At 37.3% G+C, this 144,179-nt stretch overlaps 2 protein-coding genes across 3 annotated transcripts in view; both read left to right on the top strand.

The window, feature by feature from the left end:
* The window catches only part of COL24A1 (collagen type XXIV alpha 1 chain), a 355,028-nt gene extending 310,785 nt beyond the window's left edge, over nucleotides 1–44,243 (top strand). The window contains 10 exon segments of the mRNA XM_044914336.1: nucleotides 601–663; nucleotides 4,921–4,974; nucleotides 9,244–9,279; nucleotides 16,884–16,919; nucleotides 17,016–17,042; nucleotides 30,849–30,914; nucleotides 31,563–31,731; nucleotides 37,829–37,938; nucleotides 40,758–40,973; nucleotides 44,054–44,243. Coding sequence (XP_044770271.1) covers nucleotides 601–663; nucleotides 4,921–4,974; nucleotides 9,244–9,279; nucleotides 16,884–16,919; nucleotides 17,016–17,042; nucleotides 30,849–30,914; nucleotides 31,563–31,731; nucleotides 37,829–37,938; nucleotides 40,758–40,973; nucleotides 44,054–44,200 — 924 coding nt within the window. The 3' untranslated portion in view covers nucleotides 44,201–44,243.
* A 17,908-nt stretch (nucleotides 44,244–62,151) lies between these two features.
* ZNHIT6 (zinc finger HIT-type containing 6) lies at nucleotides 62,152–122,023 on the top strand. 2 transcript variants are annotated; one of them, XM_044914061.1, is made up of 11 exons: nucleotides 62,178–62,525; nucleotides 62,646–62,962; nucleotides 64,233–64,298; nucleotides 64,386–64,492; nucleotides 64,578–64,663; nucleotides 73,502–73,605; nucleotides 95,768–95,836; nucleotides 96,589–96,669; nucleotides 98,198–98,275; nucleotides 116,972–117,096; nucleotides 121,071–121,305. In XM_044914061.1, the coding sequence occupies exons 1-11, from the start codon at nucleotides 62,304–62,306 to the stop codon at nucleotides 121,109–121,111; spliced, it is 1,296 nt and encodes a 431-aa protein (XP_044769996.1). In that variant the 5' UTR covers nucleotides 62,178–62,303; the 3' UTR covers nucleotides 121,112–121,305. The 2 variants fall into 2 exon arrangements, with proteins under 2 accessions (XP_021545730.1, XP_044769996.1); XM_021690055.1 differs by having other exon boundaries at nucleotides 62,152–62,962; nucleotides 121,071–122,023.
* The last annotated feature ends 22,156 nt before the right edge of the window (nucleotides 122,024–144,179 follow it).

Genomic DNA, 144,179 nt, shown 5'->3' with positions numbered 1-144,179 from the left:
GCCTTTGTATTTCTTAATCTGCAAAATTTCCATTGGTACAGTTATATATTTGAATTTTGAATATTAAATTAAATATTAATTTTAAATTTTATGTAGCTATATATTTTCCTACCAATTTTATTGAATAACTCACCTTTGTCCCCTCATATTCCATTTTCCCAAACATTTTTTTAGTTTATTTTATTACGTTAATCATCATACATTACATCATTAGTTTTTGATGTAGTGTTCCACGATTCATTGTTTGCATATAACATTTTATTTTGAAAATTTTCAAACATACAGCAAAGGTGAGAGAATGAATGAAAACCCATATATCTATTACCTAGATTCTACCATAACTTTTTATTCTACCTGCTATCATGAATCTCTCTGTCCCTCTCTCCCTCTCTGGATTCATTTTGGTGTACTTCAAAGTAACTTGCATACTTCAGAACAATTCCTCCATAGTACTTCAGCATGTACATCATTAACTATCCGTTTACATTAACATTCCATTTTTTAAGAGCCGACTCAATAGATTGTTACAAGATTATTTCACTTATAAAATGTTCATATAGAATTAAAGATTTTGACTTTTTATTTTTATTATATTTTTAGGGTCCTGAGGGAGATGTTGGCATTGTTGGAATATCAGGTCCTAAAGGTCCTATTGGGCAGAGAGTAAGTATAAAGTCATTCTACTTGCTGGGAAATTGTGATTCTTTGCTTATTGTGGGAATTAGCATTAAGAACTCTAAAATTAATATACCCCAAATTAATAACTTAATAAAATGACTTTTAAGATAGAAACTCAGTAGATCCCATGCAAAGGTTCTCAGCCTTTTTCAGTTCATATATTAATTTGAGCAAAGGACAACATAGACCACCCATTTTCCCAGTTCTTACTTTAGAAAATATATATCAGAATTAATGTTGATACTGGATAATGTATTTATTAACTCACACTAGGAACAAAAACATAAAGCAGTTTCATGTTATAAGCATTAATACAACCAGAGACCACCCCCACACACCACTTGGAGGAGGCTTGCCACCAGAGTTCCTCACACCACTCTTTGAAAAATATTTCCCAGTAGCTATGTTTTCCCAGCTCAGAGGTATCTATCCCTAGAGAGTGATGAGGAACTGCTTAAAGAGTTGCAAAGACTGGTGTTTGAAGAACTCCAGTTAGCTGTTTAGTGCCTAGAATTGCAGACTGTAGCAAATAGAAATAGCGATAGGTAAGCCATCAGCAATTACTGGTTTTTGTTTGTTTGTTTTGCTTTTTGTTTTCTTTTTGTTTTCATTAGCCACAGTCTCCTAATTGATGAGATGATCTCTAAAACTGAAATAAAAAAAAAAGCTGTAAAACCAAAGAGTGGTTTGACTTTAGCGGTAGCACCCCCTTAACTAACAGCAGCTACTGGGGCAAGGGTGGAGACAGCAGAAAGAAGGAGACAGGTCCAGAAACAGGAGAAAGGAATCTTGAAGAACTTTACAGCTGAAAACCACTATCTTGTGCAAAATATTAAATGAAAAGTCGAATTTTTGAAATCCTACACCCCTTCTCCAACCCTTACAATAAATTATTTTCGGTAATACAGGGGTCAGTGTTGTCATGAGAAATATTTGTTTAAAGACCCGCCTCAACATTTCTTCAGGTGCAAATTTATTAGTTATTTTTATGATTTCCGAAGAACCATGGAAAGTTGGTGCTTTTATATAAGGCCCAATTCTTGATTATCCACAGGTGGGTTATATGTGGACAGTCTTCTCTATAATAAATATCACTTTTAAGTTCTTACATATGTTCAGTTCTCTATTAATTCAATACCTTCCTTCTAGTTTTACGAAGCTTTCTCAATTAACTAGTCCTTTCTGGATACTGTCAAAGAGAAGTTGGCTCCCTGCCTAGCATCTGTCCTAAGCAGAATCTTGCCAAGTGCTGGGTCTCTGTAGGTCAGAGTCTGAGCCTATATTGCTTTGCAGCTCCAGAACCTTTATCAGTTCACCAACAGTAAAGTTCTGGTAACTGCTCACAAATGCTAATTTATAATTGCAGATATCTCTTATTAAGTCATTATAAAGACAATGAAAAGTCACGATAGGTTAATATTCAGCAAAAAACTATTATTTACCAGTGTTCAGGTTGTGACCCTTATATCATTTAATCCCGATAAAAAGCCCATGTGAGATGATATTATCCCCATTTTTCAGGTGGGGAAACTAAGTCTCTGAAAGGTAATTTGCTCAAAGAGCCAAAATTTGAATGCACAGGTGATTGGCCAGATAATACGTTATAAGGTTGCCTGCTAATTGCATAATTAGAATATAGAATGGATATTAAGTGGCCTAGTAACTAGTTCTTGCTCAATAATCAATAAATCCTAGATGATTAAATTAAATTAATTGAAGTAGGAAATTTGGATTAATTGTTCTTCATCTCAAAGATGTATTTATGTAGTTAGCTGGTACCAACCATTAAAATCATAACACCTCAGAGGCGCCCGGGTGACTTCATCCATTAAGTGTCTGACTCTTAATTTCAGCTCAGGTCATGATGTCAGGCTTGTGAAATGGAGCCCCGCCTCATGCTCCTTGCTGGGCGTGGAGCCTGCTTGAGATTCTCTCTCTCCCTCTTCCTCTGCCTCTCCCCCACCACCTCTCTCTCCCTCTCTAAAAGTATAAAATATATAATAAATAATAAAATAATAACACCTCATGTTTCAGACACATTTAGATAAACATAGGCAATTTTTTGCTGTTTGGTCTCCTGTTTTCTAGAGTTCATGTATACCTCTCCATTCTTGTAACAAATCATTATTTTAGAGAGTCAGATCATGGTGAAGTTCATTGGATGAAAACTTTGTTGACTTTTTTCAGTGATAAACCAGTCTAGGGCTTAAATTTGATTAGAGAAATCAACTCTCTTGATTTGATTGTGGATCTTTGAGATTTGGGTACCATATTTACAAATTATCACTTGAAGTCAGTCTTTGTATTTAAAAGTGATTCCATTAGATTTACTCTTATAGTACCAGCTAATTTATCTCATTCTAGGGTATCTGTGGATGGACTTTATGACATAATGATCTCAATTGCTAGTATTCTCTGTACCTTGGCAGGAGTTGGACAAAGAGAGAGCCTATTAGATAACTACGTTTAAGAATTCAGGGCGCCTGGGTGGCTCAGTCGGTTAAGCGACTGCCTTCGGCTCAGGTCATGATCCTGGAGTCCCTGGATCGAGTCCCGCATCGGGCTCCCTGCTCGGCGGGGAGTCTGCTTCATCCTCTGACCCTCCCTCCTCTCATGTGCTCTCTCTCATTCTCTCTCTCTCAAATAAATAAATAAAATCTTTAAAAAAAAAAAAAGAATTCAGTTTAAGTGTGAGCCAGAAAGACTGAAATTTGCTGCGAGTGGGAGTGGGGGTTGAGGGAAAATAACTACAACAGGTATTTTGTATTCATAAAAAAGTGGTAAGTCAGATAGAGAAAGGAAAATACAGTGTGATCTTACTTGTATGTAGAATCTAAAAAATAAAACAAGCCAACAAAACAAAACTGAAGCAGATACATAGATATAAGGAAACAAACTGTTGGTAACTAGACGGGAGGGGTTGGGGGCAGGCAAAATAGATGAGGGGAATTAAGAGGTACAAACTTCCAGTTATAAAATAAGTAAGTCATGAGGATGTAATTTACAGAATAGGAAATGTAGTCAGTAATATTGTAATAGCTTTGTATACTAGATAGTAACTAGACTTAATGTGGGGATCATTTTGTAGTGCATAAAAATATTGAGTCACTGTGATGTACACCTGAAACTAATAGGATATTGTATGTGAGTTATACTTCAATAAAAAAAAAGATAGGTTCCGTACATAGTTAGGGAAGAGTTGACCAGATTGAGCTTATTCAAAGTTACCTTCATAATCAGTAACAGCTTACAGTTTCAAAATCATTTTTCACATTCAATTCTCACAATGGCCCTATGACACAGGCAATCTTATTTAACAGATGGAGAAACTGAAGTTGGTCACATATGATGTTCTGAGTTTCTTTCCCAAACCTTCTCTCAATTCCATACTGCATGTCACTCAGATATCTCCTTCAACGTCTATAAAGTTATTCAAAATTTTTTTTCTTTTTTTTATTATTATGTTCAATTAGCCAGCATATAATACATCATTAGTTTTTGATGTAGTGTTCAACGATTCATTAGTTGTGTGTAACACCCAGTGCTCATCACCACACGTGCCCTCCTTAATACCCATCACCCGGTTACCCATCCCCCCCCTTCTGTAACCCTCAGTTTGGTTCCGGGAGTCCAGGGTCTCTCATGGTCTGTCTCCCTCTCTGATTTCTTCCCATTCAGTTTTCCCTCCCTTCCCCTGTGGTCCTCAGTGCTATTCCTTATGTTCCACATAAGAGTGAAACCATATGATCGTCTTTCTCTGCTTGACTTATTTCACTTAGCATAATCCCCTCCAGTTCCATCCATGTCGATGCAAATGGTGGGTATTCATCCTTTCTGATGGCTGAGTAATATTCCATTGCATATATGAACCACATCTTTTTTATTTTGTTCATCATTCTATGTAGTCTTTTTATGTAAAGTGATTGCATTTGTTATGTAACGACCCACATGTAAAATGGCATCATTGAAATTATCACCGTATGAAAATTGTAATGCTGATTTATCAGTTTGTTAGAAATTATACAGATGTAACTCTCCTGATAGGAATCTATAATAATATATAGAATTGTGTCACATATGGCAAATCAAAAGTACTATGATTTCTTCTGATACTATAAGATTTTATACTAAAAACTGGAATTATGTGGACATGGACTATTTTACCGTTGCACAAGAAATTTTCTAGAATTTTTCTGCATTATACTGGCAGTGAGACTGACTGATTTTCTTTTACCTCAACAGGGAAACACTGGCCCCTTTGGCAAAGAAGGTATAATAGGCCCAACAGGTAGAACTGTAAGTTTGTTACAATATAGGTCTTCCTTTTCTTTTTCATATTCTTGTTTTTTCCTCTTTAACCCTATTTCTAGAGTAATCCAAAAAGGATCACCCTGGCTATTTGAGAAGCCAAGGGCAAAAATAGATGTACATTTTCATTTAGAAGGTGGTTCCTGAGAACTTAGAGATCATATGTGTAATGAAGGGGGTGTATATAGTGAGGTAGACACTTAAAACTTGAGTTAAGAAAGGAAAATAGAACTGGAGCAGGGGAGAAGGGGCTGAGCATCATTAGTATAGAGGTGATCCCTAAAGCAATAAAAGGAATCCATTTTCTGAAGGAGAAAGCTTAGCAAAAGAACTACAGGCAGCCAAGATTTGAGTCTTTGGAAGTGCCGACCTACTATAAAGGAAAGAGATAGTTGGTGGGAATACCAGGAAAACAGAAAAGCACAAGGTTCAGATAGATGAGTTTCAAGTAAGGAGTGGTTAACAGTGATCTTTAATAAAATAAATTATAGTAGAAGATAAAGTACAGACTGCAGTAAGGAAGGAAATAAATATATTTAATAACTTTTCTCAAATTCCTGCAACAAACTTTTGAAGTAGGTATTATTTCTATTTAAGACATGAGGAAACAGATTAAGTTTACAGAGGTTCACCTAGTTATTCAAGGTGGTACAACTAGTGAATTACATAGGTGATGTTTCTTCCTTCAAGATCAGTGCTCTTTCTGCCCCCATTCAAGCTGTGTCTGGACAGGAAACTGAGACAGTTAGTAGAGGCCAGTGCCTTTAGAAATTTGAGTACGAAATAAAACAGAAAAATAAGACAATGGTTGGCAGAGTGGTCAGGGGAGAGTTTTACAATACTAACAGTAGTGTAAACCTACAAGAGGAAGAACCCAATAGGTAGGGGCAAGTTGAGATTTGGAAAGGAAAGAGGTATTCCCTGCAGGGAATCAATATTTTGAATCCTTTGAAAGTATTATATGGAGAGGCACACAGTCTTAATATAGAAAATGGAATGCTTTGAGTATAAAGTATATTCTCTTTGATAAATTAGGGAAGAATTTCCCACCAAAATTGCTGAATTTTTGGTTTTACAAAATAAAAAGTGTAACTCAACATTTCTCTAGATTTTCAGCATTTACCACTCAGAGTTATATTCAGCATTTACCACTCAGAGCTATATAAGTGGGAGAATTCTCAGATTTTGGTGGATGGTTCTTCAGCAAGCTAAGAAACACATATTTGTGATTACTGAATGATTGTTCTCCTCTGTCAAAAAATGTGAAAATTTAATTGGTCAAGGAAACTATAATAAAGAAATGGCTCAATTAAAATATCTTTTGTTTATAGATAGTTCTTAAAGGTCCTTATGATATTCAACATGCACACCAAATATTTTCCATATTCCATTTTTTCCATTCTAAAGAAACTTCTAAGAAAAGTTCACCATGAGAGAATAAGCACTTGAGAATGGCCAATACTTTGTGGGAAAAAAGAAAAAATTGTGGTGGGGCGTGAAAGACTTGCTTTTCCAAATAAGGAAACATTACTTCTAAGTCATTGTAAATGAAACTATATGGTAGTACAAAGGAATAAACAAATAGATGAGTGTAAACAGGCTAGAGCCCAGAATTAGATCTCAGAATATATAGGAATTTAATTATAACAAAAATGGTATATCTGGATGATTGGGGCTGTAAATTAATAGGAACCCAGAATCAAACTGGTTTTAATAATAAGGAAATTTATATCACATATGGGAAGCCCAGAGGTAGGAAGGGCTTCAGATTTGGTTAATTTAGTGACTCAATCATGTTATCTAAGACCAGGTTCTTTCCATGTCTCTACTCTGCCATCCTGAGTGTTAGCTTCATAATTAGGCTTCTAGCAAGATGACTACAATTTCTCAGCAATTACATCCAGACATAATTATCCAAAGTGAAAACAGCCCTATCTTGGGAAAAAATAAAGTTTTTTTCCAGAAGTCTCCCATAGCATTTTTCCTCATGTCCATTGATCAGCCACATGCCCATTCCTATACCAGTGATAGGGAAAGGAGATGGAATTATTTTTAGTCCTACTGTTGCTGTAAGAAATTGGAACCCTATTTCACCCAACTTCTTTAATCTTTTTTTTTAAAGACTTTAAAGTATAAAAAAAAATCTAGAAAGCTAAAGTGTAGCTTAAGGGTTGAGAAGACCTTTTATATAAGAAAGGAAATCTTAAAACTATATAAAAGAACAGAATATGTGTTTGCTTGAAAATTTTAAAATTTTGAATGGAAAAAGATTCCATAAACAAAATTAATATAAGCTGGGGAAAAGTAATTGCAAAAACACATAATGACTTCATGTATAAAGAGCTCTTACAAATTGGTATGAAAAAGATAGAAAACTCAATAGAAAATTGAAGAACAAATCCAAAAGGTCAATATTTATTTGGAAAGATGCTCTCCTAACTTACAGTCACAGAATGCAAATTAAAGTAATAATAAGATATTACATCTAACTTCTCAGGAGGGTATTAGGGAGAACAGTTTATCACTAGAAGAAATGTGAATTATAGTCTTCATGGAAAGATATTTGTTAAAATGTAAGTGCATATACCTTATGACCAATCAGTTCCACTTGGAGGAATTTATGCCACAGAAATTAAGCACTCAGTACACTAAGGAATGTTTACAAAGATTTTTTTCACAGTAATGGCTGTATTAGCAAAACTTGAAATCACATGTTCATCTGTAAAAGAATGGTTGTGTAAACCATGGTCTAGCCATTTCATAGAATACTACGCAACTATTAAAAACAGTTATATCTAGTTCAGCTGTCTTGTGGTTGTTCATGATGTATTAAGTGTGAAAAATCTGATGCATACAAGAGTATATAATATGATATCAGTATTATAAAATATAACAAATCACCCCATACATACATAAATATATTTGTTGATACTGATTAGGAAAAAAGGTATGAAAAAACGTACATACCAATTTGTTAATACTGGGCTGGAGGTTGGGGGGGGGCATAAAAACAAGTTCTATAAAGGTATCTTAAAAATTAGTTTTTGAAAGTTAATATCCCGGTTTAAAAGGAGTTCAGAACAAGACAGGAAACACAAAAGAAGTGATATCAGTGGTGAAATAATGAGATCGTATTTTTAGCCTGCAAGATGAACAAAGAACGATAGTACATGGTGTGTGTCAGAAGACATACACTCCCATATATTGCAGGCGTGCATGCAATCTCAAACAAACTTTCTGGAGGACAATTTTTATAGAGTACAAGGATATTTGTCACAGTGTTATCATGACCAAAATTAGAAATAATCTAATAGGAAATTCGGTAAAAAGATTATAGTTTATTAAGCACAAATAAGCATTATAATTATCTGGAAGAATGTGGATTAATATGGAAAATATTCATAACATATTGTGAAAGTATGAATTCAGGTTTTGAAAAGATGAATAGTAGTATCTCATTTTTAAAATAAAAAATACATATATAATTTCCACAAGGATGAAAACAAAAATATTAGCAGAAATTTTTTAAATAGTAGGTCCGTCTAATAACAGACTATACTTTCTCTTCAAGTGTACGTGGAAAATCACTGAAATAGACCATATTTTCAATCATTAAAAAACTTTTTACTAAACTTAAGAGAACTGAAGTCATACAAGGTATGTTCTATGGCCATAATGGAATTAAAGTAAAAATCAGTAAACTGGAAAGATAATAAGAAAATCTCCAAACACTTGAAAATTAAACCATGTGCTTCTAAATTATCCATGGATCAAAAAGAAAGTCTCAAGGAAAGTTAGAAAATATTTCAAACTGAATGTTCTTATATACAACATAGCAAAGTTTGTGGGATGTAGCTCAGGAGGAGGAATAGAAAGAGAAAATGAAAGAAAAGGAGGACATCACCCTAGAAACAAGGTTTTCAAAGGCTGAGGTAAACAAATATTAGAAGAATTTAATCTGGTAACTTCCCTTCTAAATCGATCTGTATTTGATTGTCAGATCAGCTGTTTTGACTTAACTGAGTGCTTGTTATCCCTGTCTCACTTTGTGCACAACATGATAAATCAATAAATTGTTTTTGTTTGGGTTTTGCTTTGCTTACTTTAGGAAAAGGAAACTAGAATTTATATAAATTTGCTAAAGAAGTCTTGCTAGATGGAACAAAAACATAAGTTATCATGTTTCTGTATATAGCCTCAACTACATTGGGTAAATAACTCAGTAGCACTAAACCAACATTTTTTGTTTTCTTGTAGGGACCCATAGGTGAAAAAGGCGTTAGAGGTGAAACTGTAAGTTTAAATTTGTGGTTATAGTATCACTTGTCACTAGGCTATGTAAGTTCCATAAAAGCAAGGGCCTTGTTTGATTTTTTTTCATTATTATGTCTCTAATACTTGCGGAGTAAAAATAAAATTACAGTTTTCAGGAAGTAGAACTAATCTATATGGCACATTGTAGTGAGGCCTGAATATAGCCCCTAAACATGTTTAAGAACCTGCCAGTCAAATTCTTGCCAGGCACTGTGTGAAATGGCATGCTTGCCTTGTCGGGCGTCAGGCATTTGCTCTGTGAGCCTTCTACACCAGTGCTGGGGTAGGAGCACAGCCAGGTGGCCTTAGGGGTATGGCCGCTGTGTGCGGTCAGTGCCCAAGAGGGGCAAAGCAGAAGCAAATCATGAGCTATATATTGCAGCCAAATGGAAACAATTGTGAGAGGATGGACAAAAGGTACATAGCACATTCTGGCCCTATATGGCTTACGCTGGCACTATTTCCTACTTTTCTGGGATGCCAGTTCTTCCAGGTTAAAGGAGATATTTTGTAAAGAGGCCACTTTCCCAGCAGAGATTCTGCTAAACTTACTAAAGCACCAGCTTAAACAGAGCGCAGGCATGGAGTAAAATGAGGGGGAGCGAAACCAAGTACAGAAGGCAAATAAGAATAAACTTAAAGGTTGCAGAAAAGTCTTGCTTAAAAGGTAATGAAATTACATTGACAGCTGACATTTTCTCTTTTCACCGTAGGGTATGCTTGGGGCTCAGAATAAGTAAGTTGCAGTTATGTTAATTAGCTGAAGAAGGGAAATTAAGTGATTTTAGATAGCCTAAGAATCCCCAGAGGGATCAAATCAGGGTTAGGAAACCGCAAGGCCCTATGGCAATGTCACAGGCATATCGTATGAAAGAAAATTCAGCAGCTCTGATGGATTGCAAATTCAGCGGATGATGCCTGAAATTTTAGGTTGTGCTGATAGACATATGGCATCCAGAATAAAGCAGGTGGTGGCACCAGTCAGGCCATCCCCACAGGGGAACATGGACAAAAGTAAAGCACATTCAGAGAAGGGCTCTCTCAGATCAGTGATCTATGTGGGAGCCATGTCCTGGAAAAACCAGTCGAAATAGCTGGAATGTTTTGCCCTTGCCAGACTTCTGCAACCTGAGCATCCCTTTCCTTTGTTCTCACTGCTCTCTCTTCACTTCCCGAGTTTTGCACCTGCTTTTTTCTTGCCCATGCTCTTTATTCCTGTAGTTCCTATTCATGAAGTTGTAATTTAAAGATAATTTGCTCAAGGTGGACTTACTTGCTCACACTTTATCCTCAACCCAACTGCCACCTGTGGACATAATAACTAGTAGTCAGGACATAGTACAAGGCCTGGGAAGTGTTCCTTAGTCTTGACTTAAATGTCCTCTTCTCAGAGAGGCTTTTTCTCACTAGCCTATGTAAAATAGCAATGCCCCCATCTGCCTGAGATTCCCTATCTTTTCTTAATCTGCTTCCTTGCAACCTGACATATTACATATTTATTTGGGTTTCTTGCTTTTTATATCTCTCCTCACTAGATTATGGGCTCCATGACACAGACAATTTTATCTGTTGTTTGTTATAAAGCTGTGTGTGCAACACCTAAGATGGTGCCTACCTTATAGTTCATGTTCAATAAATATTTAGTAAATTACCGGTGAATGAATTAGAAAACATTTGAGGTGTTGGGACATGATAGCTGTCTTTAAACATTTGAAAGGAAGAATCTGTATAATATGAGTGACTCTCGAGGATAAATTTTAAATTGTTTATTTGTTGAATTGAATTTTCCATTTCTGTGTTTAAGTAACTGACTGCCTAAAGACTTCTAGGTACCTATTATGTTTCCGAATATATCCTCAAGGCGGTCAGCCTCAAATAATACCAGTACATGGGGCATTTTTGGAATGAATTTTTATTAGCCAAGATCTATTGTATTGAGACAAATATGATACTTCACTCTTCATACAAAGATCAGAAATGTAAGAATCTATCAAGCAGGATTTATAAATCTTATTTTTCAATCTTCTGTGAAGATGGCATAAGAATTTATAAAGCTATGCCATTTTATACCAAGACCAAATCATTACTCAATGCCTTAAAGTTTAAAAAAAAAAAAAAAGGTTACAGCTCATTATACAATACATGAATGTAGCCCCTTTAGAATAAATTTGGGTTTCTTGGCTAGGAAGCTTTATATCTTCTACAATTTAACATTATAAACTCTAGTGTTGGTCCCAAATAGGTCCTCTCCACTGCTAAGAAAGTTGTTTTTATATTGCCATATATTAAAGAGTGACTTTTTCCTTTCTATTCTGTATTTGCTCCATATCTGCCTATATGTGCTCCATATCTGCCTGCCTATGGACTATTTTAAAAATAAGTCTTCGCACTCCTATATATATATATATGTATATATATATATATATATGCTCTAAACTGACCCAGAGTTTTATGACATCTTAAGAAGCCTTCCTAGCATATAGTGTGTAGAACCCCTTCCTCTCCCCTGCTTCAAAACTATTATGTTAATGGCAAATTAATCTTAAAAAGTTATAAAAATCTCCTGGTTTCCATGAGGCACCAAACACTGTTAGAATGTGATTAATTTATGAAGTAAGTAATGCAAAAATGATCACCAGATATATAAGATACAATTAGTAAAAAAATAAAATTTTAACTCATAACAAAAATAATACCCTGGTGTCAATCATCTGAAAAGGATTTTGACAAAATGGCACAACTTGAAACATATAGCTTAAAGCCACAGAAGTGGAAAAAATAGAGAATGATCTCAGCATTTAAATTTTTAGATTAGCTGCCTCATTTTTATAGCATATTATTTAATGAAAATCAGTAAAATGTTGAAGAATACAATTGACATTTTCTCACATATTATAAGTTCATGTGTCTTTACAGTTCTTGATTAGCAGAATTATCTTATTTGCCTCCAGTTTGAAAGTGAAGAAGATGCCTTATAAGGAAAAGCTAAGTTATGGGAAAATATGTCCTAAATATTAACAAATTAAGAATTTAAAGTACATATGTATATGATTCTTTTTAAAATTCATAGATAGTATAATTCATCCAAATAAAAAATTATCAGACTCTTTTAATTCAAGTACATACTTCCTTATATTCATACAAACTTCAAATTTAAAATTCCCAACTTGTATGTGTGTGGTCACCTTCTTTCTTCACATATAAAATATGAAGAAGAAAATTGATAAAATGTTTGAAAATCACAATTTTAAAGTGAATCTTAGAGATTTATCTTCACCAAATCTTGTTACAGTTGAGATATCTGAGATTTAAATGTGCAGCAACTCACTCAAGGATATATAGTTAATTAGGTACAGAGATAAGACCAGAGCCCAGGTCTCCCAATTCCCACACTATTGTACTTTTCTATTAATTATAGTATGTCTCAGAAAATAAGCTTTAGGAGCAACTTGGGCAAGAAGATGGTATAAGATAGATACATACATACATACATACATATATACATACATACATACATACATTAAGAATAGCTCAGCCATTTATATGGCAGATTCCACATAAGTAGATTCCTAATTGTAGTTATCTTCTGTTCCTTATAATTCACTGATTCCATCCTAATCATATTACTTCTAATAAATATTATTTAATATTACTAAATTACCAATTAAACCCTCTAAATCAGTGGTTCTCAACCAGGAGCCATCTCCCCAACTACACACAACCACAGGAGACATTTGGCAATATGTAGAGACATATTTGGTTGTCACAACTGCAGAAAAGGGAGAGTTGCTAGTTGCATCTAGTGAGTAGAGACTAGGGATGCTACTAAACATCCTATAATGTAAGCTTCTCAATTTATAAATGAGAATAAGGAAGCTCTCTGTACCTAAGCCAGCCTAAAGTGAAGATTATGAAACTAAGTCAAGATTTCATTTACATAAAGGCAAAGTCTAACATACTCGGGTTCAAGGACATGCACTTATCAGTATTTTTAAAGAGTAAGAAAAAATATGTTACCTTTGGAGGATCAAATGTGAATTCTGGGATTAAATGGAAAGAGAGTCTATTTCCAATAGTAGTGCTTTGACTATGGCCAAATTATCACCATAACATTAACATTATTCACATTAATTTGGTTTCCCTTTAGGAAATTAACATAGACAATCATAGTTTCATTTTAAACTGCTTTTTTATAAACTGCTTTAGATACTTTTTCTATAGTATCTAGAGAGAGTGAGCTAAAGGAATAGAAAAGAACTAATAAATGCTATATTTTTGAATAATATTTTGTTTTACTTGGCTAATTGCCTTGTTCTATGTAGTTATTTTCTTAGGGTTGTCTTGCTCTGTCTTGTTTGGTTGCAAGTATTTCATTTGATCATATTTGCGATGACCTGACTTGTTTTGGATAACAAGCTGAAAAGAAATTAATAAAATCAGCAGTAGAAGTAGTTTCTTCTTTTTATGATAAATTCCTCTTTCAAAGTCAAAGATAAAACATATGTTTTGTCCTGAACCACCAGAGAGATTTTGCAAATATCAGAAATATGCCAAGTGGGGTGAAATGTCAACTGTTTATTTTTACAATGTTGTTCCAGAATGGAGAAACTTACGCAGCCAAATTCATTCTGAGCCTCTGTATATTTAAAGGCTGTCTCCGATAAGACATTTCCGTAATTTATCATGCAGCTCCTGAGGTACAAGTTTTATACATTCTTTACTTTCAATTGTAATCATAAGCCATGCAAACTAAGAAATGGCCAGCAAGCATGGTACTGGAGTACTCTATCATTTTTTAAGTTACTATTGTTGGCTCTAGTTGTCACAGGATATTTAGAATCAACAGCTCTGGCAGTACTTAATATAAGTCAAGCATAACATCAACATTATTCAAATCTCAACTGAAGATAAATTGTGTCTTGTCATCTTTTAACCATAATCTGAATTTGACTCAATGTCATCTTAACATTCAGCTGACCATCAAATAAGTGAAAGTTTGAGCAGACATTCTTTTTTTTTTTTAAGATTTAATTTATTCATTTCAGAGAGAGAGAGAGAGCACAAGTTGGGGGGACAGGCAGAGGAAGAGGGAGAAGCAGACTTTCCGCCGAGCGAGCAGGGAGCCGGATGCGGGGCTCGATTCCAGGACCCTGAGATCACGACCTGAGCTGAAGGCAGACGCTTAATGACTGAGCCACCCAGGCACCCCGAGCAGACATTCTTTTTCTTTTTTAAGATTTTATTTATTTATTTGAGAGAGAGAGAGCACAAGCAGTGGGAGGGGCAGAGGGAGAAAGACAAGCAGACTCCCCGCTGATCAGGGACTTGGATGTGGAGCTGGATCCCATGACCCTGAGATCATGACCTGAGCCAAAGTCAGATGCTCAACTAACTGAGCCACTCAGGCTCGCCTTGAGCAGACATTTTTTTATTATTATGTTATATTAATCACCATACATTACATCATTAGTTTTTGATGTAGTGTTCCATGATTCATTGTTTGTGTATAACACTCAGTGCTCCATGCAGTACGTGCCCTCTTTAATACCCATTACCAGGCTAACCTATCCCCCACCCCCCTCCCCTCTAGAATCCTCAGTTTGTTTCTCAGAGTCCATAGTTTGAGCAGACATTCTTAACAGTGAATACTCTTGTTTCTTTCTTTTTTTTTTAAAGATTTTTTATTGATTTTTTGACAGAGAAAGAGACAGCGAGAGAGGGAGCACAAGCAGGGGGGTGGGAGAGGGAGAAGCAGGCTTCCCACTGAGCAGGGAGTCCAATGTGGGGCTGGATCCCAGGACCCTGGGATCATGACCTGAGCCAAAGGCAGACGCTTCATGACTGAGCCACCCAGGCACCCCAATTACTGTTGTTTCATTTTGAAAACTGTCAACATAACTTTTCACATTTTGCTCTACACATTTTAATTATTCTAATTTCTAAATTAATACTAGTTAATTTTAACAATATCCATTCATTCAATAACAATTTTCAAACACCTGCTACAAAGTAGTCACTATTCTTGTTCCAGAAAATGAAAAAGTGACTAAGACACTCTTAAGGGTTCCTAGGGATTTTCCACTCTGTTATGTACTATGGAATGCAGAAGTGGTTGGTTGAACAGGAGAAAGGTAGCCAGGGAGGGGTGAGCAAGGTGGGTATAGAGTTTTAAGGACATACTGGAAGAGGAATTAGAGTTAAACAGACAGAGAAAGTAAGGAAGAGCATTCCTGGTCAAGGAAATAGCACATGCAAAAGAAAGCATGTGTGAAAGAACTTTGAAGATTCAGAGATCTATAAGTAGTTGGTTATGGATGGAGTGTAGGTGTGTTGGGGGGAGTAAGTAGAGGTGAGGCCCATATTTTGAAGAGGAGGCAGTGGTGTACATTGATTAAGAACATATACTTTTTTATTCAGTTGAGTTCAATTTTAATCCTAGCTCTGTCCGGTTATTTGCTGGTTGCCATTCTCTTAACTGAAATATAGCACACAACTTGGCATATAGTTAGTTCTCAAAAAGTGAGCACACGACTTAGTATGTAGCAAGTTCTCAATAAATAGTAGCTATCACTGTTAGGAAGTTTATAACTTATCTTCTAGACAATAAAGAGCCATTGAATAATCTTAACTAAATAATGACCTGATTAGATTTCCATTTCATAAGTAAAATATAGTTAGCAGAGTAGAAAGAATAAAGTCAGGACGTCAGATTAGGAGTCCAAGCAAAATGTGATGCCTTGGCTAGGGCTGTTATAACAAATTGCCATAGACTGGATGGCTTAAACAGCAAACATTATTTCTCTTAGTTTAGAGGCTCTGAAGTCCAAGATCAAGGTGCTGGTAGGTTCAGTGTCAAGTGAGGATCTTCTTCCTGGTTTGCAGACAGCTGCCTTCTTGCTGTATCCTCATATGGTAGAGAGATCATTTGTCTGGTGTCTCTTCTTAGAAGGTCACTACCATTTATAAGGGCTCCACGTGACCTAATTACCTCCCAAAGACCCACCTCCAAATGCCATCACATTGGAGATTAAGGCTTTAATATGTTAATCTGGGGCGGGGGGGGGGGGGAAGGGGGGATACAAACATTCAGTGTATAACACATGATTAACACTAAACTACGACAGTTGCTGTGAAGACAGAGAAGTAGTATTTTGGAGAGATTTGGAGGTCAATTCAATAGTAGTAGGTAGCCAAATTATAGGTGGATGTTGATGGAAAAGGAGGCGTCTAAGAACATGAAAGTTTCCATCTTTGCTGATAAGGTGGATGGTAGATAGAAATAACAGGAAAAACATACTTAAGCAGTATTAACTTTTTTAAATGTTAAATTTATAATTGTTTATTAAAACGAATAAATTCAGTTCCTAGTAATATCAGTAAAACATGAAATATCCAGCTTGTTCATGAATGTGTGTGAAAGTTGAATAAAAAGAGCATATAACTTCAATATAGTAAAGCAACTTTGAATCTTATGACCTGCCTCACAGGAAAGGCAGTGGTAGAGGTTGAATCTTAGTTGTCTTGTTTATACCAAACTGAAAGCATAAGATATACATACTGTGCTTTGTCTCCATTTTTTCTAGGGTCCCCAAGGGCCAAGAGGTCAACCAGGGCCTCCAGTGAGTTTATTTACATTAATATCTGTTTACATTGATGCTTATATGCTTGCCTGGTTTGAGATCTCTACTGAAAAATTAAAATTTGTTATGTTATAGGGTCCACCTGGAGCACCAGGCCCAAGGGTAAGTTTTCTTGGTTTTGTTTACTTTATCTTAGTATATTACATTAAAGCTTTTTAAAGCTTCTTCTAATTCCCTGTTAAAAGGTGTTTCTCCTCCCTACCTCTGTTCTTTTTGCTAATCCGATATAGAGTCTTCCCAACTACAGTAACAAAATCTAAACCCCAGACTTCTTGTCTATAAAATGGGAATGGTCTCTTACTTTCTTGGGTGGATTTGAGTTTTATTTTACTTTTTTAACATTTGTTTATTTATTTGAGAGAGAGAGAGTGGTAGGGGGCAGAAGGAGACAGAGAATCTTAAGCAGACTCCCCACTGAGGGGGGGGAGCCCAACCCGGGGCTCAATCCCATGACCCTGGGATCATGACCTGAGCTAAAATCAAGAGTTGGATGCTCAGCCAACTGAAGTACCCAGGTGTCCCATGAGTTTTAAATAAGAAGTAAAGCACACAGCACAGTGCCTGACATAATAGGTGCTCAAAAAAATACTAACTCCTTCCATTTCTCCCTGCTTCTGAGTTCTGGCTCTCCTTTTTTAAATGTTCTTTTTCTACCAAACAGTAACCCACTTCTTAGGCCTTACGTGAATCCTTCTCAGTTGCTGGTGGCTGTAGAAGCCCTCAGATTTATGTATTTGCTTGTTACCTATGACAACCCAGAGCTCTCTACCCTTATCTTTTTTCTTTTTTTTTTTTCTATCCTTATCTTTGAAGCAATGCTTCTGTTGCCTCATTCTCAGCTGTTATCTCCTGGACTCTAAAGTTCCAAGTTTGGTTCCCCACATGCTTTGAATTCACTCTCATACTCAATAATCTATTTGTCTTCCTTCTTCCTGCAAGAGGTCTCCTTCCATCCCCAACCTTCACCCCTGCCCCACTCTTACAGCAGCCTGGTCAAATACAATGGTCCTTGTTCAGATTTCCTGCCTAAAAAAGATGCACCATTGGCTGTATTATCCTAAACAAGGCCTAGTCCTATGCTTTCTGGCCTTACTTATTTCTACATGCTGCTCTAGTATTGTTTGGATCTTTGACAGTTCTAGCAGGTGGATTACTATGGTCTATTCTCAGCAGGCCAGAAATGCTTCATTCCTTTTAGCTTTTCATCAGGGCAAAGAATAACTCTCAAGCAAGATGCCACAGGAAGATTATATCCTTGGAAACAGGAGTTTCATTCCCCATGATTTTTAAAAATTACTCCCCGTTTCTGGCCATCTGACTGGGGGATTGAAACCTTCCCTGGCATGAGCATCAGTAGGAATGCCTGTCTCTAATCTTAAAGTATTCTCTACTTCTGGTCCTCCTTCCCCACTAGCTCTCCACAAAGCATGGGTTACAAATACCTTCATCAGTTTTCTTCTCACTTTATAATGACTTTGATATAAGTCCTAAAAGATCACTGGCAAATTAGAGGTGTTTAGTGAAAGTTTTCACATTGAAATACCAAACTTTGTGGCACCATAGCCCTGTCTCACTTGAAAAATGTTTGTATGTGTTCCTATACAGCCAAAATGAAGTAGTATGAGAGATTTTTGCTCTGAACAAAACGTGGATAAGAATATATACTTTGAGGAATTATTAGGATTAAATAAGAAAATACATGTGCTTGTCACATTGTAGATACTTAATAAATTTTAGTTTCTTTATTTCCTTCTTTTCTTCCTTTCTTTCCTTTTTGTCTTCCTTCCTCTTGGTCAGTATGAAAGCTAGTTTCCTTATATTATCTTCCTGGGACTTGCACAGGCCATGGTAGGAAAGCGGCAGTGTAACCCTGAGAAGGAGTCTAAATGTCAATGAGAAAATACCTATATATTTTTTCTAAGGTCAACTTATGATCATATCTTCTTTGAAATTCTTCCTAATTCCTTCTCATCACACTGCAAGGTAGAACTTCCCCTTTGTATTGATAATCATTTTCATGCCAGTCTCTTTCTATTATGAGATTGTGAACTCTCTATTTTTTTAATTTCTTTTCCATCCAAGCTTTTAATAAGTGTTGAATGAATGAATAAATGAGTCTAAAAAGCAAGTTGCATCTCTTGGAAAATTTCAGTGGGAATCCTCCAAGATAGAATATTTCACTTGGAGGGAAATAATGTCTAGAATGGAATAGGATCATTGAATTAGAGATAGACGTTCTCTTAGTAATTTATTTAGCCATTATTTGAGACTGACTTGTGACTCATTAGTGATTCTTTTTTCTTAAAAAAGCATTTGACAAAATAATACAACATCCTTTCCTGATTAAAAATCTTCAGGGCACCTGGGTGGCTCACTCATTAAGCGTCTGCCTTCGGCTCAGGTCGTGGTCCCAGGGTCCTGGGACGGAGCCCCGCATCGGGCTTCCTGCTCAGCGGGAAGCCTGCTTCTCCCTCTCCCACTCCCCCTGCTTGTGTTCCCTCTCTCACTGTCTGTCTCTCTCTCTGTCAAATAAATAGAATCTTTAAAATAAATAAATAAATAAAATAAAGCTCTTCGAAGTACAGGGATAGAGGGAACATACCTTAACATCATAAAAGCCATCTATGGAAAGCCCACACGAATATCATTCTCAATGGGGGAAAACTGAGAGCTTTTCTCTTAAAGTCAGGAACACGACAAGGATACCCACTCTAACCATTATTGTTCAACATAGTACTAGAAGTCCTAGCCTCAGCAATCAGACAACAAAAAGAAATAAAAGGCATCCACGTTGGCAAAGAAGAAGTCAAACTCTCTCTCTTCGCAGATGACATGATACTTTATGTGGAAAGCCCAAAAGACTCCACCCCCAAGTTATTAGAACTCATACAGCAATTCGGCAACGTTTCAGGATACAAAATCAATGCACAGAAGTCAGTTGCATTTCTATACACTAACAGTGTAACTGAAGAAAGAGAAATTAAGGTATCAATTCCATTTACAACAGCTCCAGAAACCATAAGATACATAGGAATAAACCTAACCAAAGAGGTAAAGGATCTATGCTCTAGAAACTACAGAACACTTATGAAAGAAATTGAGGAAGACACAAAGAGATGGAAAAACATTCCACGCTCATGGATTGGAACAGTTTAGTGAGTCTTATTCAGAATTCTTTTAAAATGAAATTAAATGAAAGAAGAAAAAAATACAGGGAGTGACTGCTTGATGGGTATGAGGTTTCTTTTAGAGGTGATGGAAATATTCCAAAATTAAGTAGTGATAATGGCTACACAACATAGTGAATTACTAAAAGCAACTGAATTGTACACTTTAAAAAATGGCTAAGATGGTGGATTTTATGTTATGTGAGTTTTATTTCAATTAAAAAAGCAAAAAAAAATTCAGTATATCAACCCTAGTAAGAATAAATATGGTTTTGTAAAACTTTTCAGTTAAATGTATGTATTTTTGGGTGAGCCTTATCATGAAGTAAAAATATACTTCTTGCTATGGGTCAAGATAAGTTTGAAAACCTCGAATCCAGTTTAACTCCCCTTTCTTAATACCTATGGAAGTAAAGTAACGTGCCCAAGTTCCTAAAGAGGAATAGCTAAAAAGTGTTTCAGGAAAAGGAATATATATTGATGGTGCTTTTGGGTTTGAGGATATTATCACAGTGATGGCCAGACCTCAGCGCACATGGTAAAATATTTAGAAACTAACAAATCTACAACAGGCTGTCAAAGTTAACCAAAAATGATTGGTGGGGAGCAGGGAAGAACAAGATGAGTATGTGTGTTAGAGTGGGGGGTGGAAACAGTAATCATTAAAAATAATTAAATGAGATAAGGAGTATTCAACTGATTTACTCCAATGAGAGGGTCAACTGTGAAACCTGGATTGGTGAATATAGAGGTTGCAGCTGCTGGTATAGTCCTGGTTCCCTAGGACAAGCGGTTTACTTCCACTGTGGAGAGGGGTATGACCTGAAATCAGTTCTTATCCCATCAATGTTTACCCTATCCAGTGATCTTAAGACTTCAGAAACCTTAAAAATAACATTGTTCCTCAAAATACTAGAGTGCTCAGATTAGATCTAAATGTTATTCAAATAAGCTGGGGAAGAATTATGAAGATTTCATTCCCCCAAGGTATAATGAATCCTAATTCCCCTCATTAGTGCCAACAATCTGATTACTTCTTATTCTCTATATTCTATTTTATGTTCATGTTTATAAACTTTAAGGGATTTTCATGTGAGAACGTGTTCTCTCTAACAAGAGCACATGGAGGGAGCTTCTGCTTTCGGATTCCTTCATTGCACCTAATGAGAGTTTTACACTCAGATGTGGGCACTTAGATTTGCTGAAAGTCTTCCCCCAGCAAATCCTCTTAATAGTCTCTCTCAGCCTGCCCTCACTAAAGACTATCCTTGGGAAAACATTAATAATTTCAACAAATTGAATGCCTACTATGTGCCAGGCATGAGCTAGGCTTTGGGACTATATTGGGAATTATACAAATATGTGTACTGCCAAGAAAATTTATGAGTGACTAAGTGTTATGACATTTCTTTCTAATGCCTATTGGGAGGGGGAATAAAAGCCTTTTTCATTGGGTTAACATTTAAAATTGCTGGTACCTTACTATGCATTCAGAAACATACTCTACACTATTAATCTACTAAAAGCCACTGTGTTCTTCACTGTCACCCATTCACAGAAAATTAAAAAATAGTCATTTTACTTAATAGACATGTAAGGCCTCTGTTGGTGGATGTTTGTTTCCAATCTTTTACTAATACAAACAGTACAAATGTCCAGTCCCCATGCTTATCATTTTGCAGAATATCCATAGGACTAATTCCCAGCAGTGGGATGGTTGAGTGTAAGGGATAATGAGCATATTTATTTATGTTTGTTTATTTATTTATTATTGTTGTTAATTTTGGTAAAATATACATAACATAAATTTATCATTTTAACCATTTTAAGTGTACAGCTCAGTAGCATTAAGTACCTTCACGTGTTGTGCAGCCATCTCCACTATCCATCGCCAGAACTTTTTTGCTCTTTCAAAACTGAAGCTCCGTACCCATTAAATAAAAATTCCCCCATTCCTCCTTTCCCCAGCATCTGGCAACTACCATTCTACTTTCTGTCTCTATTAATTTGACTACTCCAGGAACATCATGTAAGTGACAGTCATACAGTATTTTACCTTTTATGACTGGCTTATTTCACTTAGCATAATATCTTCAAGATTCATCTGCATTGCAGCGTGTGTTGGAATTTCTTTCCTTTTTAAGGCTGAATAATATTCCATTGTCTGTATATATACATCTGGTTTATCCAGGTGGACATTTGAGTTGCTTCCATCTTTTGATTATTGTGAATAATGCTGCTATGAACATAGGTGTACACGTATCTGTTTGAGTCTTTCCTTTCAATTCATTTTGGTACATACCCAGAAGTGGCATTGCTGGATCATATAGTAATTCTATGTTTAATTTTTTGAGGTACTGCTTTACTGTTTTTTTATAGCAGCTGCACCCTAACACATTCCCACCAGCACTGCACAGGGTTCCAGTATCTCCACATCCTTGCCAACACTTTATATATTCTAGTTTGTCTGTTTGTTGGTTTTTTATAACACCCATCCTAATGGGTGTGAAGTGGTATCTACTTGTGGTTTTGATTTGCATTTCCCTAATGATTAGTGAGGTTGAACATCTTTTCATGTGCTCATTGAGTTGTATATATTCTTTGGAAAATGTCTATTCAAGTCCTTTGCCCATTTTTGAATTTGGTTGCTTGTTGTTGTTAGGTTGTAGGAGTTCTTTATATACAGTGGATATTAATCCCTTATCCAGTATATGACACAAATATTTCCTTCCATTCCATGGGTTGCCTTTTCACTCTGTTGATAGTGTCTTTTGCACAGTCTTTAATTCTGATGTAGTCCAATTTGTCTGTATTTTCTTGCCTTGCTTTTACTGTCATATCCAAGAAACCATTGCCAAATCCAATGTAATGAAGTTTTTCCCCTGTTTTTTCTAAGAGGTTTATAGGTTTAGTCCAAAGTCTTTGATTTATTTTGAGTTTCTTTTTATATATGATGTGAGGTAAGAGTCTAACTTCATTCTTTTGTATGTGAATATCAAAATTTTCCAGCACTATTTGTTGAAGACTCTTCTTTCCCAATTCTTGACACCTTGGTCAAAAATCATTTGACCGTATGTGTGAAGGTCTACTCCTGGATTCTATTCTAGTCAATTGGTCTATGTCTATCTTTATGATAGTACCACTGTTTTGATTACTGTAGCTTTGTAGTAAGTTTTGAAATTGAAGTGTGAGGCCTTCAACTCTTTTCTTCTTTTTCAGGATTATTTTGACTATTTAGAATCTATATTCTCTTTTTTATTTACCTGTATAGCTATGTTTAGCAGTACTCTTTTTTTTTTGGACTTCAACTATACTTTTTTTTTTATGTTCAGTTAACCACTGTATAGTACATAATTAATTTTTGATGTAGTGTTCAGTGATTCATTAGTTAAGTATAACACGCAGTGTTCATCACAGCAAGTGCCCTCCTCAATACCCATTACCCTGTTACCCCCCAATCCTCTCCCCTCTGAAACCCCCAGATTGTTTCTCGGGGTCCATAGTCTCTCATGGTTCATCTCCCTCTCTGATTTCTCCCCCTTTGGATTTCCCTCCCTTCCCCTATGGTCCTCGTGTTATTGCTTATGTTCCACATATGAGTGAAACCATATGATAATTGTCTTTCTGCTTGACTTACTTCACTTAACATAATCCCCTCCAGTTCCATCCATGTCTATGCAAATGGTGGGTATGCATCGTTTCTGATAGCTGAATAATCTATTGTGTATATGTACCACATCTTCTTTATCCATTCATCTGTTGAAGGGCATCTCAGCTCCTTCCACAGTTTGGCTATTGTGGACATTGCTCCTATGAACACTGGGGTGCACATGCCCCTTCTTTTCACTACATCTGTATTTTGGGGTAAATACCTAGTAGTGCAATTGCTGGATTGTAGGGTAGCTCTATTCTTAACATCTTGAGGAACCTCCATACTGTTATCCAGAGTGGCTGTACTAGCTTTCATTCCCACCAGCAGTGTAAGAGGGTTCCCCTTTCTCCACATCCTTGCCAACATTTGTTGTTTCCTGTTTTGTTAATTCTTACCATTCTAACTGGTGTAAGGTGGTATCTCATTGTGGTTTTGATTTGTATTTCCCTGATGGCTAGTGATGTTGAGCATTTTTTCATGTGTCTGTTAGCCATTTGTATGTCTTCTTTTGAAAAGTGTTTGTTCATGTGTTCTGCCCATTTTTTGACTGGGTTATTAGCTTTTTGAGTGTTGAGTTTGAGAAGTTCTTTATAGATCTTGGATATCAGCCCTTTATCTGTAATGTCATTTGCAAATATCTTCTCCCATTCTGTGGGCTGCCTCTTAGTTTTGTTGACTGTTTCCTTTGCTGTGCAGAAGCTTTTTATCTTGATGAAGTCAAGAGTTCATTTTTGCTTTTGTTTCCCTTGCCTTTGGAGATATGTCTTGAAAGAAATTACTGTGGCCAATGTCGAAGAGGTAACTGCCTATGTTCTCCTCTAGGATTTTGATGGATTCCTGTCCCACATTGAGGTCTTTCATCCATTTTGAGTTTATCTTGTGTATAGTGTAAGGGAATGGTCCAGTTTCATTCTTCTATATGTAACTGTCCAATTTTCCCAGCACCACTTATTGAAGAGACTGTCTTTTTTCCATTGGATATTTTTTCCTGATTTGTCAAAGATTAGTTGACCATAGAGTTGAGGACTCTTTATTTCTTCATTTGGTTTCAAGTTTCTTCCTCGTAGCCTTTAATTTCAATTTAAAGGACTGCCTCTATTATCTTTCTAGGGAAGGTTTGCTAGTGATAAATTCTCTTAGTTTTTGTTTATCTAGGAATGTTTTAATTTTTCCTTCATTTTCAAAGGATAGTTTTGTTGGATATAGAATTCTTGGTTGACAGTCTTTTTCTTTCAACACTCTGAATGTGTCATTCCACTGCCTTCTTGCCTTTATGATTTTTTATGAAAATTTATCTGTTAACCTCATTGAGGATCTCCTGGGTCTAATGAGTCTTCTCTCTTTCTGCTCTCAATATTTTCTGTTTTTCTTTAGCTTTCAACAGTTTGATTATGATGTGTCTGGGGAGTTTGCTGAGCTTCTTGGATTTGTAGGTTAGTGTTTCTCATCAAATGTTCAGCTCTTCCTTTTTTTATAATTGAGGTATAATTGACATATAACATTGTATTAGTTTCAGGTGGTTTAGGTTATTTCCATTTCTTGTCTATTGTAAATAATGCTGCAGTGAACATAGGAAATCATATATGTTTTCAAATTAGCATTTTTGTATTCTTCAGATAAATACCCAGAATTAGACTAGCTGGATCATTTGGTAATTCTATTATTTTTTTGAGGAATCTCCATATTGTTTTTCACAGTGGCTCTACCAATTTACATTTCCAACAACACTGTACAAGAGCTTCCCTTTCTCCACATCCTCTCCAACACTTGATATTTCTTATCTTTTGATAATAGCCATTCTAACAGTTGTGAAGTGATAGCTCATTGTGGTTTTGATTTGCACCTCCCTGATGATTAGTGATGTTAAGCACCTTTTCATAAACCTGTTGGCCACTTGTATGTCTTCTTTGGAAAAAATGTCAATTCAGATCTTCTGCCCAATTTTTAATTGGATTGTTTTGGGTTTTTTTTGCTATTGAGTTGTATGAATTCTCTATATATTTTGGATATTAACCCCTTACCAGATTATATGATTTACAAATATTTTCTCCCATTCAGTAGGTTGCCTTTTCATTTTGCTGATTGTTTCTTTCGCTGTGCAGAAGCTTTTTAGTTTTATGTGGTCTCACTTGTTTATATTTTTTGTTACCTTTGCTTTCGTTGTCAAATCCAAAAAAAAAAATTATCACCAAAACTGATATCGAGGAGCTTACCACCTGTGTTTTTTTCAAGTCTTTATCCATTTTGGGTTAATGTTTGTGTATGGGTAAGGTAGTGGTCCAGTTTCATCCTTTCGCATGTGGCTGTCCTGTTTTCCCAATACCATTTATTGAAGAGACTGCCCCTTCCCCATTGTATATTTTTGGCTCCCTTCTTGTAAATTAATTGGCCATATAAGCATGGATTTATTTCTGAGTTCTCTATTCTGTTCCATTGTTCTATGTGTCAGCTTTAATGCCAATATCATACTGTTTTGATCACTATAGATTTTAATATAGTTTGAAATTAGGGAGCATGATACCTCCAGCTTTGTTCTTCTTTCTCAAGATTGCTTTGGCTATTCAAGGTCTTTTGTGATTCCATAAAAATTTTAGAATTGTTTGTTCTATTTCTGTGAAAAGTGCCATTGGAATTTTGTTAAGGGATTGCATGACTCTGTAGATTGCTTTGGGTAGTATGGACATTTTAACAATATTAATTCTTTTAATCCAAGCATGGAATATCTTTCCTTTTGTTTGTATCTTCTTGTTTAATTTCTTTCATCACTGTCTTACAGCCATTATTTCTTGAAATATTCTTTCTGCCCCTTTTTCTCTCTTCTCCCTTTCTGAGACTCCCATTATGCATATGTTATTATTCTTTTGGTGTTCCATAAGTTTCAGAGCCTCTGTTCATTTTTTTCACTCTTTTATCTGTATACTCTACTGACTGGAAAATCTCAGTAAACCTGTCTTCAGGTTCATTGATTCTTGTGTTACTGAAATCTACTGTTGAGCCTCTCTAGTAAATTCTCATTTCATTTTTTTGTACCTTCCAACTGCAGAATTTCTAGTTGGTTCTTTTCCATAATTTCTATTTTTTTGCAATTGATATTCTTTATTTATAAGATATCTTTTTCATATTTTCCTTTAGTTCTATAGACATGGTTTCCTTTAGTTTTCTGAACATATCTAAAATAGCTAATAAATATCTTTGTCTACATAGTACAACATCTGGGCTCCCTCAGGAGCAGTGTCTATTGATTGATTGCATTTTTGTTTGCTTATGGGCCATACTTTAATGTTTATTTGCATGTCTTTTATTGTTGTTTTGTTGAAAACTGTACATTGTAAATAATGTAATGTGGCATTTCTAGAAATAAAATTGCTCCCCCCGGCCCCTGGGTTTATTTTTGTTGCTATTTCTTGTTGTTTGTTTAGTGACTTTTCTGAATATTATAAAGTCTGTGTTCTTTGACAAGTGTGACCACTAAAGTCTACTCAATTAGCTTAGTGGCCATCTAACAATTGGAAAGAGATTTCCTTAAGTGGAAGAACCAGTAAATCTCCCAGCTTTTACCAAATGTCTCTGTGTATGTTGGGGCACCCCTTCATTGTTTAGCCAGGCAACTGAAAACTACACCTTAGCTTTAACTTCCCGATTTCACAGAGACTAAAAGCCAGAGGAGAGAACTTAGGGTCATCTCAGATATTTTCTAAGAATGTGCACAACCTTACATATGCACATGGACTTTTAGATTTCCAGAAATATGTCAAAGATTTTCAGAGTCTTTGTGGACATCTCATTCCCTACCTTTTTCTTGTAAGCTTTTTGTTAACTTATTGTTTGCCCCAACTGTTTTCCAATGCTCCAGACAGCCACAGAGTTAAACAATTCCCTCTAAATGGTTTTGAAAAATGCTCCAAGAGAAAAGGTGTTTTGCATTGGATGAGCTATGAGTCAGGTAAAATAAAAACAGCTTTGCTAGTAGTGTCTTCCAGGGAACCACCAAACAGGTCAGAAAATGATAATTCCCTGGAAATAACTCTTGGAAGCAACCCCAACCCCCTTTTGGGGGCCCCCCCCCCCCCCGCCCCCATGGCTTTTAGGCTTCTTGTTTTTACTGTAATTATGTGGTGTTATTTTTTAGCTACTACAGAACTGAAAAGGAGGACATGGGGGAAAAAAGAAAGAAAGGAAGGAAGACATGGGAATGGGGCAAATTAAAGTTACATGAAGCTCACTGCCCTTAACAAGATTCAGCTATTTTTCTTAAATAAATGCTCCCCACATTGCTGCAAGCATTTTGTTAATTTCTGTAGTCCTGGAAAATCTTCATTCTGACATTTTTTCCAGTTTTCTCATTGCTTTTATAAGAGAGACAGTTCTGGGAGGTTGTTACTCCAGTTTTTTCTGTCTCCTAAATACTCCAGTCTTGAGTATATAGCTTTTTAATAATCTCTGTGATGAAATAGAATAACATATAGAAGAACACTTCTGCTACATACTGAAGTACAATGTTTGCCTCAAACTGAACTAGCTGCTCTTTTCATAGAATACCATATTTACTTGACAGACTAACAGTGTTATACAGACATGAGTATTTGGCAGATATTTCCTTAAACATGAATTAAGTGAGCCTGTCATTTCAAGAAAACTGACAGAAGTTGATGCCAAGCAAAAATAAAAATTCGGGAAAACTTGCATTTACCACTGTGCTTGATAGCTTCCCTGTACTTATATTTTTCTGGTGAGATTGGTGATGATGTTAACAAAAGTAATTGTGTGATATTAATAATGAAATGTGTCAGTATTTGGAAGATCTGCCTAATTCCATAAATCAGTATTTTCTAAATAAGCAATGCACGATGGTAACAAAATCGTGGATACATGAGTCTTTCACAGTTTAAGATAGAGCAATAGATTTTAATATAAAAAGCACAAAAAGTTCATAGACTTGATTTCAGATTTCACATTTCAACTAATCCTTAAACTATCGTTTGTCAAGTTTTGCTGTTGTATCAAAGAATATCCACAATTATCTGAAAAGGTTACTAAAATAATCCTATTTCCTCTCAGGGTGGTGGGAGGTGCCCACCGTGGGCTCCATGCTCAGGGTGGTATCTGCTAGTCCCTCTCCCTCCGCCTCTGCCCCTCCCTCTATTTGCCAGGGCATGCTCTCTCTCAAGTAAAAAAATAAAATCTTTTCAGAAAATAAAAGAATCCTATTTCCAACTATATATCTCTATAAGGCCAGATTTTCTTCATATATTTCAACTAAAATAACATATCATAACAGATTGAATACTGAAAGAAATATGATAATCTAGCTATCTTCTATCCAGACATTAAAGATATGTACAAACATGTAAAACAGTGCCATTCTTATCACACTTTTCTGTTTTGGAAAATACAGTTATTTTTCATTAAAATATTTGTATTAACATATGGGTTATTTTAAAGCAGTTAACACAAATAATCTTAAAATTTGTGTTTTAATTTCCACTGTGGTAAATATCAAAAGCTGTAACTCACATGAATAAAAGTTCTTTAAGGCCCTTAATAATACTTAAAAGTGCAAAAAGTCTTGAGCTGAAGAGTCTGGGAACTGCTTATGCTAGATTTTCTAAGATCAAAGCCCTACTCACAAACCAACTGGAAAATATAAAGGTGGCTACTATTTAGTACTTAATTCAGTTGCCCATGTTTAGTGTCAATATTTTTATGGGACCCGTGTACAAAATCTGCTCATCCACACAGGAATGATGGTCAGAATTATTCTGCATAGAACCAGAAAGGCTGATCCTTCCTGCTTTGTGAATAGACCACGCTTCTCTATCTGATAGCTTTTGTGCAAGGCTATTACTCTGTCTGGAAATCCCACCACCCCCCCCCCCCCCCCCGCCAGCCAAATTCTTTTTTAGTTTTCAGATCTCAAATCAAATGTCATTGTTTCAAAGAAACCTCCCCTGACCTAAACCTTCCAAAGCTCTTCTCCTCCAGATTTCACTGAAACCCCCTAATCTCTTTATGGGTCCAAGCACATTTTTTTCTTTCATTAGCACATATCACAATTTGTAAGTACGTAGTTTTAAGATTTGGTTAGTGCCTTTCTCTCCCTTAAACTTCAGCTTCACAAGGGAAGTTTTCTTTTTAGCGTACTGTTTTGTCCTCAATATGTATCACAGTATTTGGCAGTATATATATATACACAGAATGATTCAATTATTTTCCAATATGAAAACCACATGTTGAGGCAAGGAAGAGTGCATTTTATTGATTGTCCCATCATTTTAAATAGTTTTTCAAATTACTAGCCATGAGTTATGAGAGATCTGTTGAAAACCGTTTTTATTGTATGGCCCTCCAAGTAAAAAGATATCTTAGCAGCACAATCATTCTGAAAGAAATTAGATTGCTTGATTTGTTGATACAGATGCTATTTCACAGAACTTTCTCCCCACTCATACTTCTTAGTATCCAAGCTTTTTTAAAAAATAAAATACAAAAAGACTTTTACTAATGGTTATGCTGAGCCCTTCTCTAAAAATATCTTTTATTAAATACAGGAGGAGATTGGATTCATGCTGTATTATTTCTTTTGGGACAAATGGTGCATTTTCCAACTTCAGAAATTGTTTTTAAGACCACAAAAGTATCAGATTAGACGAATGTGGTGACTACCTCAGGACAGTAGTATTTTATTATATTTTCCTTCCAAGAATGTAACTGTTATAAATTACTACAGTTATTTATTCTTCACCTTACAATTTATTAACTGAGGGGGTCATACTTCATTCTTCTTCCATTTGAGTAACTTTTGCATGTGTTTTTATGTAGCAGTGACAAATAGTTTTTCATTTGAGGGCTCTAGACTTTGGTCCTGTTTTAATTAGGAGACTTTCGAGATTTGGATGAAGGCAGCATATTGTCCTTTTCAGATATCCAGGCAAAATTTGCAAGATCTGTCTAACCATAAGAGTTACAAACCCTCTTCAGGTAATAAGTCTGGTATACTTTAATAGCACTGCTTTCAGAATTTACAGCCTTTACTTTAGAGTCCTCAGTGTTGTTGTTAGTGCTAATCTCAAATGGTTTTGTTTTACACAGAAACAAATGGATATCAATGCTGCTATTCAAGCCTTGATTGAATCACATACTGCCCTACAGATGGAGGTGATATATCTGGCTTTATTTACATTGGCACTCTCAATATACAAATTAAACAGAAAGTTTTTTCAGAGTGCAAAATGTGGCTTTATCTCAAAGGTTGTACTTAGATTGAACATAATGAAACTATTTTTAAGGACAAAGTAAGCATTTTTTAATAAACAAATATATGCATGGAATGTTTTTTAAGGAAAACATTTAAAACAAAAATGTAATATGTTTAAGGAATTTTTTTAATAAGGAATTAGATACTGTAGAAGAAATGAAGTTAAATGAAGTTAAATGAAGCCTAGCCATTTCTTAAAATGGGACCTGTCATTGTTACTCATTTTTCTTATTTAAACTCTATTCAATGTATGATTTTCTTTAAAACATTATACTACAGTAGCCATAATAATTGTTAAGTTTCGTGTTAGCTTGAAAACTAGGCCTTTAGAGTGAATTTAATCTCCTACTTAGGATCAAGATTAATAAAACTTACACATAAGCCTATATTTAAATATAAACTGTTTTTTACACCCCACTCCCAACTCATTGCATACAACAAGAATACATTTTTCTTCTGCCTTGGTCCATGTTGATCATGAGGATTACATACTGGTAATGGCTACTCTATGCTTTTTTGCTAATATGATTCCTATGATGACTTGGCAGAGCTACCAGAATACCGAAGTGACTTTAATTGACTACAGTGCAGAGATATTCAAAACCCTGAACTACCTTAGCAATTTACTGCACAGCATCAAGAATCCTCTTGGCACACGAGATAACCCAGCACGAATCTGTAAAGATTTGCTTAACTGTGAACACAAAGTATCAGATGGTAAGTTCTTGGTTTTTTCAAACTCTGATGTCCAATTTCATCATTTCAGTGTGTTTGAGATTTACAGTGTATTCATTTCAAATCATAATGATTTTGATAAAACCCTTGTAAAAGGCATTTTAGTGTTTTCAAAAAAAACAAATACTCTTAGAGGGAGACATAACTCTGAAGTCAGAGTATCCTTTTCTGAGAGTTCACATTAAAAATGTCTTCTGCAAAGCCTTATTGATCCCCAATTTCTCCTATTCCACCCTAACTATATCACTTGCTTACACTTTGTGCCTGGAACATATCACATTCATGTTAAAAATTAAAATAGAAAGGACTGACCTTTGGGCTAATAGGAGTACCTGTCAGGTCCACCAGAGGTGGCAACATGAAAAAACATATAATAGAGCCCCTACCACCATGCCTCCTAACATTATGGTTTTTACACAAAATGGAAATTAAATGCATCATTTAATTCTTGGAATTTTTTGTCCCTACAGGGATACCCCAAATCCATTACCCAGAGGTGCAAAAATGAATTTAGAGTAGAAGCATCAAGGAAAAGTTTTAAAGCAAGTAGAACAGTTATATCATCTAATGATAAGTAGGGGAACCCTGTCTGCTGCAATACATCATTTAACTTTAATTTTTATTGGGTCTGTGGTCAGCTGTACAATCAATATTAGTAGTTACCATTTTTTCTAAAAATTCTATATCCAACACAGTGACACATATGCTGATTTGAAAAAAAATCATGTTATGTCCTTCTGTAGGGTGAATAGTAGTCCATATTTTATTTAACTTATATACATATATGCCACATAACACACACACACACACACACACACACACTCACCCATTTTTGTCCAAAAACACATACTTCCAATAGAAGTGCAATGAAAATATTCATTTTATTTATATTGATAAAATGCTTAACTTCTATAGATATTTCTTGACCTAGATTACCACAAAAACTAAACTGATATTTATAGTTACAACTGCCTATAGTAATTCTAAGTGATTCTTTCCCATATTTGAAGGCATAAAACTGCAATTCTATAGAATTGAAAGGAAAAAAGACATTTTAAGGCATACAAATGACTAAAATCTAATTCAAGGTCTGCCTTCCTTGTAGGAAAAAATAGCTAAGTGGTATGGATTGCAAAGTATCAGAAAGGTTTTAATGCCCAAAAGTATTTTCATCCCTAGGAGACAGTAAATGCTATAGGGAAACACAAAACGGCAGGGAAGGGGGATATGATAGAAAGTGGAGTGGGGTTAGTTTTAAATATAGTAGTTAGATAAGGCATGTCTGAGAACATGGCATTTGGGAAATATCAGAAGGAGCGAAGGGTACAAGCTACAGGAAATCTAGGGAAAGAGCTTTCCAGGCAGAAAGAACACCTGCAAAGGCCCTGGGAATGAGCGTACTCAGTGTGTTCTAGGATTAGCAAGAAGGCCAATGTGACTAAAAGAGAGTGCGTAAGAGGAAAGAGGTAGGAAATGAAGTCAGAAAGATATCAAAAAAAACAGATTATATAGGATCTCATAGACTACTCTCAAGACTCCAGCTTTTATTCTGAATAAGGTGGGAAGCCATTAAAAGTATTTCAGCAAAGAAATGATATGATTTGACTTAGATTTTTAAAATATTACTCTGGTTAATGTATTGCAAATATAATGAAGACAAGTGTAAAAGAAGCCACTGAAAAGCCATTGAAAAAACCCAGGTAAGAGATGATGATGGGTTGACCTAGGGTTGGTGGCAGAGGAAGTGGTAAGAAATGATCGAGTCTTTGGCTATGCTTTAAAGTAGAGCCAGCAGTTTGTGATGATAATTGGATGTGGGTTAAGAGAGAAATAGAAGGATAGAGGATGACTCTAACAAGGTTTTTGACTAACAGATGGAAGTGTGGGGTTGCTGTAATAGAGATGGAGAAGCAAGTTTTAGGGAGAAGATCAGGAGTTCAGTTTTAGATACGTTTCATTTGAGATGTCTATTAAGGATCAGTAAGAATGTCCAGGAGGAAGGTGGCTGTTAAAAAGAGGGGTCCTGGCTAGGGGTAAAAATTATGAATTTACTTGCATATAAATAGCATCCAATGCCCTATGACTGCTTAAGACTCCCTAAAGAGTAGGTGGAGAAAGAAAAGCGAAGAGGTCTAAACACTATGCCTTAGGGCTCTTTAATGTTTGGAGATCAGTGAAATGAGAAGGAACCAGCAAAGAAAACTAAGAAGAAGCTATACCTGATAGGAGGAAAACTAGATGCATGTGGAGTGAAGAAAATGTTTGCCTGAAGAGGAAGGGATCAACTGGGTCCCAGTCGGGTAAAGTTAAGACAGAGAGGCTACTGGATTTAGCAGCATGAGGTTCTGTGATGACCTTCACAGGAGCAGTTTAGAGGAATGGTAGTGGTTAAAACGTTATCCAATTTTAAGAGAAAATTGTAGAGCCAGAGAGTATCCATTTCCAATAATGAAGCAGGTAATTCAAATTGCCTGGCTAAATTTTTTTTAAAAATGTTTTTTAAGTTAAAAGCATCAAATAGCTAACAAAATAGTGAGGACATTTCAAGCCAACATTTTGAAGAAGACTGCAGAGAGATGAACAGAACACACTTAGAGCTGCTTTCGCCCTGGGTGTGTTCACAAACTAAGTACTGCTTTTGGTGGCTTCGTGGGGCTAGGAGTCAAAAGTTAGAATCTGTGGTCCACCAAGTGTGGGGATTTAGGCTTTCAAAGAGCTGCATTCTAAGAGCAAACAAACTGGAAGAAAAGAGACATTCATACAGATTGTAACCTAGCTTCACATCATGAAGATAGCTCAGAATCTTAAGCTTTGAACTTGGACTAAGATGGTTCCAGATTGCTCATACCCCCACCCCATTCTGACAGAAACTAAAGTCTTCTATAAAATATATCATCCTAGGGCTCAAATTATTTCCACAAATCATTTCTCAAATAGAGTGCCCAGCACATAATCAATGGTAATAAGGAGTACTGGTTGATAAAACACCACGAATGAGAGCTGACAGAAATAGCAAACAGAATTAGACCCGAAAGAAAAATAAGAGAGGAAGAATTTGAAACTGAAGGTATAATAGCCAAGGTAAGCCTTATATAGGAACACAGTTTATTCACAAGAGTAACAAGGAAGACAGAATATATGTGCACAAATACAGATAGGTAAATAGTTGTAGCAGTGGGAGGTTAGAGAAGTTCCTTTCAGATTGCTTTGGTTGTCTTAGTGAAATTGAAAGTTTATCAGTCAAGAATAAGGATGAAGGAATAGGTATAATAAAGTTGAGGGAAGAAGAAAAGGTTTCAACTAGTGAGCTAGGTGAGTGACAGAGGGAACTAACAAGGGAAACATAGTGTCGTTATCTGGCAGCCTTACAAACATTTGAATTTAAAGTGAGTCAAGTCAGCATGGTTGTATTTTTCTTTTTTTTTTTTTAAGATTTTATTTATTCATTTGAGACACAGAGATACAGAGAGAGAGAGAGAGAGAGCATGAACGGGGGAGAGGCAGAGGGAGAGGGAGAAGCAGGCTCCCCGCTGAGCAGGGAGCCCGATGTGGGGCTCGATCCCACGACCCTGGGATCATGACCCAAGAGTGGGGCTCGATCCCACGACCCTGGGATCATGACCCAAGACAAAGGCAGATGCTTAACCATCTGAGTCACCCAGGCACCCCTGCATGGTTGTATTTTTCTTTAGCCATATTTAGCTGTGTGAGTTCAGGCACAGATTAGGCACAAAACTGGATTTCTATAAGACTGGGACTTTATAAGACAAGTACACTGAAGTGAGGCAGGGCAGGGATGTTAAGGAAGTCTCCAAGGAAGTAATCATAGTAAAGGACTAGGGGTTTACTTGGGTAGGAAGAGAATTGAACATATGATTCACATATGATGAAAGATGATGAAAAAAGTGGTAGTATCAATGGATATTAGGTCCTGATGGAATGGAAGAATTTATTAGAGTTAGGACAGCAGAGTGAATGAGCTTAAAAGAGAAGAGGTGAAATTATGACAGAATTCTAGTTGTAGGTAATAACAAAGGCTAGAATATGGCCTAGGAAGTTAATGGTTAAAGTGAATGGGGCAGTAGGGGGGAGCAGTGGAAGGATAGAGAGCACTGGCAGAAGAGTTCAAGGAACTGAGAGGCCAGGGTGTTGGAAGTGCTATCCATGTGAATTTAAAATCATCAAGACTTGGGTCATAAATAGATTTTCTGAAAGTGATAGCCATCCAATGCTAAAATCTTCCAAGAAAGTGGATGACTGCAATGGGAAGGGGTAATGGATGACGTAATGTAATGACAGTAATTTTACCATGGAGTTGTTTTAGGGAAGAAATAGGGAGAATGGAGGTGGCAATGAAGAGCAAGAAAGACACCTTCCCTACTCCCAGCACAACGCTAATAGAGGCTGTGGCAGAACTTGAAAGGGCTGAAAGGGAAGCACTGCCCTCAGGGGAGAGCCAGTTTTGGGTTAGAACATTTAGGCCTACAAAAGATATATTATGGTATAGTGCTTCATTAACAGCTCAACATATCCTGAAAAAAATTATGAAGTCCCTACCAAGTCACCATTATACAACATAATGCTTGAATTCAAAGAATCCTACCCTATATAACAACAAGAGTTTGCTTGATGGAAAACTTTTTATAAGGAATTTATTAGCTCACATAATAGAAGGAAACTGTTTCTTGGAAGAGAAGAGATAGTAGTGAAGATAATGTTTTTACCCCATTAGACAAAATTGAAAGCCTTCATTAGATCCTGGTAAAAAGTTCCGCACTCATTTCTATAAATTTGACAAAACGTCCAAAATTCTAAGGGAAGGGGGCAAAAAGGGACCAGAGGATAGGATTTCTTTCGCCCCTTTCTTCCATATTGCAATAGATCAGTGGTTCTTCAAATGTCCCTGGACCAGAATGAGATTCTGTTGAAATACAGATTCTCAAGCCCTGACTTAATGAATCAGCAACTCTGGGGATGAGGCCCAGCTATCTGAGTTTTAAGAGATGGTTCTAATGCCACCAAATTTGAAAACACTGCAATAGAGGACAGTGCCTACTCTTGGATCCACCAGTTCAGCAAGTATTCATTTTGAAGGATTAGTGGAATAGTAGAGGAAAGAAGAGTTGAGGATGTTTTGGAAGTCTAAAATAATGGACCAGAGAGGAAGCCCAGCATGAGGTAGAGGAATCTTTGCAATAGGGTAAGGATGGAACGGACAAGGATTTCTTCTACCTACGGTAGAAATGACATTTGCCAAATACCTTTTGACTGTCTTGCCTTTTTAATGCAAAAAAAGCAGGGCTATCTCATTCAAAAATTCTTAGTCTTTGCTGTTAGAATAAGGTGCTACTTCAATATTCTGAGCCTGTTACTCTGGAATTACGATACTAGATCGGTACTTTTTCAGCCTGAGTATTTCCTATAGGCTGACTTTAAGACTCCATTTGATTCCGCTGGGCATTCAGTGAAGACAAAGGTTGGCAGGCTTACACTGGCTGTAGGGATTTCAGTTTTTCTCACAAATCTGATAAAGAAAGCACAAAAATGATAACCATTTAATTGTACATTTTCTTTCTATGAAAACAAAGGATGTTTTATTATTTTTATTCTAATTATCATAAAGATAATATTTTACCTCAGACAGATTGAAGTTGTTTCTGTTTAATATATATATATATTCATTTTTAAACTCTGTAATGACAAAGAACAGATGTATACAAGTACACCACATCAACTGCAACTTTTCTATTAACTATGTAATTTTAGACAGTTCCCTTTAAGCTGATGAGCTTATCTGTAGAAAGAAGCAGTAAATTCAGCCATTCTATCATTTTTTGTCAAAATTATAAAATGCCCTTAAATTGATAGTTATATGAAAAACCCAGTATTTTGGGTATCAATTTTACATAATACTCGCAGCTTTCATTCATTGACTAAATGTAAATATCTTTATAATCTAAGTTTTTTTACAGTTAAGACTATAAAAATATATTTTTAAAGTATGATAATTTGCAATGATGGTTCAAATATGTTTTAGTATGGAGTTTAAGTATTTTTATGTTTTACAATGAATTAATAGGAAAATACTGGATTGATCCAAATCTCGGATGCCCTTCAGATGCCATTGAGGTTTTCTGTAATTTCAGTGCTGGTGGTCAGACATGTGTATCTCCTGTTTCTGTAACAAAGGTACGTATTGAATTGTAGAATATATGCAGGTACTTGCCCAGTATCAGTGAACATGATTTTTTAAATTCTGTCACTTTAAATAATTATGATTTTTTTTAAAGATTTTATTTATTTATTTGACAGAAAGAGACACAGCGAGAGAGGGAACACAAGCAAGGGGAGTGGCAGAGGGAGGGGGAGAGGCAGGCTTCCCGCAGAGCTGGGAGCCCGATGCGGGGCTCGATCCCAGGACCCTGGGATCATGACCTGAGCCGAAGGCAGATGCTTAACCATCTGAGCCACCCAAGCGCCCCTAAATAATTATGATTTTTATGAATGGAAGCAAGGTATCATTCTCTACCATATATAAGAAAGAATTTTTTGTTTTTAAAAAACAATTCTAGTAGAATCTTGATATTTTGATTGTGTATTTTATGATTGGCATGTCATGGCTTATTCTACTGATTATGCTTTTTAATTTCCTTTTAGAAATGTTGGGGGACGCACACCTGGGTGGCTCAGTCAGTTGAGCGGCTGACTCTTGGTTTTGGCTCAGGTCATGATCTCAGCAGGAAGTCTGCTTGGGATTCTTTCTCTCCCTCTTCCTCTGCCCCTCCCTGGCCTCCCTCCCCACCCCCCCCCCCCCAAAACCATGCAAGCTCACTCTCTCAAAAAAAAAAAAAGTGAAACATATTTTCTTATGCAAATAAATACATTAGAAAATCCCCGAACAGCTGCAATGTTTATAATTAGTAATCAGTTACCTAAAGGTTTTCTGAAAATGACATCATTAAAAGAGGAATTTTGCCACAAAGTTTGCTTTTTTGATGATTTAGCACAAAGAACCTCCCTTAAACATCCATTGAATATTTTTTAAAACTTCTTTCAAGTATAATAAAATGAATGAAGTTAGTTTGGTATGATACTGGAATTATAACAAGCATTTGTAAAACCTAGAGCTTAGTTCTACCTATAACATATATTGAAGAAATCAAAACTGCATTTCTTTCTTTTTGTGGTTAAACCAGTTTGGTATTATTACCAAGGACTTATTTCTCATTGACAAATAACTGATACACGTGCCCTTTGTATGTTTAGTCCATCATAAAGAGGCAGCGGCTAAAATGTGCAGTCTGTTAGTCTCTGTAGCTGCTTATTGTTTCACTGCCCTTTTCTAAAATATCCCTCTTCATTGAGGGTGTTTCACCAGTTCATCATGGTGGGCATTCACCATTATTTCTCTCAAAGCAGAGGCAGGAAAGATTCTTTCATTCCTAGGGAATCTATGTTCCTCTGATGAAGATCAGCATGATAGTCCTAATTCCAAAATATCTGCATGATCATCCTCATGCCCCTGGATCTGGCCCAAGAATTTTATTTGGATTATCACAGAAGACAGATGGGGACCGGGAAGTGTGTACAAAGGAGATAGGAATAGTGAAGTTGCTGCACTGTAATTCCTTCCTTGCTGAATCAACTCTCCCATCTCTCCTATCTATAAACTCAGCCTGAGAAAGAAAGGGCAGGTAGTGGAAAGAATGGTAGACTTGGAATCAGGGACCTGAGTTCTAGTCTCTGTCCCTCTACTAACCTGGCAAATGATACTCTGAGCCACAAAAGAGCCTACTCTGTGCCAGGCACTGTGGTAGGTAAGTGACATTTGGCACCTTAAGTCCTTACAACAATCCTGCCATGTCAGTGTCATACTCCACTTTACCAACAAAGACACTAAGGCTCAGAAAGATTAAATAGTTTACAAGTTTGTGATTCTCAGCTATAAAATAAAGGAACCTGAACTACTTAAACTCTAATGTTCCTTATGATGATCCTTCCATGTTTTCATCCTCATTGACCTTCTTTTTTTTGCCTTTCTTCTCTTTTTCTTTAATTTTTTTGGTTGTTGTCTTTTTTTTTTTTCCTTCTCTGATACCTTTTCCTTCTCTGATACCTCATAACAGCTACAGAGACTAACAGACTACACATTTTAGCTGCTGCCTCTTTATGATGGACTAAACATTACAAATAAAATTCTAATTTTATGTTTAGAAATTAATATAAATTCCTTGTAGAAACCACTTTTGTTCACTTATGTTATGACAATATGCCTGCTTGAATAATAATAAAATAATAATAATGTCAAAAGCTATAGAAAAATCTACTTCCTTGTCCAAGCCTGGGAAATCTGCAGTCAGAACGCCTTGCTCCAATTTTGCTCTGTATTGTTGACTTTATTATTAATACTTGTTCATGCATTCATTCATTTCAATAAACATTTATTGATGACTCCACTCTATGACTGGAACTGCATTAGGGCCTGGCGACACAAAGAATAAGATTCCATTCTTGTCTTTAAAGGCTCTCATAGTTAAAACTACTCAACAGGTATTATTGCAACTTGTAACTTATCTTTGGAAACTCAAAAAAAGATCTTCAAAGGAAAGTATATAAATTATATATAATTTATATAACATTTTTTGGTCATGTCTAGTAGCCTAATGGCATGCTGAAGCCAGCTCATACAGATTCAGGAGACCCTATTGTTAACACCCCTTTCCAGCTCCGTGTTCAGTGATACTACCATGATTGCCTGAAGCCAGTCACAGTAGGAGTGTTTATACCATGGAAATTGGAAAATGCTATAAATCAGGGATTACCGCCCCTACTCCACCCTTGCAAGAGCCAGTGGCTAAGCATTTATCAGCATACTGTTGATTGGCACTTAAATGCCAAGGAAAGGGACTTTCTCAAGGCTGCATTTCAAGGACTTTCCCCAGATTCCCCCAAATTATAAGTTTCTCAATTGCCACCTTATAACCTGTATATTATTTCTATGACATTAGTTGGAGTTTGGAGTTGGAAAAGTCCAGATGAACTTCCTTCACTTACTGAGCTCAGAAGCCACCCATATTATCACCATTCACTGTCTAAACACACCTGCGTGGACAAGTGCTCAGTCAAATGGCTCAGGATTGCCTATTGGCTTCAAGGGATGGAATGGCCAGATTTTTGAAGAAAACACTCTACTTGAACCTAAAGTGCTTTCAGATGACTGCAAGGTAAGGGATGGCACTTTTAGAATTGTTCAGTATAACTAACATAAAATTGATAAGGCCATAAAATTAAAACAATGGATTTAAGACTTTAACTGCAAACTGAAGATCCAGAAGGGTAGTAAGTTTTAATGTGCCCGATTTGTAATGACATTACATTTTTCAGAATCGATCATTTGCTTATATCATATCTTGTCAACTTCTGTCACACCCACTGGTCATCCATGGATTTTTATATGCAAAACAGACGTTAATACATAAATTTAATTTTTATTGCTCATATGAAATATTTATATTACCCCTGCATGGATAGAAAGAGCACATAAATAAATAGATTGATTTCTTATATTTTCACTACTGTAAATTGACATCTCATTATGTATGGAATACAGGTTATAGAGGCAAGTCCGTTGTATTTCATCTTGTCAGTCCCTATACTTGATACCAAATATGGGCAGAATTGCAGATTGGCCCTAAAAATCAATATTTGAATAAAAGCTCATTTTTCTTACTAAAATTAAATAACAAATGTTGAAAAATCTATAATTTTAAAATACTGTGGTATAAAGCAGGTGTCAGCAAACTACAGTCCACCGACCAAATCCAGCCCACCACTTGTTTTTGTAAATAAATGTTATTGGAACATAGCCACACTCATTCGTTTACTTATTATCTATGGTTGTTGTCACACTATGATGACAGAGTTAAATAAATGTGACAGACTATGGCTCACAAAATCTAAAACATTTGTTACCTAGCCCTTTACAGAAGAATTTCCCAACCCTGTTATAAAGAGCAGCCACTTTACATACATATCATTAATGACTTTAAGTAGCTTGGTTTCCTGGTCGTGTATACCATGAAGCCCGTGATTTAACATCTCTTACCATTTCCAGGGGACTCTACTTTTTCACATTTTATTTTCAGACAAATAGTGGTTGAGTATTTGAAAAATGAGAGGCAAACAGTTAGAAATATGTGGCTCATTCTCTATAAGCAAAGAGATCAATATTATCAAGAAACTCATTTAACTTTAATAATTTTTTCCAGAAACTTTCAGTGACTCACTACTATCTCTGAGACACAATCTAAACTTACCAGCTCTTTGTTTAGCACTTAAAACAGTCAGGCCCCACCTGCCTTTCTAGTTTGGGCTTTCAGTGGCTGTTAACCCTGAAGTATGGCCAAACTGATCTGTTAATAATAATAATAATAAAATCAACAATAATTCCTACAATTAGTCATTGGGGCCTTATTATATAGCAGTTACCCTGTATTACATACATTATTTTATTTAATTATAACAGCTTTGTAAAGAAGTTTCATTTTATAGGTAGGAAAGTGAAGGCACGGAGAGGTTAAATAACTTGCTCAAGGTCATGTAGCTAATTAGTGGAGAGCAAGAAATAAACCCTAGGTGTGTATAACTCCAAAGCGCATGCCACACTATACTGCTAGGTACTTTAACTGAAATCTCATTTAATCCTCACAACTGTGTGAGGTGAGTTTTTATTTTTCAAATTTTATACGTAAAGAGAATGGTGGTACCTGGATTTCTATCAAAATCTGCACTTCATCCCCATGCTAGGCTTATTTTTGCAACCATCTTCTACTTTTCCAGCAGTTTTTTGTTTGTATGTTTGTTTTTACTCATGTCATTATCTTTCTCTGAAATGCCTTCTCTACCTCTCTAACTAAGTGGAAATACCAGGCATACTTGAAGGCCCATTTTAAATTCTGAATTCTGAACTCATGAAGCTTTCCCTGAGTACTTCAGTTGGAAATGAGGAATTTAGCGCTCACTGTCTACGTTATTTATGCTGTGCTCACTATGTGTTGTCTTGTGTTATGTCTATGTGTTTGTGTTTCCCCTCTCCAACTAGATTTATAAGCTGCTAGTATCCAAAAGCCAGAACTAGAGCGCCTGGGTGGCTCAGTTGGTTGAGCGACTGCCTTCAGCTCAGGTCATGATCCTGGAGTCCCGGGATCGAGTCCCGCATCGGGCTCCCTGCTCGGCGGGGAGTCTGCTTCTCCCTCTGACCCTCCCCCCTCTCATGTGCTCTCTCTCCCAAATAAATAAATAAAATCTTTAAAAAAAAAAAAAAAGCCAGAACTAATTTATTCATCTTCATATTTCCCAAGCACTGTTAGAAAATAGAGGATTACATCTTATTCAACTGTGCCAATTGTACTTAGTATTCAATAAATATTGCTTGAAAGACTTAACGAGTTAATCTAATGGTGTCTTACACACACATACCAAGCTGATGACTAGTAAATGGAATTTATAGCTTAAATAATCGCTAAGGATCCTTCAAATTTTAAAATTTATATCATGATAATTCTATAAACGAGTAAGTGAATAAACTCCTTAATAAAAAGCTTCACAAAACTAGTCAATTGTATTTCTCTATTTTTTCTCGTTGATCTTTATCATAAGAGAGTTTATGATATGTTTTTGTTCCATAGTAGAATTTGTCAGAAACAAAAGAGCATACAGTAATAAGAAAAACAGAAAGGCCTAGAAAGAAGAGAGGAAACAAACTGTATAAACAGTAACCACAGACTGGAAAAAAAGAAACCTAAAAGGTGATTCAACATAATTATAATTTACTTCTGACTAAAGCAATTCTGGTTATTTCCTGCCTGAAGTTCAGAGAGGGTGAGATAGCTCGTTGCGTTTCATCCAAGAATGCCCATCCTAAAGAATCAGCCCCAGATGAAGGAACACACAACAGATGGGTGTTCCTCAGATTAGGAATAGCACAGCCTTTTAATTTATATCTGGTCCAATGATCCACAGACAACAGAAGCAGAAACCTAGCCTTAGTCCCTGAGACTGAAAAATCAGAACACTCGGTACCATTTAGAGAAAGGAATGAACCCATGTTTTCAATTAGCCCTAGTGATTGTTACCATTGAGCACTTACTCAATACCAGCACTGACTTTGTTCTGGGCACTTTCTATTCGTTATCTCTAATCCTTAACTAAATCTTCAGTTGTCTGACAGTGAAGGGCATTGTCTGCTGAGAATGACTGCTAATGACACAATTACATACCAAAGCATTTTGTTCTTGTTTTACAGATTCAAGATGGCAGGTGGCATAAGGCAAAATTCCTTTTTCACACCCAGGACCCTAATCAGCTTCCAGTAACTGAAGTACAAAAACTTCCTCATCTCAAAACCCAGAGGAAGTACTACATGGAAAGCAGTTCCGTATGCTTTCTCTAAGGTTTCTGAATTAGTTCAGAATTCGTGCTGTTGGCCAGGTAATTGCTGCAGAGGGAAAAATTCAGACAGAAAGATACTATCATTGTGAAAGGCATGGAATAAAGCATTGGCTAAATCTTAAAGAATCTCAGGAAGAAAAGATTTCCTCCTAAGAAGGAGAAAAGGCATTTTTTAAAGGACTATAATTGATAAAGTATTTAATTCTTTAAAAAAGTATATGGATCTGAGCTTTCTTAGAGAATTCCCTAGAACTGAAAATTTATAAACATGGAATTCTTCAGGGTATCCTCTATTTTTTGACTGAGAGCAAAGTACCCATTAGACAGCTGGAGATGCAGAGCACTGTGGAGCAATACTGGCTAATGCTTCCAAATGTGCAATGCTTCTGTCTAAAAATTACAAGCCACAGTCTAACATGTCTTATTTTCCCAAACACTAAGCTGTATTCAGGTCCCCAGTGGGCATATACATCTTAGCCGGTGGTGCACTACCTCTTACGTGTTGCCTTTTTGTGTTGCTCGGTGCTCTTTCTAAAACAAGGTGCTTGTGGCTTTCAGAGACTATTTTGTTTCTTTTTTCGTCTTTGTCATTCTTTAAGAGTGTATGTACTGGTTACATCAAGATATGTTTTGGTTGTTAGTACTTATTTTAATTTGTTTGGCTACATACTTAATAGCAAGTAAGACATTATTTATGTGAAGTCCTTGTTCTATTTTAAAATTCTCTTCGTGGATATGGAATCAAAGCCAGCATGCTGTCATCACCTGTGCTCACGGACAAGAGAATTGGGAGGTTTCTTTTGTTTTTATTTTTTAAATTGTTGTAAAAAATATTACAGGCCAGCTACTTCCAGTAGTAGGTTTGGGTTAGAGTTTGGGGTTGTGATATACTATTTTTAAAAATCCATGATCATCTGGAATGATACTATGTATATATATATTTTGTAAAGTTCTAATTCAGCGAATCTTTTGAAATTGCTGCTTTTAAATTATAAAAACCATTATTTCTGCTTCATAGGAATTACATGTTTTGTAGTATTCATTGATTTTATTTCACTATTCTTAAATTTACTGTGTTGGGACCTAAAAGAATTCAATTTACCAGTCTTTAAAGCAACATTCAGGAAAAAAAAAAGTCTTTAGCCATTTAAAATAGGCTCAGCCCATTCAGACTTTCCTTGTCAGAGAAGTGCTAGTTCAGTATTAAAAGAAAAATATTATACCTTTTGGTATATAGAAAAGCTTGTACATCCATTATAAACATATCTTTAGCCACAGCAAACCACACTTACCTATCTATAATAAAAATGTGCTTTAAATCTTTTTTGGGTGGTGTTCGTTTTTCTTCTTTTGTTACCATGTCCTTTTATTATGTACGATAGCCCTCTGGCATAGTCCTTCTGTACTCTGTACATTTGCATCATTACAAAGTATCTGTTAGATACCTATAAGAGGATTATAGGGTTTATCTCCTACTTGTACAAAATGAGGTCATGGCACAGAATAAACTCTCTCTTATATGGTCAACTGACTTTCAACAAAGGTGCCAAGACCATTCAATGGGGAAAGGACAGTTTTTTCAACAAATGGTGCTGGGAAAACTGGATATCCACATGCAAAAGAATGAAGTTGGACCCTTATCTGATATCATATACAGAACAACTCAAATGGAGCAAAGTGCTAAATATAAGAGCTAAACCTATAAAACTCTTAGAAGAAAACATAGGAGAAAGTCTTCATGACATTGGATTTAGCAATGATTTCTTGGAGATGACACTAAAAGCATGTTCAAAAAAAGAAAAAGATAAATTGGACTACATCAAAATTAAGAACTTCTGTACATCAAAGGACACTATCAAGAGAGTAAAAAGACATCCCACAGAATGGGAGAAAAAATTTGCAAATCTTATATCTGATAAGGAATTAATATCCCAGAATGTATTTTTTTTTAAACTCCTACAGCTCAGCAGCTCTTTCTATCCACAGATCCTGTTCCCATGCTTTAATAAAACCACCATTTTGGGAGCGCCTGGGTGGCTCAGTCGTTAAGCGTCTGCCTTTGGCTCAGGTCATGATCCCAGGGTCCTGGGATCGAGCCCCACATCAGGCTCCCTGCTCAGCGGGAAGCCTGCTTCTCCCTCTCCCACTACCCCCTGCTTGTGATCCTTCTCTCGCTGTGTCTCTCTCTGACAAATAAATAAATAAAATCTTTTAAAAAAAAACCCACCATTTTGCACCAAAATTTAATTAATCAATTAATTTAATTAAACTTCTACAACTCAAAATATAAAGCAATCCAACTGAAAAATGGGCAAAGGACTTAATAGACATTCCTCCAAAGAAGATATATTAAATGACCAACAAATGAAAAGATGTTCAACATCTCTAGTTATTAGGAAAATGCAAACCAAAGCCATAGGTAGATACCACTTGACACTCACTACGAAACAGGGGCGCCTGGGTGGCTCAGTCATTGAGCGTCTGCCTTGGGCTCAGGTCATGATCCTAAGGTCCTGGGATCGAGCACCACATCAGGCTCCCTGCTCCGTGGGAAGCCTGCTTCTCCCTCTCCCACTCCCCCTGCTTGTGTTCCCTCTCTCACTGTGTCTCTCTCAAATAAATAAATAAAATCTTAAAAAAAGAAAAAAAAAGCACAAACAAACAAACAAAAAAGAAAAACAAGGAAAGTAACAAGCATTGGTGAGGATGTGGATAAAGTGGAACCTTTGTATGTTGCTGGTTGGAATGTAAATGGTGCAGCCATTGTGGAAAATAGTTTGGCAGTTTCTCAAAAGTTAAACATAGAATTACAATATAACCCAGTAATTCTAAGTTGTGTATATGCCCAAAAGAATTGAAAGAAGGGACCCAAACAGATATTTGTACACAAGTGTTCATAGAGATATTATTCAGAATAGCCAAAAGATGGAAGCAACCCAAATGTGCATCCACAGTTGAATTGATTAACAAAATGTGGTATGAACATACAATGGAATATTATTCAGTCTTAAATAGGAATGAAATTCTGACATATGTTACAACACTGATTACCTTGAAAACATTATGCTATGTGAAATAAGCCAGACAAAAAAGGGCAAATTATCTGAAGTATCAAGAATAGACAAATTCAAAGACAGGAAATACAACAGAGGTTATCACAGGCTGGGGGGGGGTGGTGAAAATGGGGAATTATTTTTTAATGAGTACAGAGTTTCTGTTTGGGATGATGACAGAGTTCTGGAGATGGATGGTAACAATGGTTGCACAACATGTGAATGTACTCAGTGCAACTGAATCGACACTTAAAATGATTTAAATGACCAATGTTATGTTGTACATTTTACCACAAATTTTTTTAATGGAGCGATGGCAAATATGTCTGATTTCCTGCTTGAGGACCATAGAATTGTTTTTTAAAAGGAGCAGAGGTTGATTCTAAATAAAAGAAACTAGAGTTTCTGTCTATGTGCCATACCTTTTGTTCCCCCCCAAAAAAATTTATTTCAGAGACATAAGTGGTTTTCCTAGATATCATTTAAGAAATATATATAAAATAGAAATACCTTACCTTATGTTTTTTTTGTTTTTGAAATATTAAATTTAAAGGACATATTAATCAACATAATCATAGGCAGTATAATATGTGTAGTGGTTAAGAGTACTGTGGGGATTAGCTGTGTGACTTTGGGTATATTATTCTTCATTGCCTCAGTTTCTTCACTGCAAAATGAGGATAATAAAAGTAAAAATCTTTATGAGTTAGTGTTCTTAGAGAAACAGAACCAGTGGGAGATATAGATAGATATAAGTAGAAATACAGATTTTATATATAATATACATATAATATTGTTATGATATATGTATGATATATAAAAATATTTTTTATTTTATGTTTTTATATGGAAACATTATGATGGATTGGCTTACACAATTATGGAAGCTGAGAATTCCCACAATCTGCAGCCGGTAAACTAGAGACCCAGGAAAGCCAGTGATGTAATTCAGTTAAACCCAAAGGCCTGAGAACCAGGGTAGCCAATGGATTAAAATCCAGTCTGGGGGCCGGTGAAGATGACAGGTCCCAACTCAAGCAGGCGGACAAAGCAAAAAGGGCACATTCTTCCTTACTCTGCCTTTTGTTTGATTCAGGCCCTCAGTGGATTGGATGATGCCCATGCACGTTGTGGGAGAGGGACAATTTACTTTACTGAGTCCACTGGTTCAAAGATTAATCTCCTCCAGAAACGCTATCACAGAAATAATTTTTAACATGGACACCTATGGCTGGTCAAATTGACACATAAAATTAACTGTCACATTATCTCACTTACTGGTTGAATGGATTTAATAAATTACCATGGGAAGTATAAAACTGCCTGGCACAAAGCCATCAATCACTCTGTAAGCCTTAGCTGCTGCTCTTGTTGAAGCAACAACATCATTGAAGATTTAATGGATAAGCTCCATGCTAGTTATCACCAAGGAGGTGGTGGTGAATCCCTTAATAAAATTATTCATCTGTTTTACAGTCATGCCCGTAATTTCTTTTGTAACAATAGATTTTATATTTTTAGAACATAGATTATATATAAAGCTTTCTAGAAATAAGGTACAACTATAACAGTATATAAGTACATAATGTGCCTCCCTTTTCTCCCCATTTTTGTATATTAATGTAGGAATTACAGTGGTCATTATAAGTAAATATCGCCAATCTTTTTTGTGATTTAAAACCAGAGCAGAAGGAATATTGGATTTAGATGCATAAAACTTGAATTCAGTTCCAACCCTCTCACTCAACGGTTTGGGGTACTTGGTTAAGTCACTAATTCTCTGTTTCTTTATCTATACTGGGCAATTTTTTTTTTTTTTTTTTGTCCGCTTCTACTAGTTATATGAGGGAGGTGTGTTAAATATCTCCAACTGTGATTATGGACACTCCTGTTTTTCCTTTTACATCTCACATTTTTGCTTTATACTTGTAATTAGTTGCATTCAAATTTACCACAGCTTTATTCAGAGGTGTACTGGTAAATGTTTAATAACTAGCCCTCCAAGGTGAAAAGAGAAACAATCCCTACCTTAGCGTTAGCCAGTTTTCATGGTGTAAATGCTTGGACCATACCAATTCTGTGTGTCAACACGGTACATCTTTGTTCCTCTTTTTATTTTTAACCTTTCTGCATCCTTCTGTTTAGGCATATTTGTTATACTCAGCATATGCTTGTAGATTTATTTATTTTTAAACTACTTTGACAATTTTAGACTCTTAAGAGTATTAGTCTGTTTAGTTAATGTAATTACTGTTATATTTTCTTTTAAACCTAATATTTTACTATTATTTTACATTTGTCACATCTCTGTTTCTTTTTTCTTCCTTTGGATTGGTAAAATATTTTTTTATTCCATTTTCCCTCTTTTAGCTTGTTAAACATTATTTTTATTTTCTTTTAGTGGCTACTTTAAAGGCAATAATAAGTATCCTTGACTTTGTAGAGGCCACATAAATTAGTACTTTTCTACTTTCCAGACAACTCAAGGATATTACAAAACTTTAACTCCACTTATCTCTCTCCGACATTTTGGAATGTTGTTGTCAGGTATTTTAATTCTGCACGTATTTAGAATCCTTTGGGATATTTTCTAATATTTTAAACTGACAATATTTATTTGGTTTTATCCACCTATTTATACTTTCCTTTACTTTTCTTTCCTTCCTTCCATCCTTCATATTTTAGGTGAACTTGAAAGAAGCAAGAGAAGATGACATATGCTTTATATAAAGGCAAGGTTACCATTGAAACTAATAAATTTAAGCTTTAGGACCCTGAAGTAGCCTTCAAAAATGTCTTCACATGGGCATTTATGTTTGTAAAGTTTGCAAAAGTACAGTAATTTTTAGCTATTTTCCATAAAGAGGACCCTAAGTTGTACGAGCCTCGGGCTTCACAAAACCTAGATCTATCCCTGCTTTTTACCTGGAATGAAACATAAATGTTGTTCTTTCTATAGGAAACAACAAGTTTTTGTTTGATGACTGCAATAAACAAAAAGAGGGAATGTTGCTAGTGGCACAGAAATGACCTGAGAGTAGAAACATGGTGTTCAGCAGTAGGCACTGTGACAGACCTAATTTTCTGACCAACATGTTAAGTTTGGTCCTCCCATACAAGACTAGCAGCTTTCATAGTTTCAGAAATGTGTCAGCTAAGCCTTCAATGTAATGTGCTCTGCCCTCTTCAAGCACAACTTTTCTACCATGACCTACATAGTAATTGGCTCTGAAGGTATGATTAAGTCATTACCACCTCAGCCCGGGTACACAATTGTGCAATCTGTGTGCTTTGGATTCAGAGTCCTGGTATAATTCAAAGCTAATTTAGAAAAATGGCACCTCTGTAGAGAAGAGCAACTGGTGGGGAATCCGAGCTATCACCTTGGCTGTACTAGCAGTGGAATTTCAGGACTGCACACAAGGGCAAAGTAATCTCACTAACAATCCATTAAAAATAATTTGATTTTACAAGGTATCTAGTTTAGGACGAATTTGGAGTTGAAACTCAAGAAAACGCCTAATTTCTTTTTTTTTTTTAAAGACTTTATTTATTTATTTGAGACAGAGAGAATGAGATAGAGAGAGCATGAGAGGGGGAGGGTCAGAGGGAGAAGCAGACTCCCCGCCGAGCAGGGAGCCCGATGCAGGACTCGATCCCGGGACTCCAGGATCATGACCTGAGCCGAAGGCAGTCGCTTAACCAACTGAGCCACCCAGGCGCCCTCCTCATTTCTTTTTTTAAAAATTTTATTTTATTATGTTAGTCACCATTCATTACATCATTAGTTTTTGATGTCGTGTCCCATGATTCGTTGTTTCTGTATAACCCCCAGTGCTCCATTCAACACATGTCCTCCTTAATACCCATCACCAGGCTAACCCATCCCCCCCACCCCCTTCCTGAAAACTTCTCATTTCTTGAAGCAGACACTGGAAATCCAGTTTCATGGAACAGACATTCTTCATGAAGGGATAAAGATCTCCCTCAACTATTAGAATATAAAAACTTTATTTGAACTTTATTGATATTACATTCGATTTTTCTCAGTTGAGTGTTTCAATTTGTAAAAGAGGTTAAGCCATTTAACTACCAAAACAAATGCCCAGACAATATATAGAACATTCAGTTAAAATAATTTTTAGTTGTTCCCAAATATTTCCTACATAATTCAGTATGCCATAGAAAAACACTATACATTTTTCCAAGTCTTCCTACAATGAAAAATAAAAAACTTTGAACAAAAATTAATTACTAGATACCAACAATTTTTTGGTTTAATAGTTGGAAGTGAGAAATTAAAACAATCAGACTTTATTTAGTTTGATTTTATAACCAATATTATTGCTGACTTCAGGATTCAGATGTTAAAAGATAATAAATATTTTAGATATTTTTCGGTAAATTTTTTTCTAAAACCTTTTTAGAAATCTATTTCATGTACCCCCCTGCTGCAAATAGTTAGGCCTTCTGTATTAGGTCCTGGATTCCTCTAATAGTAATGACCCAATTGTTGGATCCTTCTAAAGGCTCATCAATTATGATTGAACCTCCTGAATCATGATTTGTTTGTTTGATCCAAATAATGCTTTTGCCAGTAATAGATCTGGCCAATTCTTTGGAAACAAGTTACTTGTGTTGTAATAATAGGCCCATCCAAATCATAGTATGTCATGCTCCCCTGCTAAAGAATAATCATACCCAGAACAAAGCTGTGGTTTTTTTCTCTGTGTCCCAACCTCAGAACCCAAGCTGAGGAAATGAAACTGGCTCCTGATCACCTATAGGATAAAGAAATGCAAGCTTTTCTGCAAGGCCTATAAGGCCTTGGTGACGGGGCCTCTGATTACCTGTCAACCTGCTCACCCTTTTTTCTCATCAGAGTCTGTATACTCCAGCCATACCTAACTTATCTCATGTTCTCTGAACATACTATATGTTTCATTCCTTTGCCTGGAAAGTTCTCCTGCCTTGTTCTCCTGGCCAATTCCTACTCTTTCTTCAAGTTAGCTCCTTGGGAAACCTTTCTTAACTTTTCCCACAACGGAATGCATGCTGCTTCCTCTTTGGGTCACGTTCTGTCTTCTACACTTGCTTCAGTGAGTTGTTACTGCTTTTCACATGCCTGTCTCCCTTCACTACACTGTGACCTCCCTGAAGGCAAAGCGTAGATTTTAATGCTTATAATCACATAGAATGGCACAGGGTATGATGCAAATAGGTGCTCAAGTCCTCCATGTCTTCATGTTTTATTGCATGTTGTGAACTAGAGACTGTGCTCTGAGTTGGCCATTCAAATTGAGCAAAAAAGGCAAGGTCCCTGTGCTGAATGAGCTTCCTATCTAGGAGAGAAACCATGTTAATCAAATGATAGTATTCATGAATATATCATTACAACTTGAAACCAGTGCTCTGAAAGAAACACACACATATACATGAACTCTGACCTAGGCTGGAGCAGAGGGGAGGAGGAGTGCCTAAGGAATGCTTCCCTAGGAAAGTAGGGCCTTCTTCCATCTGAAGGATGAGTAATTAGACATGAGGGTGAAGAGAAGATATGGGTCAGATTATGAGGGATCTTTGCAAGGCCATGATAAGGATTTAGTTCTTTATCCTAAGAGCAACGATTAGACATTGAAGGGTTTTAAGGAGTTGGCTGACATTATCAGACTTGTGATTTGCAAAGATGCTCAGGCTACAATTTGAAGAATGAAGAGACAAATATTTATTGGCTGAATTAACAAATGAACCACTACATTTAGCTGATTCTTGAATATTTCTATTGTCTAAATCTCAGCTAATTGGAGTTTGAATTCTAATAACCTCTTCTAGTGCAACACTGCCCAATAGAAATATATAAGCCACATATGTAATTTAAGATTTTCTAGTAGCCACATTTAAAAAAGTAAAAACAAAACAAAACCGGTGCAATTAATTTTAATAATGTATTATACATAACCTAATATATCTAAAATATTTCCATTTCAACATGTGATCAATATAAAAATGTTATTGAGATATTTTACATTCTTTTTTTATGTACTGAATCTCTGAAAGTCAGTGTACATTTTATATTTACAGTACATCTCAGTTTGGAAAACCACATTCCAAGGGCCCCGTAGCTACTGTGGCTACCATCTTGGACTGTGTAATTGTAATGCCTTCACCCAGTGATTCACAAACCTGCCTATACATCGTAAGTACACACAGAGATGCTTGTTAAAAGATTTTCCAGTCGCTCTATTTTGATTAAGTACCTCTATGGAAAGACCCAGAAATCTTATCAAGCACACGAGGTGATGCTGATAAAACAGTCCATGGACAAGTATACGGGAATTGCTACATTGCCTCAAAGTTGCGAATATAATGAAACCTTTGTGGATATAATAAAACATCTTGCATCCTGGAAAAATTTGAGCCATATCATGGGAAGCCCAGTAGGGTGGATGTTTAGGACACCTCTGAAATTATTTCAGAAAGTTACTATCATCCCTATTTTTTAAATAAATCTGGAGAATCCAGTTGCTGAAAAAGATAGCCAATTATAAAAAGAAGCCAATACTTCCTGGAGTCCCCAAGTCTAATCCTGAAGATGTCATATAAATGAGAGGGTGGTAATGGATCTTGGAGCCTTCTCAGAAATACTGAGAAGCCTGTAGAAGATGAAAGGGAGTTGGGGCCCATTGTGGTGGGAAAGGAAGGCCTAGAGTCATAGATGGACACTGATGGAGGTAAGGGGTAAAATGGAGGGATAGCATCTCTGGTTCTGCCCTTGTCTACCCACATTAACCTGGGTGGATCACAGCCCACCCCAACTCAAGGGCCAACAGCAGGGCCAGCCCAACACCTGCCCATGGAGGTGGAGTAACATCAGGGAAGCTGATAACTATACATACAGTCTGGCTTGCAACAGTTCTTTTCTCTTCCTTCTACCCTGAGTGAAACCACAGAATATAGTAGTTCTTGAAAGGGATGGCAAATGCAGGCATATGGGGCATGTTTTCCTCATGAAAGGCCCGAGTGGTTCTAGTGGAGCTCTGACTATAACATCAGAAGCGTTCTACCCTAAGACTCATCCACTCTCTTTCTTACCAGCCACCTCGAAAAAAAAAAAAATCAGAAGAATCACAATCCAAGTCTCAGGCTTTTGATCCTCCCTTTCAAGTATGAATTAACAGCTGAAGATGCTGATACTCCCAAGTGAATATGAGATCACAGGGGAAAATATTACAGCATCTGAAGAGTGTAATTCCATAAAAGAACTTTCTTAGAAAACTGTACAATTTGTACTAGTGGAGCAAAATTAATAGATTTTTTTAAAAAGTGAGAAATGTTAGGGGCGCCTGGGTGGCTCAGTCGTTAAGCGGCTGCCTTCAGCTCAGGTCATGATCCCAGGGTCCTGGGATCGAGCCCCGCATCAGGCTCCCTGCTCCGCGGGAAGCCTGCTTCTCCCTCTCCCACTCCCCCTGCTTGTGTTCCTGCTCTCGCTATCTCTCTCTCTGTCAAATAAATAAATAAATAAAATTTTTTTTTGAAAAGTGAGAAATGTTAAATGAGTAAAAGAAATATCTCCAAAGGGATAAGGGAGAATATTAGTAATGTGAAGCAAAAAGAAGCTGGAGAAACTGGTTATGAAAAATATAGTGATTGAAATGAACTTAGTGGATGTGTTGGCTAAGATTGGATACCATCAAATAACAAATGAGCAAAGTAGAAATTAGTTAGGGAACTCTCCTAAAAAGCATAAAGAACCCTGATAACAAAACATGACATTACAAGAAAAGAGAGCTATAGACAAACATCCTTCATAAACATATATGAAATCTAAAAAATATATTAGCTAATTGAATCCAGCTATATATAATATATATAATAAAAAAATGAATAGTGAGGTTGCAATATACAAAATCAATATAAAAAAACCATTGCATTGTTATAGGCTAGTGATGGAAAATCCAAAAATGAAATTAAATAATTTCTTTCAAAATCACATCAGAAAGAATAAAATACTGGGATGTCTGGCTTGCTCAGGCGGTAGAGCATGGGACTCTTGATCTTAGGGTCATGAGTTCAAGCCCAACATTGGGTGTAGAGCTTACTTAATTAAAAAAAAAAGAATAAAATACTTAGGAATACATTAAGCAAAGACATGCAAAAACTTGTACACTGAAAACTACACAGCATTGTTAAGTGAAATTAAAGACAATCTAAATAAATGAGTGACATTCCATTTTCATAGATTGTAAGACACACTATTGTTAACATGCTACTTCTCTTCAAGTGATCTATATATTCCACCTTATCCCTGTCAAAATCCCAGCAAGCTCTTATGTAGAAATTGATAAACTAATCCTAATATCTATATGGACATGCAAAAGACCTAGAATAGCCAACATGTTTTTTAAAAAATTTTTTTAGTATAGTTGACACACGATGTTACATTAGATTCAGGTGTACAACATAGTGATTCAACATCTCTATCTGTTATGCTATGATGACCAACACAATTTTGAAAAAGGACCAATGGAGGAGGACTTAATTACCCAGTTTGAAAACTTACTATAAAATTATAATCATTGAGAAAGTATGGTGTTGGTGCAAAGATAGACATATAAATCAATGAAACAGAAAGCCCAGAAATAAACCCTTATATTTGTGATGACTTCAGTTTTTACAAAATATTACGGCAATTCAAGGGGGGAAGGATGATCTTTTCAACAAACGGTGCTTGGATAAGAAGAGATCCATATGCGAAAAATAAATCATTAATTTGCTCTATAAAAAAACTCAACATGAATCATAGCTCTAAATGTAAGAGCTAAAACTATAAAACTTCTAGAATATATAGGAGATAATCTTTGGTACATTGGGCTAGCCAAAAACTTTTTAGTGTGACACGAAAAGCAGAATTCATTTGAAAAACTCATAAACTGGACTTCACTGAAATATCAAACTTGTGCTCTTTAAAAGACATAATTAGGAAAATTAAAAACTAGTCACATAGTGGGAGAATATATTTGCAAAACATACAAGGACTTGGTATTAATTTTCTATTGCTGTGTAGCAACTGCCCCGAAACTTAACAGTTTAATATAACAAATATTTATTATGTCACCCAATTTTTGAATATGAGGAGCAACTGCTGACCAGAGCGGCAGCCATGTCAAGCCTTGACTAGGACTGGAGAATCTGCTTCCAAGCTCACTTCCATGGCTGTTGACAGGCCTCAGCTCCTCGCTGGTTGTTGCCCAGTGTATTAGTTTGCTAGGGCTGCTATAAGAAAATAGGTCAAATGTGTGGCTTGAATAACAGAAACTTATTTTCTAACAGTTCTGCAGGCCAGAATTCCAAAATCAAGTGTTGGCAGGTTTGTTTTCTTCTGAGGCCTCTCTCTTTGGCTTGCAGATGACCTCCTTCTTGCTATGTCTTCATGTGGTCTTTTCTCTGTGTGCACACATCCCTGATCTCTATTTGTGTCCAAATTTCCCCTTCTAGAAGTACACCAGACAGACTGAATTAAGGTCCACCTGAATGGCTTCATTTTAACTTAATCATCTTTTAAAGGCCCTATCTCCAAATATAGCCGCATTTTGAGGTCCTAGGGATTAGGGTTTCAACATATGAATTCTGGAGGGACACAGTTCAGCCTTATAATAGAGAGTTCAGCTCCCTGCTACATGAGCCCTCCTGGTAGGGCAACTCAGAACATGGCAGCTTGCTTCCCTCAAAGTAAGTGATCTAGGAGAGGAGTAAGAAAGCAATTGCCTGAAACAGAAACCACAGCCATTTTTCAAACCTAATCTCAGGAGCAACACAATATACTTCTGCTGTATGTTATCAGTAACACAGGCCAATCCTGGATAATTTGGGAAAGTTTTATACATTGGCATGAATAGCAGGAGGTGGGAATCATTAAGGAACATCCTGATGGCTATCTACAAAAAATTTTTATCCATAATATATGAAGAACTACTGTAACTTGGTAATAAAAAACAATTAATTAAAAGCAGATTTGAGTATGTCACTACTCCAGATAGAGAACTGGCCAGTAAGCGCATGAAAAAATGCTCAGCATTATTAATCATTAAAGAAATGCAAATTAAATTCATAGTGAGATACCATTATCTATCCATAATCAAAAAGACTGACAACAAATACCAACCGTTGGCAAGGATGTAGAAAAACTGGAACCCTCATACATTGCCAGTGGGAATGTAAAATGGTGTAGTTACTTTGGAAAACAGTTTGGCTCTTTCTTAAAAATTAAATATAAACTTACGATATGGTCTAGAAATTCCACTCCTAGGTACCTACTCAAGAGAAATGAGAATATACACACAAAGACTTGTATGGGAATGTAGAAGCAGAATTTCTCATAACATCAAACCTAGAAACAATCCAAATGCCCATCAACTGATGAATGAGCAAAATGTGATATATCCATACAATGGAATATTATTCAGCAATAAAAAGGAATAAACTACTGAGACATGCTACAACATGGATGAACCTCAAAAACTTTAAGCCTAATAAAAGAGGCCAGACTCAAAAGACCACATATTATATTATTTCATAGGAAGTTTCCAGGAGGGGCAAATCTATAGGAATAGAAATTAGATCAATGGTTGCATGGGGCTGGGGATGGGAACAGGGATTGACTGCAGATGGGAACAAGGGTATTGGATGGGAGTAGATGGAAATGTTCTAAACCTGGATTTTGGTGATGGTTGCAAAACTGTATAAAATTTCAAGTTTAAATTATTGAATTGTATGTTTATTATAGACATATTTTATTTTATGTGAATTATACCTCAGTGAAGCTGTTAAAAAGATGCACACAATAAAACAATTCTACGTATTTCACAAAGACATATATATATATATATATATATATATAAGGAGTCATATTAAATGTATAAGAGTGAAGGGGAGGGTAATGATAGTGGAGATGTACAAATAGCAAAAATATTAAGGCAAGTGTTGTTGCACATGAGAAGAATGTGCCAAGAACTGGGAAATGTGATTATCTCAACTTTGTCCTCCATGATCCAAAAGAGAAAACAATTAAGCAAGCTATCATCAGCAGGACTCTCAAAGTTACTGGTAGGATAAGGAAAATAATACTTATATTTGTAGAATGCTTTACTGTTTACAAAGCTCTTTCACATACATTGTCTTATTTAATTCTCAAAATAGATCTGTGAAATACATATAACTATCGCCATTTTACAGATAGATTGACTGAGACTCAGAGTGGTCACCTAGCTACTGGCAAAGGAGATTTAAACCCAGAGCTTTTCCCTACCTCCCTTACTTGGCTGATCCAATAAGATTCTTTTCCCCAGACATTTGGAATTAGACAATAGTGAGTCTCCATGATTATACAAGCACTGAGGATATATAAACCTTGGAGTTGTGGAATGGCAGTATTTTTTTAACAAGGTACATGGAGAAGAGAGACAACTTGCCTAAAAAGAAAGTGAATGAAGCCAACTCAGTGACAAAAGGCCATGTGGCTAGAGGCACACATTCATACCGTGGTAGCCACGGAGATGTGCCACCCAGATCTTCTTCAAAGAAGCACTTGCTACCTGGCCACAAAGAGTGCAGTCCAGCTGTCAGCTCCAGCTGCAGAGAAGCCTCTTGCCCAAGATCATGTCCTTGCTGGGGCAGCCTGTGTCAGATGACCCAGTGGGGCCAGATATAAAGTATGAGGCAGTTCTGCCTGAGGTGGGACACTCTAAAGAAAAATGCTTTCTCTGAGCTACCTGTCAGGTTGGCCAAGGCTGGTCTGACCTGCATCACGATTTAAATGCTTTCTCTGGCCGATCCTCCTTCCTCCCCTTTCTCTTCACAGGTATCGATCCCTAACAACTCCTATCAGGATCTGTTTCTGAATAGCCCGACCTGCAACACATCACAACACATACCCATACACAATAAAACTCAGACTTCCAGGCTTTCTGGTTCCTGGCTCTTGTGTGGACACAGTTGAAATTCCAACTCTTGGCCTTTATCTTAAGCTAGCTCAAGTGCAAACAAAGGGCTTTGACCAGAATGTTAATTTTCTGTGTCAGTGCTGCCACTAAATAGCCATTTAATCTTGAACAAATCATTTTATTTCTCTGGGTCTTTGTTTTCTTACCTGTCTACTGACAGGTCAGGAAAGGCCCTTCTAATCTTCATTCTATAGTCAAGCAGACAGTTGACTACACAAAGAGCCTGCTGAGCTGCTGAAATGATTTAACCATCCCTAAGATACACTTTTTCATGGCTTTTCAGTCACAGCTAAGATGCTTTCCTAGAAAGCACTTCTAAGTTTCTGGCTGTTAAAATGAACTCAACTATGACTTTGACAAAGGGCCACTTCTCAAAGTGGTTAGGAAAGCTGCAAGGTGATGCCTGGTGCAGAGACAGCAGACAGAAATGATAGGCACAATCCTATAGTGAAGGAGCTGGGCTTGTCCCTCTACTCCACCGAGGTGGAAAAGGGGGAGAAAGAAGTTTGAGGAACTGGATAGGAATTCAGCGACAGCTCCACATAACTTCTGCCTCCCTTTCTTTGTCCTTGTCCTATCTCCATCCTTGCATACAATGCTGTGCTCTATACTCCAACAACCCAAAGTTCCCTCCTTCAGGACTCCTCAAGCCTCCCTTTTCCTTCAAAACTACCATTCAACAATACCACCACAACTTCCAGTATCTCCATTAAAACTACTGCCCCACAGTGTGGATTGTTTAACTTAGGTAAATGATTAGCTGTAAAGCCATCAAGGAGCCTTACTGGTTTAACGATTTTTCCCCCAGTGACTGTTAAAAAAACACAGATTACAAGAACAAATGTAGGGAAATGACAAAAGTTTTAAAATCTTACAGTCTTTATGCTTCTGGTGTCTGATCTGTAGTTCCAGAACTTTTCCCTTTCTTAAATGGAAATCTGGATGGTTTTATTCTCTTGAGGATCAACACTCCCTCTTGTTGCTCCCATCTCACAAATCTTGTCTTTAGCAAAAACCACATGGATTCTTTCTACCATTTAGCCCCTTTCCCCTGTGTAAATATGTGATCTGGCCTGAAAATCCAATCAGGCTTTCTTTGACTCCATGGGCAGCTAACACCTCTAAGTATCTCCAAAAGAGACTATCCATATGATTCCTCTGGCAGCTTCTTTCTCACAACCCATAAGAAGATTGTACTAAACTCTCCCAATTTACTTCTGTGCTCCTTCCAGCACTACTTAATCCCTGGTGCCCCAACTAGGTTTCGATATTTTCTCCCTCCCTCACTCTGCTCACCCATTCAAAATTCCCATTCTTTGACCAACTTGCAAATGAGTGATAACAGTTAAATGCCCTGCATTGAGGAGATAATACAAAGCAACCTACAGCTGAGAAGCCATTTCTTTGAAGCCTCCTTTATGCAGCAAGAAAAATATATCTCCTATGAAGTTTCCTTACGCAGTGAGAAAAATACCTCACCTCGCAGACATGATGTGAAGATTAGGTGAAAGTGCCTAATACCCTGTATGTAATAATAATAATTTTAAAAAGTAATTGAGAGGGGCGCCTGGGTGGCTGTCGTTAAACGTCTGCCTTCAGCTCAGGTCATGATCCCGGGGTCCTGGGATCGAGCCCCGCATCAGGCTCCCTGCTCGGCGGGAAGCCTGCTTCTCCCTCTCCCACTCCCCCTGCTTGTGTTCCCTCTCTTGCTGTCTCTCTCTGTCAAATAAATATATAAAATCTTTAAAAAAAAAAAGTAATTGAGATAGATAAAAGTGTGGTTTTTGTTTTTTGCATTTTTGTATTATTTTTTAGATCTTCTATTCCTGGGGATTGAAATTTTGGCCCAGTCTTTAGGGATACACACACACACACACACACACACACACATTCTTTTTTTTTTTTCCTATTTATTTATTTTTCTTTGATGTGTTCCATGAGTCATTGTTTGCCTATAACACCCAGTGCTCCATGCGGTACGTGCCCTCTTTAATACCCATCACCAGGCTAGCCCATCCCCCAACCCCCCTCCCCTCTAGAACCCTGCTTGTTTCTCAGGTCCATAGTCTCTCATGGTTCATCTCTCCCTCCAATTCCCCCCCCCCTTATTTTTTCCCTCCCTATTTCTTTTTTTTTTTTTTTTTTAACATAGAATGTATTATTTGTTTCAGAGGTACAGGTCTGTGATTCATCAGTCTTACACAATTCACAGCGCTCACCATAGCACATACCCCTCCCCAATATCTATCACCCAGCCACCCCATCCCTCCCACCCCCACCACTCCAGCAACCCTCAGTTTGTTTTAAAGAGAGAATCCTGCAGGATGCTGGGAATGGGAAACTGGCTGTTGTGGGCTGTTACTGACGGAACTTAAAGAATAAAAATTAATTCCTTCTTTCCTATCTGAAACCTCTCAGGATTCCCTGTGACAATAGCCACCATCTATTGAGTTTATTTCAGTAACTACTGGCTTATTTCCATGCATGATTCCATTTAATCTTCACATAACAACACCATCGTCTCTAGTGCATAGGTGAACAATGAAGCTTGCCGGGGGCGTGGCATCAAGTGTTTCTTCCATTTTCATACAAGATCATACAGACCAGGGTGGGTCTTAACCGTTCCAAAACTGTCAGGGATTTGCCTCTCCCTGCTCCGCCCCGCACCCCCACTCTTTACGGAGGAGTGTGGCCAAGCACGGATTGGGGGCGGGAAGAGCGGCCGGAGGCTGCCTCCCCGGGGGCGGGGTTTGACGAAGCCCCGCCCCAAAAGTGAGCTCACAAGGGCGTGGCCTCACGCCGATTCTCGCAGTGTCTCTGGGCCGGACTGCCGCAGAGCCGTAAAGGGCTCTACGAGTCGTGAAGTGGCGAGGCGCGGAAGTGCTGCTTTACGACGATTTGGACGAAAGCTGCAGGCCGGCGTTTGCTGCGTGGGGCTTTCGGTCCTGCACGTGGGCGACTGTCGGTGTTCCGCCTCAGAATTCGTTCTTTTTGGCGTGGACAAGCCACACTGAAGAACAGAGTGGCAGCGAAGGCCAGAGGTTGTGAGCTGATGGATACGCCTGTTGAAAATGAAGGGACTTTGGGAGGAGGTCTGCAGAGTGGTGCTGAGGGGGCGCGGCTAAGGCTCGAGTCCGGTAGGGAGAGAGTCGGGGGCACAGCAGGGACGGACGCTGGCAGTGTAGAAGCGGGGAATGGACAGGCAGGAATGAAGACAGAGGATAGAGAAGGAAGTGGACAAACGGCAGAGGAGATGCGAGTGGACCTAACGGTTGTGAAACAAGAAGTTATGGACTGGTCGGAAATGGAAGACGGGATGCTGGATGGCCGGTGGGTAAAGCAGGAGGTGGGGGATGGGCCTGAGGTGAAAGAGGAGAAACCAGGCAGTTTGGAGGTGAAGCAGGAGATGGGTAGTAGTTTTGTGGTAAAAGAAGAGAAAGTGGATGGAGCAGAGGTAAAAGAAGAGAAAGTGAAGGTGAAGGAAGAGGTGATGGACTGGCTAGATGTGAAGGAAGAGAAGAAAGATAACTTGGAGATAAAAGAGGAGGTGTTTGTTGCTCAAAACATAAAAAAGGAGGAAATGATGGATGAAGTTTGTGTAAAAGAAGAGAAGTATTTCCCAAAGGAAGAAGTGATGGATGATACAAAGGTGAAAGAAGAGCCTCAGATAAATCCCCCAGTGGGTTTCAAACGGAAACTGGCCATGTCAAGGTAGGACGGAGAAATTCATTGGGGAAATAAAGCTGTGGAGCCCTCTGTTGTCTGGATTGAAGGAAATCTAGCAGTGTGGAATAATGAAAAATAAATGGCAAACTTGGGTCCCTGGAGCGTGCGTGTTGGTGGTGGAGGGAGGGGGTAATTGGGAAGGCAGGGTTTTGTCAAAGGACAACAGATTCAGTGAAAATATGTCAGGCTGTTAGTGGCCAGTGGACAATGGCCAAGTAAGGAAGTGAAAATTCTGGGGACCAGAAAACCCTTGGACCAGATTCTGATTTGACTTAATATGCTCTTGACTCAGTATTCTTTAAAAGAGGATAGACATAAGGAAAAGTCTAATAAAACTAACAATGACAACATGGATTAAGTTAAAATTAGACAAAAATGCACTTGAACTCACCCAGCTGTTTACTTTCTCTATGGATAGTATGCATATTTATTGCTTTATATTTAATTTCCTTATAGTGTATGATCATGTGACAGCATGGGAAATAAGAGTGATCAGATTCTTGGGACTATTACTGTCTAGAACACAGTGGGCCAAATAGAAATGACTAGTTTGGTTGTCAGTATCCCAAGATCCTACAAGAGTAATTGGAGATAGATGATGGGTAATAGCATATCTAGATTATTTTAATGCTAATTTTAAGTTGGGTGTGGAGATGAGGAGAAAAGATACAGCTGATACTCTGTAAATTTGACTTGGTCTCATATTCTTTTTGTGGTATGTTTGCTTTAAGGTATGTAAATTCATGGATTGGACTTCTGGTTATATGCGCGCGCGCGCGCACACACACAATCTTTAGCAGACTGCCAGGAATTACAAGTTAAAATATTAATGAATAATCTCATTCTCTGCAGTAGAAAAAGAAGTCAAAGTGAGATTTCTTTTTTAATTTAATATATTTATTATATTTAATATAATTTATTTTTATATATAAAAATAAAAAATTATTATATATAATATAAATATATTTATATTTAATTTAATTTATTTAATATATTTAATTTCTTAGATTATGTAGTACTAACAGTGTTGTAAATGTAGTTGTCATTTGGAGATGAAGACAGTTTCCTGGAGGAGAATGTTCTAAGGATGTTTGACAGCTATCAAGTATTTTATCAGAGTAACTTCCATATACTTTATTTACTGACTACATGTCTATAAATTGTGATGAGTAATTGACTCAGCATTAAAAATTTATAAGTCAATAAGTAGAATTAATATTTGATAACTTACTAAGTTTCTTGTGGGCTTTTGTAGGTGTGAAACTTGTGGTACAGAAGAAGCAAAGTACAAATGTCCACGTTGTATGCGATATTCCTGCAGGTATGTATGTAATTTCCTACCTTACTACCTCTGTCTGTACCTTTCTTACCTCACAATATAAAAGTACCACCTCATTTGTCTCTTCAGTTTGCCCTGTGTAAAGAAACACAAAGCAGAACTGACCTGTAATGGAGTTCGAGATAAGACTGCATATGTTTCCATACAACAGTTTACTGAAATGAATCTCCTAAGTGGTGAGTCATCTTATGCATAGCAGATTGATGCTTCCTGGCCATTGGCATATGTCATTTGTTTATTTTTCTATTTTGAAATTTTTAGATTATCGGTTTTTGGAAGATGTGGCAAGAACAGCAGACCACATTTCTAGAGATGCTTTCTTAAAAAGACCAATAAGCAATAAACATGTAAGTACTTCTTTCCATCTCTTCCAGTTAGAATTCTTTTAATCAGTTAGATTCGTTTTTTTCACCTAATAAATGTAGTAAGTGGCTGTTGTGATCCAGACCTATTCCAATTACCAGGGATACATCAGTGACCAAAACAAAGTTCTTCCCCTCATGTAGCTTGTATTTTGTGGGGAGAGACAGGAGATGAGTAGAGGAACAAATATAATTTCAGATAGAGTTAAGTGCATGTAGAAAATAAAGCACAGGAGATAAAAGGAAATGAAAATGGTGTTTGTTGGGAGGAGGTCGTGAGTATTTTCAATATGGTAGTCAGGAGAAGCTTCTCTGAGAGGTGACATTTAAGCAGTGATCTGAATGATGAGAAAGAGGCAGCCATGTGAATCTTTGGAGGAAGACTCTTCCAGGTAGTGACAAAAGTGTAAGACGGAGTTAGGAATGAGGTTGGTGTATTTGAGGATTAAAATGGGGACGGGGTGACTGAAACATACGTGAGTAAGGAGAATGTTGACCATGAGCTTAGAGAAACTGGTGAGGGCTCCTAATATATTCTAAGTGAAAATAGAAGCCATGGGAGGGTTTTGAGCATGTTAGCTTTTTGAAAGATCACTCTTGCTGCTGTCTGAAAAATGAGCGTTAGTAGGCAAGAATGGAAGATTGAAAGCAGGGAGTCTAGTTACAAAGCTGTTGCTGTTGAGGTGAAAAATGATGGTGGCTTGGATAATGCTGTTAAATTATTGGGAAGTGTTTAGATTCTAATTTTGAAGGAAGAACTAAGAGGGCTTTCTCTTCTACTACACCTAATTTTCATACTCTTTCATCCCTTTTGCATTCCTTAAGCTAAGTATGCAAATTAAAGCTTATGTATTTGAAATATTTGCAACTGCTATTCTAGAAATTCTTTTTTTTTTTTTTTTTTTTAAAGATTTTATTTATTTATTTGAGAGAGAGAATGAGAGACAGCACGAGAGGGAGGAGGGTCAGAGGGAGAAGCAGACTCCCTGCCGAGCAGGGAGCCCGATGCGGGACTCGATCCCGGGACTCCAGGATCATGACCTGAGCCGAAGGCAGTCGCTTAACCGACTGAGCCACCCAGGCGCCCTAGAAATTCTTTAATAGTGTTATTAAATCATGTCATAGAATTATGTTCCTTTTTCAAAGACCATTTTAGCTTTGGAGTTGCAATATTTTAGCAATTTTAAAACACCTTATTTTATTGTTATTACTGGTACAGACTTGACATTTCATATTTCTGAAAGAAAAATTATCATGCATCAGCATGTTCTTCTAAAATTCTGCTTAAAAGATAAATTACTTTTTAAATTTTTTGTTTTTATCATAAAGAATTGAATGCATATTAAAAAAGCATAAAATACAAATATACTGTTGAATGAATAATTAAAAAGTGAACATCCATGTAACTACCACCCAGGTCCAGAATTAGAACATTACCAACTTCTCAAAAATTCCCTGCCACTCCCTTGTGCCATTCCCTGATCCATTCTTTCTTCTGAATAGTTTTCTAGTTTAGGACCATATCATCATTTATTTATCCATTCTGTTCATGGACTCTGAGTTTTCTAGTATAACATGGACTCCAGGTTTTCTGTAATAACAACAACAACAAAAAACCGGAACAGTATTGCAATGAGCACTTTTGTTTATGAATTGTGGTTTGTGTACATACCTGTTTTTTCTAGGGTTTATACCGGGGAATGGAATTACTCTGTTGTGGGGTACGCACATCTCCAATTTACTAGATGTAACCAAAACGTTTTCTGAAGTGGTTATACCAGTTTAGACTCCCAGTATTGTGTGTACCTGTTGTCACATCCTCTCCAATATTTGATTTGATCAGAGTTTTTAAATTTTTGCAATTTGATGGCTTTGTAATTTTATCGGTGTTTTTAATTTGCAGTTCTCTGATTTCTAATGAGATCGAGCATTCTTTCAAATATTTTATTGGCCATTTGGATTTCATTTTGTAGAATGCCTGGTCAAGTCTCTTGTTCATCTTTTTATTGGCCAACTTTCTTTTTCTTACTGGTTTGTAGGAATTCCTTGTATTTCTTGGATGTCTGTTGGCAGTTGGCTATTATAAATACCTTTTTCCATTCTGTGGCTTGTTTTTCACTCTCTATAATATCTTTGATGAACAGATCTTCTTAACCTTAATGTAGTCAAATTTATCATGTTTCCTTTATGGTTAGTAGTTTTATATGTTTATAAAGAAACTCTTTCTTACTTTGAAGTTATGAAGCTGTTCCCCCATAGTTATTTTCTAAAAGCTTTATTTATAACGTTGCATCTCACATTTATATCTGTAGACGACCTGGGATTAATTTTTGTGTATCATGTGAAGTGGAGATCCCATTTAATTTTCCATATGGATAATCTACTTTCTTAGCACCATTTATTGAAAAGTTCGTTCTATAGGAATTGTAGTAATTTCATTTGTGATATTGGTTACTTATGTCTTTTTTTCTTAGATCAGTTGCTGTTATGTGTTTTTTTCTATTTTCATAATGTGACTTTTATTATATCTTTCTTTTTTATGTTTAGCTTAATTGCACTGCAGTCAGAGAACATTCCTTTAAAATACATCAGTACTTGTGTTTGTGGCCTAGTATATGGTCAAATTTTGTGATGTTCTCTGTTTGCTTGAAAAAAAGAATATTCTGCAGTTGCTGAATATAGTACTCTGTATACCCTTTATAGGTCAGGTTTATTAATTATGTTCAAATTGTTTATAATTACTGACTTTTTTGTGTATGTGTTTCTTCTATAACTTTCAAAAAGAAGTATGTTAACATTTCCCAGTAGATAAACAGGCCTGTTTGATTTGTTTCCCCTTGTGGTTCAGTTTGTTTTGCTTTATATGTTTTAAGGCTAAATTATTAAATGCATGCCTCAGGAAATACTTCTTGGTGTATTTATCCTTTGGCATTATGAGGTGACCCTCTTTGTCTCTAGCTTTTTGTGTGCTTTGACTAATACAAAGTATTACTTGTATCAGTTCTTTGCTTGGTATTTGCATGGTCTGTTTTTTCCTTACTTAAGGCCTTTCTGTGTCCTTATGTTCTGGATATTTCCAGTTCTTCCATGTGATAGTCTGTAACTTTTAACTAAATCATTAAGTTTATATACATTTTAATAAAATTACCTATATATTTGACTTTAAATGTGTCACATTATTTTTGCTATTTGTACCAGTTTTTTTTTTCTTCTTCTTTTGGACTTTTTTTTTTAGTTATTTGATTTTTTTTCTCTTTATCAGTTTAGAAGTTACACACCCTTTTTCTATCCTTTCATTGGTTAAGCTAGACATTACAACATGCATACTTAATTTGCCAGTATCTAAAGTTAAGTAGTACCTGAACCCTGTGCCTAAACAACGCAAAAGACCTTAGAACAGGAGTTGGCAAACTTTTTCTGTAAAGGGTCAAATAGTCAATATTTTTTCCAGGCCGTATGGTCATAAACAATATATAAACGAATGGGTAGGGCTACATTCCAACAGAATTTATTTATAAAGATAAGTAGCAGGCAGATAACAGTTTACCAGCAGTTACCTTAAATTCCATTTAACGTTATTTGAGAGAGAGCACGCACAACCAGGGGAAGGAACAGAGGAAGAGGGAGAAGCAGTCCCCATTGAGTGTGGAGCTGGATACCGGGCTGGATCATGACCTGAGCCCAAGTCAGACAACCCACTGAGCCACCCAGGCGCCCCTTGAGTTTATCTTTATATAGCCCACTTTCTTTGCTCTTTATTCCTTCTGTCATCATCTTAAATCTTACATCTGAGAGATCACTTTTTTCCTGCTTCAAGTATATCCTTCAGAATTTCCTTTAGAGAGGGTTTGCTCTTTGCCATGTCTTGGGTTCCTCTGTCGGATTTTTGGGTTTTTTTATTTGGTTGGGTTTTTTTGAATTTCTATTTATTTGCCATTCTTCACTCTGAAATTATTTTTCTGTATGGAATTCTGGTTTAGAATTAGTGTTCCAGTGTCTTACGGCTTCCATTGTTATTGTTGCAGTCACCTGGAATTTTAACTGCCCTTTTTTTTTTTTTTTTGATAATAAAATGGGTTGTTTTTTTTTAATTCAATCAGGATCATTTTTAAATTTTCAGTCAGTATATATTTGAATATATTTAGGTAAAAAAATTTTTTTTTCAGATTTAGTTTTTTTTAATTTTGTTTTATTATGTTATGTTAATCACCATACATTACATCATTAGTTTTTGATGTAGTGTTCCATGATTCATTGTTTGCGTATAATACCCAGTGCTCCATTCAATACGTGCCCTCTTTAATACCCATCACCACGCTAGCCCATCCCCCCACCCCCCTCCCCTCTAGAACCCTCAGTTTGTTTCTCAGAGTCCATAGTCTCTCATGGTTCGTCTCCCCCTCCGATTTCCCCCCCTTCATTTTTAACCTTCGTACTGTCTTTTTTTTTTTTAACATATAATGTATTATTTGTTTTAGAGGTACAGGTCTGTGATTCATCAGTCTTACACAATTCACAGCGCTCACCATAGCACATACCCTCCCCAATGTCTATCACCCAGCCACCCCATCCATCCCCCACCCCCCACCACTCCAGCAACCCTGTTTGTTTCCTGAGATGAAGAATTCCTCATATCAGTGAGATCATATGATACATGTCTTTCTCTGATTGACTTATTTTGCTGAGCATAATACCCACTAGTTCTATCCACGTCGTTGTAAATGGCAAGATTTCAGGGTTTTTTGATGGCTGCGTAATATTCTGTGTGTGTGTGTGTGTGTGTGTGTACCACATTCTTTATCCATTCATCTGTTGATGGACATCTTGGCTCTTTCCATAGTTTGGCTGTTGTGGACGTTGCTGCTATAAATACTGGGGTGCAGGAGCCTTTCGGGTCATTGCATTTGTATCTTTGGGGTAAATACCCAGTAGTGCAATTGCTGGGTCATAGGGTAGCTCTATTTTCAACTTTTTGAGGAACCTCCACACTGTTTTCCAGAGTGGCTGCACCAGCTTGCATTCCCACCAACAGTGTAGGAGGGTTCCCCCTTCTCCACATCCTCGCCAACATCTGTCGTTTCTTGACTTGTTAATTTTAGCCATTCTGACTGGTGTGAGGTGGTATCTCATTGTGGTTTTGATTTGGATTTCCCTGATGCCGAGCGATGTTGAGCACTTTTTCATGTGTCTGTTGGCCATTTGGATGTCTTCTTTGGAAAAATGTCTGTTCATGTCTTCTGCCCATTTCTTGATTGGATTCTTTGTTCTTTGGGTGTTGAGTTTGATAAGTTCTTTATAGATTTTGGATACTAGCCCTTTATCTGATGTGTCATTTGCAAATATCTTCTCCCATTCTCTCGGTTGTCTTTTGGTTTTGTTGACTGTTTCCTTTGCTTTGCAAAAGCTTTTTATCTTGATGAAGTCCCAATAGTTCATTTTTGCCCTTGTCCCTTGCCTTTGGCGATGTTTCTAGGAAGAAGTTGCCGCGGCTGAGGTCGAAGAGGTTGCTGCCTGTGTTCTCCTCTAGGATTCTGATGGGCTCCTGTCTCACATTTAGGTGTTTCAACCATTTTGAGTCTGTTTTTATGTGTGGTGTAAGGAAATGGTCCAGTTTCATTCTTCTGCATGTGGCTGTCCAATTTTCCCAACACCATTTGTTGAAGAGACTGTCTTTTTTCCATTGGACATTCTTTCCTGCTTTGTCGAAGATGAGTTGACCATAGAGTTGAGGGTCCATTTCTGGGCTCTCTATTCTGTTCCATTGATCTATGTGTCTGTTTTTGTGCCAGTACCATACTGTCTCGATGATTACAGCTTTGTAATAGAGCTTGAAGTCTGGAATTGTGATGCCACCAGCTTTGCTTTTCTTTTTCAACATTCCTCTGGCTATTCGGGATCTTTTCTGGTTCCATACAAACTTTAGAATTATTTGTTCCATTTCTTTGAAAAAAAGTTGATGGTGTTTTGATAGGGATTGCATTAAATGTGTAGATTGCTCTAGGTAGCATTGACATCTTCACAATCTTTGTTCTTCCAATCCATGAGCATGGAACGTTTTTCAATTTCTTTGTGTCTTCCTCAATTTCTTTCATGAGTATTCTATACTTTTCTGAGTACAGATTCTTTGCCTCTTTGGTTAGATTTATTCCTAGGTATCTTATGGTTTTGGGTGCAATTGTAAATGGGATCGACTCCTTAATGTCTCTTTCTTCTGTCTTGTTGGTGTATATAAATGCCACTGGTTTCTGTGCATTGGTTTTATATCCTGCCACTTTACTGAATTCCTGTATGAGTTCTAGCAGTTTTGGGGTGGAGTCTTTTGGGTTTTCCACAGAAAGTATCATATCATCTGCAAAGAGTGAGAGTTTGACTACGTTTTTGCCAATTTGGATGCCTTTTATTTCTTTTTGTTGTCTGATGGCTGTGGCTAGGACTTCTAGTACCATGTTGAATAGCAGTGGTGATAGTGGACATCCCTGCCGTGTTCCTGACCTTAGGGGGAAAGCTCTCAGTTTTTCCCCATTGAGAATGATATTTGCTGTGGGTTTTTTATAGATGGCTTTTATGATATTGAGGTATGTACCCTCTATCCCTACACTCTGAAGAGTTTTAATCAAGAAAGGATGCTGTACTTTGTCAAATGCTTTTTCTGCATCTATTGAGAGGATCATATGGTTCTTGTTCTTTCTTTTATTAATGTATTGTATCACATTGATTGATTTGCGGATGTTGAACCAACCTTGCAGCCCAGGAATAAATCCCACTTGGTCTTTAACTGCCTTTAAAATCTTTTAATCTGGCTGCATTTTTTAATCTTTGGTATTCTGTATTTGTGCTATAATACAAAAATGCAAATTTCTTTTTATTCATCTTAACTTGAGAATTGTTAGATTTCTTTAATCTGTGGCATATTGTCCATCAGTTCTGGGACATTTTCAGCCCATATCTATTAAAAGATTACCTCTGCCTTATTCCTTCTCTTCTTCTGAAACTACCATTGAAAGTGAGTTAAGTCTTCTCCCCGTATCTTACCTCCCCTTTAACGTCTCTAATTTTTTAAATCTTTTTTTGTCTCTGTAATGTATTCTGGAAATGTTCTAGTTTTATTTAGTTCTTTAAAAAATCTCCTGAGTCAGTTTTTATAGTTTCTCTCACTGCACATATTTTCAAGCTGTTACGTTTTTAAATTTTGCAGAGCTGTTCTACAGTCTGTGTATGATCCTTTTAGTGTCTGAATATATGGGGAATTCTCAGCTACCTCTTTTTTCTCTTTTGGTTCTTGCCCACTGACCTTTGTTTTCTTGCATTATTTATGCTTTATTTTTTTATTAAGTACTCCCTTTTTTCCTTAAATTACTTGTGAGACCTTTTTGAAGAGTAGGATGCAGGCCTTCTTTTATTCTGCCAGGTACCTGGGAATATTGCAAATCTGGACCTATCTTAAACCAAGTTGAAAGTTTAAGATTCCCTTGACTACACAAGCAAGGCAAATCATTTCAAATCTTAGCAAGAACTGGCCGATGGCCACAGCTTCTGATGAATTGTTTTTCCTTTTTCCCCTGTTCCAGTCATTCCAATATAAATTTCCTCGCATGCTCTGGGGATGGTGTTTATTTCTGGTTCATCCTTATCTTATTATTGCCTAATAGGCATATTCTGTTACTGAGATTCATTTGAGGAGGAGTTCCTAGAAGATTACAGGATCTTAACTCTGACCCTCTTACTGAGAAGGCTGTTGAAAGGGAAAGCCTATATTTGCCAGAAATTGCAAAAGTGGCTTCATTGCTTTGCTTACCTCTCTGAGCTTTCGCTTCTCACTAAATATTGGCTTGTATTTTCCTGGGTTTTTTTTTTTTCAACTCTTCAATGCTTTTAAGGTGATTTTTAAATATATTTTATTACATATATTTATTTCCTCCATTATCTGTAATGCTTAGGTGTTTTCAGTGGGAGGGTTGGTCCTTATAATCATTGCCATTACTGAAACCAAAGTCCCATGAGTTATAGAATTGCATGTAATTTCTTAAATTATTTCCCTTCTTAACAAATGATAACTGACTCTTCTTTTCCCTTGGCTTATGATTTAATTGTCAAACTCTTTGCATTGCAAATTCTAGATTCCCATTCACTTAACCAAAAACTTGCATTTATACTTTGCCATTTGAGTGATCAAGGAAGAAGTCTTAATGATATTACTTCCTTCACTACTCTCTGGAGTTGACTAGTTCAGCTCAGCCAACGCAGATGGTCAGCGGAGTAACACATTTCAGAGCCAGATTATTCACATATTCCATTTTGTATATTTTACAGCAGTGACTACTTTAAGTTGGGCCTTGTACTAGGCAATGCCATGGTTCCCCCCGAATGTAACTACCTGTCTAATAATCAAAGCAGGCATGTATACAGCTACATATGGTATAAACCCTTCAGTAAAAGAAAAGGCACTGTACAGGTAGCCCCTATGAATTGCCAGATGACCTATATTTTTAAAAATCCCATTAAATCCTTCTTTTGGCTTATAGAATGTATGGTTAAAAACACAGGCTCTAGAATTAGATATACCTGAGTATACACAGGCTCTCTCAGGAAATAGCTATATAATATTGGCATCTCATTAACTTTCGTTCCTAGCCTGGGGGTAGTAATAGTGCCTATCTGATACTATTGTGAGGATTAAATGAGATATTGCTGTTTAGTGCAGTTTGTGAAACATAAGTACCCAATAAATCTTAACTGTTATATTTTGAACATTGTTTATTCACTTCTGAAATTTAAGGCATTTTAAAATTAATTTGTCTATTTATTTATTTTTGGTTATTATAGATGTACTTTATGAAAAATCGTGCCAGAAGACAAGGTATTAACTTAAAGCTTCTACCCAATGGATTCACCAAGAGAAAAGAAAATTCAACATTTTTTGATAAGAGGTAAGTTTCTAACTGCATTCTTAGTATATTGGGTATTCTGATTTGATCAGGAACATCTTTTAAGGTTTGGTTTGCTATAGAGCATTGTTACTCAAAGTGTAGTCTGTAAGCTTTTTGTTATTGGTCTATGCCAAGATAATTGCACAAATTGAAAATAAGCATTTATGGGCGCCTGGGTGGCTCAGTTGGTTAAGCGACTGCCTTCGGCTCAGGTCATGATCCTGGAGTCCCGGGATCGAGTCCCGCATTGGACTCCCTGCTCAGTGGGGAGTCTCCTTCTCCCTCTGACCCTATTCCCTCTCGTGCACTCTCTCTCACTCTTTGTCTCTCAAATAAGTAAATAAAATCTTAAAAAAAAAAACCAGAAAAGCATTTAGAAACTTACACTAATTTTATGTCATGTGATTAATAAAAATTTGGGCTTATGGTGTGTGTGTGTATATATGTATGTGTGTATATATGTATACCTGAGACCTAAGGTACTATGGAAGTATTTCAGAGGTTACAAGGACAAAATGATAAATCAAAGCAGGACCCCTGTACAATTTTGACTAGAGCAGTTTGGTTTTTATATCGCTTCCACTTTGGGGTTCCAGTAAGATTCACTTGAAAGCCAATGTTGGAAAAGAGAGAGGCTTGGAAAACATTCACTCTCTAGTAAATTCTGTGAGTACGGTTAATATAATAGAGATTAGTCTGCTGCTTTCTGTCAGTGCTAGGTCTAAAAGGTCCCATTAGTACAGAGGAGAACAGGATCCCAAAATACTGTAAGTAGCCCACTAAATTATTAGGTAATACTTTTCTTTTTTTTTTTTTTTAAAGATTTTTATTTATTTATTTGAGAGAGAGAGTGAGAGAGAGAGCACAAGAGGGGGGAGCCGGAGAGGGAGAAGCAGACTCCCTGCCAAGCAGGGAACCCGATGCGGAACTCGATCCTGGGACTCCAGGACCATGACCTGAGCCAAAGGCAGTCGCTTAACCAACTGAGCCACCCAGGCGCCCGGTAATACTTTTCAAACGTCAAGATTCTGGATTTAGAGTATAAAATCCTGAGTGAGTTTTACCTTTTTCAGGCTCTTAGTAACTGCAAGGCCTTGAGCAAATTACTTTCTCTGGGCCTCATCTGTATGATGTGGGGGTTGTAGTAGGTAAACTAAGGTTCCCTCACAGTTTTATCGCTTCATAAACTGAAAAGGCAAAACCATCAGAATAATCATTATTCTAATAAACTTTCCACCTTTTCAAAAGAAGTTATATTAGAAGATGGTGTTATCCATTTATTTTATATGTTTCAAGGCAAATATTTGTAAAAGTGGTTTTCCTTTTTCCTGGGTAGCTTTCAGAAATAAAGTAATGTTTTTCATTTATCAAATATGAGATGATTCCAGTGTGCATTTTGAAACCGACGTATTTAGAAATTGACATAATTTATTTGAAATTTAAGGTAACTGGTTTGTGTCTTCTCAAATATAAAATGTATTCCTGTGTTATGAAGGAAACCATTCAGATTATCATCAGAGCTTAGTTCTTAGTACTAAAAAGCATATACCCTCAAATGTAAAATTTTGGGGTCTCTAGATACATGAATGTATGTAGGAAGTTTTTGTTTTGTTTCCAAAAATAAACATTCAGTATATTTCTTTTTTTTTTTTAGATTTTATTTATTTATTTATTTGACAGAGAGACAGCGAGAGAGGGAACACAAGCGGGGGGCGTGGGAGAGGGAGAAGCAGGCTTCCCGCCGAGCACGGAGCCCATGCGGGGCTCGATCCCAGGGCCCTGGGATCATGACCTGAGCTGAAGGCAGACACTTAATGACTGAGCCACCCAGGCGCCCCTAACTTTCAGTATATTTCTTGGGTTTAGAACCCAAATTTATAGTTAGTTATTTTGGAACACCTCGGATCTCTGAAGTAGCAAATTGGACTCCTTTTACATTATGCCTTTTGCTCATAAATTTATAGTTATTTGGAGTTGGTTTTCTTAAAATTTTTTAGTGTTTTCACATGAGATTAGCAGCATAGTTATAATAGGCTTTAGAGTCAATTTCTTTGCTGTTTTCACATCTGTAAAATGGAGCTGATGGCAGTTATTGTGTAGAGTTGTGACTTTTTTTTTTTAAAGACTTTATTTGAGACAGAGAGAGAAAGCACACAAGTGCGGGGAGGAGCAATGGGAGAGGGAGAAGAAGAGGGAGCCCGATGCGGGGCTCAATCCCAGGACCTGGGATCATGACCTGAGCCGAAGGCAGACGCTTAACGACTGAGCCACCCAGGCGCCCTGAGTGTATTAATACCTTTAATGTATTAATTTACCTAATCACTAACTGGAGTGTAGGAAGGAATCAGTGTATGTAGCAACTGTAAAAATAATATAGCCTCATCATTAAAAAGTTTAAAGGAAAAATAGCACCTACAATTCCATTATGTAGAGATGACCGCTGATAACGCTTCATGTTTCCTTCAATCATGTTTTCTTCTTTTTTTTCCATTAATAAAATAAAACATAATATTAAATGCATAAGAGTAAACAAAGTTACATGACTCTTTTTAAGTTAAACATTACTAAATTTTTATAAATAAAAGAATACTTTTTTCTGCAGCTAGGAGCTCTTTTCTTGTTAATGCAAATCTGCCTTATTGCTAAGTAGTATATTCCAGCTATGGCTACTGTATTTTAACTTATTTAATTATTCCCATATTCATGAACATTTAGCTTATTTCTAGTTTCTAATTATTAGAAATAATGCCATAATAAACATTACATTAAATAATTCTTCTTGAAGAAATGGTTTTGTGTGTTTACATGACTTTTTCTGTACAATCAGTCCCTAGAAAGTAGACTTACTGGATCAGAGAATACAGAGATTACATCTAATTATTGGAAAGGGTGAGCTGTTGAATTTTTTTTTTTAAGATGTGCCTGTTTATAGCTCATCTTACTCTGTTCCATACATAGGGAATATTTTCACCAGTCTGTTTATCCTTTAATTTGGTCTTACAATCATTTTTGATGCATTTTAAATAGTTGTAAAAAGTCTCTACAACATAGAGATAGTAAGATGGAGTAGTTAAGAGCAGAAACTGGAGCCAGGCTGCCTATATTCAAATTTATAATCAGCCTCCTCCCAGCTATGTGATACTAAGCTAAACCACCTAACTTCTTTTTGCCTCAGTTTCCTCAACTGTGAAGTGTGACTTTTAATAATAAACTGGGACTAAACCAGTTTTCATTTCCATTTGTAATATATGAGAATACCCCTTTAAACGTCTCACTACCACTGAGTTTTCTCTTTAAAAAAAAAATGTTGCTAATTTGAAAGGTTGAAATGACATTTTTTTAAATTTGCTTTTATTTAATTCTACTGAGATATGGAATATTTAAATACATGTTTCAGAGTGTAAAGTTTGACTTGATCCAATCCATTATGGTAAGATGATCTTTCATTCATAGGACCATTTTGGGGGTCAGTTCAGTGAAAAAAATAATAAATTATAAATAATAATAATAAAAATAATTCAGAATCTGTGCAACTAAATTTTCCATTTGTTGTGTTAAATTGCCCATTATTATTTTTAAAATGAAAATGGTTTTGCTACTAACTGAATTTAAAATGTCTGTATTCAGGGCGCCTGGGTGGCTCAGTTGGTTAAGCGACTGCCTTCGGCTCAGGTTATGATCCTGGAGTCCCGGGATCGAGTCCCACGTCGGGCTCCCTGCTCAGCAGGGAGTCTGCCTCTCTCTCTGACCCTCCCCCTCTCATGCTCTCTATCTCATTCTCTCTCTCAAATAAATAAATAAAATCTTTAAAAATAAAAAATAAAATAAAATGTCTGTATTCAGATGTTAGATGAATAAAGCATTAAGGTGAGTTCCCAGTTAGATGAAAGCCATACTGAATATTGAGAATATTGCTGGTTAGTTAATTGATAATCAGCTTGGAAATCTCTTTAGTGTGTCCCAGTATTTTGTTCATTCTTCTTCAGCATTTCCATCAGTGATTTAGATCATGATTTCTCATCTTGGCCCTGCTGACATTGTGAGTCAGAGAATTCTTTGTTGTGGGGGGCTATTTTGTGCATTTTAGGATGTTTAGTAGCATCCCTGGCCTCTACCCACTAGATGTTGGTAACACACACACACACACGCCTCTGCCCACCCACCTTTCTTGTGGCAACAGGAAATGTCTCCAGAGATTACCAGATGTTTCCCAGAGTTGGGGCAAAGGGGAGAGACAAAATTACCCCTACTTGAGAACCAATGATTTAGATTAATACAGAAGACCTACTTCTTGAACTTAATGTATAGTACAATCAGGATTGCAAAAAATTTCTATTGCTCAAAGGTGGTGTATCAGTAGCAAGATAAATATATAAGGTCCTGTACTTCACTTGTAGGAGAAAAAAATGGAACAAAATTTAGAAAATTTAGAATTACCTTCTTTAGGATACCTTTGTTTTCTTAGCCATTCATGAAAATGACTAGGTTTTAATGATTTTCAGTGTTACTTTATGATTTAGTGTTATTAGATGATGTGTTATTTAAGATGATTGCTGGAAGGAGGGATGGGGGGATACTAAATCTTTTCAAAGGATTATTTTCACTTCCCATGCCCCAATATTCTATTTTTAAGAGGTTCATTTTCAGTACTTTTTTTCAACTTTCAAAAGTGATTAATGCTTTGACTCAGATAAACCTGAATTTGAATATTGCCTCTACCATTTAGTACACACTGGGTGATCTTGGGCAAGATTGAATTTACTGTGTTGAGAGGATTAAATGGAATTATACCTAAAGTAGTACCTGGCATTTAGTAAATAATACACAATGACAATTCAAGGTCTGCTTTCTCTTATCTGAAATCCTTGGGGATGTGGTAAAATTACTATATTATATTCACCTCTAGGCAGTCTGGAGCAGCATTACATAATCAAAGGATACTATGTCTACAGTGAAACCTACAAATGTTTACATTATAATGGGTAAATAATGATTGTAAACTGGCTCAGGCAGGTTTTGCTGGCAGAGGAGTTACTGAGAAAACTTTCGGTTTCAGATATTTGGGGATTTTACTGTAACTGTTCACGTGAGATTTTGGTCCTGGGTACTAAGATGATTGCTGTAACTCCCACAATATTAAATTGCTCATTTGCTTGTTTAAGCAGCTTGAGTTACAATATAGTCAAAAACTCAAATTGAACTTGTTTAGAAGTAAACATTCCAATGGTAATTTTTGAACAGAGTGAAGAATTCTTTGTGGGTGTTACCACACATAAATACATGTGAAGTGTGACTACTGCCCCATTGTGCCTGAGTTCTCTGTAGAACTATCAGTAGGTTATATAGCAGGCGCAGTGGGTACCTTAGAAGCGAAGGTTCATTGTAAATCCAGGCATCCTTATGGCAGGAGTTTTTCACCAGTATGACTGTGAATCTCTTAAATCTCACACGCAAAATTGTGTGAGATTTTATATAAGACTTTTTATAAGAATAGGAAGTGTAATTTTCATTTTATAGTCAAAATGAATAAGAATAGGAAGTGTAATTTTCATTTTATAGTCAAAGTGGAGTATAACACTAATCAATCTGTGAGATCAAAAATGTATTCAATAGTGGGGCACCTGGGTGGCTTGCTCAGTTAAGCGCCTCACTTGATTTTGGCTCAGGTCACGATCTCGAGGTCATGAGATCGAGCTCCATGTCAGGCTCCATGCTGGGCTGGAGCCTGCTTAAGATTCTCTCTTTCTCACTCCCCTCCTGCCCTCCCCCACTCACTCTCTCTCTCTATAAAAGTAAAATAAAATAAATTTTTTAAATGTATTTAACAGTGATGAATTTTAGAGGACTAGTGAATTTGTAGGAATGTCCTAATGGGTAACTTTAATGAACAAAGAAAAGTTAAGGGATGCTTATATTAAGAATAAATTGAGCCAAAACAAGATTGACCTTCTCTCTCAAAAAATAGAGGAGGCTGATAAGGAAATGTGTCCAGTAGAAGGGTTCCCTACTTACTTTGGAGCAGATCCCAGACTATTCCTTAAAATAGTGACGCTTTCAGAGGTAACTCCTTTACCTCATCTCTTTGTGAGATGTATAACTTATGGTCACTTTCACCCAATGCTAATCAAAAACTATGGAGGAAATATGAAAGATCTGTATAAAGAAAACCTAAACTCTACTGAATAACTTAACAGATTAGAACAAATGGAAAAAGGTACCTGTGCTTAGGAGATGCAGTATTATAGAAGTAACATTTCTTAAATGAATAATGTGATCCCAATCAAAATACTAATTTTGTTTGGTTTTGATTTGAGAATTTTTTTCTTTTTTGAGAAGAAGGAAGGAGTTTATGATAAAATGACTGAAGTTCATTTTGAAGAATAAACATGGAAGAAGCACCAGGAAAATCCTGAAAAAGAGGAGTAACGAGGCTGGACTCATTAAAATTTATGAAATTCTAGTAAAATTTTTTGGTGTTGACATAGAAATCCACAGGTAGCTTAAGTTATAGAAAGTAGGTGGAAGGCTATTTGGTACTCTAGCATATGATGAAGGTAGCATTTCAAATTAATACAGATAATTAATAAATGGGGTTGAGTCAGCTTGCTGTTTATCAGGGAAAAGCTGGGATTTTAACTAGAATTGCAGGTGGATCAAAATCCTAAACTTGAAATAAGAAATACTGGTGTATTTTCATAATCTTGAAGAGAGGAAATACCTCATCCAAAGGCATAAAGGAAAAAAAATAACTAAACATAAAATTTTTAAAAATGGTATGGTAAAAAAAAGACCGTAGTGAGCTCAAAAGACTAATTAGACAAAAAAAAAAATCTTTAGCATATATGACAAAGAGTGTTTATGCACGAGTAAGAAAAAAGACTAGTACCTAATTAGGAAAAAGATAGGAATAGATGGTCATGGAAAGATATATATATATATATATATATCATAGAAAGGTATATACATACACATACATGGCCTATAAGTATATATTGATAATATCTAGTGAAGGTATGGGTTAACCAGGCCAATTTGCTCTTCCACTGTTGTTGAGAATATACATTAGTGGTCATTTTAGAAGGCAACTTGGTATTATTTCTCAAAATACTATATATGCATACTCAAGTAATTTATCCCACAAATGTATTCGTACAGTTTACAGAATTACACATATCTATTCCAGCATTATTTTTAATAGTGTAAAAACTGGCAACAACTCAAGTGTCACTACTATGGGACTGAGGTAGATTGATGGTATGTTCCCAAGGTGGAATTCTAGGTACCCATTAAACAAAAACAAATTAGATGTGGAAGAATTGTCATGAAATGACATTATGATATGTTCAATGAAAGAAAAAACAGAGTTTAAACAGTTATCTGAAAGATAGGAAGCTCATTTTTCCTATTGATATAAAATTTGCATGCAGTGAAATGCACAGATCTTAAGGGTACACTTGTTGAGTTTTGACAAATGCATAATACCTTTTTTTGTTGCACTTCACTTTATTGTGCTTTGCAGATATTGTGTTTTTTACAAGTCGAAGGTTTGTGGCAACCCTGCATCAAGCAGGGCGTTTGGTGCCATTTTTCCAACAACATATTTGCTTGCTTCATGCCTCTATGTCACATTTTGGTAATAGTCACAGTATTTCAAACTTTTTCGTTCTTATTTGTCACGGTGATCGTGATCAGTGATCTTTGATGTTACTATTGTAATTGTTTTGGGCTGCCATGAACTGCACCCATATGAGACAGTGAACTTACTTGATAAATGTTGTGTGGGTTCTGACTGTTCCACCAACTGGCCATTCCCCATCTTTCTCCCTCTTTTCAGGCTTTCCCTGAAATACAACAGTATTGAAATTAGGTCAATTAATAATGCTATAGTGACCTCCTAAGTGTTCAGATGTAAGAAAGACTCTCATGTCTCTTACTTTAAAGCAAAAGCTAAAAATGATTAAGCTTAATGAAGAAGGCATGTCACAGCCAAGATAGGCCTAAAGCTAGGCCTCTTGTGCTGAATAGTTAGCCAAGTTCTGAATGCAAAGGAAAAGTTCTTGAAAGAATTTAGAAGTGCTACTCCAGTGAACACAGGAATGATAAGAAAGCAGAACAGCCTATTGCTGATATGAAGAAAGATTAAATGGTCTGGGTAGAAGATAAACCAGTGACAACATTTCTGTAAGCCAAAGCCTAATCCAGATCAAGGCTCTAAATCTTTTCAATTCTATGAAGGCTGAGAGAAGTGAGGACACTGCAGAAGAAAGTCTGAAGCTAGCAGGGGTTGGTGGGTGAGGTTTAAGGAAAGAAGCCCTCCCTGCAACATAAAAGTGCAAGGTAAAGTAGCAAGTACTGATGTAGAAGCTGCAGCAAGTTACTCAGAAGATCTAGCCAATATAATTAGAGGTGATTACACTAAACAACAGATTTTCAGTGTAGACAAAACAGCCTTATATTGGAAGAAAATGCTCTCTAGACTTTTCCTAGTTAGGAAGGAGGTCAATGCCTGGCTTCAAAGCTTCAGGGCCAGGCTGACTATCTTATTAGGGACTAATGCAGCTGGGGAGTTTAAGTTGAAGCCAAGGCTCTTTTACTGTTCCAAAAATCCTAGCATACTAAATCTACTCAGCTTGTGCTCTATAAATGGAACAACAAAACCTGGATAACAGCACATCTGTTTACAACATGGTTTACTGAATATTTTAAGCCCACTGTTGAGAACTACTGTTCAGACAAAAAAGATTTCTTTCAAAATATTGCTGCTCATTGGCAATGCATCTGGTCACCCAAGAGCTCTGATGGAGCTGGACAATAAGATGAATGTTTTCGTTCCTGCTAACACAGCGTCCATTCTGCAGCCCATGGGTCAGGGAGTCATTTAGACCTTCAGGTCTTACTATTTAAGAAATACATTTCAGGGGCGCCTGGGTGGCTCGGTCAGTCGTTAAGCGTCTGCCTTTGGCTCAGGTCATGATCTCAGGGTCCTGGGATTGAGCCTCGCATCGGGCTCCCTGCTCAGCAGGAGGCCTGCTTCTCCCTCTCCCACTCCCCCTGCTTGTGTTCCCCCTCTCGCTGTGTCTCTCTCTGTCAAATAAATAAATAAAATCTTTAAAAAAAAGATTTCATAAGTCTATAGCTGCCATAGATAGTGGTTCCTCTAATGGACCTGGGCAGAGTCCATTGAAAACCTTCTGGACGGGTTCTCACCATTCTAGATGCCATGAAGAACATTTGTGATTTATGGGAAAAAGTCAAAATATCAACATTGACAGGTGTGTTTAGAAGAAGTAATATCAACCCTCATGGAGGACGTTGAGGGGTTTAAGACTTACATGGAGGCAGTAACTGCAGATGTGGTAGACATAGCAGGAGAACTAGAAGTGGAGCCGGAAAATGTGAATGGCTGCTGTCTCCGTACAACTTTCACAGATAAGGAGTTGCTTCTTACGGATGAAGAAAGTGGTTTCTTGAGATGGAATCTACTCCTGGTGTAGGTGCTCTGAAGATTGTTGAAATGACAACAAAGGATTAAGAATGTTACATAAACTTAGTTGATAAAGCAGTGGTAGGGTTTGAGAGGATTGGCCTCAGTTTTGAAAGAAGTTCTGTGGGTAAAGTGCTATCAAACGGCATCACATGCTACAGAGAAATCATCTGTGAAAGGAAGAGTCAGTCGATGCAGCAAACTTGGTTGTTGTCTTACTTTTAAAAATTGTCACCCTGATCAGTCAGCAGCCATCAATACTGAGGCAAGACCCTCCCCCAGCAAAAAGATTATGACTCACAGAAATCTCAGATGATGGTTAGCCTTTTTTTTTTTTTAGCAATAAAGTATTTTTTAATTACGGTATGTACTTTTTTTAGACATAATACTGCACACTTAACAGACTGCAGTATAGTGTAAAAATAACTTTTTATCACTGGGAAACCAAAGAATTCATTTCACTGGCTTTGTTGCAGTACTTACTTTCATTACAGTGGTCTGAAACTGAACCCATGATTATCTCCAAGGTATGCCTATATCTATTTAACACAGTCCCTATGAATATATAGAATATTACCATCACCCCAGAAAGGTCTTTCCTTATTAGCTTCTCTCCTTGCCAGGGACATCCTGTGATGTCCTGGTGATGAGTTTTTGCCTTATTTAAAATTCCATGTATGGGATCATATAGCTTACCCTCACTTTCGAATGATAGTTTAGCTGAATATGAAATATCTTGATATTTTAATACTTCTATTCAGTTATTTATTCCCTTGTCTTACCTTTTTTGCCACTTTTGAGAACACTGTTTTTTATATAGTCTTTTTTTTTTTCTTTCACTTGCTTTTCAGATCTTCACTTTTGTCTTTGGAGTTCTACAGTTTCAGTATGATATGGGTCTTCATGTGATTTTTTTTTTTAATTTATCTTCCTTGGGATTTGTGCTTTCTGAATATGACAGTTCTGGAAATTCTAAGGCATTATTTTAATCTCTCATTTGTTTGTTACATTCGGGATAATTTATTCAGTTATACAAGTCACTATCTCCTCAGCTGTGTCTGATTAATCTTATCTTTAGCTCATGCACTGAGTGTTTTTCTGTTTCAGTTTTGTTTTTCATTTCTAGAAGTTCTGTGTCTTTCCCAAATCTATCTGCTCTTTTAGATCAAACTATATTCTTTTCTCATGTTTAACCCTTTGTTTAATAATTTAGAACATTTATTATCTGTGTAAATAATTCCAGTATTAGAAGTTCTTGGAAGTCTGTTAGTGCTGTGTGCTGTTTCTGCTGACTTTTGACTATGGTGGCTGGTTTCCTTGTTTTTTTCTTCTAAAAAGTAGCTGTGAACACAAGTTGACGTAGAAGGTGGCATGCATTTGCTTATGCCAAGATACTCATGGCACCAATTCAGGATCCTCTTAGGATCCACTTAGGATCCACTGAGTCTTAAGTTTCTCAGACTATATTAGTAGGAATAACTTGAATCCCAACCAATTTGAGGAAACTACAGTTTCGCATTCTCAATTGAGATCTTTCCCTCTACCCTCTCTACCTTTCTCCCTAGAGCTCGAGCTAAGGTCCACACGTTTCCTAGTTGTCTTCCTTTGCTAGTGGGCAGGATTTTTCTGGTTTACACTTTCACTAGTTTTATGTTGTGATCCTAGTTTGAGGTCTCCAACATATGTGGGCCCAAGATCTTGTCTCCTGTCACCCCGTGGTTGTCGACAAGCCTCTCGGTACCAAAATTGGCGAAGGTTTCCAGAGCAGGTGTTGCTTTAGCATCCTTCCAGGATCTTTAGTTCCTGCTTCCTTCTGGTTCCGGAAGATATCTCTTACTTGCTGATGAGCTCAGTCTGTTTATTTTATTTCTCCAGGATTTCTTAATGTATGCTATTGAGAAGGTTTTCAGATTATCTTTTCTAAAATGTCCTAATTGTTTAAAATAAACACTGGCCCCAGGACAAAGGTAAGTTCAGTAGTGGAAAAGAGATGGATCAGGAAGACATGATAATTACTGTTCACCTGGCAATTCCATTTCTAGAAATTTATTTGATAGATACAACCATTTAAATGGAAAATGGAGTATGTACAAGGATATTGAGTGCAGTGTTGTTTGTAATAGCAAAAGAGTGGTATGAATCTAAATAATTTGCCAATAGTGGACTACTTAAATTATGGCATGTTTTTACAATGGAAAAAGAATGGAACAGGTCTGAATGTACTAATACGGAATGTCTAAGAGAGTCTAAGTCTCTCTTAGAGTATGAAGATGGTAGAAGTGTGCCCATTATTTAACAACAGTATGAATTAATAATTGAGCTCCAGTCCTGTTTTAGAAGCTAGCCACTAGATGTCTCTCTTGTAAAGAAATAACCTTTTACAGATTTGCAATATTACTTTTTTTCTTCCGGATAAAATTACAGCATTCTAATTATATTGCAGTAATATACCCATCTACCTCTTTATTAGTGTCAGTAGCATTTTTTTCCTTAAGCAGTTATGTGGTGATACACTTCATAAAGCACAGTATTTTATTTGCGTGATGACCCGGAAGTAGTATGGGTTTGTACTTGACTGGAAACTGACTTTAGAAAAGAGCAAAGGAAAAGGAAATGACGGGTATAACAGTTGTGGTCATGGGGGGACAAGTGGATTTTGCAGTGATTTAGTTTGGTGGAGGATTTCACAGCAACAGCAGGGATTTAGAAGAAACAGTGTGAAAAAGTAGAAACTTACTGGTTCCCCAAACAGGCATTTCCTTATGGGGGCCAAGTAGGCAGTGGTGAGGAAGTTTCTGTGACATAGCATCACAGAGGTTGTACTTTTCCATAATAGCAATTAGCCAGCATTCATGGAAATGGAAAACACCCTTGGTTATCTTGGGGTCCCCATCCTGGTTCAGTTAGGGAAGTCCTTCCGTAGTCCCCGGGTTGACTACTTCATGATATGCCTCGGGCATCTGTCCCTTTCCACGTCCTTCACTGTAGCATTTATCAACTGTATTCTCCCATGCAGGCCCACCTTGTCTCACCCTGGACTATTGAGGAACTTGTTAGTGCCCTCCCTACCTCAGTCACTCGATACATAGCTGTCTGATACATCTTTATAAAATGTGTTTTTATTGTGATGATCACCTGCTCAAAATCAAGAAGTTAAGTGTAGGTTTAAGGATGGTCTTGTGGTGAGGATATCAGATGCAAAAGGATAAAGTAGTAAATTTAAGACAGTGTATGTAGTTTGGTGTGTCTAGAACTAGGTTGGGAGTTGGTAAGTGGTAGGGGATGAGGTTGGAGAGAGCCCCACTGGGGCTGGGCTTTACAGGACTTTATATGCCATGCCAGGGAGTTTAGACAGTCATACTTGGAGCAGAAAATGTTCCTGTTGGTATGAGGGACCCATACTAAATATGAATTTTCATAGTTTGTCCCCACCTGATTTCAACCGAGTGTACCCAGGCTGGTCACCATGCTTAATCTTAGAATGTTTTCCTCATCCATTATTTTCTAGCCATCTGTGAAAATACACATGATAGCTCATCTTCTCCATTATTTCTTTTTGCTGCAGTTTCTATAGTGCATATTTTCTCCACAGTTAATATGAAACACATGCTGCATTTAGTGCTGGCATTCGGTTTTTGGTAATGCATATATATCTGCTCTCCCTTCTGCATTCTAGTGTTTCTTAGTAGTGGCTCTATTGGCATTTTGAACAGGACAGTTATTTGTTGCGTGGGACTTTCCCATGCATTACAGGAAGGTTAGCATTTCTTTTCTTATCTTTCCATGTTTCTTTTATTTTTATGTTTTAAGATTTTTTTTATTTGAGAGAGAGAGAGAGAGAGAGAGCACATGAGAGGGGGGAGGGTCAGAGGGAGAAGCAGACTCCCCGCCGAGCAGGGAGCCCGATGCGGGACTCGATCCCGGGACTCCGGGATCACGACCTGAGCCGAAGGCAGTCGCCCAACCGACTGAGCCACCCAGGCGCCCCGGAAGGTTAGCATTTCTTGTCTCTGCCCACTAAAATGCCTAAAGTGCTTCCCAGTCTTGGAACAGTCAGAAATGCCTGGCCATTTCCAAATGTCCCCACCGCCCAGGTTGGTACAGCTCCCATTTGAGAACTGCTTTATTAAGTGCTCAAGTATTTATCAGTTATTTGAAGCAAAATGTACTTTTTCATTTCAGTCTTCACCTGCTATATCCATTTTCTTAATATACTGTCTACTAAAGCCAGTACCACATACTTAACCTGTTTCCTATTATTATTGTGTAGTGGTGAAACTAATTTTTAAAAGAGCAAAATGTAATATATAACTGGAACTTTTCAAAGTATTTTCATAATGATGTGAGACATATAAAATTATGGTTTTCATTCTCCCCAATTCCAGTAATTTTAATCCATGCTAAGTAACTACACAGATCCTTTGTATTCACTCTTCCAAAAACACTTATTATGGTACCAATCCTAATAAAATAGATGGATTATTTTTATGAGGAATAGTTATATTTATTCTTGAGACTTTAAAATTTGCTCTTGAAATGTATTTTAAAAGATAAAATGCCTGTGAGTGAAGGATTATGTAGATATTTTATATATTTGTTTTTTCCTCGAAGGTTTCGGAATTTGGTACATTTTCTTTCCACTTTAAATTAAAATAAGGTTTTATAACTGATGGTGGAACAAAATGGTTTTTTCCTGAAATTCCTTCAGGTAGTATGTGCTGCTTCCAAATTTCGTAAGAGTTGACAATTTACAGATTAGTCTATCTTCCCCTTCTACTGCTTCAAAATGAAAGGTGAAACCTAGAAAGAAGAAATTTTAATTCCTTATATAAAGATGCTTGATGTTGCTTGAAATAAAATACCCAGTTCAAACCGGTTTGAGCTATAAAAAGCCATCATAACTGAATATCCAGAGGTAGGATGGACTTCAGAGTTAATAGATAAAATGACTCGATTACATCATCAACAACCCAGTTTATTGCTGATTCTCCATTGTATCTTCAGTGGTGTCAGCTGAATCCTCAGGGTCATAGGGTGCCCCTGGTAACAGTTTGAGTTGCAGTAAACGTCTAGGAGTGTTTCTCTCCCAGCATTACTGAACAGGAAGCCTGAAATTCACGATTGGACCACCTAGGTCATCTGCCCAGTCCTGAGCCTGAGCTGTTGTATCAAGGAAAATCTAGGATAGTGATTTTCTTAAGCCTGGTTAACCAGTTAAGTGCATGTCCCTAGAGGTAGGGAATGGGTTCCATTCATCAAAGTATGGTTATAGATGAGGAAGGAGGATAGTGGTAAGAGATTGCCAAGGAGGCAATTAAACTATAACTCATAAATGATTACAGAATACAAAGGCAAATATATAAAATATAACTGAGCTGCGTTTGAATTTAACAGTACATAAAAATACATGGTTTGTTATTGAACTTGCAGTTCTGGTAAGTTCATAATGGTGTAGCTGATTAGAGCATAGACTCTGGAGTTACTGTACTATCTGGGTTCAAATCCCACCTCTGCAACTTTCCAGCTGAATAATGACCTTGAAAGAGGGACTTTTCTCTATCTTAGGGTTCTTATCTGTAAAATGAAATAATGGCATTCATCTCAGAGTTATAAGAATTAAATGAATTAATACATGTAAAACATTTAGAACAATGTCTGACATATTAAAAGCACCTAATAAACTATTGTTATTACTATTGCTATTTGCTAGTGCTCTCTGGTAAAAGGATCTGCTGGTAGGTTTGATAATCTGTAGACTTTACTGATTGAATTAGTGGTATAGTATTCTGAAGATAGACATGTGGAAATTCTAGCTTTAGCTTACTCCCACGGAGTTACCTGTATTTAAAAATCAGAAGTAAAAATTTTAGACATATTTGAACTGACATGATCTGTCATTGTGCTTCTCAAAATTAGTGAGAGAAGTTTCCCTTAATAATTACAAACAAGGGCTGAAAAGTTAATGTTTAGAATCAGGATTACTGTAGAATATACTATAGAAATATTTACTAGGGGAGTTAAGTAGTAGGATGATGAGTCTCTCTCTAAGCCCTTCATTTCATTCTTTAAACACCTTTGTTGTTGGTGCATCAGGCGCCTGAGTGGCTCAGTCGTTAAGCCTCTGCCTTCGGCTCAGGTCATGGTCCCAGAGTCCTGGGATCGAGTCCCGCATCGGGCTCCCTGCTTGGCAGGAGGCCTGCTTCTCCCTCTCCCACTCTCCCTGCTTGTGTTCCCTCTCTCGCTGTCTCTCTTTCTGTTAAAAAATAAACAAAAAAATCTTAAAAAATAAATAAATAAAAATAAAAACCTTTGTTGTTGGTGCATTAACCACAGAATAAAATCCATAGTGTTTAGCAGAACATTCAGGGCTTTTAATAATCTAAGACGAATCCAGATGTTCAGTTTCATCTCTAGCCACTAAACACTAAATTCAGTGTAAGTAGAATTTGGTTAGGAACTCGTGGCAAAATATTCTCAGTTAAAGGACCTGTGAATATTTCTGTTTTAAGCTTCATAATTCAGAACATTGAATTGAATGTAGAATTATAACAATGGCAATAATAGTAGCTAACATTTTTTATATGTTCTGAGCTCTCAACATATATTTACTCATTTGATCCTATGATATAAATACTATTGTTATCTCCATTTTACTGTGAGAAACCTGAGTCACAGATTTGTCTCTTGCTCAAGATCACATCAAGTTTTATAAATTGTTAAGAGTAGGATTCAAGCACAGAGTCCGCTTAAACTTTCGCCCTGTCCTACCTCTGGTCCATACAGCATGTTGAGTATTCTTCCTCTGTACAGTATCCGCGAAGAACAAAGTGCTTTCATATGAAAACTCTGTACTTCTCCTCCCTCAGCCATATGGAAGGGAAACACAGTGCCCGGGATTGGTGGTTGACTTAGGCTCCGAACAGAAGCTTTCCTTGGCCTCATTCCCTTTGTTCGCATCCTTAATGCCTAGGGAGTCCTTTGGAGTCTTTGAGTAAATATTGGTTAGTCAGTGAGAGAGTGGAATGGAAATTGGTGATTTTTTTTTAAGAACAAAGGTATTCAAGCTCATTTAAATTTTATATTAGAAATCTTAGTTCTTAGAATTCAGCCTTCATATATAACTCTTAGCTGTGGCATTTTTCTTGAGGAAGATAGCTTTGAAGCTGTCAAAATGATTAGATAAGTAATCCTAGTTCTGGTTGGGTAATAATTTCTGAGATAAAAAGGAAACCTCTTAAAAGAACATTTCGAATAAGGAATATTTTTAGGTTGAAAAAGAATTAAATTAATTCTTTTTAAATTTAATTAATAAAATTAAATAATTAAATAATTAATAATGAATTTTAATTAATTTAAAATTAATTAATAAAATAAAATTAAAATTAGTCCTGTCCTTTCTAGGACTACTATCCTGTACTTTCCAATGGAAACATTTTTTACTTTGCTGATAAAAATTAGCAAATCATTATGTCAGAGATTTAATAGAGATATATAAAGTAGGATTAAGTCCTTCCGTAATGGCAAGAAATAACCATAGTTAAAAGTTTGGGGCATGTCCTTCATACTTGTAAACACATGTATGAATATATATTTTAAGCATATATGCCCTCATTCAACACGTACATTTTTCTACCTTAGTGCATATAGTTCTGCCTCATCTTTTCATTCATTATGTAGGTCTGCTATAATTTATTAATCAGTTTTTTGATGATATCCATTCAGATTTTTTTTTTTTCTAGAGTGACACAGTGGACATGAGCATATGTCATTACTTGTCCAATTATTTCCTTGGAATAAATTCCTGGGAATAAAATTCTTGAGGCAAAAATATGTGTATTTTTTTTTGTTATGAATATTTATTTATAGTTTTTATGAAATTGAACTGCCAGAAGCTTACACCAGTTTATATTCCTATCAACAATGGAAAGTGTCCATTTCACCACACTTCTCTAGTATTTCTAATTTTAACAACATCTTATAAATCTGACAGGTAAAAATATTTCTATTTATATTTCTTTGGTTATAAATGAGCTTGAAAATCTTACTGTATCAAGAGATCAGTGCCATTTTAAAAGGATCTGATGCCTTTGTTTTCTGCCCTTTTTCCTTGGAATTATGGTAGGATTCCAGATATGAAAATTAGCAATTTTAAGTCATGGAGTTAGAAGAATAATTACAGGCATGGGTATAGAACTTCCATCCCCTGTAAATTTGCGTCATCATACACATAGTATTTTCTTGAAACTGTGGGAGAGAATGACCCTTAACAGTTTCTAATAAGCATTAGCTGTTAAGTAAGTGCCTTGTATTACCTTATTAAAACCAAGTGTAAAATAATATTTATTTTTCTCTTTTAATATATATATGTGTTTCTCAATCTTTTTTATTATTATTTTATTGCCTCCCAAGGAGCCCTTTTAGACATTTTCCCTTTAATTGCTCCTCCATGATATTTGATACCACAGATATACTGTGTACTTATTTGTCTTATTTGTTTATATACAGTGGCCCTTTGGAAGCCCACACACCATGGTATTTAAGATTTTTTTTAGCCCTTCCAAGAACAAACTTTACCCCCTTTGGGGTGATGCTGCCCGCATTAAGAATGCATGATTGAGGGGATAGGAGAAAAAGCTTTGCTATGCATGAGTAGTTTTTTAGTTTCATGGGACTCAGAGAGAGGTCACTGTTCTCTTACTTTGTCAGGTGGTCCAGAAGGGGACATTAGGTTTAACAACTCCCACCGTTTTCTTCACTAGTCTGTTATCAAATTCTAGACATAGTGCCTTGAGGTACCTAAGTTACCTAGAATATTTGGGTATAGTATTTCCATTCGTGAGAACATTGGTAATTATGGCAAGGACACAGTGACATTATTATAGTTGAAGGCATTTTGTTGAATTTAGGGAATAGTAGTCTTAATGTAGTAGGAGTAATAGTAAATGTTTTAACCTCTATCCCATTGGTTCTCATTAAGTGGTGATTCTGCCTCCCAGAGGACATCTGCAGTAATTGGGGGCATCTTTGGTTGTCACAGCTGGAAGAGTGGGTGTTGCTAGTGGCATCTCGAGGGATGCTGTTAAACATCCTGCAGGGGAAAGTGTCTCCCCTGTCTTCCCACCACCACCACCACCACCCTCTTCCCCTCCACCCCGCCGCCATAACCAAGAAGTATGTGGTCCAGAATGTCAGCGCTGCGTAGGTTATGAAACCCTGTTCTAGCCCAGTGATTCTACTCCTTGGAATCTGTCTTTACAAAACAGTCTAAAATACAAAAACGTGTGTGTGCATAAAGGTACTCGCCAAAGTGTTACTTTTCCCTTTACAATGTTCTTTTAGAAAATTCACTAATACAAAAAACATAAAATTACTCACAATCTCCCTCAAAATAATGTTGTTGGGATTTTGGTGTATGTGTATTTTTGTAATTGGGGCATATATCGCTATATATAATTATGAAAAGTGGGAAACGAACTTAATTCTTTGAAGAACAAACTGATGGTTACCAGAGGGGAGGTGGGGGCGGGGGTGTGAAATAGATGCTAGTGCCTATCATGATGAGCACTGATGGAACACTGTATGTTAACTACATTGGAATTAAAATTAAATAATTACAGAAACCTAATTCTTTGAGACTTAGAAGAGATTTGATTGCCCATGGCAGGACTACATCAGTTTCAGGAACACTAAATAATTGGCAACTACTTTAGAGATAAATAAACTCAGCCATTTCAGGAATTCTTTATACAGTACCCTTCAACCTCTCTGTCCATTCTTTCACTTAAGTCTTCTGTTCTGAATTACTGTTTGCAAATGCTTTTTACACTACCATAGAGTTAAAAGGTACAGGCAGTTTTTCAATGAAGCTAACTTAATTTTGTGTACCAGTAGAGGTAAATGATAGACCCATCCCTAGGGATAGTCTTTTATTTTTTTCTATACTGTAATTTAATATGGAAGAACAAATGATAAAAAATTGGAAGCAGTCATAATGTCTATCAGTAGAGAATGGATAAATAGATTTTGGAATTTTTCACAAAATGAAATACTGTACAACAGTTTAAACTAATGAACTAATCTGTATGTATTATAAATCTAAAGTATAATGTAAATGAAAAGCAAGGCATAAGATATTTAGATAGAGTATGATAACTTTGAAGTAAATGTTAATATTACACAAAATAGTATATTTATAGGTATGTGTATGTATATTTACATAAAATCTAAAACCATGGATGGCAAGAATACACACCCAGCCTCAGGAAATTAGCTACCTCTGATGATGGATGGGAAGGGAATTTGATCAAGGAACAGTAGAAATAACTTTCTATTCCTTAGAAGAAAAAAGTATTTCAAACAAATATGGCAATATGCAAGTTGGTTTAATCTTGAGTATGGGTACATTGAGTGTTCTTTATACTCTTTTTCTTTGTTTTTGAAAAATTGCAAGGTCACATTTTTAAAAAGTAAACGTACTTTTCAAATTTGTTCATGTTTGAACTGAGACCAAATATGGAAAGATTTTTATAATAGTCCTAATCTAACAATGTATATATAATAAAACAGTAGTGAATGACTTCTTTACAATCACAACTAGTTACCTATAGCAAATAAAATTATTTCCAAGGGCTTTTCTTACTTTGTTTTTGGAATGCTAAGTACTTTCCGAAGGTATTTAGGGTCTACTGAATGTTAAGAAAGATAAACGGTTCTTGAAATTACTCAAGCAATGATTGGAGTAATTGAATATGATTTACAATTCCATAAGATGACGAATTCATTATCTTTTTTCTCCCCTATAACTTAACATGGAAAAAACAAATATATTTAGAAAGAAACCATATTATACATTAAGATTAAAAAATCAGTTTATTTCTTACTAAGAAATGTGGAATTGGGTGCCTCGGTGGCTCAGCTGGTTGAGTATCTGACTTGGTTTCAGCTCAGGTCGTGATCTCAGGGTTGTGAGATCTAGCCCCGTGTTGGGCTCCACACTCCAGTCAGCACAGAATCTGCTTGAGATTCTTCCTCCCTCCCTCCCTTCCCCCCCCCCATGCTTGTGCTCCTGCTCTCTCTCTCTCAAATGAATAAATAAATAAATAAAATCTTTAGGAAAAAAAAGAAATGTGGAATCTCTGAGCCTCTTGATGGTGATATGATGTGATACCTGTTTGGCAGATAACGAACATTGCAGAGTGTTTTGTTTTGGAAGAATTGTTTATTTAAAACCAGGAACTGTTATATTTGCATTCAGATTTTTTTAGAGTTTTTTCCTCTGAGATTTTAGACATCTGGTCTTTAAATTAGTAAAGGGTGCTTTATGGCTTTGTTCTATCAAAAAAACGAATACTAAACTTAACATAATTGTTTCTTATATGGTAAATGGCACTTTCAACATAAGCATAATCAAGCATATTTTTTTCTAGCTAATGCCAAAAACTGTCTTGTTATTAAAAAAAACTTCTATAAGCAGATCTGTGGTAGACTTACCATAACAGAAGGATTTTTACTTGCTTTTATGGTTATTGTCTTCTGACAAAAAGTTGACTAAATCATATAAATGTTTAGTGAGAGATACTTAGATTGTATTAAAAGAAAATTATTTGAGATTTTGGAGCCATGCTGCTAGGGGATAGATTTCTAGTGATGCTGCTGGTCATTTGCCTGGACATACTGTTGGCCATTAACTTGCCAGTGGGTTGTTAGAAATTTTTTCTAAGTAAGGAAAACATGTAAAACCATCATATGGTGAAAACATTTAAATTTCTCTATTGGATTCAGTATTTCAAGCATTAAATTTTTTTTAAAGAAAGAATGGCATATAATGTCACCTAATTTAGGTATGTTAAATAGAACATGTGGTCATTATGCTAAAATTAGACATTTACTGAATTATTACTGTTGATCCTGTATCAAACCAAAGTTTAGACCTAAAAGCAAAAGGACTCTAGCTCAGAGTGCGTTCTGCTTAGCAACCAACTTGTTGTCTACTGTTTTGCTACTGAATGCACGTACTCATTGCTCAGAAGTGTGTCTGCAGCCAGCTGGTCGCAACCAGACAACATTTCATTCACCTAATTTCCAGACTAGTTAGGCAAAGACATCAGCTCATTGTTTTTAGAGATGAGCAAATTTATTTATTTATTTATTTATTTTAAGATTTTATTTATTTGAGAGAGAGAATGAGATAGAGAGAGAGAGCATGAGAAGGGGGAGGGTCGGAGGGAGAAGCAGACTCCCCGCCGAGCAGGGAGCCCGATGCGGGACTCGATCCAGGGACTCCAGGATCACGACCTGAGCCGAAGGCAGTCACCCAACCAACTGAGCCACCCAGGCGCCCCGAGCAAAATTATTTGTAAACTTCAAGTAGTAACACACTGATCTCAAAAGCCCCTGAACTGTGAGAAATTGCCTTCTAATTCAGGAATGTAAAGTCCTTGTAATTCAGAACTGCTGCACTTAATTTTATTTTCCTCTTAAAAATCCTTACAGGTATGTTGTTTAAAAAACACAGCCTCTGAAATCTTAGAAAAGAGAAAATAGAAAAGATACATTAAATCATTAAATTCAAGGAATACTTTTTGAATTAGTATCGGAAAACAAAAATCCAAGAGGTTTGATTTGTGCTCAAACTTTTATTGTCTACCTTGATCCTCATAAGATTATCTTCTAATTTAGAAAACAACAGTTTTGTTGGCATGTGAAGCTCCAGTTTCCTCAGAGTCAAGCTGTGTACATAGAAAAAAGGTATAGTATTACCACTATTAAGAACTTCTTTGTTCTTACTGTGTTTTTGTATTTACAATAAACTGTTAACTTAAATGTGACATCATTAAATGTATGTCAGGAGTAGAATGGATAACTAAGTTGTTATCTTTGAAGTTGTATACCAGACTAAAGTCACAGAAAGGACTTTATATGAATATGTATAATTGATTGAGGAAAGTTACTCATTGAAAGCATTGTCTTAATTTTGTTTTTACAGATTTATAGTTCTAAACAATGTGCATATTTACCGGAAAGTTGAAAAACCTGAAATCCTTTATTTCCAGGGAAAGTAGTATCAATTTTTTACCCTGGTCTGATGATTTAGAATGAATAAACTTGAACATGCACTGAAATTAGCATCATTTGCAACCTTTTTTCAGATTTTATATTTCTGCAACTTTCAAATATATTTACCCTGAGTTCTTTCTTCTCATCTGTGAGCACAGGTGTGTGTTAAAAGAGGTTTCATATTTTTATAATTGATTTATAGGGAGCTTCTCAAAATACTGCTTTTTAGGACTTTTTAAGTGTGTCCAAGAAGTCTTTTTGAGCTTTTTTCCTAAGTAATTTTTGTTTAAAAGGATGTTATATTTTGCCAAGAGTAAAATAAAAGATCTGTGTTCAGTCATTTAAACAAAAAAGCCACAAGATTTAGTAATTCCAAGTTAACACCATTAGTAGAAACTTATAATGTAAGTTTTGTTTTTTTTTTTGTTGTTGTTGTTGGGAAGAGTACCAGATGATAAAACTATTAATGAAATCCTAAGACCTTACATTGATCCTGAAAAGTCTGATCCTGTAATTCGTCAAAGGTATGGTTCAAAAATATTGTAATTTTCTGAAATTATTAAAAATGTTGAGGTACTGGTTATGTGCGTATTTATTATGTAAAGCTATGACTTTGTTAGAATATGGTATGTCAGTGCAGTTTATTTTCTGTGCCATTTCCTTGGTGTTTACTCAAGGCTTTGTCAGTCACGGATGATGCTTTTGGATAGCAATAAAAACAGTGTGTAATACTTAGTATTTACTGTTTTCCAGATCCTCATTGAAAGAGATAATAAATATGTGTTAATTAATTTAATCTTCATAGTAACCCTTTAAGGTAGATAACTGCTATTATACCCATTTTGCAGATGGGGAAACTAAGCCTTGAAGTGGTTAAATGATTCATATAGCAAATAAGCAGGGAAGCTGGAATTTAAACCCAGGCAGTCTGGAATCAGAGTCTGCACTGTTAACTCTCAAATCAAACTTCTTTAAAGTTGAATCAAAAACATTGAAAATTAAGAGTTTCCAAGTAACTGTTAAAGACAGGGAATTCTGTTTCAGCCAAGTCTTCATAAAACTAATTAAGATACACTCTGCCTCCTGCCCAGAAATATAGCATTAACAAAAATGGTTAACCTAGAGTAGTAGAAAGATTCAGTTATGAATATCTGGGCTAGAATAGCTCGCTCTGTCCCTTTTTAGCTGTGTGATCAAGGAGTAAGTTACTTAACTTCTGGACCTTAATTTTTTCATCAGTAAAATGAGAATGATAATATCCACTATCTAAGGTTATTTGAAGCTTCAAAAAAAAAAAAAAAAAAAAAAAAAAAAAAAAATTCCCAATAAAGGGTTTTTTAAAATTAAAAAAAAAAAAAAAAAAAAAAGCATATATAAAGTTCCCAGTACAGGGCCTAGCGCACAGTAGGCAGCACTCAAAAAGGGAAACTATTATTAGAGTGTGAATTAGTTTTCCTGAGCAGGAACCCCTTTGACTTTGTTTTCTCCAGATGGTTCCTGCTTGGGATATGAATGCTTGGTTTGGTTCCAGAGTAACCTGGTGTTTAAATTTTAGACTGGGTGGATTCTAAAATGTCTGGTCCAATTCTAGTTAAATCTCATCTTCTACTTCTAATAAAAGGTGTTGCCCAGACTGAACCAGATCCATGCCCCATATCAAGTAGTGTCTTTGGCACACCTATAGTGGTTGGATTTCTTTCCTTCTTATTACTGATAATCCAGTTGTTATCATTGGTCATGTGTTTGGCAGTAAGACAAAGTACCTGTCACTAAATTGGATACATTTAATTAAAATAAATAAAATAACAAGTTTAACTTAATTTAACTGAAATAGATATTTTTTAATTCAAGATATTTTACAGAGAGAAGAAAGGTTAATTTTTTAAAATTCAAATCCTTGGTTAGAAAATATCTTTAACCTCTTTTCTGTGCTTGGATAGTTGAATTTTAAGTATTATTAGCTACTCATAAATATTTGGTCTTCCATAGATACTATCTTGAAATATATTAAAAATCAGTTTTGCTTCCTTCAATATGACATTTTTATTTCAGGTTGAAAGCCTACATTCGCTCTCAAACTGGGGTCCAAATTTTAATGAAGGTTGAATATATGCAGCAAAATTTAGTAAGGTAAAATTGCTTCCCTCCCCATTTCTTTATATATTTTCTAATTCTGTAATATAATTAAGTAGCTTGATTAGCTTAAGTAGCTGGTTATTATACTACTATGATTTTCAAATTAAAATTTTAAAATAATCACACTTATAGAATAAATTCAATTGAAAAAAACTCTGGTTAAAGTATCTTAAAATGGCATTATGTACAAGTAAAAGATTCCTAATTCCCATTTTAACTTACTTCAAGAAATATTCTCTACAACAGAGTTTGAGTGTTTACGTTTTTGCCTTTGGAAATGCAAAAATTCATGTGATCAACTGAGCATTGCATATATTGCTTTCTCTGCAGAGAAATGTAAAGAGAGCTGGGATCTAACAAACCATATTATTTGAGAAAGTTCTTAACTTTACTGGGCTCTGTTCCTTCATTAATGGAGTGGTAAAATAGACTACACCAAACAATCTCTGGGAGTCTCTACAAAGTCTGCTTACATGCCAGTTACGTTGTCGTTGTACTGAATTACAAAACACTGATCTTTTATGACCTTTGATGCTCTTCCATTCATTGTTCAAGTAACAAAACTACTAGAATCAACTCAGACTGTATCTGGTCAGTCTCACCTATGATTTGATTTGTTAGCGTAGCATAGAGGTTTTAGAGTCCAAGCTGTGAAACCCAGCACAGCTGGGTTGAAATCCCAGGGGCACCTGGGTGGCTCGGTTGGTTAGCGTCTGCCTTCAGCTCAGGTCATGATCCCAGGGTCCTGGGATGGAGCCCCGAGTCAGACCCCCCTGCTCAGCGGGGAGCCTGCTTCTCCTTCTCCCTCTGCTGCTCCCCCTGCTTGTGTGCGTGCCCCCTCCCTCCCTCCCTCTCTCTCTCTCTCAAATAAATAAAATGTTAGAAAAATAAAAAAGATCGTCGTGAAAGATTAAGATATTCATTCAGCACATGGTAAGTGCATGATTTTATTATTACTACTCCAGATAAATGGATTCTTAAAAAATGTCTGCACATAAGATTGTAAGACTTGTAGCTAAGAACAGATTTAAACACCAAATCTTGACCACCTTTTACCAACATATCTCAAATACTCGCAACTTCATATCATTGATCATGGTTCAGTGATAAAAAATTCAAGTTTTCTATCACATAGTTTTTTCCCTAGACTTCTTAATTCAGTATATGTACATGCAGTTCATGCTTTAACTCTCCTCCTTCCCCTGAAAGATTTGGAATCTCAAATGAGAGAGGAATAGAAGGTTTTGTGGGTTTTGCAAAGATAGTTTATCCAGTGTAACATCCATGCTAACCAAAGTCAGTATTTCTAAAATTGGTAATCAAACATTTATGTAATTAGTGAGAAATACTGATGTAAAAGGTGCATTCTTTCAGTTTTGCCTAGCAAAATCTTAAAGTAAATTTCATACAATTCATGTTTAGACAAAACAATTTGCAACATTGCCTTGGAATTTACCTCCTGTCAGTCATTAAATAATTTCTCCTTTTATTATCTTTTATCTCATTTAAATTCAATTCCTTTCTTAACATTTACTATATCTTATTTAGTTAATTCTTGTAAATGTTACTCACATTTACGTGGTGCACTCTTGATGGGTATACTGTGGCTTCAGTCTCAATAAGCCTGTTAAAAGAACACCTGTGAGGGTTTTTATGAAAAATGAAATTGCTTTCTGGATAGTTGTTTCATCTCATCTTCTCTGGGCCATGGAACTAATACATACTCTCCCAAGTCTTCTCATGACAACCTGCTGATGTGTCCCAACATTCTAACACTTCTGCACCACTCTGAGCATTTACCAGCTCCTTGTCCTAGACTGCCAGTGTGGGGATAACATGTAAATGGCTCCAGAAGGATTGGAAGGGAGACAGTAAAAGTGCTACCCATCCAACTGATTGCTTCATCATTTCCTTTGTTGTACTTATCAGGCCTTGAATAATTACAGATAGCAGCCATTGGCTACTATTTTAATGGCTGCATGAATGTAATTATTTGTTTTCTTAACAAGTATGTGTTTGAAATACCATATTGCTTTTCTAGACTTAATAAAAATATTTTGGTGAGGTTGGGCATCATCTTGACCACGGTCACCCTGTTTACCTAATCTGTTCGGCTAATAATTAAATTTCTTTACCAAAGCTAAGGAAAACAACCCATTATAATTTTGGTACAACTGCTAAGAACAAAAGGTTGGGGTTTTCTTTTTCCTTTTTTGTTTTGTGTTAGTTTATTATGATTTTTGTTTTGTTTCTTTGTTGTTTCCATTTTTATTTCCTCCATTACCAGAAAGAGAAAGTTTGCTCTATTTTTATTTTAAGTCAAGGCAAACTGGGAAGTGGCCAGTAAAGAAATGTGCCAGCTCACTGAGCCAGTCAAACTTGACTCTTTGGCATTAGTATCCCCTTCTTCCAAAATTCAAGGAAACCAAAACTGTACATGTTAAAAGGTGGATACTGAGTATTTTAAAGTTTATAATACAGGACAGGCTGTTTGGGCTGAGATAGCATTCATTTTTAATTTGGAAATGTATGCTATAAATGCTTGAAGAGCAAAGAGGATAGAGATTTCGAGATGGAGACCTCAGCATGTCCTAGCAGACTGGGGTTTTCCAGGAGAGTGGCTAGCAGAAATGCCTATAGCATGACATGATCCAGAGGGGAGTAGTTGGGAAAATCATTTCACGCAATTGCATTAGAAAGACATCAGGATAGAGAGAGACCACAGCACAGGAAGATACCAGTCAGATTGGAAAGGTTTAATTTAACAGAGAGGGTAAACCTGAACCCAAAACAAGGTCAGAGAAGTACACTGAATGACCTAATTCTAGGCCCTCAATTTTTCTGTGCTTCATTTTCCTTTAGGGTCCTTTATTTTCTCTTATTTTATACCTTCTTTAGGAACCCATAGAGGACCAAGTTGGGCCTTGGGTTAACCTTAATCCCCATAGGGAAAAGAATGATAGATTAATAAAGGAAAAGGTGAGTGTTGTTCAAAGAATACCTAGAATAGGCTGATACTAAACCTGAGCCAATCTGAATAAGATGAAAAGTATTTTGACTTTCTCTTATCTATATAAAAAACTTGCCATCCAAATTTCCCCATTTCAGTTGTTTATTTGAACTCAGTGATCTATGAAAACATTAGGAAGAAAGGGAAGGTTACAACCTAGGTCCTCGGAAACTCCAGTGAAGGAGTTTTTATTCTAAGTTGGGATAAGGTACATCATATATTTATGATTGTTAAGTCAACTTCATGATATAGTGATCCTAATTTCTATAAAACTTCCCAGTTTTCAAGTATTTTCTAATCATGACTAATGAAATTAGATACATGAGAATACTTTTAGAAATAGATTTTCATTTGATTTTTTTATTTAAAGATTTTTTAAATCACAGTGTTTTTCAGATAGTGCATTCATAGATAGGATAAGATGAGCACTTAACATTTGATTGTATACTTAATTACACTAGTATCATTAAACATTCAGAGAACATCTAAGTAAGATTATTATAGGTTTTAAAATGTTAGGCTTCTAATATAAGATAAGCATGCTAAAATAGGATTTTATTATTTCCTAAAAAGTACTTACAAGGCAAAAACATGTAGTTTCCTTGTGGCTGTTGATTTTAAATGTATCCTACGATTTACAGCATTCCCATGACTCCAGAGTAAAGTCTTTTTACCAAATCCTTGATGTTGCCAGTTTCTACTGGTTGTGTTTTCCATTCTTGGAGGGTTTATGATAGTTGTCTCATGATATACCTGATCAGCTAGAGCAATCTTAAATGTTTCCATTTTTAGCTTTGCCATACATGACTTTTATTTTTAGATTTAGGGGATTATAGAATGCATGTCTAACCCTAAGGAATTTGCTGCTGATCTGTTCGGGAGTTTTCTTTCCAGAATACACAGTTGGAATTTGTGTTTTCTTACAAGAGCTAATATGGCTTCTTAAGTAAATTCGTGTATTCATTCACTTGCAGACAGTGATACCCACTGTGGTCCAGGTGGGTATTCCAGACATTAGGGTGATGACGGTAAGGAGAACCATTTCTGCCCCTGTGGAGCTTACAGTCTCAGTGGAGGAGAATTCATGAAAGGTGCTTGTGTTAGCAGGCCACCCTTTATCTCTTGCCACATCATTTCTTAACCAGCTCTCTATTCTCAGAAAGTAAATGAGTGGTTTTGAAACAGAAAAACCTATGTTGGTAATGCCAGGTACTATAAGAGGCAGTCATTGTATTGCTGCTCACTTAAGTTGTTACTGACTGAAGAATTTAGAACACTCCCAAGTTTGGTACTGTTCATTCAATTGCAATTTTCCAAATCTGTATTCTGTGTTGTATTTACTAGTGAAATCATTTATTTCCCATAAGGAAGTTGAGATACATTTTCCGTTCTTTATGTTTACTTTGCTGCTTTGATGTTTATGTAAGGTCCTTTTTATTTTGGGTTTTTTTCTTTTTTTAAGATTTATTTATTAGAGTGAGACATTGGGAGGGAGGGGCAGAGGGAGAGAGAATTCCAAGCAGACTTCACTCTGAGCACGGAGCCCATTGTGGGGCTCGATCCCACAACTCCAAGATCCAAGACCTGAGCCAAACCAAGAGTCAGGTGCTTAACCAACTGCATCACGCAGGCGCCCCTATAAGGTCCTACTTTTGATAAAGATGTGGTTTAAGCTGTTATGGGATAATTCTTGCCAAATTTACTCAAAAACCATTAATTAAGCACATTTTATCTTTGAAGGCTATAAATAAAAACTGGGGTTTTTACAAGAATGAATGGGGTATAGTTCTGCTATAGTGGGGGAAAACAAACAGGAAGCAAAGGTGACTAAGGTTCCTGGCATGGATCTGTTTTTGGAGAGATGCAGATAGGGCCTGGAGAGTCTTAGGGCACATTGAGTTTTAAGTAGAAGTGGCATCATTTTCTGGAACATTATTTTTAAAAACAATGGCCTTTTGGGTGCCTGGGTAGCTCAGTCGTTAAGCATCTGCCTTCGGCTCAGGTCATGATCCCAGGGTCCTGGGATCGAGTCCCACATCGGGCTCTCTGCTCAGCAGGGAGCCTGCTTATCCCTCTCCCACTGCCTGCTGCTCCCCCTGCTTGTGTGCGCTCTCTCTCTCTCTGTCAAATAAATAAATAAAATCTTTAAAAATAAATAAAAACAATGGCTTTTTTATACTACTCATTTGTTATTAGGATCCCTTCAGAGTGAGATTATATCATATTCCAGTAAGAAATAGTAATAGTATCCTTTCGGAATACATAATTTGTGGACTAGACCTGATTTTACTTTGAGAGGTTCCAGACTAGACTTTGTAGACCAAAAGTCTCACCATTGTAAATACTAAGCTTATTAGATCACTGCTTCGCAAACCTAACCCAAATTATGAGATGTTCCAATTAATTACCTTTTTGTTTTTATGCAAGAACCAACATCAAAGTAGATTTTCTGTGAAGTCAAAATAATGTTATAAATTTGGTTCAAACCTTGGAAAGTTACTAAGCCTGTTTTCCCACCTGAAAGTGGGGATCAAAACAGAAGCAATAGTGCATTGTTGTGAAGATTACTTTGTGATGTTAGTTGCTTAGCACAGTGCCTGGCACATAGCAAATCACTCTTGGTCAGTACATCTTCTTCATGTATTAAGAGTTGCCATAGGGGCGCTAGGGGGGCTCAATTTTGTTAAGCGTCTGCCTTTGTCTCACTCAGGTCATGATCTCAGGGTCCTGGGATCAAGCCCCACGCTGGGCTCTCTGCTCATCGGGGAGCCTGCTTGTGCTCACTCTCCCTCTCTTTCTTTCTCAAATAAATAAAATCTTTTTTAAAAAATTATAAAAAATGAGAATTGTGATATTCAGTCAACATCTTGCAGAATTGGCTCAATATAAGGGTTTTATTATTGTTTTAATCCTAAAGATTACTTCCTTAGAAAAAGGAGGAAGTCTGTTTTAAAAAATTCCATGTAGCCAGCAGTGGACTGTATTATGCATTACTTTTTTTTAAATAACAACTTGTTTCAGCCATTTTGTATTTCTTGTGCTTGTGGGAACTAAGTTCAATATTAGCTATACTCTCAACATGCTCACCATTAACCACGTGGGGGCAGATACCCAGTCATGTTAGTTTCTGTTTCTTTTAGCATAAATTGGATATTGGGAGAATATGAGGTTTGAGGAGCTTGTGTACTTAAGGTGTTATCAAGTATTATTTCTGTACAATGACTCCCAGATGTAGATATTTTCAACCTTTCTCCCAAACTCCAAATCCTGGTTTGTAGCTATCTTAACACATCTCATTAAATCTTAAACTCAGACCATTTAGATCTCATCACACCGCATCTGTTTCTTCCTGGGTGTGTGTGTGTGTGTGTTTTGTTTTAAATATAGATTAAATGGGTTGATTATGTTCCTGGCATCTAGTAAGCAGTCAGCAAATGTTGATACTTAATCCTTGTTATTGGCACTGTTATTCTTATAGTGAGACATAAGACCTTAGAGCCATCTTTCATTTCTCCCTTACCTGGCTTACATGGTTTCCTCCGTAATGAGTCTCTCCTCTCCATTTTTCTGAGTGACTATTGTTTATCAGTATTTGCAGTGGAGCCTATCCCTTCCCACCAACTGGATGTGATTTCCTTATCCTTTGAGCCTTAAAAAATGTGTTGTACTTCTCATAGTTTCCTGCAATCATGTCTTATTTTTCTCCCAACAAGATTTATCCTATTCGATGATAAACTCCCTTTTGAAAACAGTGACTACATTAGGCATCTTCATCTTTATATTTCCTGCAGTACTAAGTCAATGACTTTCCCATAGTAGGAATTTCAGTGATAATTTTTTAACGAGTAGTGTACTAATTCACTTAAATGTATGTATGCTTGCTATTTGCTAGGTGTTGATACCACTTTAATACCCAAAAGCAGGACTGGGACGACTTTTTCTAAAATGGCCAGAGAGTAAACGTTTTTGGCATGGTGGGCCATGCAGTCAAAATTGTCAACTCTGCTATTATAGCACATAAGCATCTATAGATAATACATAAATGAATGGGTATGACTTATGTTCCAGTAAGACTTTACTTACAAAACAGACAGTGGGTTGGATTTGGCCTGCTGACCGTACTTTACCAATCTCTGCTCTGAAGGACTTTTTTTTTTTTTAAGTAGGCTCTACACCCAGCATGGAGCCCAACATGGGGCTTGAACTCATAACCCTGAGATAAGACCTGAGCAGAGATCAAGAGTTGGACGCTTAACCAGCTGAGCCACTCAGGCACCCCTAAAGCATTTTTTATTGGTTATTTGTCACTATATCATTTAATCAGTTGAGGGCTTCAATTCTCAGTATGGAAAATGAGAGAGAAAAATAGAGATTATAACAACTGCCCAGTATAATTAAAAGTTACTTCAGAAAAAGCAGTTCCTGCTCAGAAGACAGGCTTTTTGATAAATGAACTTGACCTAAAGTATATGGAGTCCGTTCCCTATGCCAGCTCAGTGTTAAGCACTAGGGTTACACAGGCATCTAAAAGACTAGCCTTCAAGGAGCTCACAGTCTAGGAGAGAAGGTAGATATATGGTAAATGCTACAATAGATACGTATTTTATATATAAGGCATAACAAGTGCCCAGTGGAAGGCATGGGCATTTTGCATAGACACGTGAGACTTGTCATTTTTTGATGGAAGCACACACCAGTTGCCTTCATTCTATTTCCAAAGATTGGCATCTAAAGTTAAGAGTTTAGACTTTAAACCCAAGCCAAATTAAAGTATTATTTAGGCTTTGACTTAATGAGCATCACAGGAGATTATTACTCTTCTTGGGGACACTACCCTCCTGTACTTGCACAGATTTTATTAGCTGTTTCCTACTGTGCTGGTTGTAGTTAATAATTTTTGGAGCACTTTTTTTTTTCTTTTTCTTTTTCTGAAAAAGAAAAACCAGCAAAAATATGAGCTCTTTCTCTTAGATTTTATTTCCATGCTGAAGAGGTTGTTTTTTAAATAAAAACTAAAGTTACTTTACTTTCTTTTGATCTGTAACACGAAATATTTTAAAATCATTTTTAGTGAAATTAAAGAGGTAAGATACTTTTTCCTATGTTGTTTTAGAGAAATTGATTTTGCCTATGTAAAGGCCTCTAGTGAGACCCACCTGACCTCCTTTTGGCTTTCACTAACACAAATCCCTCCCCCGCTTAACCTCCCCTCCCCGCCCAGCAAGCAAAGACCTTTTCTACCTTAGAGCAGAGCTGACCTCCAGTTCATGTAACTTGCTCAGATTCTGATTTCCCTGACTCTCAGCTCTGCCTGCAAGATACCACCTCTCAGCCTTAGTTGATTCTAAGAGCCTGGTCTCTTGCCTGCCTTTCCTCATAGCCCTGCCACACCCCTCCTTGCTTTTCACCTAACCCATATCCCTACTGGCCAATTATTCCTCCTTACCTTAAACATCTCCCCAACTGAACATTTAACCTGTATTTCTTCTTTTCTCACAAAGTGCTTCTCATATTTCAGTGTCCATCATAATCATTTAGGACAGTCGTTGGAAATACAGATTTCCAGCCTACCCTCAGAGGCTCTGGTTTATCAGTTTCATATAGGACCCAGAAACCTGCATTTTTTACAGTCTCTGCATCCTAAGTTTTCCCTGTGATCATACTTTGAGAAACACTGGCCAGGGTGGTAAACTCCCTGAGGACATTTTTGGTTCCCATACAGTGTTTGACATGTTTTCTGTATAATAAGTATTTGGCAGATGTTTATTCAGTTGAATTGTTGAAGATGTATAAAGAAATATATAATTTGATATTGAGATGGATTTTTTGAAATCAAATTTTTACATCTTTAAAGATATTAGTCTGTACCCTTTGCCTAATTGAACTGGAACTGGAAAATTAAATTATTTCAGGCTTACAGAAAATAATTAAAAAATATACTTTGAAGATAGACTAAATAAGAAATTTATAGTATGTAGTTAAAAGTTAGGATTTTTAAAAATGTCCTGCCATTAGAAAACAAGGTGTTAGAAGTTAACATTATTTTGAGAATATTGGTACAGAATTAAATATATTATCAGAGAACATTAAAGGAATTCCAGAATGTCTAAGAACAGCATTAATTACTTTCAGATGTCTTGTCTTATGAAAATTGCAGGCTCCATTGTTGCCTTTTTATTAGAGCCCTTGAAAGTAACCATGCTGAAGGGTTAGTAAAGACAGCAGTATGTCTCTAGATGGGGTTACTTAAATTTCCTTGTTTTCCTTTTGGAATTTGATTCTATTAATGAGTACTTAACGATAGTAAGCAAACTTGCCTGTAATAGAAGATCCATCACCCATGATTGCCCATCATGAGATGCATTTCCAGTAAAAATTTTACTTCAAATGTAGTATGTTTGTGTTTTGATCAATTTTATACTAATAAAGTATTTTTAACATTTAAAGTATTAAGGTCATAGGTAGTAAAATTAATTTTTTAGCTTACATATTTTGTTACAGAAAAGTATAAATGGGTAATCAATAAAAGATTTTCAAACATAAATGCATTACTCAGGGTAAAATTCTTTGGAGAATTGGGAGTGGAAATACAAGTTCAAGAGGAAGAGGAAACCATATAAGATTTCTAATTATTAAGGAAGAGCTTGGGAAAAAAGGGAAAAAGAGAAGAGCATTTTAAATGGATGATAATCGGTATCAAATTGCTATGGTATTTAGATTTGAGTGAATTTACTTAAGAGTAAGGTAACATTTTCATTTTAAATAAGTATTTACACAATAAATTATGTTCTTTGCATCTATTTAAACTTGTGAGTAAAGATTTTAAATGAGAGTTTAGATAATCTATTTAAAAATATACAAAAGTGGGGCACATGGGTGGCTCAGTCCATTAAGCGTCCAACTTTGGTTTTAGCTCAGGTCGTGATCTCAGAATTGTGAGACTGAGCCCTACAATGGGCTCATCCACGCTCAGTGCGGTGTCTGCTTGAGATTCTTTCCCCTCCCTTCCCCCTCCTCCTCTACTCCTCCCCTCACTGGCATGTGCATTCTCTCTTCTGTCACTCTCTTTCTCTCTCTCTCTCAAATAAAATCTTCAAAATATATATATACACAAAAATATCATTGTTTTCCAAAACTATTTTAAGTTATATATAACCAAAAAAGTGTGAAGATCCTGAATAAGTTTTCCCAAACACACAAAAAAGTTTGCTGCAAGGGTGAGTTTAAAACAAGGTTAAATCTAGAGGCAAATAGGTACCTTTACGAAACATAATAACTATTAATAACAACCTCTTATTGAGTGCCTCTACTGTTTTATAGGTGCTTTGGTAAGCATTTGTATACATTATGATTATGTTACATTATACATGCATTATAAGTTTTACACATTATAATTGCATAGAGAGCCCTGACTGCAGCTTCGTAACCACCAAATGGTGGTACCTAAATCCAGACCTAGGCCTGCCTGTCTCCCAGTGCATTAGTATGTTTTCTTCAATAGAGCACATGCCGTAAATGGACATAACGCATGTTCTTAGATTATGTAAACCCAACCCCAGTTCTTTGTTACACCTTTTTGGGATTGTTGATTATTTTTCAGAGTGAAAGCCATGATCAAGATGAGTACATGCTCAAAATGGTATTAACCTTTGACCACATTTCAGACCTAGACCTTAGAACAAAGGAAGCAAGAGATCATTTGAAGACTAGAAAATGTTAAAATCAATCTGAAGAATGTCCATACATATAAAGGAAATACGTCGAGTGAGGTACTAAGTATTTTTATCAGAGAAGACATATCCAGTGGGTTTTATGCGGGGAATTCTACTTAAAGCAGTTTTATGATAAGACCTGTAAACTTAGCTGTAGGGAATCTGAAGCTCAGCCAGTTGGCAAAGCTGGGTTAGTATTTACAGGACAGATGCAAGCACAACTATTAAAGTTTCAGTAGTTGTGAACTTGAGAATTTTAATTTGAGAGGCTGTACTGAAGATCCAAAGTGATGTGATGGTCAGATTCTTACTAGATTGTAAGTCTACAGTTCCCATAGTGATCTCATTTCAAATATATACTATATTCATTACTAGTTACAGAAATTATGAGAAATATAAAATGAGAGTTTTCTCTGAAAGCTTGGGAAATATATTTTATTTTTTTAAAGATTTTATTTGTTTATTTGTCAGAGAGAGAGAGAGAACAGGGGGAGCGTCAGGCAGAGGGAGAAGTAGGCTCCCTGCTGAGCAAGGAGCCCGATGTGGGACTCGATCCCAGGATCCTGGGATCATGACCTGAGCTGAAGGCAGACGCTTAACCAACTGAGCCACCCAGGTGTCCTGGGAAATATATTTTAATTCTCAATGTTAATGTACTAAATTTATACATTCTAGTTATACGGTAATTTGTAACCAACTTTATATACTCTTCGGTGGTAATAATGACATGATTAGTTGACATTTCTAAGTGATTTCAGGTATTTCATTTTAGCCAAAGAGCTTCAACCTCCTCCAACCTTTCTCTTTAATTTTTTTATAAGTACCCAAACTATGAATTCTGTGTATATTCCCATATCTACTTTCCACTTAGTCCTGTGGACACTAGCTTACTCCTGACTCTGTCTACCTTATACATATACTTTCTTCCTGAAAAGCCTTCATCCTTGACCTCTAGTGAATACCTAATAGTTCACCACTATTTTCCCAGAGCCTTGAACAGTGTCTGGTACAATGTAGACCCTCAGTAAATATGTATTGAGTGAGGAATAAGTGAACAAGCAAACAGTAGAGTGAAGGAATTCAAGATCTGCTTTCAGTAGCCCCAACCCTGTATCTCCTTGAATGACCGTGAGTAAGGTTAAGGTACTTAATTTCTCAGGGCTTCATTGCCCTCAGCTGGAAGATTAAAAAAAAGACTAAATTCTTGCCATTTCTAAAGTGATACAATTCTGTGATGTAGTTAATTCATGAACTATTTAACGTTTAAGCAAAAGTTTCTCTGAGGAAACTGATCATATTTTGCAAAATGATACTTCCTAATAAAAATTGAAGATTAAGGGGCGCCTGGGTGGCTCATTCAGCTCAGGTCATGATCACAGGGTCCTGGGATAGAGCCCTGCGTCAGGCTCCCTGCTCTGAGGAGAGCTGCTTCTCCCTCTGCCTGCCACTCCCCCTGCTTGTGCTCACTCTCTCTGCCAAATAAATAAGTAAATCTTAAAAAAAATTTTTTTGAACATTAAGTCTGTAATCATACTCTTACAGTCAATTTAGTACCAAAAGAAATATGTTTTGTTGACAAGAGTAAGGCTAATTAAAATTCCCTATGTTATATTAGAAAGTCTTTGAAGGAGGAGGGCTTTTAAGAACCAGTTAAGTGGGGGAGGTAGCTAGGGTTAGCAAATGAAGTACCTAGATATTGAGTGTGCTGTGCAGCCTGAAAGAATATGTGCAGGTGAGTAAGGAAGAAGAGAGCATGTTTTTTGAGTATCTACTTAGCGTTACATTTCTATCATAGCACTTCTCCCAATGAAATGTAATTATTTCTTTGACTAGTACCCTCAGTAAACTGTGGGATTTATTTCTGTGAACTTCTGTTACCTAGCAGACCACCTGTATGTGGTAGATACTAAATAAATATTTGAGGAATTAATTGATGAATAAGTGTTTACATTTCCACATGCATTAATTGTAATGAAGTACGTACTATATCTCTACAAGATAGGAAAGTTAAGCTCAGAAATTGACCTACCCAAAATAAACCAATTTATAGTTACAAAGCCAGGATTTGGACTTAGGTCTCTCTACAAGATATGCTTTTTCTACTAACTAGTCTCACCATACATCATGAACATAATTCCTGACTAGTATGTCATTTCCCTCCTAGAGATGCTTTATTATAAAAAATCTTTGGAGTATAAAATCTTATTGGACAAGTTCCATTTTCATCTGTTAAATTCACTTATTTAATCTTTACAAGCTAGCCCTTGAATAGATAACTTTTCCATCATTATACTGATGAAGAAAATGGAGTACCCTTGAGGAGTCACAGATCTTAAAAGGACCTTAAGATCCTTAAGGATCTTAAGATTGGAACCCAAGCCTCTGGATTTAAAAGTAATTGAGCTTCCAGTAAGGATCAGGAAAGACTGAACAAATGGCATCTAGAACAAGTAAGAGCCTTGTAAGGCTCTCCTTAAAGTTTTAAAATATGTAATTGGCCGCTGTTTTACCACATCCCGTAGCTTTCATACCGTGGATAGACTAGAATCATTTACCACTGCAGTTATGAACTGTTGAGCTTTCCTTTTGAAAGAGAAGGCATATGTCTGTACTACCCAGCTCATGACTGGTGCCCCATATCAAGCACTTGTAGTCCTCATTTACATAGCTATATTAAAGTCCCAAAATAAAGTGCAGCAAATTATTAATTCAACTACTGTTGGCTTTTTTTTTTTTAATATGAAAACTAGGAGAAATTAGGTAAGAAAAAAATTCAACTTTGGCAAGATCCGTTTCTAATATGACTTGGACTGTATGAATTACAGAAATTGTGACATAGGAATATTATTTGGAGAAATTTTAAATAGTACCTTTTTCTTTTAAACAGAAGAATTTAAACTCTCTGACCCCTGTACTTAGTTTGGTTTTATATGTTTCAGTTTATGTATTTTCTTCTCCTACTCTGCATCTTCTTTAACAATCTGGTTTCTTTCTTCCTTTTCATTTGGATTTTGAAAACCAGTTTGTTTCTCTAATCCATTTACTTTCTACTTTATTACCTAAAGTTTAGTACTTTAAAGTTTGTATTATTTTCAAGGAATTTGATAAATGTGAATCTAAAACAGTTTGCAGTTGATTCAAAAACCATAATTCAGTTACGCAGGATGAACCATACCTTAAAAACAGTTAACTATCAGATAACTGATTTATATTAAGGTTAATTTGGGGCTCCTGGCTGGCTCAGTCAGTAGAGCATGCGACTCTTCATCTCGGATCGTGAGTTCAAACCCCATGCTGGGCATAGAGCTTGCTTACATACATCTATACATATATAGTAAATTTTTTAATAGCCAAAGATTCAACCTTGTACATTTGGAATCAGTTAGTTGCACTTTTAACTCAGAAATCTAGATTGAGAAATAAATGCAACGGTTAAGAACATAAGTTAAGTGCTATAAATATCACATAAATATCGAAACATGTAAGGGTGGGCGCCTTGGTGGCTCAGTCAGTTAAGTGTCTGCCTTTCCAGGTCATAATCCCAGAGTCCCCAGATCAGGCCCCACGTCGGGCTTCCTGCTCAGTGGAGAGTCTGGTTCTCCCCCTGCCTCTCACCCTGCTCTACGCTCTCTCACTCACTCTCTCTCTCTCAAATAAATAAAATCTTAAAAAAAAAAAGCCTTGTAGGGGCTCAGTCAGTTGAGTGTCTGCCTTCAGCTCAGGTCATGATCCCAGGGTCCTGGGATCAAGCCCTACGTCTGACTTCTCTGCTCGGCCGGGAGCCTGCTTCTCCCTCTCCCTCTGCCTTCCACTCCCCCTGTTTGTGCGCGCTCTCTCTCTCTCTCTGTTAAATAAATAAGATCCTTAAAAAATACATCAAAACTTGTAGAATTTTAAAGCTGGAGTCAACTTGGTGATCACCTCATCCAGTGACTTTATTTTCTAGTGGGAAAAGTTCTGTGGCCTAGGGACTACTATTAGATTATTAAATTTGGAGAATATTCATATTTAGTTTCAATATTTTTTGGGAGGGGAAAGGGAAATGATCTAAGGAGTGTCAGTGATAGGAAATAAAGTGGTTTGTGACTTTTTAAAATTCTGTCTTCTTTTGAGTTAGGAGAAATTTTTTTAAAATCCTAATTTGCAAATAAAGTAGAGGAAGAAGTTGAGAACTTGGGCAGTTTCTTTGAAAGTTAGTAACAGAGCCAAGATTAAAAACACACCCTTGACTATCAAGACAACTTTTATTTATATAATGTCAATCACTGTAACACCTGTTTAGCCTACTGAGCCATGCTGCCCTTATAATGCCCCTGTGAAGCTGCCTGGAGCAGGGTCAGCTAGCAAGCCTGTGAGGGTGAGCAAGTGAAATAACAAGAGGAAATGTCTGAGAAGGTCCCTAAGGGTTAAAAAAAAAAAAAAGACAAATGTTGGTGTCTTAATTCTTCCAAACCTAAGTAGTTTGTCTTAGGGTAGTAGAGCCATTCTACTAATGGGAACTCCAGAGTCTGAGCAAATTTCAAACAGATAAAGCTGTCCCTTAGGATTCAGTAACTTAATGGCTTGCAAAAGAGCTAAGGCCTAAATGTTTTAGGCAGTGCCAAGCTGGACTCTACAACTTGCCTAAAGATAATAGAAATGGAAACATTCAAAGTACTTTTAGCCTCCTGGAAGGAAATGTGATCTAAAATAATAGTTTGAAAGTTGTAATTCTATATTTAAAATGTAAAATGCATAAAAAGGCAAATATGTGTTTCCGTGCTAACATAATAAGTGCCATTCTTTGTTACTCTGAAGAAGTCCAATGACTGTCCTGAACTAAACTTCCTATCAGAATGTGTTTTATTTTAGGTAATTATACAGATGTAAAACTTTGTTCATGGCTTCAGTAACTGAGCTAGCAGTGTCTTTGTTCTATCATTTAACCCCACAATAACTCTCTGAAGTGACACTGTCATTCTCCAGTTTCACGTGTGGAAACTAGGGATCAGAGAAGTAAAGTAACTTGTCCAGAATCACAGTAAGTGATGGACTTTAACTCACAGTGTTGGGCCCCAAACCCAAGCAGCCACTAAAAGTTGCTGCTTCATTTAATTACAAGTCACAAAATGTTACCCCATATGTGTTTGATGGCTTTTCTTTATAAACAGTTTACATAATTTTCTTTTTACGTTTATGGGCAAATTTTAATGGTAGACTTAAGAGTAACCATTAGTAGTAGAAAAATAAAGAAATTCAGGATTTCAACTAAAAGATGATCTAGTGAAGTCCAACCTCTTTAACAGACTTGAAAGCTGAAGCCTAGAAGCTTACTGACACTCAGTACCAATATTGTTGTGATTAGAAGTTTGCAACATTTTAGGGTAAACACAAAATAAAATTCAGCGGTTCTAATGAAAACCATACAACATACCAGATTTTCATTGTATTTGAATACAGTATTTTAAAAATAATTCATTATAAGTTCTTATAAATTTTTGCATCCCAAGTGCTTTGTTAAAGTAGAAAGAAAAGTAGAAGGGCCTGCCTCACACATAAAACAGGGACCAAAAATTTTTTTTAACTAAACAAGTAAGCATTGTAGTTTTAAGGTTGAAGTAATGTATAACTTATATGGTAATTTTTAAGTATCTCTAGATGTTCCTCTGCTGGGAACATATTTTATACTGTATCAGCAAGAGTATTAGGTTTCCAGTTACCATGTGGCTTTTGAAGAATTTTTTTTTTTTAATTCAACTTTGGAGATACAGAGAAACCTGATGAAGATTGAATATTATGAAAAGAAACAAATTACCTAAAATGTTAAGTCTACACTGAAAATTACCAAAAACTGAAATAAGTAGAAAACAGTCCCTTATTTGTGAAATGTTTCTTAATAGAAGTCTTGTGATTCATTTAAATTCACAGAAGATAAGTTACTGCAAGTGTTTGTAGGATGCTACTTGAAAATTTCCCATTTGAGAATTCAAGTGTTATTTTCTCCTAAGAAAAATTTGGTTATATCCATTTTATATTTTACTTTAAAAGTTAATCTTATACTTTGATATCTAATTCAATCTCATTTTTCTCTTATGTGTAATTACTGCTAACTTTAAAAAAAAGACACTGCTTAATTCAAAGGGAAATATGTTTAAAAGATGTGAAGCATTTAATCCTTGAATGCTGGAACCACTTTTAAAGTATTGTAAGAACATCTGTGTTACATTACACAGGGAAAAGAATGTATGCATTCCGTGGCCTATGGGCACTGGGGTGGCTGGTTTAGGAAAACTGAGTATTTTGCATTTCATGTTTTTTTCAACATAAAAAATTTTCTATGACTCTAAAATGAAGAATGGAATTCCAAGGGTAGGGAATGTAGTCAGGCAAACATAAGTCAAGTATAGTTGTTCTCTCACTTGTCACCTACTTCTGAAAAAGAAATCAGCTTCTGTAGCAGGTTTGTCTTTTCATTTTGTTAAGCACTTTTTCCCCCTTATTTGAGAAGTATTCCATGGAACAAACTTACAGAGAGATCACTACACCAGGAGTTCTTCAGAAGTGCACTGCATGTCTCACTCAGCTACGAGTTACTGTGCAAATAATCTCTTACTAATTAGGAAATACCAAAGTTTGTAAGTGATTTACTCTTAACAAAATTACAGCAGATTCAAATATATTCCAGTGATAACCTCACTCTTGATCACTTGTATCCAGTATGCTTTCCTGAGTGGGAGGGAAGAGGATGGAGTTACAGCTCCATCAGGCTGGGTATCCCGTAGGATGTGTGTGTTGCATGTGAATATCATCTGTCATTGGTGGAAGAAAATAGAGATGGAAGAAAAAAGTTGGAGAATTAGGACTACACTGGTGGACATGTTCTCAACTTTTTCATCTTTAATGTGACATGATATTAACATGCCAACACATACCCATATGCAACTCCTAATGAGCTAGATGAAATTCCACCCCTTTCTCTGCTACTCCAGAAAGCAAGCAAGGGGGAGAATGTTAGGGGAATGTATCTTTAATCAACTAAAAAAAAAAAAGTGTTTTTTTTTTTGTTTTTTTTTTTTTTAAGTAATGACTTGAGAGTTTCATACCTTAAGGAACATTAGCATCTAATTACCTGTGACACATTTGACAGCTATGTCATGACTGATAAACTCCATATTCCTTAAATTTTGTGTTTTAGGCTCATCCAGAAACTCACTGTTTTTTGTTTGTTTTTTATTTCAAAATAAAGGAAGGCCAAATTTAATTGTATGGCAATGTAAATTTCTGGAAACTATTTATAATTAGAATTAACTTTTTAGGGGCGCCTGGGTGGCTCAGTCGTTAAGCGTCTGCCTTCGGCTCAGGTCATGATCTCAGGGTCCTGGGATCGAGCCCCGCATCGGGCTCCCTGCTCGGCGGGAAGCCTGCTTCTCCCTCTCCCACTCCCCCTGCTTGTGTTCCCTCTCTCGCTGTGCCTCTCTCTGTCAAATAAATAAATAAAATCTTTAAAAAAAAAAAGAATTAACTTTTTACAGAAGTATTTGTAACCAGTTATTTTAACACCATATATTCCTGAAAATTATCATGGGATAGTTTTTTGTTTTTCTTTTAAGGCTCAAACTAAATATATTTGAGGAATTTGAGTTTTGAACTAGTCATTGCATGATCCAGGAAGAATTCATGACACATCAAACCATAGATATTGTATAAAAGTTAGTCTTTATTCCTTCATCTGAAAATGACTTGTTCTCAAGCTTTTCTAATGTCAAATTATTTGATATGCTCTTTATTTAGCTTTAGAACGTGTATAATAATAGTACTTTTAACTGGTTTTTTTTAGAGGCACTAAACTTACTATATTATAAGGAAATAACTATTGAATTAATGTCATTAACATTTAAAATTTTTTTTAATATAAGGGACTCTGATATAATTAGTAACTTTGAATATTAAGGCTGTTTTTAATTTTTGTTTTGCTTTTTTTATTGTAAGGTATTATGAACTGGATCCTTACAAAAGTCTCCGTGACAATTTGAGGAACAAAGTGATCATTGAGTATCCAACATTACATGTGGTATTAAAAGAATCCAGTCATGACATGGAAGTTCTTCACCAAGGTAAATATAAATTTGTTCCTGTAATGCTTAGAATAACTCTAGTGAACCTGAGCAGTTACACAACTGTGTTTATTTCTTTATATATTTGTTTTCCCACTGTATTTACACACTTAACTGAATTTGCTCTATAGCTAGCTATAGTTAATGTAAAGAACCAAATGAATGAGCTGCTGATTCTGTCGTGTTTGAGAGCACGTAGCTTATAATATCAATTCAAAATGAAAGAGTAAGTTTGGCTATAAAAAGACATTCTTTGCCTTATTGGAGTTCTACAGGTTTTGTCTTTTTTAAAGCTAATAGCCTTTAAGTAACAGTCTGTCCAATATCAGATAAATTTACTCTCTAGTTAAAACTCTCTTTAGAGATTCCTAAAATGAGGGATTATAAAACATTTTTAGTATCTTACCTTATAGAAAGGGATAATGTTTAAAAGAATGTCATGTTTAAAATTTGGACTGTGTTTAGAATAAGCTAGTGACAGTGACTTGACCTTTATCTCCTTTTTTTAAACACACTGGTTTTATTTTCCTTGATGTTTGTTTCTTTGGCTATATTTATTCCTTGTCATTTTAGTGATTCTTTAAAAGTAGATACTTGTCGGGGCGCCTGGGTGGCTCAGTTGGTTAAGCGACTGCCTTCGGCTCGGGTCATGATCCTGGAGTCCCTGGATCGAGTCCCGCATTGGGCTCCCTGCTCGGCAGGGAGTCTGCTTCTCCCTCTGACCCTCCTCCCTCTCATGCTCTCTGTCTCTCATTCTCTCTCTCGCAAATAAATAAAAAATTAAAAAAAAAAAAAGTAGATACTTGTCCCTCTTTGGTGAGTAGTAAAATTGGAAGTATTAAAACTGGAAATGGTATACGTAAAAGTTTAGTATCTAAAATGACTTATCCATATTTGCAGCTGCTGATTAGAGTAAGCTACTTGTGTTTCTGAATGCAAATTCTAGAGGATGAATAAAATTCAGAAATTACTTTTTAAAAGGGAGAAAGGTGACTCAACTCAAAACCATGAGATACCTCTTTCAGCTAAGAATAATAGTTACAGGCCAAGTTTCATTTTAACAGTCTCCAGATGGCCAGTGAATCCTTGGATTGGATTGAAATCTATTTTTTAAATAATATTACTCGAAACATGTGGTTTAGGTTTTGTTGTTACACCAGCAGTATAGGCTGAAATAGGCAGTAACCTTTGTTTTAAGGTGTTCTCTTACATGTATATAATAGGTTTTTTTCTTAGCAAAAGAGAAATTTTTTTTTCAAAGTGGCCAAAATTTTGTCAGCGTCACAATTTGAATCTAGAATTTTAGGTAGCAAACGTGAAGTTTCTAATAATCGGTTATGGGCCTCTAAATCTTTAGATTAATTATTGACTATATATTTTTCACAATTTGAGAATATCTGATTTTATTTTCTCAAATTATAAGAGTGTTATAAATGACCAATTTCACTTTTTTTTTTTTTTTTTTAGCTGTGTAATACCTTACTTTTTCCTTAATATAATTCACATAGCTCTAAATGTTAGTTTCAGGGAAAGTTGTTTAGTAATGTGGGTTACTAGCCAGGGCAAACATGTCTGTGTAAATAAACAGAGCACACACAGCTCCTCTTTCACCTTGTTTAGGAATGCACACTGAATGAAGGCTTCCTGTAACGAAGCAAAATGAAAAGGCTATTTTTGTAGTGTACTTGGAACCTGATTAAGTAAAATTGGCTATTTTTTGGTGGGTATATGATATTTGACTTATTTACAGGAAGACAAGTGACTCATGCTTTCAGGATAGAGGACCCTTTAGAGCTGCTGTGGCAAAAAACTTAATGAGGGTCTGACAGGATCTTAAGGACCATAACAGCGTTGTCACATCATAAATACACTTTAAAAATAATGCTGGGTGTTTTGTACGTGCATTTCTTTGTGTGAGCACTTCAAGGTATCTGTTTTTTTTGTATATTCTCATAGCTTTGAATATTCTGCAGGGTGGTCCCTTAATGCAGGAGGAGGGTTATATAAGAACAGGGCATTTTCTTTGGAAAGCCTTGAAATTCCTTCTCTCTCCGGAGGCAAAAATGTTGGATTTTGATCTTGAGTTCATAGCACAAGGTGTCTCTCTTCTCGTTTGGGAAAAATGTGTTTCTGGGCTGGCATTCAGTAGTTTTCACACTTGATCATTGTTACAATGTTTGCTATGGTTGTAGATTGCCACAGTTTTTCAAAAGTCTGCCGGTATTGATGGGCAATAGGCAAGTTTTGTTTGTTTGCTTTTTGCTTTTTAAGGAATGTAAAAGGTTGACTATAAAAGATTGAGCCATTAAGGTAGCCCACTAGATTGAAAATGTGGAGTGCTGATCACCCATCTTGTATCAGTCCAGTGGGAAGTGCTCAGAATGGTGTTACTTGCTTCACAGGTCCCTATTTGCCAAAGGTAGCTGGTAGATTTAGATGATTTAATAAGAGCTGCTGCTTTTCAGTCTTAAGAAAAAAAAAAATGGAGTGCAGTAAAAGAAGAAAACAGGACAGTTCAGGAAGCAAAGCAAGTGAAGGGTTTCCCCCACACTGCAGTAGTACACAGCTCCATTAATTTAAAAATATCAGCAAAATGTGTTTCTCTGTTGTTCTAAGATAACTCCAATAGAAAATGCCTCTGCCTTTTGAAAAGGAATCCAACCCAAAACTGATGACTTCAATTAGTGAAAATACATAACATAGGAGCTACTCATTCACCAGTCTCTTGTTGGGCCAGTATATCCTTTCATCCATTCTCCCTCCCTCTCTCCTCCCCTCATTCTTCCTTACCCCCCTTTCTCTTCCTTGTTTTGTCTGTGTGTGACATATTGGGGTGGGGAGATGGGGATGGGTCTCAGGCACAAGAACACACATGTGAACTTTACAGTGCAATAGGTGCTATAATAAAATGTGTATACATTGCAAAGAAAGCCAGAGGAGACCAACTTACTTGTATTATCATGGAGATACTTGAAGGACTGGGCTAGAGTTTATAAAAGTCCACGAGGATCAGGACTGTATCTTGGATTGAACCTGTTTCAGTCCTTTCCTCATAAAAAAGGATTCAGTAAACATTGTGGTTGCTGGGACAATCTTAAATCTAGGTACCATCGACAAACCCCACGGAACTTGATAGTTGAATATGAGGCAAGATCTAGGTTTATGATTCTAGCATCAGCTCTTACTAAGCTGTGGGCCCTTGAGCATTTACTCTGCCTCTGAGCTTGATTTCCCTCATCTACACAATGGAAATAAAAGGCTATACGGCTGAAGCAAAGTAATTTTCATAGTGTTTTAATATATTATTTCCTTTTAGCGTCACTATACAATGAAATAGAGCTGTTACTCTGGTTGACTTGCATTTATATTGATTCAGCAAACAGGCTACACTGGGAGGTTAGATATAAGGAGGAAAGATCTAGTCTCTCTCCTTAAGGAACTCTCAGTTTAGTAAGTGAATCATAGTCTTGCTTGCTCCAGTCAGGACAGCTCCTTTAAAGGGGCTCCATTTCTGCTCTACGTTATATTTCCTATGAAAGGAAGGAGATGGCGATTAGTCTTCTCTGAGCCCACATTCACTCAACATACACTGACCCTCAATTTTCAGTTTAAAAAAAAAAAAATTATGGAAAAATATATTCCAACCACACTTGGGTAGCCTATGTGATAATAGTGATCTTTCCATTGGTACGAATATGGGATCATAACCACACTGTGAAGTGACCATTCCCAAGTCTTCCACAGAGTCAGGAAGGATGTTGCCTCACAAACTATAATTGCCACTTTCAGACATTGTTTCTTTATTGTGGCCAGAACTGTATATCCTGGCTGCCTGGAACATGACATGGTTTGTCTGTCCCCATGAGCAGTGCTGTTGGTATGCATCAGAAGGGAGGAGAGAAGAAGGAAAAACAGAACAAGCTAAACAGAAACAGTATAAACACTTGACTGTATGTTTACTTATTTTTTTTCAGTGAAAAGTGAATCTCCCAAGAACGTTGGCAATGAAAATTGAGCACTTCTGGAGGAAGAAGGTGAAAATTCCCAGACAATTGCAGAGGACTGACTATGCATTGATTAGCTGTTGGATGACTGGGATATTGTCAGTGGGCGGTTGAAATTTTTTGCTTCTCTGAGAGTAATTAAACAATCTAAAAGTTTTTTTTAAAAGGTGTATTTTCTAGCCTCTTGGATTGACTTGTAAGGCCCTTATTCCTAGTAATAACCCCTTTTCTGCACCTGACCAGCATAGTGCTTATTTCAGTTAGGCCCAGGGTTTTAATATGCTTAATTCCAAGGTTGAAAACTTTTTTTGTTTAGTTTGATGCAAGACCAAACCCAAGAATCACCTGTGTCAGCCACAAAGCTGGCAGTCTCGTTGGTAGAACCTCACTGAACATAAAGGCTATGTGACACACCATGTAGCCACAGGAGGACTGACCCATCATTACCCATTCTTGTCTTTCGGGTTTATTTGTAACTCACCCTCTTGAGATGACTGAGTGGGTCTTTTTTACTTGGGTAGCATCTAGTTCAGTGTCACATGTAAAGGATAAATAAATACTATTAACTATTACTTCTTATATTCAGTTCACAAAATCAATGGCTTCTCGTTGTTTGAACCATGAGTGCTCACAAATTTGGCTCTCCTTGTTTGCACAGTGAGCTGTGTCTTATTATGAATTCTGTGCCTTTCATCCCGTTCCCATTCCACTCTCCTCATTACCATACAGGGGTGTTGTGATGAGCAGTTTTATGCTGTTTTGAAACATCCAGCAATAACTAAAGAAAGAAACACTTGGAACTCTTCAAAGTGTTACTGGAATGTATATGTGCATTTATGTATATACATGGCTTAATTTATACCTTATGGCAGCTCTGTATACATTATGATCTCACATATTGAAATTAAAGTTTCCTAGTTTTATTGGAATTTATACAGTTATGAAATTGCAATATGGCTATAAAAGAGTAAAAGATTATTACATCTGTGTTGCATCTGTGTACTTAATGGTTAAGAAAACAATGATAAAATGGGACATTGGTGAATTCATTTTTAGTTTATAATTGGGATAAGTTTTAGACCAAAAAGAAGCCAGAGGCATTAATTAAAGAGGCTTGGGAAAAATAGAAATGAGAAGATGAGCATAGGAGAAACTTGTAGAACACAATTATGTGTAACCTGGAGGTCAAAACTGGAGAAGCGAATCCAGAGACAATAATGCCACAAAGACCCTTAGTATAAAAGTAATAGTGGAACTGTAATTCATAGAAAATAAGGTATTGCAATTTGAGAAATAGCTACACTTCCTAAAGCAGCTTCAGGAATCTTCCTCATACGTGAAAGGTTTCTGTAGAATTAGGTTTTTCACAGTATTTCTGGGGAGACAACTAAATGGGATTTCAAAGGATTCATATTTAATCTAAAAGTGAAATTTGTTTTCTTGAAACAGGCAAGAAATAGGATGAATTGAATCAATGTGTCACAGAATTGTTAGTGGGAAAAGTGGGATAAAGTACACACCAGGAGCATATGATCTGACTATCAGATGGAGAGCAGTTTCCTGATCGTGAAATCTGTTATGACATAGTCTCATTCCAAGAAAAGTACTGAGTTCCATGTCTTCTAGAATTTAAATTGAAAACTGGACAACCAAAGGATTTATTCTATACTTCCCCCGAAAGGGGGAAAACATCTGCATGATGCAGTGCATCTTTGCCATCCCTATAGTCTAGAATTCTATTAGATTTTTCAATTATAGACTGTTCCTTAGGAAAGAATTTAGCATAGTGCCCTTAAATATAACTATCAGCTCATTTGATTAATATACATATTTATTCCCACAGGATTTACAATAAACATGTTTGAGTGAGGTAACTGTGACAACTGTTTGGAGGGGGTGAAGTGGGAATAATTCACCAAGAGCCCTAGAAGTCCATAGTAGTTAAGACTTAATTTCTTTTTTTTTTTTTGAGGCCCTCTCCATTTGGATTCTTGATAAACTCGGATGAATAAACAAACTCCCTGACCCATGTTAAGTTCAACATCCTGCATTTTGTTCATGAATCACATTTTAAAAGGAGGAAAGCTTCACCTGGCCTTCTTTATTTTTTAAACAATGATTTCAAAGGCAAGGTAGGCCTTTCATAATTGCTAATTATTATATATGGGATTAATAGCCATAAATTACAGTAAACAAAGCTTGCACCTGTTCATATTATAAATAGGAATTAAAGAGAGTTAGTATAATAGGTATTTAAGATTCCAAAGTGTAGTTGAGCCAATTTGTTTCCCTGTAGCAAGTAGTGTGGTTCAGGTTTCACAGTGTATAGTGAAATGTTAAACACCTAACTAATGCCAACAATTTTCTTATACATTTGGTTTAATTTGGTTGACATACACAGTGTGTTATACCTGATTTCATATTAGTCACTAAGTTTTAAGTAAAGATACCAGTCTGCTTTTATTTAATCATATACTACTGTGTTAAAATTTATTTTCAAGTAGATACTGTATTAACCAATTGTTCTTCAGTTGCAAGTAACAGAAACCCAACTCAGGCTAGCATAAGCATGAATGGCAACTTATTGGCTCATATACAGGGAAGTCCAGGCATGACTTGGTCCAAACACCCTAGGAAGCCATCTTTCCATCTCTCATACCTAGCTCTGATTTGTGTTTTCCTGGGTTGGTTTTCTCTTTCAGGCCAACTTTCTCTTTGGGGAGGGAGGCAGTGAGGTGAGAATTGTAGATGGCAGCCATTGACAGTGTCAGTTTACATCATCATAAAGCATGGCAGCACGTTATACAAAATTTGGGAAAGAACTTTGATTTTGCCTACTTTCAATCACATTCCATCCCTGAGCTGATCCAGACAGGAGCTACCCCAGAGGAAGGAGAAATTATCAGAAAAAGGAAGAGGGTAGGGAACAGGAGAGGCCAAGATGGTTACTGAGAATACAAAACTAACAGATGTTCGTTGTACCCTCTTTGAGTTTGAGTAGCAAGAGTCTTCTGATTTGAAATAACATGAGTAAAATTCAAAACTAACCTGTAAACCCGCATTGGCTTTAACTAGAGATTTTAATTCCTACTTGATGCCATTGCTGCTTTGAGTTGCCATTATAGACTTGAAAAAAAAAATACTTTCCATTTGTGTTTGACATTTTGTTGCTGTTGGTTTCATCACATGCACACAGCACCAATCCGTTGCCATCACAGATTTGGAAACTTCCAGTTTCATCAACATTTGAGAAATTTTGATATTGAAATTTTAAAATACTTTTAAAAATGAACACTACTTAAATAAAAATAGGCCCTTAAATAAATTTGGGGGGATCTTACTTCACTACAAAGTGTATTCTTTCAACTTTGGTCAGTGAAAGCTATCTAAAGTATGTGTGCGCATGTTCTTTAAAAAGAACTATAATGTAGGGCGCCTGGGTGGCTCAGTTGGTTAAGCGACTGCCTTCGGCTCAGGTCATGATCCTGGAGTCCCGGGATCGAGTCCCGCATCGGGCTCCCGGCTCGGCGGGGAGCCTGCTTCTCCCTCTGACCCTCCCCCCTCTCATGTGCTCTCTCTCTCATTCTCGCTCTCTCAAATAAATAAAATCTTTAAAAAAAAAGAACTATAATGTAAACATTTCCCATATTGGAGTGTGGCAACTTCGCTCATTTTGAACTTCATAACTGAATGCATCCTTTAGCCTTTGATGAGCTACTACACAAATCTATTGCCGGTTTTCTTTCTTGCTGAATAAAGTACCAAAACCCTTACCCTTTATGACTTGGCCCCAACCTCCTAGTTTTACAGCCTCCTCCCTTGGTGTCTCTCTCTCTGTCTCTCTCCCTTCCCTTCCTCCCTCCCCCCCTTCCTCCCCTTTCTTTTTCCACCCTTTGCCTCAGTCATGAAACAACATAAAGGTTTTATGGACATTCCAGGTTTTTTCGCCCTTCTGTGCCTTTCTTCTGGTGCATTGCCTCTCCATGAACATATTCTACCTATTCTCTAGACCTGGCTTGAGCAGTAATAGTTGTGATCCCTGCATATAGAAGTCATAGTTAATGTTCACATGGGATGTGTCTCCTGATTGTCTGATGCTAATGCCATACTGGTTATTAAATGTGTTTAACATCATACTAATAATAAGAGTAATAGCTAACATGTATTAATAGCTTACAAAATACCAACCATTATTCCAAGCACTTTATGTACTTGGATCAACATTTAAGATTTCTCACAACAATCTAGTGAAGTGGATGTGAGAGTAAAGCCCTGCAGTAAGTGGGGTACAAAACAAAAATGCAGTAACGTGAAATGGGTTTGCATTGTTGCAGGCTGAAAGATAGGACAGGCTGCGTTGGTACAACTAACTGTCCAGGAATTCCGAGCAGCTGACCGTAGAGTCCCAAGTCCATTCTGTAGTTTGGCACCACATGGTGGCAGATGTCACTCAGGCTGAAATGTTGATGGGACAAATCTGAGTCAGTCCTGTATCTGACTTGTACTTCTAGGATAACAGCGTGAGTCCAGCAATCTCCTAGGTAGGTGATGCCTGTTTCATCATCCTTATCTGAAATTAACCCACCCCCTGCTTCCCCACTTCCTGAGACAGCCTGCCATTTCTTTCCCCAGCTTCACCTCCCCTCTCGTATTCCTCAACTCCACCAAGAGTTAAGAATTTGAGCCCACCTGCCACTTGTGAACAGGGGTTAGGTGGGGAATGGGAATGGTCATGTTGGCAGCATCACTGACAGGATTTACCTTAAATCCATTTTACAGATGAAAAACCCAAGCATAGAGGTTAAAGCTTATTCTTAGGCCAAATTGCTAAATGGTAAATGATGGAGCTTGAATATTTTCCTTCTCTTGATTCCTCTCTGTACCTGGCATTATCTTTCTTCCTGTCTATATAATTATTGGTGAAATTCTTCGAGTCTTAAAGGGCCAAATCTATGGTTGATACTTGCATGAGAACGGAAGCACAGTTACTGGCATGACGTAAGCCCTCAGGGAAGATTGGGTGTTGAGATGAGGTGGGAGGAGTAGGAAACCTCTTTAGATCAAAAGATTTTATAAAGTTTTAATTTTTATAGATTGATCTCCTTCAATCTATGGCAAAACCCCTGACTGATAGGATAATATTAATAGCTAAAAACCCAGAACTTAGCATGATCTAGGCACCATTGTAAACATAACTATCAGTCACTGAATCCTCACAATCCTGTGAGGTAGGTACTGCTGGGTTTCTTTGAACCTAAAATGTCATTAATGATACGATGTGTATTTTATGTAACACTAAGAAAGAAAAGATGGCTGCCAGTTACATTAATGACATAATGCTTTTTAAAAACTCAATTTAGACTGTTTATACTTAGAGAGCTCTTTTAGTCATTTTATTTCAACAAATCTAACACTCCATCGGGCGCCTGGGTGGCTCAGTTGGTTAAGCGACTGCCTTCGGCTCAGGTCATGATCCTGGAGTCCCGGGATCAAGTCCCACATCGGGCTCCCTGCTCAGCGGGGGGTCTGCTTCTCCCTCTGACCCTCTTCCCTCTCAAGCTCTCTGTCTCATTCTCTCTCTCTCAAATAAAATCTTAAAAAAAAAAAATCTAACACTCCATCGATTTATAAGACACACTATTTTGTATACCTACAGGAACGAAAAACAGAATTGTGTGACACATCCTGACTCGAGATGGTAAAATATGAAATAATAATGCAGAATTGATGTAATAGGGTATTGAGACAAGTTTTTGTATCACTCTGTGCTAATATAAAAAGAAAAACCTAAGTGAAACTACGGGTAAGGCATTCTGAGAGCTTCCCAGCCATCAGGACAGTGATTTGTGGACCCAAATACTGAAAGGCTGCAGTTACCCACTCGTGCCACCAGAAACAGCCACCAAGTCCACGTATGCACAAGCAGTGAGAACTACATCGTGACTGTGGCCTGGCCAAAAGCTATTTCACAACTAAAGATTTCAGAGATGTTAAAATGTGGGCTCGAGAGTCCCTTGAGTACAGTACCATCATCACCCTTTTGTAGGATATGGGCAGAGAAACTGAGCCACAGGTCAGTCACATGGAGAGTAAAGAGGTGAGCCCGGATTCAAACCAAGGCCAGTTGGGCTTCAGAGGTCATGTTCTTAACCTTTAGGCTACATAACCTCCTGAGTGAGCTTGGTCTGGTCATTTTTTGGAAAAGGCCAGTTTCTTCATAATTTGTGAAACTCCTTTGCTTGGAGCTTTTTCTCTTTGATGATGGACAGCAGGCTGAGTTTCTCCTAGTATGTTTTGTTCCTCTCTGGGTATTTCATCCATGGTACTCACATATTTCGCTGGTTTGAGCATAAAAACCTCAGTCACTTCAGTTGGTTTGAAAGCAGCTGTTAATGCTTATGCCAGTTTCCTTCAGTGGATTCGGGGGTATTAGGCTCAAGTCTGTTTTGCTGGCCATTATGAATTGTGTACTGTCAATCTGAGCACCGCTCAGAGCAGTTGCAGCAGACCTCAGGACACATGGCTCTCCAGGACTCCTTGGGATAGGGCCCATGGGGAAAGGACATAAGGATGCAAAGACAACTGTTAATGATCGTCATGTTGCAGGAGGGACATGTGCTGGGCATGCTGGTGACTCCAGCTGAGAGCGATTGAGCCTTGCCTCAATCTGAGGGAACTATAAAACAGGACAGGACAGGCTTAGGGGGGGTGGTCAGGCTGGGGGGTAGTTAGGACAACCCATGGGAGGAAGTATCATTTCAGGACCTGTTGGGAATCGGGAATGGCTTCGGGAGTGGAAATGGGATGGTGGGAGGAAACCCATGAAAAGACCAGAGCAGACAAATGAAAGGCCTTGTAAACAGGGAAATGTGAGTTTTCATTCTTAATTCCATAGAACTCAAGCCACTTCTCATGCTTTAAACTATATAACCAAGGAGAGAAGTACATTAAACCACTTGATTTTTAAAGGGGGAATTTTCTGTCTCCCTAGGGTACGTCATGCAGGGACTCTGGAATGGTGGTTTTGCTCTTAACTTCGGAAAGACCTCCTTTCTCCCAGGTTTCTGCTAAGCATTCAAAGTTATTTCTACTTTGAGAAGAGACCGTCACACACCACCTCTTGGTGTCATGATTTCTTTTGGCTCCTTGAACAGTTGATTCTAGTTTAAGTTCATATGGTATAAGTCTGTGGTGCAAAGACAGTCCCAAATGCCCAGTAACTTCTTCAATTTCCTAGAAAACTAGAAGCCCTGTGGTCCTACTCTTGACCACTGTTCTGTGTTCCTAAAGAAAAACAGTAGGGTCCAACCTCTGTGTTTTGAAGTTTCGGTGGCTGGTTAACCAGGTGCTGGGATGCTGTGCTTTTGGGCCCCCGCCAACACAGAAGAGACAGCAGTTTTTTCCATGTTCCTGACAGATTGGAAGGTGTTTGTTCACACCCTGTGCTTCAGATCTCTCCCTGGAGAGGTTGGTCAGTTGTTCGGCCAACATCTTTGGCCTCTGTCGCTAGTGCATCTTAGAAGCCTGTAAATAGTTTCTGCCACAGTTGGACCCTCACAAACAGAACTTCTAAGCATTAGAAATGGAAAACCTGAGGTGCTGAGGAGAGCCAAGTGGGAGCGGGCATCCGGTCTCCGCGGGAATGAATTCATGGGACTCTGTAAGAAGGAAGCCACTGTTTGTGGCTGACCTGTGTGTGGACAGTCAAAGGCAGAACACGATCCAGAGGTTCTTTTCTCACTTTCCTAAGTGGCAAGGGGAGCAGTTGTGAGATGTGGCTTGATTTCCTTTCTAAGCAATCAGATTCTCTTTTTCCCACCAAACTTGGGCGCCCCTTAGCAGTGAGAGGGCAAGCAAGTTATGTCTCAGCTTATATCACACATCAAAAAGTACTTGATTTGAAATTCTGTAATGTAGCCCGCCCAGAAGTACTTCATTATCATCTATAATCTCCTACAGTCCCATTTTGTCATTCTCCAAAGAGTAGTAAGGAATCTAGAAAGCTGAGGCCAAATGATGGTACAAGTATGTATTATATTAAAAGGTATAGTAAAAGTCTGTTGTTTGCTCCCTGACAGGCATCCCCCTTCTTTCTGGTAATCATGCCTTGAGTTCCTCTGGGAAACTACCAGCTCCCCTTTGTTCTCAGCCATCTGGTTTGGATGGGATTAAGCCCAACCCTAGCTCCTGGGTGGGTTTTCATCAGCCTAAACAGATCAGAGTATCCCACTCCTGTGACCACATGTTTGGTTCCAACTGTGCAAGTGGCCTAAGCTGGTGCAGTCTGAGGGAACTATAAAACAGACAGGGCATGGACTCTCCCCTGCTGTAAAAATGTAAGGCTAAAAGTGGGTTAGCCTGTTTTGCTACTGTAGGGAGAGCCAGCCTGAAGCCAAGGCATCTATCCCCGTGGAGTGTTCAGTTGCACTAGCCAATACATTCCTTTTCTTTTTCCTTATTCAAGTATGTGTATGTGGATTTTCTGTCAACTGTATCAGAATTTGAAACCAGAAAATGAAGTGTGGCAAGTTATAGGCCCTTGATTATGGAATTGGCTGAATCAAGATCGTGAGGAGAGCCTCTGTCCTAGACTAGAGTGTTGGTAGGGACAACATTTGTCCATAAAGGAAAAATAATCTTAACTTTCCCTTTAAGGACATTTTATGGCAGTTGCATACAGCACTTCTTTGACATCCCATTTATAGAAGTTGGCCATGTGGCCAGACCTACTTACAAGGAAACCAAAGAAAGTCTTGACGCTGGGTGGCAATGTGATTGACTAAAAGTTGTGGACCTCCTCTGAGAGGAGAATTAAATGGGTGTTGGAGGACAAGGACTATAGTTGACCATTAGCAATTCTTGCTTCGTGGTACTGGAATAGTTGGTTTTTCCATTGTCTAATGTATATTGGGACCTTCAGTTCATATGTCTCCCTGGGGTGCCAAATTAAGGGACTTGGACAAAAAGTTCAGGCTGTAGGATGGATTGATTATAAGTTGAAGCCTTTGTAAATCTTTTTTTTTTTAAAGATTTTATTTATTTGACAGAGAGACACAGCGAGAGAGGGAACACAAGCAGGGGGAGTGGGAGAGGGAGAAGCAGGCTTCCCGCCGAGCAGGGAGCCCGATGCGGGGCTCGATCCCAGGACCCTGGGATCATGACCTGAGCCGAAGGCAGACGCTTAACGAAGGCAGACGCTTAACGAAGGCAGACGCTTAACGACTGAGCCACCCAGGCGCCCCAAAGCCTTTGTAAATCTTATAAGAAAGAGAGATTCACCTTGAAACTAATGCCTCTAAAAAACAAGAAAGCATAAAATAGAGCCTTGCTATAAGAAATGCTTTCTGCTTGTGATGGGTAGTCCCAAGTAGACTGAATGGAAAAGCCAGATTCCTTCCTACAGTTAAGTTAGTTTGAGCAAATAAGGGAGAAGGGAAAGATTAGGACCTAGAATAAGTGTGATCTCCGAAGCCTCTTCTAGAATCCTCTTGTTATACCCTTCCAACCTGTCCAAAGGGACATCCATGACTTTTGAAAAGATGCAGCTGGTGTGCAGCCCTCTCGCAAAGGGGCTGTTCCTCCCCTCTCTAGGTCATTGCTTTGTATTGCCCCCAGACAGAGGCCAATATGGAAGCAGAAGCCCTTAATTATAACCATCCCAAACCTGTACTCTAAATGAAAAGCTATTATAATCAACTAGATCTCTACTTTTATTACTAACCCACGGAATTGACCAGTGTATTAATCAGGGTTCTCTAAACAGAACCAAAAGGGTGTGTGTACAGAAAGAGAAATTTAATATTTTTTTCTTGTCTTTTTAAAAATTCTTTAATTTTTATTTAAATTCAGTTAGCCAACTTATGGTACATCATTAATTTCAGGTGTAGTGTTCAGTAATTTATCAGTTGCATATAGCACCCAGTGGTCATCACATCACGTGCCCTCCTCCTTCATGCCCATCATCCAATTACCCCATCATCCCACCCACTTCCCCTCCAGCAATCCTCAGTTTGTTTCCATAGTTAAGAGTCTCTCATGGGTTTTCTCCCTCTCTGATGACTTCCCATTCTGTTTTCCCTCCCTTCCCTACAGTCCTCTCACCTGTTTCTTATGTTCCACATATGAGTGAAACCATATGATAATTGTCTTTCTCTGATTGACTTATTTCACTCAGCATAATACCTTCCAGTTCGAAATAGATTTATTATACGGAAATGGCTCATGTGATTTTGGAGTCTGACAATTCTAGATCTGCAAGGTGAGACAGCAAGCTAGAAACCCAGGAGAGCTAATGTTTCAGTTCAAGTCTGAAGGAATGTCCTAGTTCAAAGGTGGTCAGGAAGAGGAATTCTTACTCTGGGAAGGGTCAGCCTTTTTGTTCTTTTCAGACCTTCATTTGATTGGCTGAGACCCACCTACATTTGGGAGAGCAATCTGCTTTCCTCAGTCTTCTAATTTAAATGTTAATCTCATCCAAAATATCCTAACAGAAACATCTAGAATAATGTTTGCCCAAATATCTGGGCACTACCTGGCCCAGTCAAGTTGACACATAAAGTTAAACATCACAACCAAAAACACACAGATGGGAGCCAACTAAAGTCATGAGGGGGGCGCCTGGGTGGCTCAGTCAGTTAAGGGTCTGCCTTCAGCTCGGGTCATGATCCCAGGGGCCTGGGATCCAGTCCCACGTCCGGCTCCCTGCTCCACAGGGAGTCTGCTGCTCCCTCTCCTCCCCCACTCGTTTTCTCTCTCTCTTGCTCACTCTCTCTCAAATAAATAAAATCCTTAAAAAAAAAGTCACAAGGGATTTATATCACAGAGAAATCTCCCAGTGACCAAAATGATTGCCCAACCCCTAAATCAGTCCTCAGAGCCCCATCCCCCACCACTCATACACTCTAGTGTTACACCAACCAGCAGTGGCTGCTAAAGCTGTATGGTCCTCTAAAGAGGTTGCACAAGGGAGATCCTCTTGGAGAGTGAAATTGAGGCAACCCCAGACCTTCACCTCACTGCAAGATAGGGAGTCTTTGCCATTTCTGCCCAAAAAGATTGTAATATGTGTGAGGACTGATGGCCACCGGATGTTTCACATTTTCCCCTCTGCAATTTGGAATTTTTATTGCAGTTCTGTTTTCTCTTTCCTATTATATATAGGGTGTGGTTAAACTTAACTATTTACCCACAGATCACTGAACCATGAAGAGTTATTTGACATGATTTGCACATTGACTTAAATATTGGACTTGGATCTAGCTTTAGTAACTGGATGAGCTTTTATATTATCTCCCTTTGGGAAGGGAGTGTGACCTGTATGTTTGGAAGCTGTGGGATGATGTTAGGTGGCCAGAGCTTGGACTATCCAACATTGCTTAGTCCTTCTATCTAATACTCCACATATCCTTTGAGAGCTACTTCTCCTCATTCTCGTCTGTGTGGTTTGGCTGAGATTGATACCCCTCTCCCCATTCCACCCTCTCAGCCAAAGTAATTGGTTCAGGAATGGGCATGTCAATCCCATTTTCACTAAGAATGCTAAAACTCCATCTCTGTTCCTCATTGGGCTAACTTACATGGGGATGCGTACCCATATATGGTGCCATAGGGGGAGCCAGCCTGAGGATCAAACTAGAAGTGGAGTTGAGAGATGATCCTAGTAACATTTTCCTGTCATTCTGCAGTCCCTCTGGCATGCTTTCTTTACTCTCATTCGCAGCTGCAGCAGTAACAATTTCACAAGGGATGATAGAGAGAATGTGAGGAAGTTTAAATGAGCACCTCCTGTTAGTGGTCTTGTCATCTTTTCTAAACAGCTCTCCTCTGTGGTCACCTCCAACATGTCAACTCTGCAGAACCATAGAATCTTGGCATCAGACACCCAAAAGGATCATAGAGATCAGCTAGTCCAGGGCCTCCCAAGGTGCCTCAGGAGGTAAGCAAGGTGATTTTTAGGTGATTCATGAATATTTTTTATTTTCATAAATATAATTATTGTGATGAATCCTAGTAAAATATAATTAGCACTTTCACATCAAACTTGTGATTTCACAGGTTTTATGTAATGCTTTTGCTGAAGGGGAAATTGAAGCTTTGAGAGATTAATAGCTTTTTTAGGGATTGCCCAGATGGTGAATGAAGGGTGAGAGATATTAAGTGTGGAATCTGATAACTGGGAGGGATCCTGAAGATCATGGAGTCACTTCCGCACCCTCACCCACCTCCAATGTCAGAATTCCCCCAACAGCATCTCTCACAAATGGTCATTCAGCCTCAACTTGAATACCCCCACAGATGGGAAGCTTATCACCATTTGAGGCAGCACATTCCATTTTAGCAGTTCTGAGAGTTAGAAAATTCTCCCTTACACTGCACCAAAATCAGCCCTTTGCAATTTCTTTCCATTTGGTTCCAGTTCTTCCCTCTGAATCCACTCCCCACCTTCAAATGTTCAAGTCAGTTACTCTGCCCCCCTCCACTTCTTCCTCAACACAACACATACACGTGCACACACACGTACATACACTTGCATGCACACTCATGGAATGTGGTTTTAAATCACTCTGTCATTTTCTCATCATTCTTGTTTGATTTAACACTCAAATGTCTTTGTTGTTACTAAACCTGTGTGTCTAGAACATGACTTACTATATATGCAGTGAAGACTAAACCAGAGTAATCCCACCCTTTGTCCTGGACCTCATGTTTCTCTTCAGGCAGCCCGAATAGAATAATGTGGCTTTTTCTTACTCCTTTTCATTCCAGTCTGTTGAGATTTTTTTTTTTAATCTTGATTCTATCAGCAATTTTATTAAATCTGGGAATACTAGGGTGCCTGGGTGGCTCAGTCCATTGAGCATCTGCCTTCGGCTCACGTCATGATCCCAGGGTCCTAGGACTGAGCCCCACGTTGGGTTCCCTGCTCAGTGGGGAGTCTGCTTTTTTTTTTTTTTAAAGATTTTATTTATTTATTTGAGAGAGAATGAGATAGAGAGAGAGCATGAGAGGGGGGAGGGTCAGAGGGAGAAGCAGACTCCCTGCCGAGCAGGGAGCCCGATGCGGGACTCGATCCCGGGACTCCAGGATCATGACCTGAGCCGAAGGCAGTCGTTTAACCAACTGAGCCACCCAGGCACCCAAGGGGGAGTCTGCTTCTTCCTCTCTCTCTGCCCCTCACCCTTGCTCATGCTCTCTTTCTCACTCTCACTACCTCTCTCTCTCGCTCACTCTCAAATAAATAAAATATTTTATTTTATTTTATTTTATTTTATTTTATTTTATTAAAGATTTTATTTATTTATTTGAGAGAAAGAGAGACAGAGAGCATGAGAGGGAAGAGGGTCAGAGGGAGAAGCAGACTCCCCGCCGAGCAGGGAGCCCGATGCGGGACTCGATCCAGGGACTCCAGGATCATGACCTGAGCCGAAGGCAGTCGCTTAACCAACTGAGCCACCCAGGCGCCCTAAATAAAATATTTTAAATAAATCTGGGAATACTAGAGCATGAGGGCTTCCCTTGAAACTTAACAAAAGTAGTTTCAGGAGACATAAAAATATAGTGAATGGGGCGCCTGGGTGGCTCAGTTGGTTAAGCGACTGCTTTCGGCTCAGGTCATGATCCTGGAGTCCGGGGATCGAGTCCCACATCGGGCTCCCTGCTCAGCAGGGGGTCTGCTTCTCCCTCTGCCCTCTTCCCTCTCGTGCTCTCTGTCTCTCATTCTCTCTCTCAAATAAATAAATAAATAAAATCTTTTAAAAAAAAATATAGTGAATGAATAAAATGATAAAGTTATAGAACCTAGTATCCAAGAGATTTATGTAGACTAAAAACATTAATGGGTTTAACATAGATTAATGAGCAATAAAAAGGTATTTAGATTATTCGACTTTTTTAATACAGTGTCCTAGCCTTGCCTACCTAATGTCCTTGCTGTTCAATATCGGAGGCAGAACATTGGGTTATACTAGTCAAAGGTCTCACCATGGAATTTCTTACTAGTTTCTCCCTGCTACAGAAATAAAACTATCTTTGCCCCTGGAGCCAATCTAGTATACTGATTAAAGGAACTGGTTTGGGTGTTAAATAGAACTGAGTTCAAACTATGACTCTGTGATTTACTAGTTGTATAGCCTCTCACAAGCTATACAGCCTCTTTGAGCCTCAGTTAACCAAGGAAACAATATGGTACCCATTTCAGGCTTATAAGAATTATACAAGATATATACGTAGCATCTGGCACATGATAAAGCATTCAGTATACCGTGGCTATGATTGTTTCTAAATCTGTTGATACACAAAATAATAAGAAAAATTGAAAATAAAAATTAGCCCATGAAGAATGGAGCTGTCCATCATGACCTTGTATACTTTGCTTTGGTTAGTTTCTGTCCTAAAGTACATCAATCAGGATACTCTGTTAATTTGGTGAAGAAAATTCCTAACCCTCTTTGGGCTTCCATGTTGGAAGGAGTGGAGCTTTGAGAGGTTCAAGGAGCAGCTTTGATGAAGGAGCCAGCAGAAACCAGCTAGAGCTGTTTCCTTCACCAGTGGGCTAAACACAGTGTGATCTGGAAGGCCCAGGGGTATCTCCTGCATGAGGAGGCCCCCCACCCTGAGGGCCACCTCTAGAGGCATCAAAGTCCTTCTAGACTGCCATCCTAAGTGACTTTGAGGGACTAAAGGACTTAGGAGTGCAGAGACAGAAAAGAAGCAATAGATGGGTTGTTTCTCTCCCAATTTTTTTTTTCAACCTGGGATTTGCCATTCTACCGGAACGCAGTTTTGAATCTAAGAACTTACTGGATGCATGTGTCTGGGCAGGCACAGGCTTCTAAGGATTGTGCTTTCAAACACTGGCAGGGCTTACCAGAGTTGGGCGAGGGTAGCCTCATCTGATCTGAGGATTATTGTCAGGCAGGAAGGTTTTAAAAATTTAAATCCTGGTTTTTTAACACGCAGGAAAACACGTGGCTTCCTACCCTGTGAAATAGATGGCTTCAGTTGGCTTCCTTAGTTTTTGGGGGGTTTTTTTAAGAGTTTTTATATGTAGTGGGGTTTTTTTTGTTTTTTTTGTTTTTTCCTTCAACAAAAGAGCAGTCAGTGCCTAGCTATCCTTCTACTGGCCCCACTGTTAAGACTTGCAAAGGTTCCCAGATTTATACCTTCTGGTGACCCCATGATTTACACCAACTCCCCCACTTGCTGCCATTCCTTTAGCATTCAGTGCTGCCTTCTTGAGACAGGAGTACTGACAGACTCTTGGAGTCTTACAGCATTTAGTCATTTATCTCTAGATATTCAAAGCTGGGGGGTGTGAGTGTGTGCACGCGCGCGTGGGCGCACAGGGGCGCATTTTGCCCTTTGCCACATTGGTTGTTGTGTTTCTTTTCCATTTGCACAAGGTCACATTCAGAGTTCTTCCTCCCCGAGGAGAGGTTGCACATTCGTCACTTAATCTTCCTCTCATTTCCTTCTCTTAGGATCACATAGCCCTTCCTGAGGTATTACCGTTTTTCCATTTCTTCTTTACTCCCTCCTTTCTTTTAATAACTCTGGAAGACAGGGAGGCACCTTGTAAAGTTAATTTCCTCTGAAGCGTTCAAAGAGAAGGCATCTCTCAGCCCAGACACCACAACCCCTCTCCACCCCTCAGCTGCGACGCACTCCCCTCCTCAAAGCCTTAGTCACCCTGGGCTGTGCCCGCTGCCCAGGACTCTCCATGCCCAGGCTTGGTCTCAGGGGCACAGTGAATTGCTCTGTCTAGTGACTCTTTGGTCTGGGTGTGGGGACCCTAGTCGGGAAGAGTCTCCCCATTTATTTGCTCTGTTCCCTCCTCCCCTTTTTCACTTCCTCACTGCGCTCCCCCTTCTCCTTCACTGCTTTCTGCTCCTCTCTGGTACTTTCAGGACTCAGGGGCTGGCTGCCTGCCTGTCCCGGGGATGGCATTTCCTCTTCAAAGGTCTGTGGCCTCTGCCACCCAGCTCTACCAGGCACACAAGCCTTTGGAATCGCTGTGGCTTTGCCACCCACTTGCCTACTTGGAAGGCAAGGGCAGTTTTTTAAATGCCCCTTTGGTTTCTTGGGGTGCAACTTTCCTCAATCCTGTTTTATTTATGTGAACATGATCTGTGGCTTTTGAATGTTTGCTTTTGAATGTTTGTGTTAATGGACTAAACTGAAAGCGTTTCCTCTTACCGGAGAGAGGGCCGGCACACAGCTGGGGGCCAGGCCGTTCAACTCAGGCAAAACTGTCCCAAGAGGAACAAGTTACCAGCCAAGGAAGTCTGGAGGCTCCAAGAGGAATTCACTGAGGCCTTCATGGGCAGCCACAGTCAGAGCCGGGATCATGGACTAGGCCATGAGGCTCAAGCAATTCCTTGGATTAACAGGGAGGGCTAAACTGAAGACACCTATATTTTTGCAAAAAAAAATTTTTTTTTTAAGATTTTATTTATTTATTTGACAGAGAGAGACACAGCGAGAGAGGGAACACAAGCAGGGGGAGTGGGAGAGGAGGAAGCAGGCTTCCTGCTGAGCAGGGAACCTGATGCGGGGCTCGATCCCAGGACCCTGGGATCATGACCCGGGCCGAAGGCAGACGCCCAACGACTGAGCCACCCAGGCGCCTTGCAAAAAAGTTTTTTAAATTGTGCATGTATTTACCAAAACTCTGCGTGGTTTTCAACAGCTTAGGTGTCTGATCTTTCACCCTATTCCCAGCCTTCTGGGTATCTCCTGGCAATATTAAGAACTCCAGCTTGATCCCTGAATCATCTGTCTGTAGGTAAGCTGTCATCTGAAAATGTAGCACAGTCCTAGCTCAGCCTACTAATGTGCTTCCTGTGTATTTCTTTTCTCTTCTTCTCTTTTTTTGATACCTCAGACAGAAACAGAAACAAAGACCCAAAGGATCCAGCAAATGCACAGTTTTTCCATATCCAGTGATGGGCTAACCTAGCACTGAAGTGAGGGAGAGAGGCAGGAGAGGGGCAGCTGGGACCACACTGTGTGGAGGAAATGCCATCCTCAAATCTGCCATGAGGACAGAAGAACAGAATAGAAGGCAGGGCCTTAGACAGGGCTGGGCTCTCCTCAAGGGTTGACCCCACCATCCCACCACCACCAATCCATAGCCTGTATAGCCTGGGGTCCAGTGGCTTGAACCAGAGGTGGGGGACCTACCTGGACAATTTGTGTGAGAATATGGGCATGATGAGGAACACCTCTTTCTGCAAACAAGATGGAACAGAACAGAAGTAGTTGGGAATCTTTCTCCAAGCTGAAGCAAATGGTGGATCCGCCAGGACTGTTGCCTAAGTCATTAATCTCCTCAGATGAAGGAGCTGGCTATTGTTACAGCCTATAGAATAAACTGCGATGGTGAAGACTTGATGTGGACTTGCACAGGATACAGAGTTATAATTCTTGAGGCAGAATACTCCAGGGTTTCTTATTTAAACTATGAGTCCAATGTTGGTGACCCTCTGTGTTCAATTTACACCTTCTCCTTGGGCAGAGTCTTCTAACTCCTTGGCTTCATGTCCCTTGATAACTCCATATTCTGAATATCCCTACTGAACTTGAGACCAGACACCTAACTTGACATGCAAATCACACATGTACTCAGTGTGACCCACAGCTAATTTATCCTTTTCTCCACCTGCCTCTAACCAGCTCCTCCTGGGCTACTCATTGTCATCACCAGTCATCCAGTTGCTCATACCAGAAATACCAGAGTTATATCTGTCTCTTTCCTATAACACTTTAATCACCTAATCCTGTTCATTCTACCTCCTAAATATCTCTTTATTCTGTGCATATCTCTGTATTCTTTGGCCAACCAAACTAGTCCAGGCTACCATCTTTTCTAGCTACCTCATTGATCCTCTGTCTGGTCTCTTGGCTTCTGTTCTTGACCCTTGGAGTCCACTCTGTCTGTCTGTCCATTTAGAATGATGTTATCTAAAGTATAATCTGATCATGTTTCTTGCCTGCCCAAAACCTTTGAGTAACTTTCTGTTGCTTTTCAGGTAAAATCCAAAGTCCAAGTTCCAACCTTGCTTACTCTTTCCAGCCTCATCTATTACCAGGACAGAGACCGTGTCTTTCCATTTCATTGCTGTCCCCTCAGAACCTACAACAATGTCTAGCAGAAGGTTGCTCTCTATAAATAGTGGTTGCATGGATGACTAAATGAATAAACAATTTCTGTGCATTTAAGGATAACCAAGGAGAAGGGAGAATGAGTGAAGACCAATATTAAAACCTCTCAGGGGAGGCCTGGGTGGCTTGGTTAAGCATCTGCCTTCGGCTCAGATCATGATCCCAGGGTCCTGGGATCCAGCCCTGCATCGAGTTCCCTGCAGGGAGTCTGCTTCTTCATCTGCCTGCCACTACCTCTGCTTGTGCTCTTTCTTTCTCTGACAAATAAATAAATAAATAAAATCTTAAAAAAAAAAAAAACAAAAACAAAACAAAAAAACCTCTCAGGATTATTGTTCTTAGTCTAAGACTTAAATATTTTAATCCCAGGACTGGAAAAGTGGAATGTTCTTGAACAAGCATTGCACAAAATGTAATGAATAGGATGGTGTCCATTTTTCTGCCGCACAAGCTCCCCTTTTGGATGTGAGGAGCATGCTGTCAGATTATCTGTATGACTGTGGGGACTGGGCAGATTTACAAGGTGAAGAGAAGAAATGGCAATTGTAAAGTTGAGTGTAAGGGATAGTTTTGTTTGTTTTTTAGCTAAGGAGCATCCATTTCACTTCCTAAGGGTACTTCATTTCCTTTTGAAGAAGGATCTCTTTCCTGTTGGATTCAGTCTGTTGTCTGTTGGGACTGTAATTAAGAGCCTGCCCTCCCTTGAGGCCCAAGTTAAGCCAATAAAATGTTTTCTTCCTAGAATTAGACTCTTGGGGGCGCCTGGGTGGCTCAGTCAGTTAAGCAGCTGACTCTTGATTTTGGCTCAGGTTGTGATCTTGGGGTCATAAGATCAAGCCCCACATCAGGCTCCATGCTGAGCGTGGAGCCCTGCTTGAGATTCTCTCTCCCTCTGCCCCTTCCCCTGCTTGCACGCTCTCTCAAAAGAGAAGGAAGGAAGGAAGGGAGGGAAAGAAAAAAAGGAAAGAAAGAAAGAAGGAAAAAGGAAAGAAAGAAAGAAAGAAAGAAAGAAAGAAAGAAAGAAAGAAAGAAAGAGAGAGAGAGAGAGAGAGAGAGAAAGAAAGAAAAGAAAGAAAGAAAGAAAGAAAGAAAGAAAGAAAGAAAGAAAGAAAGAAAGAAAGAAAGAAAGAAAGAAAGAAAAAGAAAGAAAGAAAGAAAGGAAAAGAAAGAAAGAAAGAAAGAAACGAAAGAAAAAACGAAAAAAAGGAAAAGAATGAAAGAAGAAAGAAAAAAGAGAATTAGGCTTGAGCACAGAGATCTAGAAACTTAAAACATTTGCTGTTTGGAGGTGACCTTCCAGCCATACCATGCCTGCTGTGAGACCACCGTGGTGTTCCTGGGACCCATTCATCCGTTAATTAACTCAATAGTGGGATCCCAATAGTTGTCTAATATGTTTCTTTTTCCATAATTTGATCAGAGTTGTTTCTGTTACATATAACTGTTGGTGTGATAATGGTGGTACAGGAGAACATTATCAGAATACAGTTCTGACATCTTTCAATACTTTGGACCAAAGCCATTAAATGAATCCAAGAATAAACACCAGGTACAATTTGACCTTAGAAGTTCAGTTATGACTGACTTTCCTGACATGGAAATGTGTAACATTCACATGTGGATCTTCATAGGGGTCAGTAGCTCAAAATATCACTGTTTTGATGGTCATCTGTATCAAAAAGAAACCAAAACCACACCTTCAACTTTGTCTTTCATTGTAGCCATTGTAAAAAGGACTAAAAATGATGATCAGCCTTACTACTGGCCAAAGACAAATTAAAATAAGTACTGTGTTCTCGTCAATCAGTTCTGCCAAAATTTAAAAAACTGGCACTCTCCATTGTGGATGAGAATGTGAACAAAGGGTACTCTTTCATAGTTGGTAGAAGTGCAAATTGGTCAATCTTCCTGGAAGGCAATTTGGCAGTGCCTATCAAAATTTAACACATGCATACCCTTGATCCAGCAGTTCTCCTTAGAAAGAAAAACAGCAAAAAGATACAAGTATAAGAATGTTCATTGTGACATTAACTTGTACTATCAAAATATTAGAAACAGTGTAAATGCTCCTTAATAGACTGAATATAGTATGGTATAGTTTTACTGATTCATGATTCATTCAGGAGCCATTATAAAAAATGTGGTTGATATGTATGTAATAGAAGTAGAATCCACAATATTTTAATGAGTGCAAACAATAAGTTACAGAATGATGTGAATAAAAAATTCTTTAAAAAAACACAAAGCTATACATAAACTTTATGAGTATATGTATACATATGTAAATATGTCTGAATGTGCATAGAAAAGATCCAGAAGTATCCATACTGAACAGATATTGCTGGTTACTCTTGATGAATGGGGAGAAGCAATGGAATGGGAGGTAAAGAAGGGGAAGTTTGATTTTTTATTTTATGTCTTTGATATTACTTGAATTTTTATTGCCTTTGTGTTACCTTTATAATTTAAAAAAGTTGAATAACTTTGGTAATTTAAGAAAGAACAAAAAATGAATAAAAACTATTAAAATGTAAAGAAATAATCAGAAACCAGGCCAAGTAACCTTTCCAGAGGCTTTGACCCACTTGTCTAGACAAGATTGTGGTCGATCCTAGTAGGTGAAAGCTGAGGGACCAGCTATACCCAGGACACAGCCAAGTTTCTGTAAGAGAACCACCCAGGCAGGCCAGAGGAGCTCCTCCTGGAAGCTTTACCCTGGACTGGGTGGAAATCACCCCCTACAGGAATTAGAATTGCGCATTTGATTGTTTTTATTGGCTCTGCCCTTCTTACTTTGAATACCTCCTTCTTTTGTTCATGAATGTTTAATTTGTCATCTTGTTTATGGCTGAAGCAAGATTCCTGTCTATCTAATGAACTTAATGATTCTGACGTGAGTGTCTAACAGACAGTAATTAGAACCTCTTTGGCTCACTGGGATGGCATAATACCACCAGGTGCCTGCTTTTCATGCTGCCTTGTTTGGGCAGAAAGTTTATTTATTTGTATTCTACTTTATTCCAAAACACATTGTAGGTCAAATACACTGTTTTTGTTTTGTTTTTAAATCAGAAAATGGTGAATGAGAGAAAAATAAGGATATACAAACAAGATTAAGCCAACAATGAAGTTGCCACACAGGCTACATGCTTACCTAAAGTTTTATGTACTTAATTTGGTTCTGAGTTTCCTAGTGGCCAAGGTAAAGTGGACATGATCAGGTACAGAACTAAAGTGATAGTCTTGGTTTTCCTGAGCAATAAAAAAAAAAGACAGATTTCTCAGTAAGGATGGATATATACATATGTGGGGGGCAGTGCTGAGAAGGAAAGTATTCTACTATAGTCTCATGGACTTGAGAGTGAATCCTGACTAGTGTCAGTCAACTGATGGTCCTTTTCCAAGGCTGCAGTAATTTCCTTCTTTCAAATGAACCTTGAGTCACTTTGACCCCTTGAATTGCTGTCCCTCCTCTCCAGAGGAATGCTCGTCCCTTCTCTCCAAACCATAAGCCTGGGGAAGAATGCTACTTTGTTCAAGTTATTCTTGATTATTTTGGAACTTCCTAAAGCTCCTGTCATGTGGTTCCAAGTTTAACCATAGCCACTTTGGACATGGTTTTGTTTCCACAGTGATGTGTGTCAGCAACCACAGAGTGAGCTTCTTGTATTTTTATATCAATATGATACCCTTTGTTTATTTGTTCCTCAGAGGTTTCACTTTCGCTTATGTAATGGGCTATGGCATTTTACAGTCATTACCTCATGCTGGGATCTCCTTTTTCTTTGTACCTCCTGATGCGTCATATTCTTGACTCTACTCCCTTGGACCTCTTAGATACAATGTTCTGAGCTGGTGGGTGGGAGTGGGTGGGAGCCAGATTATCTGATGACTTCTCCACCCTTCCTCACACAAGAGCCACTTAGGTTTGTCACCACGCCGTTTCTGTACTCAGTCGTTTGGCATCTTTCAGACTGCACACTGGCTTAAAACTAGAGCCGCTACCAAAAGCAATGGGTTTAGATGGGGCTGGAAGACTCCAGGCTCCCCTCTGGGTTGGACACTGGGCAGGCAGAGTCTTCTGAACTCTGGAGCTACATTGACTATTCCCACAGGGTCTGCAGCTGGAAGTGGTCAGTCTCCTATGTGCACCCCTGTCCAAGCCTACACTATTAAGAAGATCTTGAAAGAAACCTACATCTCAATATATGACCGTTCCTTCACTTGGGGCTCATTTTCCTGAGCTCCTCCATATTCTTATATACAGCTGTTTACTGAGATGTCTGATAAGCTTCTCAAGCTTAACATGCCCAAAACAGAACTCCTGCTTCATGTTCCCACCTCACCCCCACCGAAGTGTTACTCGAGAAGAGTAGAACTCTTCTCCATCTTGGAAAATGGCACTACGCTTCACCTAATTGCTCAATCCAAAAATAGGAATCATGCATGATTCCTCCTTTTCTTTCCTTCACCTTTTACATCAAAAAACAGCTAAATCCAAACACTTTTCTCCATATGCACAGCCATCATCCTGGTCTGAGTTTCTGTCATCTTATGCCTGGACAACTGAAATCACCAATGAGGCTCCTTGCTTCCATTCTTCTCCCACTACAGTCCATTCCCACACCACACAGTGGCCAAGGTAACAGAGCACACTGCTTCCTACACTTAAAATCTTCCAATGACTTCCTGCTGCTCTCAGGAAAAAAAAAAAAAAATCCCATTTCTCCTGCCCACTTCTCAGATCACATCTCATATCACTCTCCATGTCACTCATGGAACTCCAGACACACTGGCTTCTTTCTCTTCCTTGAAAATGCCACATTATTTTTCATTCATTGCCCTTTTACTGCTATATACTTTGCTTAGGATGTGTTCTTTCCCTTGACTTTTTATCATTGAGGTCTCACTTCTTCA

Source organism: Neomonachus schauinslandi, chromosome 4, assembly GCF_002201575.2.
Source record: "Neomonachus schauinslandi chromosome 4, ASM220157v2, whole genome shotgun sequence".
Classification (NCBI taxonomy): Eukaryota; Metazoa; Chordata; class Mammalia; order Carnivora; family Phocidae; genus Neomonachus; species Neomonachus schauinslandi.
Note: the sequence above shows the minus strand (reverse complement) of the source record. Positions and strands in the feature narration are given on the sequence as shown.

What these genes read in the sequence shown, in the direction of transcription:
- ZNHIT6 (XM_021690055.1), top strand. Translation starts at nt 62,304, where the DNA reads ATGGATACGCCTGTTGAAAATGAAGGGACTTTGGGAGGAGGTCTGCAG. An exon ending in TCAACATTTTTTGATAAGAG is followed by an intron (nt 73,606 to 95,767) that starts GTAAGTTTCTAA and finishes CTTCTAATTTAG; the next exon opens with AAAACAACAGTTTTGTTGGC. An exon ending in ATGCAGCAAAATTTAGTAAG is followed by an intron (nt 98,276 to 116,971) that starts GTAAAATTGCTT and finishes TTTTATTGTAAG; the next exon opens with GTATTATGAACTGGATCCTT.